At 49.7% G+C, this 144,179-nt stretch overlaps 2 protein-coding genes and 3 pseudogenes across 4 annotated transcripts in view; 2 read left to right on the top strand and 3 right to left on the bottom strand.

Annotated features, from left to right (window-relative positions):
• LOC144167013 (uncharacterized) overlaps positions 1-7,554 on the top strand; it is a 7,580-nt gene extending 26 nt beyond the window's left edge. The window contains exons 1-4 of the mRNA XM_077696417.1: positions 1-485; positions 1,433-1,898; positions 5,880-6,082; positions 7,207-7,554. The exon at positions 1-485 is cut by the window's left edge and continues 26 nt beyond it. Of these exons, the coding sequence (XP_077552543.1) occupies positions 84-485; positions 1,433-1,898; positions 5,880-6,082; positions 7,207-7,401 (1,266 nt within the window). The 5' untranslated portion in view covers positions 1-83 and the 3' untranslated portion in view covers positions 7,402-7,554. The remainder of the gene's footprint in view (positions 486-1,432; positions 1,899-5,879; positions 6,083-7,206) is intronic.
• Positions 7,555-25,274: 17,720 nt separating this feature from the next.
• On the top strand, positions 25,275-111,325 carry LOC144168794 (uncharacterized). 3 transcript variants are annotated; one of them, XR_013322236.1, is made up of 5 exons: positions 25,275-25,582; positions 30,384-30,544; positions 31,629-31,868; positions 49,166-55,192; positions 61,431-61,505. XR_013322236.1 is itself a non-coding variant. In XM_077697761.1 (5 exons), the coding sequence occupies exons 4-5, from the start codon at positions 49,265-49,267 to the stop codon at positions 106,055-106,057; spliced, it is 327 nt and encodes a 108-aa protein (XP_077553887.1). In that variant the 5' UTR covers positions 25,336-25,582; positions 30,384-30,544; positions 31,629-31,868; positions 49,166-49,264; the 3' UTR covers positions 106,058-111,325. The 3 variants fall into 3 exon arrangements, 1 of the variants encoding a protein (XP_077553887.1); XM_077697761.1 differs by lacking the exon at positions 61,431-61,505 and adding an exon at positions 105,735-111,325 and having other exon boundaries at positions 25,336-25,582; positions 49,166-49,268; XR_013322237.1 differs by lacking the exons at positions 30,384-30,544; positions 61,431-61,505 and having other exon boundaries at positions 25,298-25,582; positions 49,166-49,423.
• LOC144168792 (uncharacterized) lies at positions 74,380-75,691 on the bottom strand (annotated as a pseudogene).
• Positions 111,326-111,665: 340 nt separating the features above from the next.
• LOC144168793 (uncharacterized) lies at positions 111,666-115,902 on the bottom strand (annotated as a pseudogene).
• Positions 115,903-133,129: 17,227 nt separating this feature from the next.
• On the bottom strand, positions 133,130-136,400 carry LOC144168790 (uncharacterized; annotated as a pseudogene).
• Between the last annotated feature and the right edge of the window lie 7,779 nt (positions 136,401-144,179).

The following is a 144,179-nucleotide window of genomic DNA, read 5'->3' as shown; positions in this document are numbered from 1 at the left end:
CCGACCAAGCGCCTCAAGAGTAAACGCTTCCACACTGTTGCCCTAGTCTTCGTGGGTCCTGAACGTGCCTTCTAGCAGCAGCCATGGCGTCCGACCCGTACGTTGAAATGATAACCATTCTGGCGGCCTTAATGGGGGTCGTCTTCCTGATCACGCTCCTGTGGCTCCTTGTGAAGAAGTTCGTCCTCGGCCGCTCCGCGCTGAAACCGGCGGAGAAAGGGGCTGCCCCACCCATTCCGGCGACCCAGCAGGACCCGGCGGCGGCAGCATCTCCTGCTCAGACTTTAGTGGCTGTCAGCCCAGACGGGCAGCCGGCTGCTGCTGGCGTCCCGTCAGGGCCCACCAGTCCAGAAGAGGTCGGCTCGCCCGGACGGCGAAGCTTCGGGGCCATTGCTCGGCGCGCATCCGTGGCCGTGAGTCGAGCCGTGAAGCAGGAGACGGCCGCCCTTCTGCAGGCCCTGTCTGCGGGAGCCTTCAGTGCACAGGTAGGTGAGGAAGCTGCTGGCACTACTTGTGAGAGCTGAACTACTATCTGCCTAAAAGGGGTTTCTCTTATCTATCTCTCAATCGGCTTTACTCCATTTTCAAAAACGCTGAACATTGGCTTTACTCCATTTTCAAAAACGCTGAACATTGGAAATCGAAGCTCGAAGTGCTCGCTCGTAAGGCTACCGATGCGTACGGGAGGCTGCAGCTCATGCGACTCCATGTTCACGTGACATTCTATACCACCACCCCGCCAGTATGCCACGTAAATGGATTAGTAAATCCTTCATGTTTGCAACAAGAGAACCAGATTACCTTACCCTGAGGGTCCGCTGTTCGCAGGGGCCACAGAGCGCGAGAAAACCTATAAAGCGGTGGTCCTGCTTCTCGACATGGCATGGTTCACACCGTGTTCTATGATATACTTTCTTTCACTTTCTCGCTCCGTGCACAGCTTTATTCAAAAGCGGCTAAGCATTCCCCAACACCAATATCGGGACTCAACTGCAATACGTACCATCACGCCCACTCTCTGACCAAGGTTACCTCTGCTCTTGCCCCTCCTGTAGGGCTGTCTGGTTCCACTCGATATTTGGATCGTATTCGGAGATCGTGCGGTATCAGCATCCTGTGCTTCAATCAAGAAAAGCAGTGGATTTTTGCTAGGCCTTTAAAGGGTGGAATGAGAATATACGGAAGGAAACCTGGTATACGCAGGAAAGCTCTGGGTCAAGAAAAGGATTCCGCTGTCCTAATAGAACCAGTTGGAAGTGTCTGCGATTTCTTTGTACCATGCAGAGAACACAGTCCGATAGCTTTCATGATGATGATGATGATGATCACGCTAGTGATTGCTTCATTACTGCGAATAATAAACTTATAAATATTAGTAGTAATAATACTAGCAGTGGTATTAGGGCTATTGACCCTTCATAACTTCCCGCAGGTTCCCACGGACGATGATTTTGACAATGAAGACCGCAAATCGAATAAATCAGCAGCGGACACCGCCCCACCCAAGGATGAAACCACTGCCGGCACCAAGCCACCGTCACCATCGTCTGACCAAAAGGGAGGCACGGAGCCTTCACCGAGCACAGGGGTTACAGGGGAGCCGGGGAGGCAGAAGGACGGCCACGAAGCCGCCGAGAACGAAGCGCCAAGGGCACAAGATGCTGCCGGGAAGACGAAGCAGGGTGTGTCGGTTGATGACAACCCTGGCGAGCTCAAGGCTGCGACATCGAACCCCGCATCTCCCTTATCCAGTCCAGACGGCCGTGAGAGGGGCGCAGAAGAGCAGGGTCCCAAGGAGCGCAACAAGTGTAAGGACAAGAAACGCAAAAAGAGCAGCCTTCTCCCTTCCCCTTACGGCAGCCCACCGTCCGAGAAGCATGACGGGAAGCCCGAAACGAGTGAGTATACACTTTGTCTTGTGTTCACTTGCACTTTCTTTTTGTTTTATGTAACTTTGCAACCGCTCTTGGTTTTCTGGAATTTCGGGCTCAGCTCTCTGCCCAAGAGTAAAGCCTGGAAGCGAAACCTTATAATACTTAAGTGCTGTATCCAGCAGAAGAATACATATCTACTCCTTTTTTTTTTGCTTAATAACAGAGTTCGAAAATCCTTATTTATTCAACGAGAAAGTAGTATTTCCTCTCGGGCATGTCTCAGGTTGTCTGTACCGTGTACGGCTTGTCAAAAGACTTTAGGTTGACACCTGATAAGCCATTCTCAGTACTTGCAGAACTCTGGGGCACTGCGTTCTATACTGCATGCAACCCCACTTGCCGCTTTACTTATGACGTCATTGCTCGTTGGCTTCAGAACAAAAGAACCGCGACCTTTTTTATCCCTAGTTGAAAGGCATTGAACAATGGCGTGGCTAAATATTGTGCCACAAACAGTGCGTATTACACTAGACGAAAATGTCATAGCATTCGGAACCAGGACTTCAGTACCTAAATTTGTGAAAAGTCGATTTTTACTCCTTTAAGGCAGCATGCATTCTATGAGAATTACGGCAGTTTTCTTCCTAGAAAGTTCTCGCACGAACAGATTGGTCGACTTGCCGTGACACAACGATCGGCTGCCTGGAAACCCAATGAAGCGGGCGCGATAGTATGAATAGTTACTACTGGAGGTGATCTCGGACATTAACTGGGATATTTCGCGCAATGTTCTGCTATCTTTCTGAGAAAGCAGTCTACTTCGCGAAACGTAGTCCGTACTAAGATCAGCGTCGTGGCAAGCTTGTTTGTTTAGGGAGTCTTTTGTTGAGCCAGGGTCAAGTTCCAGTGGCGGCCTGTTCGGACCCAGGGATTCTTAGCACCCTCTGCTGTCTGTATCTCTTTTCTTACCACCGACGTGGACAGGTGCTGTACAGCTGCTGGGGACTGACGGCCGAGAGTGGAGTTGGTTAGTCACGGAAGGTGTTAGTGATGGGAATCTGTCCAGCTAGGGAAGCTTATCCTGTACTACTAGAGGTGATCTCGGACATTAACTGGGATATTGTAGGTTACAGCGAAGTTAGAAGGATAGGAGAAAGGTTCGTCGAGCTCACTTGTGCGCATATTCTATGCTACACCGGACCCCAAGAGAAAAAAGAACACGGGGAGGGATTTCTTATCCACAGAGCAATAGCCAGAAACGTGGAGGAGTTTTTCAGCATTAGCGAGAGAGCCACGCCTCTTGTGATCAAGCTAAACAAACGGTACAGGTTAAAGATAGTACAGGCCTATGCGCCAGCAACCAGCTATGATGATGAAACCGTCGATAGCTCCTACGAGGACGTCGAATCAGCAATGAAAAAGGCAACAACGCAGTTCATGCTTGGGAATGGGAGACTTTAGCGCAAAGGTCGGTAAGTAGCAAATAGGAGAAAGGTCAGTGAGAAACGTCGGAACAGACAATCGCCGTAGTCGAGGAGATACACTGGTGGGATTCGCAGAGACAAATAACCTGAGGTTGATGAAGACATTCTTCTACAAACGAAAGAATGGGAAATCGACATGTAAAAGTCCCGATGGTACAGCCAAAAATGAAATTTGCATCCTTCTAAGTTACCACCCGGGTATTGTGCAAGGCGTAGAGGTTCTAAGTGAGAATCGGAGCAGCGATCACAGGATGGTTAGATGCAAGCTAAGGCGGAATCTCAGAAGAGAAAGTACGAAACTCGTGATAACTGAGATACCCCGAATGGAATCAGTCTGAGCCCGATGGCAGAAGTTTAGAATAACTCTTTATTTTCAAAACGAATTCGCGCATCTAGACGAGCACAACGAGCCTCCAGTGCGGACACGCTATATGACAAACTAACATCGGCACGCAGTGAATCAGCGGCAGCTGTTGGAGAGGCAACATCTAGGGAACAAACTGGAAAACTAAGAAAACGAACTAATTGCCGAACGTAAGAACATAAAATTGTCAAGTATGGTGGATCGGATTGAATTACCCGAGCTGTCAAAACTGGTGACCAGAAATAAAACAAAAGACATTCTTCTTATGACATGGCCGTGATCGAGGAAACGCTGCAAATAGGGGGAAGTTTGAAAGCAACTACGAGAAAGCTAGCCATCGGAAAAGACAGGATGTACGCACTCAGATGACCACGGAAACATTACACACAACTTGGACGAGATATCTAAAATATCAGAACAATTGTACACCAGGCTGTATGCCAGTGACGTTAGACCAGGGGCAACTACTGAGAGTACAAGCTCAAAATGCGATGTCCCACTAGTAACTAAACAGCAAGTTGGAAAGGCTCTCAAAAGCATGAAAATAGGAAAAGCTGCAGGTGACGCTGGCATAACCATAAATCTTTTGAAGGACGGAGGATATATTGTACTGGAAACTCTTGCTGTACTATTTTCGGAATGCTTGAAGACGTTTGATTCCGTACTCACCGCAGCCGTTTTAGAAAACACCAGGAAATAGAAAAAGCCTAGATGCATAAGACTTCCGGAAGACATATATAAGGTATGCACGGGTAGGGTAACCTTCCACAAGCAAAGTGATAAATTTCCGAGCCGAGACAGGGAGATACAATATTTCCAAAACTATTCACAGCATGCCTGGAGCGCGTATTCAGAAAGCTTGACTGGGAAAACATAAGACTAAGTATAAACGGGGAATACTTGAGCCATTTAAGGTTTGCGAATGACATAGTCTTCCTGAGTGAGACTGCGGAACACATGCAAATGCTTGAGGAACTTCTCTCAGAAAGCACGGCCGTGGGGCTAAGAACAAATATGAATAAATCTAAAGTAATAAGGAATAATCATGCCCAAAACGTCTTCTTCAGCTTATGAAACGATACGCTAGAAGAAGTAGAAGAATATAACTACCTCGGAAAGATGGTCAATGCTGACCCCAACCACGAAAGAGGAATCCGGCGTAGAATAGGTATGTGTTGGGGGAGCACTCGGCAAGCACTTCCAAATAATGTAAAGTAAGCTACCTCTCTCACTCAAAAGAAAAAATCTACAACCTGTGCACACTGCCCGTGAACACATACGGAGCTGAAGCTTGGCGCCTCACTAAACACCTAGAAAGCAAACTTAGGTCGGCTCAACGGGCCATGGAACGAATTATGTTAGTAATAACACTCAGGGACAAGAAACGAGCTACCTGGATCAGAGAACAAACCAGGGTGGACGATATCATACTTCAAATAAAGAGAAAGAAGTGGACTTGGGCTGGCCATACATTGAGACGAGAGGACAACCGGTGGACATTTAGGGTCACAGAGTGGATACCAAGAGATGGGTCTGGAAGAAGGGGAAGGCCGATAACACGATGGAGGAATGAAATGCGGAACTTCGTGGGTAAACACTCGACTCGATTAACGCAGGACAGGAGCGGTTGGAGGTCAATGGGAGAGGCTTTCGTCCTGCAGTGGCCCTGAGCAGACTGCTGCTGCTGCTGCTCCTGATGATGATGATGATGATAATGATGTGAAGCCGTCAATGCGAGGTCATGAGCCACCATTTTTTTCGTGTATGTATGGAATCTTCCAGGCATGTTCCTTCCCCAAATCTCCGCAGATGGCAGTTGAAAAAAAAAAAAAAAAGCTCAGAGGCGTCGTAAAATCTCGGTTCTCGCTTCTCCGTATTGTTATCTGCCTGTCCTGAAAACGCAGCTTCGCATCATCGGGAAATTCTAAAAGCTTTCTGCGAAGATGTCCGTACTTTACAAATACCCCTACGTTCAGCATCAAGCGGCCGGCCGTTTTGAAGTTGGCCGATTGTGAGGTTTGTTGATAGGCCAATCGACCAACCTCACAGTGTAAACTAAGCCCCATAGCAATGTGTATGCTCCAAAGAATGCATCTTTGTCTTATTTTGCGAGCGATCTCTTCAAGCAACTCTAACTCGTCCTACTTCCCACCACAGGTGCGATGCGGACGAAGCGAAAGCATAAGCGAATCTCCGACTTTTCGCCCAAGTCGCCGACCGAGACCGCTGACAAAAAAGCGTCGTCCGCAGATACAGAACAGTTGTCGGCTGCCGCGCTTCCTTCTACGCATGCGCAACAACAACTCTCCGCTCTGTCTAAGGGGTCACGCACGTCCAAGAAGAGCTCTTCCGCAAAGCCCGTGAGTGAGACTTCTTTGGCGGTCAACGGTCCGTATTGGTGTAGAGGGCGCAGCCGGTGCCGGTGTAGAGGTTGATATGTGCGCTGGCGAGCGACCTACAGAGTCCCACTCGCTCTTGGCAGTAACTGTAGCTTCTGCAGTGCTTCATGGCTTTAAATAAATAAATAAATAAATAAATAAATAAATAAATAAATAAATAAATAAATAAATAAATAAATAAATAAATAAATAAATAAATAAATAAATAAATAAATAAATAACAAATAAATAAATAAAAAATAAATAAATACATGAATAAATAACGCGGTTTTTAGTATACTTGTAGGGCCCCTTTGAACGTAATTAAAAACACCCAAATTATGGGCATGCACCATGGAGGTTGTACACAACTACAACCTCCTTGGCATGCACCCAACGGGGTGGAGAACGCAAACCCAGCTGACGATCCTAAATTTGTCCTCTCCTATTGCATTAGGCCTTACGAGTATAACTGAAGTACGCTTTAGATAAGCTGTTTCCAGGAATTCCATGTACGATGGAGGAATATGCTTTAATTTCCTTTTTCTTTCACTCTAACCCCACACAACTACTACAACGCAATGGCCTAGAGCTCGGCTCATTCACATTACGCAGTTACGGGGCGGGGTGTACTAACAAGTCACCCCGACGGTCTAGCCCGACTGCCAGTTTTCGTTGCATAGATACCCACTGCCCAGTAATAACTCAACACAACACAATGTTGAGGTAGGAATGCATGGAATAGAGCATATCAGAAGGTAACCAGCCCAGAGTAAATCGCAGCTCATGACTTTACTTTTTAGGTGTCCACCACATCTCCGTAATCCGCAAAGCTTTGAGGCGCAAGAGCAGCAGGGGGATGAGATGGACTGAGAAGGGGGAAGGGATATTGCAGTGGCGTATCCTTCGAAGAACGCTACCTATTCTTCAAAACCTGTAACGTACACGCACGCTCACACAGTTTACTTCTCAATCCCGACGTTCCGTGCGACAGTGATAAAAAGTTAGCCTGCGCGTGAAATTCCGAACTAACTACAAGAACACACACCCTCCCATGCTAACTACTTTCATTTCTCACCGAGCTATTATTCCACCTCGTCGTGCAGTGTGGCGCCTGGTCCGAGGATATGTCGCCTCCTGCGAGCTGGGCTCCCGATGCGGGCGGCGCGAAGCCCAGCGCTTCCCAGCGGGACACTTCGCCGCAGGAATGCTCCCCGCCGGCCCTCGAGAAACCAGAACCGCCGACGCCTCTTATTCCAAACCTGGACATCTTCTCCAGGGAACATTCAGGGGGCGACTAAACGTCTATGGGGAAGGTCGAGCCGCCTGGTGAAGGTGCCCGCTTTAGGGTGCCTTGAACAACGAGACGGTTTTTTTCTTTTCGAATGTGCACGTGATTGTGGCAGACATGAAAACCCGGTTAATCAGAGAAGCTGGGTTGCGACAATGCTGAGCAGCAGATTGTAAAAAATGCTCGATTTGAATAAACGCCAATAAATGCTGACAAGAAATGCCGTGTAAAACACCGTGTCAAGTCTTGCCGAGCATTGGAACCTCTGCGCAGGCGCATTGGGTCGAAAGAGGCGTCTACAGTACGTCGCCTAATACTTCGCGGTAGCGTATTTGGCAAACCTTTCCGCCTGAACGCACCATTCCCGGTAAGGACCTCAGCGAACCCTAACAAACCCTTTGCCCCAAGTCGGAATCTCCTATTGGCTACACTTATGGGCGCTTTCAAAATACGCGGGCAGCTTTACTCGGGCAAGATTAGGATTAAACTTAAATTGAGAACTACTCAACGGGCAATGGAGCGGAAGATGATAGGTGTAGCATTAAGGGACAAGAAGAGAGCGGAGTGGGTCAGGGAACAAACGCGTGTTAAGGACATATTAGTAGAAATTAAGAAGAAGAAATGGACGTGGGCGGGACATGTCATGCGAAGGCAAGATAACCGTTGGTCATTAAGGGTAACAGAGTGATTCCCTAGAAAAGGCATGTGGCAGGGGGCGGCAGAAAGTTAGATGGGTAGATGAGATGAAGTTTGCGGGGATAAATTGGTCGCAGTTAGCACAGGACCGAGGTAATTGGAGATTAATGGGAGAGGCCTTTGCCCTGCAATGGGCGTAGATAGGCTGGTGATGATGATGATGGTGATTAAGATCAGCGCTGCATGAGGTTTTCTATTTGTTTTGTTCGGCTCTGCCAGATTGTAAGAAATAAGGCACTCGCTTCTCATTATCCGCTTTCCAGTCAAGCTCCGCCTGATCATGAGGAACACGTCCTCATGAACAGATGGCAGGCTTACGTAGAGAAGAACGATCTGTACCCCCACTAAATGATCGGCTTCAGGAGCATACTGAGCACCCAAGACGCCATGTTGCAGATCAAGGCAGAGGTCATAGACAACGCGACGAAAGACAACCAGGCGATAGCGGGACTGGACCTGCAGAGTGCTTTCGACAAAGTGAAGCACTCGGCCATCCTGTCCAAAGTCGGCTCCCTGCGGATGGGGGAGCGCACGTACAACTACGTGCGCGACTTCCTCTCTGGACGCACGGCCAAGATTCAAGCGGGAGACCACTCTCTGGACGAGCGGAAGATAGGAAGCGTGGGCACACCCCAGGGCTCGGTGATATCGCCGCTGCTATTCAACTTTGTTATGATCGGAGTCGCGAGGCGCTTGGAAGCCATACCCGAGGTCCGTCACACCATATACGCGGACGACATCACGCTGTGGGTGCCGGGCGGATGCGACGGACACGTTGAGTCTTCCCTGCAACAGGCGGTGGATGCCATAGAAGACCAGTTGAAGGGCACGGGCCTTATCTGTTCCCCGAACAAGTTGGAGTTACTGGTAATCCCGCCGAAATCCAGACCCAAGCAGGAGAGCGACATCAGCCTGCGCACGAGCAACGGGCAGGCGATCCCGAAGGTAGCCAAGATCAAGGTGCTGGGGTTCCTGATCGAGCGCAACCGCCGGAACAACGACACGGTCACCCGACTGGTAGGCAAGGTAGCGGCCGCAACGCAGCTGATCAGGCGAGTGGCGAACAGAAGATTCGATATGAGGGAGGACAGACTGCTCAGACTTATCCAGTCCTTCGCGATAAGCCACGTCGCCTACGCGGCGTCCTTCCACAACTGGTTGCTTCAGGAGCGCAACCGCCTGAACGCGGCCATGAGGAAGGCGTACAAGGCAGTCATAGGCGTGCTCGACAGTGCGTGCACGGAGAAGCTCTTCCAGCTGGGAATACATAATACGCTGGAGGAGATCATGGAAGCCCAGCGGGTCGGCCAAATAGAGCGGCTCAAGGGTTCGCGAACGGGGAGGACCATTCTCGCCCGTCTCGGAATGCACACGGTGGCCGACCCTCAGAGCCTCGGCAAGCAGGAAGAGCGCGAAGTACCGGCGGCAGTCCGGAACGCCGTCCGAGTGTAGCCGTTACCAAAGAACATGGATCCGACCCACAACGCGGACAGGAGAGCGGCCGGGCACCAGATTCGTCGACGCCGCAGAGTACGGCGACCGCCGGTGCTTCGCGGCGGTAGTGATAGATGGGAAGACGGGAGTCACGGTGAACGCCGCGAGCATCGTCACGAGAGACGCGCAGCGAGCAGAAGAGCTGGCCATCGCCCTGGCCATCGCGGACCCAGAGACGACGACGGTTAGCGACTCAAAGAGTGCAGTGCGCAGTTTCGCCAAGGGTTGGCTGTACTGTGAAGCGGTGCGGGTGCTCGAGCGGGTAAACGTCGACGGACGCAAGGTGACAATCAAGTGGTTTCCCGCCCATGCGGGGAACGAGGTATCGGAACTAGCCACCAACCACAACGAGACGGCGAACGCAGTCGCGCGAGGATTAGCTGGCCGCGCGGCAGCAGTTGAATCGTCTGCAGAGTGGTGGACCGAGACGAAGAACAGGTACGATACCTTTTAGGGTATCACCAAATATTATAAAAATTGTAGGAGGGTGCTGGCACCGCCTCACCCCGAGCTAACCAGGGAGGAAGCGCCCACGTTCAGACAGCTGCAGACGAATTCACTGATGACCCCGGTCGTCATGAAGCACATACAACCAGAACTCTATACGGACGACACGTGCGTGTTGTGTGGCAATGCTAGGGCCTCGACCGCCCACTTACTGTGGGACTGTGAAGTGCGACCTAACGAGGCGGCAACCAGGACAGACCTACCACCGTGGATCCAAGAAGCCGTGCGCAGTTTTGACAAGGACACCCAACTATCAGCCGTCCAGCAGGTCCTGGCGGCCCTCGAAAAGCAGCACCGGGGCGAAAGCTGCGGGGCGACGCCCTCCCTTATGGGGCAGCTGCGTCCAACCCCGTAGGGAGTAGCGAAGGTGTGGTCCGAGTAGGGGTGACGTCGGGATCGACGAGTGGCTACGTCCGGGCGCAGTGTACACACTGCGTCTGTTGCAGGTACTCAACAAAGTCTTTCTTCCTTCCTTCCGCTTGATATGCTTGGGATAACATTACGCTTCATTATTGGTCGCTGAAGAAAGCTGTGCAGGAGACCCGAGGGGAAGTAATGCAGTACTCGGTAACTAAAATTTTGATCCCACTGGCTGCAGGGCAAATGAGGTGCCCGCACGAAACATGAACGACCGACCAAGCACCAAAGAACGCGCTGTCTTCATCGGAGTCTGGTGGTGGTGGGTCGACGGGGGCGCGGGACAGGCAGTCGGCGTCGGGGTGTTTCCTGGCGGATTTATAGACGATTGTAGCGTCGAACTCTTGCAGGCGCAGGCTCCACCGCTCAAGACGGCCAGAGGCGTCCTTGGTTGCTTTTGCTTTTGGTTGCTTTTGACGCCAAGGCTTTAGGGCGCTGAAGGTTATACAAGACCGCTGATGTGTTTCTCTTCCTATCGGCTGCCGAATTTTCCCGCCCTTCCGTGGAACGCGCTTCCTCGAAGGTGAAAGGCAGAAGAATAACCCCGCAGCGGGCCGCACCTGTCGGCAGGCTGCACCTGGTGCGCACGGCCTTGCCGCAACGGCGGGTGCAGACACCATTGAGACACCAGCCCCTTTGATTCGCGCCATTGGAATATATGTGAAAAGCGAATGCGGGTCTGCGGCGGGGGCAGACTGCGGCGGGTTCAGGACTGCCTGCAGTCTTGGCCATCAAAGGTAAGTTACCTAGAAGATGACCTGGGCAGAAACAGTTAAAAAAGGTCGCTATTGCGTCCAGTGAATATTGAGAAATCGATACAAGTATGGTATGTTTTATGAAATCAAATAAAATCATTATGAAAGGCCCGGACGTTCTCCTCTGTCATTATTGACTTTAGCACGCGCCGGCGCGCAACACTTTATGGCCAAGGCGGGGTGCGAAAGTAATACCGCTTGCCTGTCGCTTGACTATAGTGCGTTTTTTTCGTGAATTCTCTTTTATTTATTTTTTGATTAGGCCACAGAACAGGCAGCTGGGTAGGATTAAAGGTTGTCCCGTGACGATCCTTGCTGTAGTTTCCTTCCTCCAAGCCGGCATGCCGCATAGGAAGTTGCAGTTGGACGTGTCTGGAGTACGTCGAGTGCTGCCGGAAGAGATTCGTGCGGGAGCGTTCCGTTCGGTTCTTTTTATCGCCAGATGATCTGCTTCCGGCGGTGTTTCTTAGAGTTTCGCCACAGGGCAAGGGGTATGGGTTTATGATGAGGAAAGTTGATTAGACGAACATCAAAATGTTCGCTTTGCGTATAAAGTCTAGGAGGAACGATGATGGTGCCCATGTGTCCATGCGTTGTATGCGGATGCGTCGTCTACGCGGAGGCCCGTCGCCGCAAGATGCCAGTCTCGTAGGACGCGAACCGAGGCAAGACCACAACAGGTCGTGTATGTCGGCTATTGCATCGCTGTGGAGGCAAACTGGGCAACTGGGGTTTGTAAAGGAACTTGAGGCAATTGGCGGGTCACGGCGGGAGTTAAAGCTATTCCAATCCGGATCCTCCTAAGCGCAACCTCCTCGGCACGGGTAAGACCCGGGGGGGGGGGGGTGGCAGCACACGGTGGAATGAGAGCCCGTGTGCGGCGCCGCAGGTGTTCCTTTCTAGTCAACAGGATAGTCGCATCGTCCAGCTTTAACGGGAAAGTCGGAAATGTAATGGAGACTGCTAGCCGGGCTGCTGCGTCGGCCTTGCAGCGGGCCGTGTTTCGTACGGGAAGCCCGATCCGAGCCGAGCTCCGTCGCCTCCGAGATACGTGTGGTAGTGTGGTGTGAAGCGGGCGGCCACCCGCTGTTGCAGCCGTGAAGAAGTCCAGAAGCCGTAGGCTACCGTAACTGCTTACTTCGTAGCGAGAGATGAGCCGAAGCCAAAGAACAATGCCCTGGTGGTCGAGGTAACAGTACAGGACTCGAAAAGAGTGACAGCAATGATTCACTGCTCAAACAGGAATGGGTTATAGCCCTTGCGAGCGTCGTATTTATACTCAAAAGCGTTAACGGTCAAAACAGCGTTCCCTCTAGATTGTGCACACGCCACGAACGTCACAGACACACACCACACTCATTCCAGAGTTCATGAGTAGTCGGTAGCAGCGGCGCACGCTGACTTCGAGAGAGGGGGAGAGAGGAGGACTCCGCTGCGATCGCAGGGCGTCTGTGTCCTTGAAGCGCGTTGAGACGTGCTTCGCCGCTAACCGTCGAAGTTTGAAACGCGCCGAAAGCAAAGCGTCTGACCCGGGCTTGTCGAGACGTGAAAACATGAGTCACCGACACGGTGGGGCTTGTCTGAAAGGCGCACGTAGTGGAGGCTTCGCCGCACAGCCGAGGAGTATTGAAACGAAGCCCAATGGCGGGCTCAATCGTAACAGCTTCTCCGCCGGGGGACCGAGATCCCGATGGATAAGGGTCTTCAACCGTTGTCCGGGGGGATGCTTTCGGAGAGAAGTGCTCGCCAGATCGACTCCAGGCCTGGGCTGTACGACACCGTGCTGGAGCATCGCCGGGCCGGTCACTGGATGAATGGTGGCTTGCCAAGAACGTCTCTGGCTTGGTCTGGCAAGCAACAGAACAACACAGGAAGACGCAACCGCATCGCCGACAAGTGCGAAGACAAATTCAATTCAATTTCAATTCAATTTTATTTTCAATTCAATTTTTTTTCTCGCAACATAAAACAATGTCGATGGTCTCCCTGGCAAGAAAGCTGTGGCTACAGCTTGTCGGGGCCAGGGAGCCAAATTGGCAGCTCAATGACGACTGTACAATGCGATTAAAACGAGGAATACAGCATAACAGTACCTTTGAGAAGGCCAATAAACATCACGAAAAAAAAACTAAAAACAATAAAATACTTGTATGGCGAGCTTGAACGCATTGGTTCGGCGTCACATAATCATATACAGGAAAAAAGAATAGTGAAGCTCTACACTGAAGCTCTACTAGGCTTTTATTTGCGAAAAAATACGCGAATGACTAACTACACTAGTTATATTTTAGCCCAGCAGTACTTTAGACAAGTGCACAAACCTGAAAGGTGACATTTCGCATGATTGGAAATGTCCCACACAGAAGAAATGTAATCGTAAAGGGCGAAACTTGCTTCAGAAAAAACACTATTTGAGAAAGTCAGGCGTCTACAAGCCACTTCTGGAGCTGAGAGCTGCGATTTGAGCTCTCATTACCCCGAGCTTTCCCCTTTTTGTACCGTACTTAAGGTGCCCCCGCTCTCTAAAAGAGAGTGCGACCGGTCGAGAGGACATCGGCCTTCTTCCGAGACGTGTCTCGAGCGCGCGGAGGAAACTGCCCTACTTACCACCGCTCGAGCAAGGCGTGCGCTTTTGTTTTCGGCCGCTCCGAGGTCCGCTGAGACCCGGCGCAAAGCGAGCGTGCGGCGCTGCCACTTGGCAGGCGCGCATGAGACCTCTTGCCGCATTCGTTTGCGACACTGTCGGTGAGCGAACACCGAAGGGTGTTTTCGCTCTCGTTTCCGGCTGTCAAGGCCAATCTATGCATGGGCGGCCCGGTATCAGAAGACGGCTCAACCCCAGACGACACCGGAATGGCTACGAGCTTGGCTGGCCGTTTCTCGACATCGAGTATCGGAGTTGGAGGTAGAACGCTAGCGACCCGCTCAGTGGCGGCGTTGTCAATATGCTTAGCTTCCCTGTGAAAACCGTTGAGTGTCTCGACTGCCGGCTCTACCACAGCGTTGCTCGCTTCGGAACTCGCGTCCGGAGAAACAACCGCCGTTTCAACGGAGTCATGTTGCCCCCTTCCGCTAACGTCGCGGTTTAGGCTTTCCCACGGAACATCGTCAGCCAGCGAACTGCGCGCGTTCGGGTAGGTAGCCGCTTTCAAGACCTCCTGTGAACCTGAGCACCCCGAAAACACCGCTGACACATCTCCGCTCACTGTTGGGGCCTTACACACTGTGTACTTACGCTGCCTTCTGTCGTGAGCCTCCAGAAATGCCCCATCCTCGCTATCTGTCTGAGTTTTGCCGTTCCCCTTAGAGGTGGCGACACTATCGTTACTTGAGCGCACTCCACCCTTCAAGCACAACGAATACGACTAGAAAAGTCCCGCACGGGGAGGGCGATCCTATGGCAGGTAGGCGATCCACCCGATCGCAGACGTCAAGAGCAGGAAACAGACCTAAACCCTGCACAACGATCCCACATCAAAGCGCTGCCCCTTCCAAAAAACATGCATCCTAATATCCACGTAGAAAGAAGAAAGGCCAGGGTCAATTTCCTGCACAAAAAATTCGAACATCACGATAATACGGTGTACGTCGATGCAGCGAAGTATGACGAAGAAACGGCGGCATTAGTGGTGACCACCCGTGAAGGGGACATCATAGACTGCATCACCATGCGAAACACCACCACAAAGCACGCGGAGACCGGAGCCCTCCTTCTCGCGATTCGCTGGGGAGAACGAAATGGCCGCGGCCTCAACATCATCACCGATTCGCAAGCGGCTGTGCGAATGCTAGCGGCAGGAAGAATACCACTTGCACTTAGAAAGGTACTTCCGGAATCCCTCGAGAAAGTTCACAACATTACGTGGACCCCCGGACACGAGGGACTGCCGGGTAACGAGGCGGCGAACAGGCGAGCGTGCGACTTCACTCACCACCCCCCTGTGACTGACGCCTTACGATACCCAAGCACTACTACGTACGGGGAATACCTACAAAATACCAGAAAAGAGTGGGCTACATATCCAATCCCGCATCGCGAACTAACAGCAAGTGAAGCCCAGATGCTACGTAAGATTCAAACAAACACCTTCATACATAAATCTCGCTGGGCGAAGATTTTCCAACAACGGCACCCTGACTACACGGAAGACTGCAGGCTATGCGGAGAGGCTGCTACCCTCTTCCATGCCACGTGGGCCTGCCCACACCTCTGGGCAGGGGCCGAACACCAAAAGAACCCGCCACTGATTTCCCGTGAATCATGGGAGGCCGCCCTCGCCAGCCCCGACTTACAGATCCAAAAGGACCTAATCAGCCGGGCGAAGACGGGAGCAGAAGCCACTGGAGCCCTGGACAAAGGGTTCCACCTATGATTCTTTCATCTTTTTCTCCCCTTCCCCTTTCCTCCATCTTTCCTTCAATAAAGTTTATTCAGTCAGTCAGAGCGCTTCGCAGCGAACTCAGCTGATTCTTTGCTCGGCAGTTTCTCGAAATTGTACCCCTTCTCGCGTAACAGCTGATCCGACCTGTTCGAGAATAGGTACCTACCTGTATTCCGGAAGAAGTTGTGTGGGATACTGCCGCCTGCGTGACAAGTTCACCGAACGGACCTCCGATGCTGACCTTGGCAATCGGCTGGTGCACGTTTCGTGCTGCCACGGCCTGCTTTGCCCAAACACACTGTCCCGTCAGCTGATCCGGTTCAACGTACGAAGGGTGGATCATGTCTACCGTCGCCGCGGAGTCGCGAAGAACTCGTCACGGTTTACCGTTGACCACTAGCTCACGTTCGTACGGATCTAGAAACTGCCTGCTGTCCTGCAGGCAGTTTCTGCATGCCTCTTGGCATAGGCACAGCAGGCTTGCCTATGCCAAGAGGCATGCTAAGGCTACGAGCTCCCTCCCCTTGACTGAACGCATCGTATACACGGACGCTGCACTTCCGGTAGATGGTACCAGCAACAGCTATGCCACTGCGTGGTACGACCAGACAAATGGGTGCCACAACCGACGCCATCATGTATCAACAGAGGCGATGTACAGCACCCGCGCAGTTTAATGGCCATTCTAGATTATTTGGAGTGGGCCCTCGAAACTTCATCTGAAACTGACCCCGTTCACCATCGTGTGTACACTGATCCTCAGGCTGCCCATCGAGCATGCGCTAATGTTCTTTACACAGATCATGTGCTGCAGAAGGTCCGACACCAGGCGTGCCCACTCCGTGAACGCGGTCACGATGTTACCATCCTCTGGGTCCCCGCGCATTGTGGTATCCCCTGAAACGAAAATGCTCATAGATTAGCTTCTCCTAGCTACCCCACGCGAGCTAGCAGATCCTATGGCAGACAAGTATTTGACAAAACAACTACGTGAGGCCTACGTCAGAGCAGTTGGCAATCCACTCTTGATAGCACCGCTCCCCTCAAAGATATTCACACGGCGAGAGTCTGTCCTGCTTAATGTTACACCTATCATCTTCCATTCCATTGCTCGCTGAGTCCCCCCTCAATTTAAGTTGAACCCTATTACTGAACAAGTTTCTGCTCCGTAGGTGCGTACCGGTATACGATGCAGCTTTCATACACTTTTCTTCTTCATGGACAATGGTAGGCTGCCATTCATTATCTGAGAATGCCTGCCGAATGCACTCCACCCCGTTATTATCCTTCTGATTATCTCTGCCTCATGGTTCAGTTCCGGGGTCACAACTTGGCCTAAGTAGATATATTCGCTTACCCCTCCCACTTCCTCGCCAGCTATCTCAAACCGCTGTGCTGTCCCGAGGTTATTGGCCATTACTTTAGTTTTCTGCATATTGATTTTCAGGCCCACGGTTCTACTTTGTTTGTCCAGTGCAGTAAGGATGCTTTGGAATTCGTCGCCCGAGTTATTTAGAAAGGCAACGTCATCAGCAAATGTGAGGTTACTTAGGTATTCTCCATTAAAGGGGTCCTGAAATACCTTCCGCCGATGCATGGATGTACATGTAACCAAATAAGACAATGTATTAGCAATCTCCTCCCGCAAGAATTTTGTTAAAGCGATAAGTATTAGCTGAGAAATCGTAAATCAAAACCACGCATTATCGTCGCGACCCGTTTCCTCCTCCTTTCGCTGTTGACGGTGCGATAGCCTTTCCTCCCATGATGCTGCGCGCTTCAGCGGTGACGTACTTCCGCTATGGCGCTCCGCATACTGCCGTCTGCTACGGGCAAGCTTTGTTGACACCATGAATCCTGCACTCCGCTCAAGGCTGGAAAATCGAACGAAAAATCTGGCCGCGTTTGTGCGGCGGCCTGGCCTTGCCCTTTCGCGGTGTGCGTTGCTGCAGGGCAGCACGTGACTTTTAATCGGCGGTGGACTCGCAGCCGCTCGGGGTGGATCGTGCGCTCGGTCCCTTTCATGCACCGCGCACTGTTTATCCAAAAAGCGCCGTATCAGATGTGGCCCCGCTGGTGCCGGGTCTTATTTTGTGACGGTGGTAATTCCTGCCGGCGGCATGTGAAAAAGACATTTTAAACCCATACAGAACCCATGCACAAAACGCTTCAATCATGTGACCAGTTCAGCTTGGGGCGACGCGTGGTGGAGAGCGGCAACGTTGGCAAAACATGCTCCGGCGCGGCTCTGAGCTTTCTAGTGCTGGAGCGAGCGCCATTTCTTTGACAATTTCAAACATCGGTTGCCTTGGCAACAAGGCACAAGCCTCCCCAAAAGTCAGTTGCGGTTGCGTGATCCGGTTCAGCTCGGGGCCCCACCTCGCGACATGTGAGCACTGCAGGTGTACCACTCACTCCCATTGGGAAGTGTGAGATGCGTTTGGCATTATAGGAGGCGATGGTGTGTGTGTTGTGGACGCCTTTGTTTCGCGCTGAAATGCGACGTTGTGCTTCTGCGGGCGGATAGTGCTTCCCATGGTCTGGATTATCTTTCTCGAGCGACGTACGACTCAATCTCGCATGGGGTATGTGCAGTGTGCGTGGCTAAAAGCCATCTCGGCTTGCGCGCCAGAGTTAAGTGACTTGCTGTTCGTCCCCGCGAACCGCGCGCGAGGTGAGTGACCAATTTACGACGGGCAGGAGGAGGCAACCTATCGTCTGTCAATCGCGGTTCAGACTTGCAACGCATGTTGTGACGTTGTGTTCGTTCGAAACGCATCTCTGGATTGTTTTGAAGTGGAATAAAATGTATCCGTCAAACCCGGGCATTCGGCTCAGGGCATTCTCTGCGATTTCACGAAAGAAGTGCCACGGGGCTTCAACGCTTTCTTTACGGAACGTACTCAGGTAAGAGAATATCCATGTCGTGTTATGGCCGTGTTGCATTAAATACGAACGGTTAAGCGTTTGTTTACACTTGTTTCGTTTGTCGTAAAATGTCCAAGCACACCGACACTCCGCTGGCAGATCAGCCGGCGAGCCGACGCTGAGCAGACGACTCATCTCTTTGCCGGAAGTGCGTGAAAAAGCCGCCCAATAGCAGGATGTCTAGCTCATGACGAACATCTGGGAATCGATGATGTAGACATGTGAAGATGGCGGCGTCCAAAAACACGAAGGAAAGGGTGAGAAAAAAGCGACAAACTTTGCAACAAAAGTGTGAGCTTTCCGCTGCGCGTAAAGGAGTAATACTTGGCCCAGATGACCTTGTCGACCCAATCTAACGATTGCGCTACTTCGTTTACTGTGCTCAAAACGCCTTTCAGGGCCCCTTTAACCCTTACTCCCGCCTTCTCGCAATCCCTTCTCGCAAGGCTTCTCAACCTTCGGCGTATCTCGCAGCTTGTCCTGACCCTCGCTGTGTACGACGGTGGTTTTTTCTGTGGCGGCTCAGCAGTTGGGAAAAACGAATGCGTCTTTTTTCGGTGCGTACGGCCGCTTGGCCTTGGCTCGGTTTCTCCTCAGGACGCTGAATTTCATCAGGTCGAAACAGCTCCTCCTATTCCCTCTCCCACCCGCGAGAAAATCCTTGTGAGGTTAAAGAATTATACCGCAATCATAGCGTACTTTCTTTCTTTCCATAAGGTCATTCCTTCGAAAGCTACCCTGAATTGCTGTCACCTCTTTTGCTTCCAGCGGTGCATCCGGCGTTTCGCAGCTTTCACGACAGCTAAGCGCCGCCAAGGTGAAGCGGGCGACAACCAATCTGTTCTCCAGGCTCGCGTTTTCTGTCCGGTTATGTACCTATTCCGGTGAAGCTGATGTCCGGAAAATCTCAGTGGTTCATGGTACCTGCAGTTCTCATGCAGCGAGTCATCCAGTATATTCAGATTTGTGTTGTCCCAATTGCCTCGGGTTTTCCTCTTGGCGGTTTCCGATTCTGTCGAACTTGCTTTTGGGCGAGATGTAAGCTCAATATGCGTTATTGATGTTTCTTGGCAAGGCTTCGTTGTTTCGTTACATTGACCCGAAATGGTCAGCAATAGCGGTTCAGACTTCCTAACATCAGGAACACAGAACGAACCAGACTCGAACCTGGGTCCAGCGTCCCGTTCTAACTTGACGATTGGTGATAGCGGGATTTTAGGAAGCTGCGGTAAGGATTCCTCATTCATGAAGTCTGGGACGAAGATATACTCGAAAGTGTACGGTGGTGGCTCTATGATTTCTTTCACCTCATTTACCTTGCCTTTTTTGTTGTCTCGTTGAGCAGAAACAGCTGAGTGGTCGTTGGCTGCGGCAGGCGTACCCTCGTGCTCCGCACCCCCTTCCTGAATTGGGACGCTCGACGCTACCTCCGAGGTGGCTCCCACGTTGACAATACCCTTGAACGTTGAAGCCTGCAACTTCGGCAGGACAACGTCCGATGTTGATGGGTGTGAGCCGCAGTGAGGAGGATGGTCTGCATGGGTGGCTGGGCGAACAGCATTGCACACGACGGTCAAGGGTCGAAGGTAATTTGGCTTGCCTGCAGTGCCGTTAGTAGTGACTTTCCTGCCGGGCGCCTTCCGAGAGTTCAAGGCCGAGCGCAGGTGGTTTAGGACAGTACATATGCTTCCTCGATACGCCGGTGCGTCGAGATATTCTCGCTCAACTTCATCATGGTCCAGAAGCTCAATTATTTTCTTTTCAGTCTCGTACAGTGCCGCTTCATTTCTCTCGAGCAGATCAATGGCCGCTTGAAGTTCATGCGTCGAGGCGGCTTCGAAAAGATCCGTCGCTGCCTTGAGCAGTCGGGTACCAGCGCCGCGAAGGATACGCTGCTGCCGGCGCAGCTTATCAATCGCACGCATTCGGTCGGTCGTCCGGTGGTCAGGGCCAGCCATGCTGACCTCCGGCTGAGGGCGGGGCTGAGCAGCGTAAACAGCAGTCGAGGGAGAGGGGTGATGCGAACCTCAAGCCGGAGGGGACGTCGGTGGTCTCCTTCGTCACGTGCGGTCGTCTTCCCGGGTTTCGGCACCAAAATGTTAACGGAAGAACGACGCAAGGCAGACCAGAGCCATGGCTGCCCTTAGCGGGGATGACCGATTTAATGACACGGTCTACACGATGATGGTGATTGAGTGGCGCATACCCATCGGGAGATTCAACATAGGTATTTTACTGCTCTACTTAAGTTATGGAGGACGGTGGTAGCTGTGGACCCATTGCAGGAATGCAGCGGTGACGTAGAGGTAGGGCATCCGCCTCGAGTGCAGAAGGACCGTGGTTTGAATCCGGTGCCTGACAGGATATGGGCGAGTAACCGAAAATTACGAGAGCACGCATCAGTGTTCCTTAGGATGAGTGAATGCGGAAGCATATGTGTTGCGTTGGTGAAAGGACATGCCGCCATTATGTGCGCCGGGGCCATGTTGTATTGCGGATGATGTTGCGGCATGTCTCATTGGCCGAGTGCTTGCGCGATTTCTCCGGTGGCAGCGCCGTACGGTCGCAGTTGCCTCGTAGACGCTGTTGAGGCAAGCGTCTCGGGGTCTATCGCAGGCGCTTCAGCTGCTCTGCTGCCGCACCTCTTTACCCGCACCGCTTCGTTGCAGCTATAATGCAATTGCTTAACCGAGGAGGACCTACGTCGTCCGTTGCGTGTCACTGGGAAACTTCTGCTGAGCACGAGGACATGGGTTCGATTCCCCGCTGTGGCGGCTGCTTCACTGATGAAGGCGAAAAGCAGAAACACTCGTGTGTACAAGATATCGACGCACTTTAAAAGGACCCAGACAAAGCCTTTTGTAAAAGTTACAAAACGCCATGTGTTGCCACGTAGCACCAATACAGCGATGCAATGCCGTTGGAATTATTTATCTACATTCAGTTTTAACGCATCAGCCATATAAAAGCTGCTGCATGCCCAGGATACTTCCTCGGAGACGTCCCCCTGAAGACCGCCCTGACCCTTCCCAGCCTGGGTGTAACGATCAGTCCCTCTCTGAACTTTTCTGCTCATATCAGCAGCACAGTGTCCAAGGCCCGCCGCGTTCTGGGATTTGTGTCCCGCATGTCCCGTCCTTGCGGCCCTGAGGGTCCTGTACTCAGCCCTTGTGCCGCCGCGGCTCGAGTATTGCGCCTCTGTGTGGTCCCCACACCAAAGCCACCTCATCGACAAACTTGAGGGTATTCAGCTTCGCGCAACGCGTACCCTCTTTGCTCGCACCCTCGGTCACCGCAAACCCCTGCCTGGCTATGAGGATCGCCTGAAAACCTTCAAGTGGCACACCCTGCAACAACGACGTATCCCGTGTCCGCCTACTCTGAAGGGTGCTTGATGGCTCCCTCGGTGACACCAGCTGCCTCTCATCTTCTGTCCGGCTGAGCGAGCGGACTGGGCAGGCAGAGCTGCTACGCGCCCGTACCATCCGTCACCGACACTTGGTGCTCATATTCGGCATTGAGAGTTTCCTGTCCGCACCCCTGACCCTCCGGACTCCACTTCCTAAAGACAGGTCTGAGTCCACACTCCTTGCGCGTACCATCTCGCGCCACTGGTCCCACTAGTGCTTCCCATGGACACCGCAACCCGGTTATCCCCCCGTTCCAGTTGTGTTGCGCGCGCGCGCGCGTGTGTGTGTGTGACATTTACTTCGGCATCACCTGCCTAAAATCCCTTCATCTGCTAAGCGCCGATCAAGGGGACTTTACGCCTGCCCTGCGTGACAGGCTAGCAGACGCACTAGCGTACGAGCCTCAGCCTTTCTGTCTAGCCTTGCGTGCCACCCAGGGCCAAGTTTTCCGCAAATAAAGATTAATTTATTATTATTATTATTATTACTATTATTATTATTATTATTATTATTATTATTATTATTATTATTATTATTATTATTATTATTATTATTATTATTAGCTGCGCCCGAAGCAATTAAATGCACCTCTCCCCCCTTGCCGATCGATTCCTCCTCCCTCTCTGCTTCTTTCAAAGCAGCTGTAAACACTCGGAATATACATGTGACATCGTGACTTCGTTCTGCGCTAGCTACATTCCTGCGCCTAGGCACGCGTCGCTGCGGACACGCTGCGGACCCGCCTTTGCACCGGGATCGCGCAGGGAGGAAGAGCAGCCGGAAGCCAATGGCAGTGACGTTGCCGGCAGCCGACCTTGCCGGCGATTGGGCGAATCAGGGGGCGGCTCGCCATTGCGACAGCAGCGATCGGCTCGCTGTGGGGTCGCACTCATCGGCTGAGAAAGGCTATCTTCGAAAATTGTTTAGGAATTATTCGTACAACGTATGGGGCTCACACTTGGCTCAAAAATCCCCCGTTATGTGTTCTACTGCCTGAATGCATTTCATTGCCACCTTCACAAAGCTTTTCTGGGTCCCTTTAAGGATCCACATGTGGTCAAAATTATTCCGGAGCCCTCCACTACGGCGCGCCTCACCGCCGTGTTTGCCTCGGCGCGTTAAACCGTACAATCAATCACCAACCAACCAACCAACCAACCAACCAACCAACCAACCAACCAACCAACCAACCAACCAACCAACCAACCAACCAACCAACCAACCAACCAACCAACCAATTAATAAATCAATCAAATATCTGCAAACCGTTAGCTCTTCTTCCTCGCTCACGTACGCTTGAGGGGCCACAATGTTGGACTGGTTCGTCGGACTTGTCGCGTTGCTCCCTGCGTCGCCGCTACGGGCGCAACGACAGGGCAATGTATGTGTAAAACAACAACAACAACAACAACAAAAGAAACGGGGAAGCTTGCACTAAGTCCCTGAGGGCTTGAACCGCAGCGAAGCTGCGGTATTTGTTTATACGTGAGCACCAAAGGGCATATTACCACGAATTTGTGCAAGTTCGAAAATTTACCCGCCGCGGTGGCTCAGTGGCTAAGGCGTTGCGCTGCTGAGCACGAGGTCGCGGCGGCCGCTTTTCTGATGGAGGCGAAAAGCAAAAACGCCCGTGTGTACGAGATTTCGGCGCACGTTAAAGATCCCCAGGTGGTCAAAATTAATCTGGAGCCCTCCACTACGGCGCGCTTCATCGCCTGCGTTGCGTCGGTGCGTTAAACCCTACAATCAATCAACCAATCAATCAATCAATCAATCAATCAATCAATCAATCAATCAATCAATCAATCAATCAATCAATCAATCAATCAATCAATCAATCAATCGATCAATCAATCAATCAATCAAGTTCGAAAATTTGTTATTTACGTGTTCAATCGTCGCTTGGAACTGTACATCGTCGTAATTAAGCATCTATATCGTCTTGCGGCTACACGTGCTGGGTCGCATCGCTGCCGACGCTATCGTTCTCGATTACCATGCACGGCGCGACTCGGTACGTGCGGCTTCTTCCTCAGGCATGCCTGCTTTCCGCGGCCACACTAGCCGCACTATGTTTCAAGAATTCGCTTCAGACAAGCTGCGGCTACGTTATTCAAGAAAGCCTCAGCGCTCAGATTCAGATCAAGGTGGACTGCTGCAGGTTTTCCAGGATCAGTACTAAAAGCGGTCGCTGAGTGCCTACATGCAAAGTTCAAAAGGCGAAACCGAAGATATCTAGGATGCGACAAGAACAAAAAAAAAAAAAAAACGTTGAAGTAATGCCGCATGCATGCTCACAAAGTTTCGCACAATATTCAGAAAATTTCCGTGAGTCATGGAGTGCAAGTCATGTACGTTTCCCGCTCGAAGGCTGTACGCTCGCGCATATAAAATGCGAAAAAAAATGCTTGTGAAACAAAATATCTGAATAAGCTTACGCAAACTGCGTGACGCGCGTGTTATCAACAGAACCCCGTTGACGCAAGATGCGAACGGGCCGATGATGTGTATGACCGCGCTACGCGAGCAGTGCGCGTCGCCTTGCCTTTTACCGTCGCAAGTACAAGTGCACACAACGTTTTGAAAATGTAACTATTCTGGACAAAGGTAGAAGCAAAATGGAGAGAGAGACACTTGAAGCACGTTTTATATCAGACAGCATCAGGAATTTATGTTATGTTTTAACTTCCATTTCCTGTTCCCTTGAGTGATAGAGAGATCGCATTCCTACAAGGATATGTTGATCAGGGTGGTGCGCTGAGTCTAGCGCAGTATAGCGTGTGTTTTTTGTGGGCTAAAAGCTTCGCGCATGCGTGGTGGTTGCAATGGTTGATCGTAAGTATCATTCTTCAAATATACGTTCTGTTACTAGTCCAGCGAGTGTGCTGTCCTTTCTTTGCTTCGTGTCTTTGTGTTTGTTTTCGCTGGTTTTTCCAAAGCGTCATAACGCACCAACTGGGGACCAAGCTACACTTCTACAGACAGGCCTGACGAATTAAGGTGTTTCTCTTCAATGGCAAAAGTAGAGAGGCTGGGATATGTCGACGTCTAACTAAGTTCGTACGGGCTGGTTACTCGGTAATAAACAAGCGGACAAGAAGGAATAGGTGAACGGAAGAAGAACACATGAAAAGAAGTTTCGAAAGAGCACAAGTTTTGGAATACGTGCAGGTGCGTGCGGCCGCGCTCTTCCGCGCAAGCAGACGACAGCAGTCGATTGCAGCGCCATGGTTCCAGTGCGGTAATAAATCAACAGGTTGTCACAACAAATTTAGCCAGCATCGAAACAAATACACAAAACTACAAAAACAAAACAAAAAGGATTTTGATGTTTTATTGTTTATACGCTTTAGTTATTTGACTTTGGTGGAAGCACACTCGGCGAGTGGGTGGGAGCAATCCTAGGAACAGCCGAAAACTTGCATGGGGCCATCATGGTGCGTGCAGCAGCACGTTTGTGCGAGAGTCTCAAAGTTTTTGGGGAGGAGCAATGCTATTTTCGGGAGTTGGCTGTTTATCCATATCGCCGGCAGTACCAGCGCCTAAAACAACGACGGCAAGGTCACGCTGCTTGTGACACCGCTTTTCTTGGGTCACGAAAGGTGCGTATACGCGCGTGCGGAGGAAATTAGCACGACGCTTTTATCCGCACAAACAAAAAGGGCAACAGCGCGAAACGGGCGATGCTCAAGACAGAGAACAGCAGAACGTGCTGATAGGGTTTTCAGTTGAAAACGTAGCTGGGCAGAAAGTTTAACTTGCTAGCTATATGTTGTGTCTAAAGGGTCCGCAGCGCAGCGTTTTCCGTCAGTGTTTGTTGCGGTGCGGAATTCGTGGTTGCCCCAAATGAACCGCGCCGGCCTTTGCGGAACGTGCAAAGGCGCGTGACACTACACACTGCTTCTTGCGAGATAACTCGCGCTCGAGTTGTCATCGAGAGCTGGCTCGACCCCTCGGTTTTGAGTGGCCATTCTCTGGTTGCTAGTGAACGGTGCGTGGGGATGCGTGTGTGAGTGTGCGAAACTCGGACCGCGTATGTAAAAACTTTATAAATAGACTGGCGTTACTTCCTAACTGCAAGTGCAGGCGTGCTTCCGACTTTTTCGAAAAAGTTGCAGCCTGTCTCTTGCCGGACCCTTGTGATGTACTAGCACGATGTATTCAGATACGAACAACGGAGCGTGTGGCTTTTTCTGTGCACCTTTGTTCGCGGGGATTGTACACACGAACTGTCCTAACTTGCCCCTCGTGTGGCTACGCTGCTCGGCGCCGGAATGCAGAGCGTATACAGAGAGCCACGCGCGATGTTCGTATCTGAATGTGTCGTGATAGTGCTATGTAATCCGAATTGCGGCGTCGTTGCATCTGCGGGTTCTGTGCCTAACTGAACAGTCGCATTACCGCGTTTAAAGAACTCTTGGGTTAATCTGGCGTTTTTAGGCTGGGCTGATACGTTGGTTATATCCCTGTGATGTATTGCGCGGATTAATGAGTGCGCTGGAGAAAAGCACTTCTAAAGCTGTTAATGTTGGGGAAACCAGACCCTGGCCTGCGCTCTTTTGCTGCTGCTTGGCAAATGAGGTTTGACAGTTTTGTAGATGCCGGCACTACGATTGCATAGGCACGAGCACTTGTTTGCAGCATTTGTTTGCACGCATGCATGCCACCGTGTTTGCTCCTGCCAGTTGTAGCAAGACGGGCAGCAGTGGTGCTTAAAGGGCTCCTGCAACACTTTTTTTACTGGTACTTACGGCCTTACGTCTGTCAGGGTTCGCACAGGTCCTTGAAAACCCTTGACATTGAAAATTCGGTTTTCAAGGGCCTTGAAAGCCTGGAATTTTTACTTCTCCTAGAAAACCCTTGAATTCTTTTGGCAACAAAGAAGTGGTCAAATTATGTGACCTGCTTTTCACTTTCACAAATTACCCGCCGCGGTGGCTCAGTGGCTAAGGCGTTGCGCTGCTGAGCACGAGGTCGCGGGTTCGATTCCCGGCCGCGGCGGCCGCTTTTCTGATGGAGGCGAAAAGCAAAAACGCCCGTGTGCACGAGATTTCGGCGCACGTTAAAGATCCCCAGGTGGTCAAAATTAATCCGGAGCCCTCCACTACGGCGCGCCTCATCGCCTGCGTTGCGTCGGCGCGTTAAACCCTACAATCAATCAATCACTTTCACAAATTATCAGTTCTGCCCGGCCCTGCATGCACCAAGAGCATTTTTTTTACAATTCAAAGCCAGCTTGGCAGTGCAGGCAGGCAGTTATACCACGGGTCGTGCAGAATGAAATCCACGTATTGAACTTAGGAGAAACTCGCAGTGGCCCCATTCGTGTGTTTGATGCTGCTTTCCTCGTTGTCTCGTTCTGTCGCTCACTTTGCTTATCTTTCTGTTGTTATGCTCCACCACGTATCAAAAACAAGTGGTTCTCACACTCCAGGATGAAACAACACAGATAATAGAAAGACCTTGAATGCGAGAACGCACTGTATTTGGCTCCTACATGTCTTTATTGAAACATTTTAGTTTGACAGCTTGTGTGATGGTCCGCAAAATGAGCTGACTCACTCATCCTCCCACTTGATCAATACATGAATTTAGGGCCGGAGGGTGGTGGGAGGGTATTAATTTAAGTTCGTCGCTTCAAAAGGTTCAACATGGCATGACCCATGTACAGTTGCTTCAACGTTATTGTCAGTGCGCTAATCTTGCTTATTTCTAAAGGTCGGAAGGTGGGAGTTACACCATAGGGCCTTTTTTTAAACCTACAAAGGGAAGCGTTCAGTGTGTGAGCAGAACAATAGTAAAAGTAAAAAGAGGGGAATAATGTTGCCCGGAACTCTTGAAAATGCCTTTATGGGGCCTTGAAAGTCCTTGAATATCCTTGGATTGTATCTCTGAAGCTTTTACGAGCCCTGGACTCTGTTGTTCGTGTCGTTTAGATACAGGCACGAAAATAAATATCAGCATCAATGCGGAAATAACAAATTTGTGCACGTTTTAAACTTAGAAACAAAAGCAACTGCAGCACTGCCTAGGTCACACCCAAAGCCTCCGGCTATGATGGATGCAACTGGGGACCTCACGCACGCTGTGGTTGGCTGAGGTTGCAATATTTTGCACTATGTGTCATTGTATCCAACAAACGAGCCTAAATAATGCTCTGCGTTGTACTTTTGCCTTAAAGGAAGCATCAAACCTGACTGCAGACAGTAACAGAGGGCAGACACGACTGCCTGCTTTGAGCGCTTGTGTGCCCGTTCAAGGCGTGGATGAACCACTCTCGGTATCACCGGGTGTCTGCAGCTTCGCTAAAATGCATGCCAAATCGTCCTGTTTGCATTTCAGACAGAGAGGTTTGGGGGGGTTTGAACCCCCCCTGAAACTTTTTACAGGCAGTAGTGTGTAAGCGAGCCATGGTGTTCCATTCGGCAAAACTCCTCCCTTCCCATAACCCCCTCCAAAAAAAACATTTCTGGCTACGGCCCTGGTTTCATGTAACGATGCCTGCCTTCGTTGGATATCACTGTTGGTGCCAGAAGATGTGTACTCAGTGAGAATCGCACAGGGAATGGCAGCTGCGTGGTTTTCAGTCTGCCTTGGTCATGTTGACATTTGGGGATGGGCTTTTGCGCTGGGGAGCGCTGTTCCGTTAGCTGAAAAAACAATCACGCTTCTTTTCTCTAGCAGCAATTGGCTGCCATGAGACAAACTCAATTCAGCTATTCTAGGCGGAAAAGTGTTACCAAAGACAACAGTAGTTCTAGCGGTGCATTCCTTTCATGACGAACTTGGCTTGCGTCGGGGAGATCGCAACTGTGAGATCACTTTGAGTTAAACGAGGGAGTTCTGGCTAAATTTTTTGTAGTGTTCGCGTGGCGGGGCTAATCTGCAAGATTGGTTTTGGATAAACAAACATTATCACTGACAGAATTTCGGAAAAATGACAAGAAATGAGCAAATTTCTCGTAAAGATATTCGGTTATGCCCATGCATTGTATGCCAAATTTTTTAATCGTGTTCCACTTCTGGTATGGCTGAATGGTCAATGCACCTCGCTCTTGTTTTCAAGGTTAATGGTTCGACCCTGTGAAGCACCTGACGAGTTTTTTTTTTTAATTAGTATATGCGACGGTTTTTCACCTTTCTGCGAACCCACAAATAGAGTTCATTTCAATGCTCGCAACCAAGATAGCGCACACACTTCACACTTTGAATCACTTGAAGCATAATTTCAAGCTAGGTCTTGTTATGAGCAGTCGCCCTGTTAACCAAAAATAGCTTGAAGAGTATGGTATAGTTCAGAAAAGTAAGCCTAGCAACGCAGTGACGGGCAGGTGACTTTGGTGCGCGTCTACAACTTCTTTTACTTGTCGGTGCTGTGCCGCCAAATGACACCGTCAAGAAACGTGGAAAGGAGCTTCCCATGTCAGACAACCGTGGGCTTAAAACTTTCTTAACATGGCAGTGTTCGCTGCCCTGACTGTTCCCGCAATGTAACATCATCAGGAAAGGGGGAAGCAAGCAGCAGCCCCCGGTTTTTTGGGAGAGAGCAGTGTTCAATTTGCTCTTATATTTAAATCTCAAACTTGAATTACTTTGTTATTTGCGCACCGATCCTGATAATTCTTTTCGCGTCTGTATCTGAACGATGCAAAGGACAGACGTAGGGCCCGAAAAGTACCTGCAAAAGCAGCGTTGCCGGGGTCCTTTAAGAACGCATCTTCGTGGGAACATGAATTTTTTGCTCTGTTGTATTGTGCACTGTGTTGACTTAGTTGACATGCTTTTAAAGCAGTTAAAGGGGCCAGAAGACAAAATACCCCTTTGTTCAGTTTGGAAGAACTAGTGTTTGGTAACTCGCTCAGCACCTGTCGAGCGAACAAAGGCTTTTCTTAACCGAAAAATCGCGGCAAGGACTATTGAACAACTCATGCAGTGTGGGCCAACTCTAAAAATGTAATTATCCGTGTTTTAGCTGCACACTAGCGTTTAGGGGATCCGATCAAGCGGAACTGGAGGGGCCCCTCTACATTGGCTAGTTGTGTTTCTTGGCAGTGGCCTAGGTTGGCAACCGCCAATAGCAAACAACATTTTGTGAAGTCATAGAGAAATCAACAGATAGTGGTTTGGGAAGTGCCGTGCCTTCAAGTATGTTTTTTCTAATGTCTCGGTGATTTTTTTTTTAAAGTTAGTTTAAAGTGGATATTATGGTTATCAGGACAAAGTAGTTTTTTGTTTTAGTGAACCGAAATTGTGTTTTGTCTCCACAAGCCCTCAAAGAGCATATGTAGGGAAACTTTTGTTTTTCTTTCAATGATGTTGGGGCCTGCTTGCACTATAATCATAGCATGGCACATTTATTGGCCGACTGCAACGTGTGCAATTGACGGCCTCGTTTTGTCTCAGTTCCCGTTTCAGTGAAACCAGCATCAGCGTGGTGGCCATGACGAGAGCGCCCTGGTGACAACACTGTTCCAGTGGAGGCACGCGCACGGTGTGGCAGCAGTCGCTTATCGTGCGACCAGTGATGGTGATACGGCGCTGGTGGTAACCGTGAAGCCACGCAGGTAGCTCCATCTGCCGGTCATTACCCGTGCCAGATCGGTACTCTTGCCACAAAGTTACACATGCGGGAAATCAGAAGCTGAAATGTGGGTGAAAATTGTGCTGGGAATCTTGCATCAGGGCTGTTTGTTGAATTGGTGGTAAGAAGCCGCCGCAGCATTCTTAACCTTTCGACTACCACTCCCAAGATAACCAGGGGCACATTATTTGCCTCTCCTGAGTGCCTTCGTATTTCACTATTCACCACTGTTGGTACAACTTGGGTAAAAAGTGTTGCAAGCGTTTCGGGCTATCTACAGAGAGGTCGCATTGACACATAGTACTTGTAGGGCAAATTTGATACCTCTGTTAGGGTGCAAGTTTCTTCCTCTGTGCCACTTCGCGTTGTCCTCAGAAATGCAGCCCTGGCGCAAGTTAGATGCGACCAAAAATGGGAGTATTGCTGTCTGTTAGCTGCCAGCTGCCGGACCCTCTAAAGCCTCATTGTGAAGAACGTCCCACTAAAAAGTTCTCAAAACACTGGGACATTTTGACTCGCAGCTAATTATTTTGTTAGTTGGGTGGAATTTGTGGTGAAAGCAAGTTTTTGTCAGGTAATATATTCCTGTATTAAAATGCTTAGGCGTTCTGCAGAGTATCAAAGTGCATTAGTACCATGGAATCCCCATGGAAGTAACACAAAAAGAATGTTCACAGGGAGTGAGAACCAGTCACAACAAGCAACTTGGTTGGGTTGAGAGCAGCCAAAAGGTTTAGCTGCTCTGAATGTTTTCAAGCAGCCCTCGTGAGTGAACCCCTCCCTGTTGGCACAAGTAGTCAGGCCCTGCCTACGTGGCCTACCCATTGGGCGGGCTGGTCGCACAGGTACCTGGTGTCAGCAGGTTTGGCTGCTAGGCTCTCATTCCGTCCTGGTGATGCTGGTGTCTTTTGTGTGCACGGATCAAAATTGATCTGAGGTGATTATATGAAACTGCTACAGTTGAAACTTCATCATTTTCACATACGCAAGCTGGAAGCTGTTCATAGGGAGGTGTGTGGACCCTGGGCTGCGATGTGGCGTAGAGTGCTCTCTTGTGCTTTGCACAGGTGTTTCTGCTTGTCCTGTCTGGGGCACCCCTTGCACCCAAAGTGCCAGCAGCCTACGTGCGCCATCTGGACACCCCTGGAGAGTGGAGCTCTGCATCTTCAGTGGTGCCACCCGGACATTCACGCTTGCTGGGCCCTCTTCCACCCATGGGATGCAGCTAGGTCCCCTCCCATAGGCTGTGTCCACACTGTCGGATTCAGTGGACATGGCCTAACATGCCATTCTTCTGCGTCTAACAGGTTGGTGCTCTTCAGTGTACAGCCAGGAGGGCACGTTCCGGTCTTTTGGTCCTGCACGCCCACAGGGGTGCTTTTCTGCTGCGCATAATGTATATTCCGCGCTTTCGTGTCTAAACAATGAACGCCCATTACAGTATTTTCACGGCAGAAACGTAAGGCATCCTAATTAAAGAAGAAAGTGTGGCGCAAACTAGACGGGGACGAAAAAGTTACAGGCACCAATCTGTTTTGGTGCCTGTATCTTTTGTATCTTCTGTTCTTAGTCCACACTTTCTTTTTTCTTTAAAGGGACCCTGCAACACTCTTTGAGCAGTGCAAGTAAACCTGCGCGACATTTTGATTACACTGCCAGGAATGCCCGAGCCAAATATTACACGTGACGTGAAGCGGTGAGCGCGCATCTCGCTGTGAAAGATGCGGAAAAACCAACTGCACTCTCTTCAATTTTCCTCATTATGCACCCCTGGCATGGCCTGAGTGACGTCATTGCGGCCATAGCTGTCCTATTGGCTGTTGCTGGTTAACTTCGTGGCTCATTTCTTGCATTTCCTGTGACGATCCGTTGTCATTGGGGCTGTGTACCAGCCTCTTTTATGCCTGAACCTGTACACGCGGTCTTGGCACTTATTTTATGGTTTGAGTGCCCACGGAGTTTGAGTGACGATCTCAATACTCCCTTTTCAACGAAACCACTCGACAGCAAACGTTTATTGCTTCAAAAACGCCCTACCAGCCTGAGTGCACGCTTGTAAGCAGGCAGCCATGCGTGCTCTTTTGTGGCACCAGACCGGAAATAGACCCGTCCACGTTGCGGGGAAAAGGAGAAAACTCCCCGGCCTGTGACAATCGAAGGTCGTCGAAGAGAACGCTGCAAGCCGCCCCCCTCTCCGGGAGAGAGCTCACAGCTTTCGTCCCGTTGTCCGCTGTCGAGTTGAGAGGGAGCAACTGTGCATGACTTCTCATTGTGCGTAGTTTCGGTGATAGTGAACGGACTTTCATAATTCCTGCAAGAGGAGATGGCTGGGAAAATAGGCTTTACCCCTGAATACATTCCGAGTAATTGGTGGTAAGTGCTGCAGGGTCCCTTTAACTTCAAGGCCGTTACCGCGGGAAATTGACCAATTTTGAAGGGTCTAGCAAAACATTTTTTTTGTGCTATACATAATGGTTAGGCACACATTGCAGTGACATAAAATGCAGATTATTCCACGCGCTTTCCAACAACACCAGTTTTAATAATGTTTTCCTAAATATAGATTCCGAAAAAAATTATCGAAATCGGAATTTTTGTCCACGCGTCGAAGAAAATAAGACAAAAGTAAGTTGTGTATAATAAACCACCGGTAGTAGAAAAAATTTAGAATATACATTTTGTAGGTAAACATTTGAAAAACCCGTCCTAGAAAAAAAATTGAGTTGCGCAGTACAATTTGTCAGATATAAAAGAAAATGTTAGCCCACGTTGTGCCCGTGCCATGTGGTGAAGCCCAACCTCTATTTCAAATTTTGCTATTTTGGATAGTTCTCTAGGAGAAATCTGGTGGTTTGACATTATTAAAGGCCCAAATTAGCCTCCACGTGATGTAAAAACAACTTGTCAATGATTATGACCGGCACAATAAGCAAGCGATGTGAAAAAATCCGCTTGGAGTTGAGAACCAAACTCTTTGGTGGATGCTTGTTGACGTTCTGATGATCACTTATCAGTCAGAACTTTCATTTGCGGTTTATTATCATGTTCTGACTCACTATGGTAGGCCTTTTTGCAGGAATAAGGTACGATGCACTAGAATCATGTCCAGCAAGCTTTCACCAAGCCGCCGTCGGGCTGTGAAGCGAGTTCAGCACCACGAGCCTACTACATTGCAGCGCCACCTAACAATTTCTAAAAGAAACAAATACAAGGCTGCTGGAGACTTTGTCAGAATAGATAGTACTACTAAGTAGTGACACTAGACCTCCGGAAATACCCTCGTATGAAACCGAAACTGGCCGCTGAACAGCTGGCGTTGTTCAAGGCCGATTGGAAGCGTTCTCCTCGTCTGAACTGATACCCGACGACTTGGTGTTATCGTTTGACTTTCAGCGGAAGCTCTTATCGTAGAAGCAAGGCGTAGATAAAGTGGAAGCGCGAGTGGCATGCTTGTTTTGAGGAGCAGTAGCGGGCAACGGAGGCACCATGGCAAATGAGCTTGTAGTTGGGTAACTACGTAGTAGCTCCAAATATGAATTTCGCAATGCGAAAACGAAACCGAAACTGCTGCAAACGGGTTGAAAATGTCAGGCACACTTGCTAGACATGCGGGGGACCATCAGAAATAAGCTTTGGGAGAATAAAGCTGCCCTTTGTCCGAACCAAAGATCATTAGTTAATAGCTGGGGCCTTTTTCGAGTAATTATCACCTCTCAACGCTGTCGGATTACAAAGCTGACCCCATTATTTGGTACCGTATTTATTCGAATGTAGGCTGGCCCCGATTCTAAGCCGACCCCCGAAAGTCCGAAGGCGCGAAAAAAAAAAAAAAACTTACCTCGAATGTAGGCCGAACAAACAGGCGAGGTCAGCGTTCACAAAAAGAAAACACGTTTATTGAACATGAAGACGCGGTGCTGGAACTCAATCAGTTTCTCTTGAAAATCACCGGGCAACTTCTGGACGATTGAGGTTCGACGACGGAGGCTAAAGCCGAAGTGCTTCATGAATTTCTGTAGCCAGCCCCGACTGGCTTTGAAGTGTGCCCGCGATAAGCCTCGTTCCCTTAAAAGCTCCCTTGCTTTTGCCTGGAGCACTTCCGTCGTTACTGGAAGGGCAGCTGCTCGCTGCGTCTGAATGAAGTCAGCCAATGCCATCTCCATTTCATGGTGACGGCATTGTCGTGGTCCGGTGATTGCCAACCTCGTTGCGGCGCACGCAAATATCCTCTCCCGTCGCGTCCTCCAACGACGGACATTTTTCTCATCCACGCCGAAGTCCCGCCCGGCTTGAACGTTCGACGGCAACTCCGCGGCTAAAACAACTTTTCTTTTAAAAGCGGCACTATAATGGCACCGCTTCTTTTTGCGCTGTCAAAACCAAACACCACACCGCACGCAGGCCACTGTCCGCACAATTCAAAATGGCGGCCTATGGCCCTTAAGTGGCTACTGGCTCGTCTAGTAATGGCTACAATACTGTCTTTTCTGGGTGGCGCTAGCTGCGCGCTACTTCACTTGGAAATTGGCACGTATTTCAAAATCCTCGAATCCAAGCCGACCCTGGAGTTTGATATATCAGTATTTCAAAAAAACTATCGGCTTAGATTCGAATAAATACGGTATTTGACTTTCCAGGAGCCTTTTGACAAAAAAAATATTATGGTAATGCAGCCTAACCACGACCTGCATCCTTTTTTCTCAAGTGCAGCAGCCACGCCCCCTTCCTCAAAAACACACGCACCTCAGCTCGCAAAAAACGCCGCCAAAAATCTCAATGTCGCCGGAGCAGGAAAATTTAAACTGATTCTCAAAGGGCAGTGCCTAGACTAACCACTGGCCGCATTAGGTGTACGAGAAACGGCTACAACATGTCGATATAGGCAATATAAATCATCGATCACCGGTGATCGATTTGAATAGGCGTGGTAACGAAAGAGTTAAGTATTTACCAACTTGCTCAGCAACAAGTTTTGTTAAATTGCATGCTAATTGTTTTGCATGGCGTTGTCCAACATCAAATCCCAAATTCCATCATGTACACGAACTCCCGTAGTGTTGCACGTGCACTGTCGCCTAGAAAATTATCTGGAAACTGTGCAATTATAGTAAAATCTCGATGATATGAATCTCGCAGGACCGCGTAAAATATTTGTATCATCCGAAATTCGTATGAACCGACACAGGCAAAAAAAATTGAGCATTAAAAAAAATTTTCGTTTATTTCTTTTCTTACTTTCGCGTGAAGAAATCTGTGACGTTTTTCTGCTTTTTTTAAGCCTCTATGTCACCGAGCGGACCTTTCTGAATTTTCGTTTCCGCACTCGCGGTGCCCAAGCTTACTATGAGAGTGTTTTTGCACGCGATTCGTGGGCGACGGCCTGCTTTTTATGGCTTATCATTGTGGCCCTGCACACTTACCATCAAAAACATGCTTTTATGATTTCAAGCCAGCTTGGGGTGTACAGGCAGGCTGCTTTATGCAGGGGCTCGTACAGAATGAAATCCCCGCATCGGATGAGGGGAGATTAACATAGGCCTGCTTCTCATGTTAGATGCTGCTTTCTGCATTGCCTTGTCCCCCATCGTAGCTATGCCCGACTACGTTTCAAAAATGAACGGTGCTGACACGCCAGAATGACGTAAAAAGGAGCACAGATAAGCAAGACTCTTGATGTGACTGTGAGAACACGGTGCGTCTAGCTCCTAAGCTTTGGTGAAATATTTTATTTTTACATGTGTGATGGCGGGAAAAGAAAAGTCAGAAACCTCACTCCCCCCACCCCTCTTCCCCCATTCTTGTTGATGAACAGACATTTAGAGGGTGACAATAGCAGGAGGTATTACGTTCCTCGCTATCCGAGAGAGTGTATTAAGAGCATTTGCAGGGCTCGAAAAAGTTCAAAATGGCATGTTTTTTGCAACGCTCTCTGATTATTATTGCGGGTGGCACTAAATTTGACCCACTTCCAGAGGGTGGAGTTGTTCCACGAAGATTTTTCTCAAGGTCATTTTTTGTAATGTAAAGAAGCAAATGCTTCTTTACATTAAGCGTGTGAGCAGAACAGTAGTAGAAAAGTTTGGTGCATGTTCTCCCGTGCACGCTTGAAAATACCTTGACAGGGCCTTGAAAGTAGTTGAATATCCATGAATTCTTGTATTTGAATCCTGCACGAACCCTGATGGCTGTTTGCGCGATCCGCTGGCAGGTGCAGCGTCACCTGCGACTGGGCTCTTTTGAACGCTTACAGCTGAACCTCGTTATAAGAGACACTGATGTAAGAGACAAATGGGTATAAGAGACACTATTCACCCACATGGTTGGCTGCCCTATCTTTCCCATTAAATCGACCTCTTTTATAACAGACATTGGATGTAGAAGATTGGTTATAAGGGACAAGTCATCCTTGAAGTTTAATCAATAATCTCGCTTGTAACAGACATTTTAACATCAGATGCAGTGCCACCAGTCACTAATTGCAGTTGCTTCCATTGTGGAAACACAGGTGGACAACAGACAGGTGCAGTCGCTATTTATTATAACTTCAGCAAACACAAAGTGGTTCAGTCAGCTATGAAATGACAATGAGAAGCCCTGCCAATGGAAATGCAACTGACAGAAGTAGTTGAAGCTAACTGCCATTCATTGGATGGAGCGCGATCACACATGCGGGCTCTCCCACTGGCGTAGCTCCCAATCAAGAAGCACTGCAGACGTTGAGTCCTGCAAGCGTAATGAATAGCCTGAGCACAAAGCGGAAGAAGCTGTGCGCTCTGGCTATTCATCAGGCTTGTGAACTCAACATCTACGATTCATCTTCCACAAACAGAGAAAGGAAAAAAAGTTTGTAGAATCGGTTGTAAAAAACAGAGCAAATAGTCATGAAGCACACAAAGATTCAGAACTGTTTCACAAATTCTGGGGGCCAAACATAAATTAGAATGAATGTTCTGAAACATGCTGTAGCATTCTTTTGAGCTTATTTTAGTTATACAGTGCCCACATTGAACTAGGGTCTGATTAGTAAGTGAAAACATGGTACCCTGCTTATAAGAGACATCTCGTATAAGAGACAGAAACTGCTCCCCGGTACGTGTCTCTTATAAAGGGGTTCAACTGTATAACTAATTAACCACGCATTTGACGGGGCTACCAGCCGTGTCCTGGTTAGTTTGGCAGTATGCACTGTACGTTCAAAGTAAATGTGGACAAGGTGAAATTTGAGTACAGTTGGCCTTTAGGGTGAAAAGCTGGCATGCTTAAAAATAAAAGTAAAAAAAAAAGTTCTCGACACCTTCGTCAAATGCACAGAATGTGATGCAGATACTAGATGCAGATTTTTCCCAGTACTCTGTTCACGTAACGTGCTTCTGCACTGACCACACGTCGTTGCCGACAAACCGCTGTTTGAATGTAAATGTATTTTGAAATACCTAATAACGAAGGGCTTTTGGAAACTATCTCATGTTGCCATAATCACAACCTGTCACTCTGTGATAATGGCTCTGGAGTGGTTTAGTCGCTCAAGGGTCCCTGTGTTTCTTGTATCAAAAAAGAAACCTATTTTTGGAAGCAACTTCAGCGTAGTTAAATAAGTGATTAGAAAACAGCCCAAATGCACACCCATTCAGCATCAATAACTGTTAGCAAAATGTACTTGGTTTATAGGCTCTGTATGCCATGTTTTTGCTGCAAGGCACGAACTTGTCGATCGAAATAGCTGGCATAAAGTGACCAGTAAAACCTGCTCTTTGGCACTCTTTGGCCAAGCAGCTCTTGCCCCCTTAAAGGCCAACCCCGACCAAACTTGTTTTAATATGTAATACGTACCACCAAATCAGATGGGACACGAGTGGCAGCCCTGTTAAACGCCTCGTTAATCAGTCAGAAGTGTTCAAAAAAGCTCCGCCGCAGACCACGCTGCACCTGCCATGACACGCCTGTGACTCTCCAGCCGATGGGGGCTTCTTCCTCTGTCCTGCCACGCAGCTGGAGAACCGGTGCTGCCCCCACTTGCTGCCCCGTGCGCGCGTAGAGCCTGCGCTCAGGCTTGCTCCCGAGCTACTCACCGTCCGTCCGTTCGCTGGACGGCTGCAACGTCATTTTAATGGCCCCGCTGTTCTCGATTTCGGTTTAAAAATCGCTGATTTTTGCTGACCACTTGCAGCATCCACACGCGTATTTCAGTATTTTGCATCTTGCTTTCTTTTTCAGCAGACAATACGGAAATAGTGTTTTCAAGAGGTCGGAATTTTGAGTGCAGGTGGCCTTAAGCAGTGCACAAGAAAAATATATCGACCCTGGAAGACACAAGCAGACTCAAACTTTGCTGTTTTTGGCATGTCTCTGAAACTGGAAGAAACAGGATACATTGGAAAAAATTGCCCCCACCTCCCCGAAGGGAATCGTGAGGAAGTGCGAATGCATTTCTTGCGCCGAGAGTACACGGCGTAGTAATTGTGCCATCGCCTTGAGAGGCGCAGTACCGGCGAGGGGGAGCTGTCAGGCGAGGGGAGAGGCGCGCGCCGAGGGTGAGTGCAAACCTAACCGGGGGAGAGGCGCGCCAGCTGCAGAGCATGTGACGTCACGGCGCGAGGAGAGGGGGAGCAGACGCAAAGGCGCCAGCGCGCGGTCACGTGGGAGTGTGACGTCACGGCGCGAGGAGCGGTGCGGGAGCCGGCGCGGGCGCGCGCAGCCACGGCGCGGGAGGCGGAGCGCGCGCGGGTCACGTGGGGTGTGACGTCGCTGCGCCGTTGCTACAGATGCTCCTCTCTGCTCCTCGCGCCGTTGCTAGGGGAGAGGAGGAGGAGCAATGCGGACGGCGGATTCAGGGTCGCTTATAAAGTGCATCGCACTTAAAAAGCAGGATTGACTACGGTTTTCGCAAATGGAGTCCAGGTTAAAGGCAAATAAGTAGGTGGAATCCATACACTCAGCCAACCTGCTTGCATTCGACATTGCAAACTATAAAGGCCCACTGCAACAAAATTATTGGCTCCTTAAATGCACTATTTTCCAGTAGTATTACCTTAAAATTGCTACCTGCGAAATTTGGAGGCCTAAATATGCATCGTTGCATCACAAATGAAGCTCAAAAATGCTATTTTGAAACCAAAACTGGCAAAAAAGGGCGGCCATCACAGCCCGCCGGAAGTGACGTTACACTGAGGAATCGAGTGGGCGCAGCCAGTGATTCTCCCACAGCTGCCTGTGAGAAGAAGGCGCGCATGCCATGTGTTTCGTGTCGTTCGTTTTTTCAAACACTTAAAACATCCACGAAAATTACTCCCACCTCCCCTCACGGGAACCCCTGTGTAGATGCGACGCATAGGGGGTTCCGTTGTTGTTTTCGTTAGGTTGATTCTCCCATCGCGTGAAACGTGCCGTGAACCCCCTGCCGCGGCTATGACGCAACACAATCAACTTTAATCCAAGCCAAGCCAATCGAATCCAATCCAATGACCCTCGCGAGAGAGTGTTCGCTACCGGAGAGGAGAGGGGGTGAGCGGCGGAGAGCGCAGCTCGCGCGGCGAGGAGAATGGGGGGGAGGGGTGTGGACGGACAACAACAACGCCGTATGGAGGGACAAGGCGAGTGAATGAGATGCAGTCGCATCTAAAAGGGGTTTGGAAGCTCGTGCAACCATTATTGCTTCGCTTTGAGCTGCTGAGATGCGCCTCTAATCGTCCGGTAAAACGAAAACACAGGCGTCACGAGGTGTCGTGGCGTAGCTGGGAGCTAGGAAATAGGTGCACAAAAGGCAGTGTTGAGCGCTAGATGGGCGCCGGCGCAGCGAATATGCCCTGTGACAATTTTATTTATTTATTTACAGAATACTGTCACTCCCCCAAGGGGAGTATTACCGGGGTGGGCAACATGTCATCGCTCATCAACGTCCTATATACAGGGTGTTGCGACGATAACTGGAACACTTTAAAAAATTTTCCTGAGCGATCCGCCGCTCTGTTCGCGCTCAAACTTCACACAAAGGTCGCATTTTGTGGTCTATTTTGTTTGACATCGGGAACAACAACGGTACTTACCTGTTTATTCTGAAAATAAATAAAAACGATTTTCGCCTATGGGAAAATGGCCGCTGATTTGGACGTGCGAGCCAGCGCAAGTTGATGTTGGAACGACGGAACCACCTGCAGAGTGAAACGCATGTTTGGTATTCACGTACGGAGCCAAATGGTGCAGCAGACGATCAGAAAATGCACCTAGAAATGAGCTAACAGACGATCAGAAAACCCGGTTTTCGGGCTCGCACGTCCAAATCGCCGCCATTTTCCCATAGGCGAAAATCGTTTTTATTTATTTTCAGAATAAACAGGTAAGTACCGTTGTTGTTCCCGATGTCAAACAAAATAGACCACAAAATGCGACCTTTGTGTGAAGTTTGAGCGTGAACAGAGCGGCGGATCGCTCAGGAAAAATTTTTAGTGTTCCAGTTATCGTCGCAACACACTGTATATATATAAAAAAAAATTACACAAAGAGAGCACATAATGTAAGCAATAGAAGCATAGCATTAGTATATTCTTACATAATACATACAAGAACGCCACTGTACGTCAACCATCGGAAGATCTCAAGATAAGAAAAACACACGGTGTACAAAGCATCAAGTTGGACTCAAAACACAGAGAAAAAAAGTGTAGGCAAATGCTTTCCAGGGACAAACGGAACCGGCAGGATTGCATGGCAAAAAGAATTTAATTACTAATCATTCTAGGCTAATACACCATGTTCAATTAGTTCCATATATTTTACTAGTGTTGGTTGCTGTGTTACGACTGCGTCCAGTGCATTCCATTCGCGAATTGCACGCGGGAAGAAAGAATAGCCAAAAGTATTATTAATAAATGCATATTCAACAAGCTCCCAAGCATGCCTTCTTCTAGTCGGTCTGGTATCACGAAATGTCAAGTAATGGTCAGGGTTTATGCGCAACGATCTGTGCAGTAGTTGGTATAAAAAGTTGAGCCGAAAAAGCTTTGCGCGACTTTCGAGGGTAGCTAGACCAGCACGCTGTAGCAGAGCGGTAGGGGAGTCAGTGCGTCCGTATCTATTGAAGATAAAGCGGACGGCTTTGCGCTGTACCCTTTCCAATATTGCGATATTGTTTGCAGTGTGCGGGAACCACACAATATTCGCGTATTCTAAAACTGGGCTGACAAAAGGGACGCATGCCAGAAGCTTCGTTTCATGTGTAGAATAGGACAAGGCCTGTTTAATGAAGAATAGTTTGTTCATTGCTTGATTTGACACTTTACGCACGTGCTCTTTCCAGCTGAGGTCAGAAGATATTATAAGTCCTAAGTATTTACATTGGGTGACACTTCGAAGCGGCACATTGTTAAAATGGTATGGAAAATCTAGCTTAGACGCTTTAATTGAACCATGCTGTGTTTGCAAGAGAAGAAAAAAAAAGCTACCATGGGAGGAAGGCATCGAAACATGCCGGCTAGCGTGTAAAATTCAGTTTCAGCGCAGCATACATTATCAAAGTTCAAATCCAGAACTTTGTTATTTTTGTTTACGCGGGCAGTTTTGTTCCTGTTAGCAGGGTGCCCGCACCAAGTCTTTAGATAATGATGCCATGCAGCAACAAAAGCACTGCAGTGTCTTCACTGGCATCGTGAAAGTGACCTTTCCCGAGACTCAATACTGCCATATGTGCTCCCCTTTATCTTTTCTTTTTGTAATCGGTAAGCGAAATGTTGCAAGCAGCGGCTAGTTTTAGTTATTTTCTGACGAGTTGTTTGAACTGAATCGATTCCGAGCAGTGCACTGCATGCTGTACTTGTTCGCGCCCCAATTGGTGCGATAGCAGTGACAACAGTGTATCGCCTCGCGTCGGCCATACTCGCACTCTCGAAAAGTCGACTGGCCGCGATCGTGGCAGTAGGCCGAACAGCTGTCTGCCGTACTCGTTCGCACCCCGACCGGCCGCGACAACAGCGTATCGTCTCGCGTCGGCTGTTCTGTGTGTTGTGCACTCGTAGAGATGCACGGCCACAAGCTTGCAGTGTGCCGCAGCGCTGCACAGCTGCTGTAGTCGTTTGTGCTCTGACGCACCGACCAGCCGCGCCAACAGCGTATCGCCTAGCGTAGGCCATACACGCGTCTCACATGCTCGTAGAGTCGACCGAGATCCTGCTGCTGCCGTCGCAACCACGAAATCAGCCGTTATGCTACTGCCATGCTTGCTTGCTCGCATCGACTAGCCCCGGCACTCTTTGAATTTGCTCTTTATGTCTCGGAAACCCAGCGCTTCTTTAGCTGCTTGCATTGCGGAAACGTGTGAAAGCAATTATTCATGCAAGATGCACAAATTACGCTGCTCACTCGCATAAGGCCGCACGTAAAAGGGCTACTGAGGAGAGGCGACGGCCGCACGGGAGTCCTGACTGGAACGTCACATCCGGAAGTTCGCCACAGTGGCGACCAGTTGTGGCGACGCTTCGCTAGGTGCTGCTTTAGTAAAGCTTAGTAAACGGCTTTACTAAAAAACCTGCGCGTGTGTGGAGCTTAAAATTAGGTCGCGAGAGTTAAGTGGCATACCGTATTTACTCGCATAATCCTCGCACTTTTTTTCCGGAAAAGTCAATGCAAAGTTAGGGGTGCGAGAATTATGCGGGGAAAAAAAAAAAATCCGGTGCACAGTGTTGCCAAGTTGCCGTCTGCCAATCCCGCTAAATGTAGCGGTCGTTTTTTGTATATGTAAGCTCAGTGTTGCCAACAGCAGCTATTTCTTTTTATTTTATTATTTACAACGTAAAAGTCTCCCGTCGATCAGCGATCATGAAATTGCCGCCTTTGCTTTCTGGCGTGCGCCCTATCTCGTCTCGTCGTCATGTGCGTGCCCTACTCCAGTAACGCACGTTGAAGTCGGTGACGCCGAAGTGCCTGCCTGCGGCGCGGTTGCCGTGTTCGATCGCGTACCCTATCGCTTTCAATTTGAAAGCGGCAGTGTAGCTGGCGTTCTTCCCCATGGTGAAGCGGCACCAAGCTCAAAACAAAGAGATCAAAAAGTTCTCCAAATGGCAGCGAGCTATCCACCACTGACGCGAGTGACTCACTGACTGCTGCAGCTCAACGACGGGACCACGACGGCGACACGACGACACGACAGCGGGCTGCGCGAACACCGTCTAGTTGCGCGCACGCGAAACATGCGCGAAACCGGCTCAAGGACAGTGTGAGTAGCGTGTTAGGGCGCCTGTTAGGGAGTAGCCATGCAGGTTGTTAGGGCACCTGGATGGCCTTGGATACACAGCGGTCTCCGCCGAAAGAAGAGGCGGCGGGGGAGGGCGCGCGTTGGAGAGCGCGTGCACCATGCGGGTTTCGCGAGCAGGCAACTTTCGCCGCTGCAAAGTTGGGGGTGCGAGGATTATGCGAGGAACCAAAAAATCCAAGTTTTGGAGGCTCACATTAGGGGTGCGAGGATTACGCGAGTGCGAGGATTATGCGAGTAAATACGGTATACCACATACTGAAACATAATTTGGGTCAGGTAAATTTTCGTTGCAGTTGACCCTTAAGATCCCCAGGGGGTGAAAATTAATTCAAAGCCCTCCACTATAGCGTTACCCATAGCCCTTGTGTAGCTTCAATGCATTAAACCCCCCAATTTTCAAAAAATTTTGACCAGTTATTGCACATCGTTAAAGGAGCCATGAAGACAAAATACAAGTTGGGTTTATTAGAAACACTGCTTAGTCCCGACAACAATGATACCAATATCATCGCAATCTTCGAACAAATAACGGAGATATTAAATAAAACGTGTGAAGCAGTCGCGATGCCCTAGCCAATTTCCCGCAACTTTTCTATGACGTCACGGAACCTTGTTTGGGCGATTGGCGGCCGCCTAACTGACCTGTCGCGACGACACATGACTGGACGTCTGTAATGGGGCCTCTAGTTCCATTTGACCGCATCACTTGAATGCTAACGGGCAGTTAACGCACTGAAAATTATGTTTTATTGTTGGCCCGTATGACGTCATTCTTGCTCATAACACATCACTCTGGCGCAAAATTTGAAAGTTTTTAAATACTTCTTGCTTTTTCTTTGTTAAAAAACATCTTTTGTGGCTGTAATGGAGCTGAGTGAGATACTGAATCCTAGTTCTTTCAAATTAAACGAAGTTGTATTTTCTCTTCATGGCTCCTTTAAAGGGGCACTGACACAAAATTTTGAAGGCGAGATAGCTTCGGAGATAGATTGGTGGGAACACATTTACATCATCTGCAAAATATCAGCGGCGAATACAGCCTAGAACATATTTAAAATCAATTTTAAAGTGTGCGAAACGCAACCGAGCAGCCAGCAGAGGACCACACGCAATCGACATCCCGAGGATATTGTGTAAATAAACAACGTCCAAACACGTCACGAGTTTGTGTTTGCCGCTTCCGCACTGCCGGCGTTTTTCGCCGGCTCACCCGGCTCGCCGCTCCAATCGGAGGGCCAGAGGGCGGAGCTTCTGCTATTGAGAACGAACGACCCGATCGTCGGCAGCGGAGGCGCCGTGATTTCGTAAGCTCATCGGGCAGCTGGCCGCGACCAAAGTTCTACAGCGATTCCAGGCACTCTGTTTCTATTACTGTTTATTACCATTGGATGCGAAAACGCGCCGTAGGCACGAAAAGCCCACTGAGCTAGCCGCACGGTCGCTGTACAGGCGGCGGCCACGGCCGCGAAGTGGCCCAGGCCGGCGCAGGTAGCTCGAGTGATAGCTTGTTACCGCTGCACGAAATTGTCCCCAAGTCCCGACCATGGTGGCTTACATGAGAAAGGAGTTAATGATGCCATGGCGGGTTGCATTAAAAATTGTCATCTGCACCGCTTACGAGAGCGGCACTCGAATATCCGCCGCAGTGCTAAGCCGAACACATCTGTAGGCGGACCTGTAGGCAGACCGGCCGGCTGCTCCCAGCGCGCGTCTTGCCACCCACCGTCTCGAGCGTCGCGCGTCGTTCTTTAGCCGCGGTAGCATTTGCACTCGCAGCGCCTGCGTCACATCCACGGTCGCTTTTAATTAAGCGCCTCACGAGATCAGTACGTGGGGGCATTCGCAGAAACTGCCGTCCATGCGGATTCGACAGTGCTACGGCGGCTCTGCTCTGTGATATCCCTCCGACGGTCACGTGGTCAGCTTTGTTCACACAAAATCCACAAAATCCATCGTTTCGCGGCACTCGCTGAAACCGAAACTGCGACTGGCCGCATTGAAAATGCCTCTAATTAAACAACCATCGCACACTGAAGCAAATGAGGTTTCTACAGGTTATAAGTAGGTCACTAGCTACTTATCGCAACAAAAAAAACAAGATGCAAAATTTTTGTGTCCGTGCCCCTTTAAGGTGATATCAAAAGGCTGCAAATTATCACAAATGCGATGAAGCTCAAAGGGACAGATATAGCTGCTCAAAATGATTACTCAAAGGAAACACTCTGCAAATCTTTCATGCTCTCCCAAAGGAGAGCATGAAAGGTGCGGACAAACAACACGAAAAGTTTAATCTAGTGCCTGACACACTTGGGGTTGATCATGACAGGTATGTGCGGGACGACTGGAAAAACTTGGGTTCAAGTTGGGGCTGTCCAGTGAATTAAAACAGTTACCCAGATGCGCTGATTTTATCAACTGTGCCTTTTCAACACCGCAGCAGTGTCGATAAACCCGAGCAGCTGTTATCTGTTATTCTTGGTTGTAGCCTTTTGTGATTACTGAAACTTGGTGAGGTGGTGAAATCACTGATGTCATCTCAGGTGGTCCACCAACTGGGAAAACCGGGAATTCTCAGGGATTTTGAATAGTCTGAGTAAAGTCGGTGGAAACTCGGGGATTTTGTTTCTATTACGGGCAACTTGTAGGCGTGCATGAATATTTAAAAATTTTGAATTGAGAAGCGAATAATGCAAAGTTCGATTCTGCTGCAAATTGAATAGGCAATATTAAAGAATTTCGCATAAATTTTTGGGGTATATTGGAGTTCGAAACACGCACGGACGTTTTCCGCTCGTGGAGGCAGGCTTTCCCTCACTGCTTTGGTGACGTGTGGGCAAACGTGTCACCAAAGTGCGATGTGTTTGCTTTTAAGGTGGGCTTTTAAGGAGTGCCTCTTATCTCCTTGGCATTTGGCCGAGTCCACCCTCGTGCTTCTTTTGCAGGGAAGAAACTTTGTCCAATAATGAGAAGCAAGAGGAAAATAACGGGTTTAAAAAATGTATCAGCTTCAGCAAACTGGTCCCCAGGTGGTTGAATTGAATCTGGAGCCCTTCGCTACGGTGGTCTCACAGCTCAGGGGTAGCTTGCATGTTAAACGCCAAAATATTTCTACATTGAAACGGGAAAGTGTCAGCACTGTTATGAGCACAAGTTGCGTGACTTCATTTGGTCTGCCCTGCAAAAATGATGAAAGTCTGTCAGAATAATGTAGCCATGAATGACACACTCCTCGTTGGCAAGACTGGCACAGCAGTGCAATTAAGTTCCTTTTTCACAGCAGCTGACCCTGTGTGCCTGTTCCAGAATTAGGGCTGGTGTATTGCTTGTCTGGTGTGTTTCCAGTGCTGCTCAACCTGAAACCTAGTGAGAATATCAGTTTTTGTTGCAACCTCTCAGACGTCACTTCTGGTGTCGGACATTTTGTGCCACTTCAGTAATGGTGGCACAAAGAGGTCACTGCCCAGTGCTCTGCAAGGTTTGAAAGGCTGCGGTCCTCCTTGCACATTCAAAGTAAGCACTAGTGTAGGGGGGAGGATGTCTTCATGTTTCTGCGTCGCAATGAGATGCTTGGGAGGGTTAGTGACCGAAGAAGCCGTGCTTCTGAGGACGCGAATGTTTAATCCTGGCTGCGGCGTCTAGTTTTTTTGTGGAGACCAAAGGTGGAAGTGCTGCGCCATTGCGCAAAGCTCCGCCATGCCACTCTTCCTGCAAATTCCTGCTCCAAAATGCAGTAGTGCGCCAAAACTGCCCCAAAGCGCCGCTGCAAGATGTGAGGCAACCTCAGATTATGTTCGATGCTAGTTGAATCGAGCTGGGAGCAGTAGGTTCGTTCAACTGTCGTTCACAACATGGCTGGCGCAGTGCAGTGAACTCCCTGGAGGACTTATGCTCGGAGCCTGGGGAGTCACTCCCCACAATTTGCTGGTCTCTAAGTGGAGGCGCTGTTTCACGGGACTTCGGAAGGGGGGACCTTGGTGTGCAAGTGATGGGGGAACTTCTTGTCAAATATTAGCTTCCCACATTGCGTGCTGCGCTGTGATGCATGCATTGGCCTTCATTGCAATTTTTCCGCTTAGCGTAAAAAGCAAAAAATGAAGTAGTTTTATTGTTCAGTGGTACCCTTGCCATTTTATCTTATCACGAGTGCGCTTGCCATTCCAAGGGTTAGATGCTATCTTGCCGTCGCCATGCCTTGTGGAACAGGATGAGATAACGGGCGATGGCTTGGCGAAATTGAGAGGGGGAATTCTGTTATGCTAGCAGCTATCTGCAAGTAATCAGTTCTGTAGGTCTGTCTTACCCATCACCACCTGTGTCTTACCTGCCTTTTGGCAAGTCTGCTGTTCATGGTGAAAAAGTTGATAAACATCTTACACTTGTTATCTGGAGAAACATGACGGAGTAGCGCAGTTTTTTTTGCTTAGATAAAAGCATTTATATTCCTTGGTCAATTTTGCTCGGATATTTTTTTCGTTTTTTTTTAATATGAACGTATCATATTTTAAAATTTCCCTAAAGTCCAGTCAGGTTTTGTTCAGATTATCTCTTGTTTGCTCTTAATTTCTTTCTCTCAGTTTTCTTTTGCCTATGGTCTCGTTAGGTGTAGAATGTAGGCAAGCCTTCTATCTTAAGTGCAAGTCAAACGATTTTGCCTAGCTCTTGACTTCTCTTGGTTCTTTATCGTGGTTGTAATGGTGTTGTTTTTCAGTTGTCTGAAACCCAGTCAGGTGTAGCCATTTAAGCACCGCTTATGTCTAGTTCTTTGTGATTGCTGTGTCAGCGGTGATGATTTAATTCTGGAACGTATGTTTTTCTCACTTGCCGAAAAAGTGGCCTGTTCGGTATTGATTGAACGTTCAGGGAAAGAAATTTAATCATTTTTTGTCTGTGTGTTTACCAGAAATGAAAAATGGCACATACATGATGTTTGACTCCAGACTTCCACTGCTCCAAAATTTGCCTTTTGGTGCGGCAAAGGTGCTCCAAAACTACCTGCTTACTGCTCCTTGAGCTGCTCCAAAAAAGCTCAAGCTCGCTTCCAGCTCTTGGAGACCAAAACAAACAAAAACGTGTGTGTACGAGATTTTAGTGAGGTTAAAGTTTCTCAAGGGGTCAGGTTAATCCGTCGCCCTCATTGTCCGGATGTGGCGTTGGTGTGCAAGGCCTTAGTTTGCAGTGTTTTTTTCTGATTCGATTGCTGATGCCTGCTGGGAAGATACCAACATGTGCAAGAGGATGAGGAGGAAGGAGGGGGTGCATTGATTTCTGGCACCCTGCGTAGAGCTTTGGGGTGCCCTGCCGCAGTGCATGGCTGGGCCCTTCATCTTGGGGCTCACATAGTAACAGCGTTTTGCCTTGCAGGAACATGGACTGTGTCGGGCTGGCCCCAGCGCAGCAGACCTGCACTCCAAGGGACGGCCACTGCTGAGTGGGTGGTGAGCTCTCGGGTGGGTCTGCGAAATGGGTGAGTGGCGGGAGACTGCACAGACACGGCGCTGCGTCTTTCAAAGAGACCGGAGGAGCAAGGTAAGGCTGTGATTGTGATGCAGTCTGCTTTGGGGAGTGTGCACCAAAACACGGCGCAAACTTCCCTCGAGCTAAATCGGGGGTGCACTGTTTGCTGGAATGGAAGTCCGGTTTGAAGTGTGTGCACAGTCCACCTTGTGGACTCTAGGTTACCAGTTGACTGCAAAAGCAATTTCACCCACACAGAGCTTCATGTAGCACTTCGTCAAGGTCCTTGGAAATGTTTATTTTTTATTTTTAGCGCCATTTTGATGAAAATTGGCAGTCTTAAGCCGGTTTTTATGCTGATTTCAAACATTTAATTGGTTTTAACATAGCAGAATGTGTTGAAGAAATACGGTGCTTTGAAATTAATTTATTGAGGCATTTTTTTACGCCGGGGTTTAGAGCGATTTCGCTTTATCAAGCTCAAAGATGAATTGCATGGACATAATGCCAAAGGTCTACTGTGCCAGGCTAAGCTATTTTTAGCTATTTCAAAAGCTTTTGCTAAGTATGAGAGCAGCGAACATTTTATATTAACAATTCCTGTAAAATTATCTCATTGTTACTCAATTTTGCTTGTAGGTGAACAGTGACAGAGTGATAAAAATAGCATAGCCTGCTAGATCAATTCAATACGAATCGAGTACAATGCAATTCAATAAGCCAAGCATAATCTCTCAGAACAGTTCAGAAACAGTAAATGTTCTACTAATAAACTTCAGAAACCTGATTTACTATTTCCCAGTTTATTCCAGTGCCTCTGAAAACTACATACAAGCACACACATCACATGCTGCAGTCTTTTCTGCCACCTGTAATGCTAAACCACAGCAGCCAATTAAAAACTGACATCATTCTGTTATGCTTTTCAAATCTAAACCAAAGATGTGGGTGAATTGCAAGGGGGGACATGGGTCTTAAAACAATTTCCCTTACTTTCTAAGCAAACTTAATGAAACTTGCCAGTCTTGTTGCTTTTTTTCTGCTGATTTGAAATGTGCAATTATTTTTTCCGTCTGCCAATTAGTTCTAAAGATAATTAGACGTAATCTGCCATGTTTTCCCCTAACAATAGAAAAAAAAGTATTCATCAAAAACTATAATCTGCATATGTCAGATACTAGAAACACTGGTGAGTGAAACATAGCAACCAGTTTTTTTATTGTTTGTAAGAAATTTTAGAGCTAATTGAATTTGAGTGCTTGAAATAGTGCCACCAGTCACCCAGAAATAAAGCAAATTTAAAATTTTCTAGAAAGAAATTTTAAAAACCTGCTTGCTACATTTCAAGCACTGCACCATTGGCTTTGTCCTGAAAAAAGAATTATAGCTCTATCCGCCTGCAGTGCTGAGATATTGCTTTGGCAAGCTTGCAAGAAGTCAGAAATTCAGCTTTTGAAAAAATGAGCAAAAACACAAAACGTCAAATTGAATTACAAACACCAGAAAATATTTACATGCTTACACTTGCAAGTGCCTAGTATCCACCAGGAACATAGTCCTGTTGACTTTTGTCAGTTATGTGGCACTTTCCCAGGGCCTGCTTCACTTTTTCAGCAGACGCATGCTTTCGAGCAGATGCGGTCATCATCCGCTTGTCCTTCTCTGCCAGGCGTTTTGAGTCTTGCCGGCCAGGGGTGAGGCTGAGCTCTTTGAGGATGCCCGTTGCAGCTCTTGCATAGCTGGCATTAAACTTCATGACTGCCTCACCGACAGCAGCCACAACTGTAAACAGTGAAGCGTGCCGCTCCTTTGGTGCAAGCGCCCAGCTCACGGAGTGCAAGCTTTCGTTGTTATTCTGCGTCTTGCCGCACTGGCACCGCTCCAGCAGCTTCCTATCTGATAAGCGCTCGTAGACGGGCAGCAAAGCTTCACACACATGGGCGGCCAAGCTGTAGCGGTGCTTTGGCGGCGGCTGTCCTTTAGCCTCGGCTGCCTTTTGCCGGCACCACAAGTCAGGGTCTGTGGTTGGATACACCATCACGCGAAGTAACATGTAACTAGGTCGCCATAACAGCCCTGTGTGTGGCCTCTACATCCCCCTCAAGGGACTTGAAGGTCCACCCATAATGCGATGTCAACTTGTTGACCAAATCTCCAGTGAGTCTGCCCTTGCCACCAAGGCCGTGCCCCTTGTGTTGGGAAAGCAGCTTTCACAGGTTTGTCCCCATGCGCTTCTGTACGTGATTAACGCAGTCCTCCTTCAGGATGTCCATGTAGCCATACACTTTTTCTTCCTGCAAAGTGAGGTCGGCCCGACTGTCTCCGTCTGACAACGCGGTTGTATAGCGGAGGTTGTGTTTGGAGAGAGACCTTTGGGAAAGGATAAGCGCGGCCTCAACTTCCATTTCACCAGCTTTCTTGCTGGTGTTTTTCTGGCATTGGTGGTTGTCCACCCACGTTTGGGACGAAGGATCGTTCTCGTTAGGTTTCTGCTCACAGGCTGCACAGAAATTGCTCAACACAACATAGTCTAATACAAAACCATAAAAAGTTCAATCACTGTTCCGACGCCAATGTGGGAAGAATGTCCGCGAGTCATCCAAGACCCATCGTACGAAACAGCGATGTTGCCAGGTATGTTTGTATGGAGCTCGCTATAGAGCTCTCGAACGGAACTTGCGCACTCGGTCATCAACTCCTCGGAAGCACAGGCCACTGCAGGCGGCAATTTTTTTTTTTACGTAGTTTTGCCACGTGTTCAAGTGCAGACCACGGTGCGATATATTCATGGCAGAAAAAATGTCGTTGAGGGCCGTTTGACGATTGCCGGTGCCTTGCATTGCACGCGCTGCGAGGATGTTGATGCTGAAGGGGTTTATGTTTTGGTCCCCGGCCACGCGCGGCGAACTCCACGCTGACGAAATGTCACCACAGTTGACGCACGCAATCAAAAGCTCCACGGCCAGATTGTACTCCCGATCGCATTTGCTGATATTTACATCGCCGCACGTTTTACATTTCACGCACCTCAATAAGTCATTCACTGAGTCCAAGCTGACGATGACGAAGCTCACGTTGTCAGGCGAGTCGGCCGCGGCACCGTCACTGGCAGCAGCCAGGCGATCTTGTTTCCGCTTCGTCGCTGAAGTTGACGTAAAAAGGCACCTCGTAAGGCAGAACACAATTTTGCAAGGAAAAACAAAATAAATGCACAAGAAGTTTCTGATCACAGCCACCTTGGCTACAGCACAGCTACGACACAAATAGCACTGTCACGTAGCTGTAGAAAGTTCTGCTACAAACAAGGCTAAAGCACAGTAGCCGCCCAGTAGTGAACACTGTCCGGTGATGTCTCTCTGACTTAGAGCGGACCGGGGCTGTAGGCATACTCCCCAGCAGGCCTGTGTCGCCTCGCCAGTTTTGCGTTGCCGGCAGCACTGTCGGAGTGGTCCTTCTGCGACCTCTGAAGCCTGGCCTGGTCTTTCTCGAGGCTGCGCCGCACCAAACAACTTCCTGCACTGTAGCCGAGGTTCTCTGCCACGTCCACGTTGCTACTGGTGAGGCCCTCGTTGAAGTGGCTGATGGCCTCCGCCACTGCCCTCCTGATGCTGTGCAGCGAGGCGTGCCGACTCTTTGGGGCCTGCTCCCACATCATGGCGCACAGGCTTTTGTTTGGAGTTTTGCGTGATGCCATCACTACATCGCTCGAGCAGGGCTTCATCACTGAGACGTGTGAAGACAGGCTCCAGTGCCTTGCACACGAAGTCAGGCAGGGCTGTTCAGGTGAGGGGAGGAACCTCGTTGTTGGCCGGGGCCCGGTTGTACTTGTACCAGGACTTCGGTCCCTTGGCACACAGGCTGTGCTTGGGCGCTTCATCGGTCGACAACATTTGCTGCAGGATGACCCCCACTGCCCACTGCATGCCTGGCACATTGTACTTGTGGCTCCTGAGGACGTAGCCGTAGAAGTTTGTTATCTTCTCGATGCGGTCTTGGCTGAGCCTTCCCTTGCCTCCAAGTGGTTCTAAATTTGTCCAGAAGAGCACGCAGGGCAGCTTCCATGCGCTTTGTACGTGATTGATACAGTCTTTCTTCAGGACTTCTACGAAGCCCTACACAGCGTCCTGTACCAGGGCATCAAAAGTCCTGCTGTCTCCATCGGACAGCATGGTAATGTAGTGCAGTTTGTACTTTTCCAGAGAACGTCGGAACATGGTCAAAGCTGCCTCCACCTCCATCTGCCGAGCTTTGCAGTCAATGTTTTTTTTGGCACACGGGAGTGTGTGCTGGGAGCCAGTCCGCGTACGCTTTGTCGTCTGGTTTCGGGAAAGGGGAACAGCCCAGGCAGAAAGTGGACAGCACGACGTGGCCTATGACAAGACCAGTGTGCATCTCTGTGATGCATGCAACCGAGGTGTGGGAGCTGCATCCACGTGTCAGCCAGGTGCCGTCAAACGTGACGTCAATGTTTCCGGGTGCAATCCCAAGTTCTGTGATGAGGGAAACACCCGCTGGCTCACGCTCACTAGCCACTGCATTGCAGTCTCGCACCATTCTGTCCATGTGGCCCTGGTACGTCTTATGGTGCAGGCCACGATGCGAAATGTACATTGCAGCAAATCAGTCGGTGAGAGCTGTCACTCCCTTTCCGATGCTTTGCATGCCTTTCATGGCAGGACCGTTCACCTCAAAGGGTGTTCCTCGGAGACAGAAACCGTTCTTCGCACAGCCCGCATGCGGAACACGCGAACACGAGCTCCGCACGAGTCCGTACTCTTTCTCTTGGCCCTTGGGAACACTCAAGGTTCCCCTGCCACACCTGGGGCAGGACACGAGCTCGAAGAATGAGCATATCACGTCCAAGGCCACGATGGCAAATTCTGTGCCATTTTCCGAGCTTTTGCTCGCTGGTTCTCTGTCCAAAAGTTTAACTTGCGCTCTGTCGCCGACCGCGATGCCAAACGCTTCTTCACATTTGCCGCATGTTTAGCACGCTCGGCAGATTCACCAGTGGTGTCGATGCGGTCCCCTGCCAGAAAGAAATGCAGCCAGACGTTTAAAGTGTGCGCAAAACTACAGACACCACTAGCACACACGAGAGCCACGAAATGAAATTCTGCGTATGCCATGCAAGTGGCTTACAGTTTCAATACAACAAAAGTAAGTGTTGCTGTCCAAAACAACATTTGCCGGTATAAACATGAGCATAAAGGGGCGTGCAAAAGAATTGGCAGTGTACCAGGTCATTTCACTGCAAATGTCAAAAGATGTCTTCTGCCCCTCCTTTCTCCCCCTGTCATGCCTTTCATGTGGTTGCCCTCGCGTCTCGCTCGTCCAACTATTAACCGGCCTTCTGTGGAACTGTGCTGTTGAACTTCGAATGCAGGAAAAAAGCACAAGCACTACCACTTCATTCTTTGTGCTTGAAATACAAGCCTTTTTCGTATTTCAGGTCAAAACATTGTTTTTAATGCATTCTTTTTTTGACTTGCTCCGAATATTCCTAATATTTTATTTTTGCTCAACAATTTTTGCAAGTATGAAGTGTTTTCCAGATTTTGTTGTTTGGAAAAGTTTTGTGCATATAAACGTTTCTTCGAGAATTCATTTTAACCTTTGGCCGGGCGGCTGAATCAATTAAGGGCATACATACACACGGAGAGTTCAACATTTTCGGGTTTTAGCAGCCCAAGATAGACTATCATCTTTAAAAGCTTTACTGACTGCGGTACTGCTGAGAACTGCGGGGCCTCGGCAGAGCCCAGATGGTCCTGGCTGTGGGGAGGAGGGGCCCTCTGGTCCTTGAAACCGCCTGGACGGTCCTTGTTGCAGCAGCGGCGGATTCATGGGGGCGGGGTCTGTGTCTGCACGAGCACTGAACAATTTGAAATTTTGGCAAAAAGAAAAAGGGTATTGTGAGGCTACAATTCCGAGGTACTGCTCATGGTTTAAGGATTTATACACACCCCCACAACACCGCACCAGGAGGATTTCGGCCCCCCCCCAAATCACACACTGTCGTCACTGGTGCTTTGTGAGTGCTTAGGTCGGTCTTGATGCAAACCTTGACAGGTGTTCCCACACTAGCACAGCCTTGTCCACTGGTTCAAAAGAGCTTGCAAGTGGTGGTGGTGGAACAGGAAGAGTTGCGATGCATGAAGCACCAAAACTGCCACTCTCCACGGCCTCTTCCACAATCTCAAAAAGACGGTCAATGTAACCTGCACCGAATGCATGCGAAGCAAAAATCACGTCAATCTCATTCACATACAAAGTATCATTGTCTGTCCTACAGTCTCTGCTTTCTTCATGTACAAAAAGGAGCAATGCAAATATTTGTGCAAGTGTATTCAAAATGTCTGGTGCTGTACTCCATGTAAACTACACGGGTCACTGGAGGCATCCGGGCCCTTTAGTTCACTAGGCGAAACACTTAAATGGAATGACACTGGCGGCCGCTGCTGGGGTGTCGGCAGAGGCACCGCCTGCAGTATCCAAAACTACGGCGGGTTCCGCGCTTATGTACTTTCAGCTTGAAGTGTGTGCCAAGGGCAGCGAAGATAACCGCAAGCGTTGCCTCACCAGGCTTGGTAGGCGACAGCAGATTCCGTAGCAGCGAATACGTTGCTGCGCTGCAGCTTGTAAGAAATATCGCCTTCCTCTTATCTTCGGCCACATCGTTCGCAGCGAAGTACAGCAAAACGCGCTCGTGATATTCCGGCCACTCACTTGTGCTTGCGTCGAAAGCTTCCAGCCTTGCCACGGACGACATGCTTGTTCCAGTGGCACGGGAGTTGCTGCCGCGCCCAGCTCGCAGTTTTTAATCCTTGTCGCCCGTTGTCATGTTCTGCCGAGATAGCGCGCGCACGAGGCTCGGTCCAAATGCTGACTGGCCTACCCGGCCGGCAGCTCGTTTATTTCAATGGTTTTGAAAGCGCCATCTCGTGGTGCTACAGCATATTGCACGTGCGGTTGGCAACAACATAACAAGAAGTTTCTGATCACAGCCACCTTTGCTACAGCACAGCTACGACACAAATAGCACGTTCATGTAGCTGTAGAAGGTTCTGCTACAAACAGGGCTAAAGCACAGCAGCTGCCCAGAAGTGAACACTGTCCGGTGATGTCTCTCGGACCTAGAGCAGACCGGGCCTGTAGGCGTACTCCCCAGCAGGCCTGTGTCTCCTCGCCAGCTTTGGCTTGACGGCAGCACTGTCGGAGTGGTCCTTCTGTGACCTCTGAAGCCTGGCCTGGTCTTTCTCGAGGATGCACTGCACCAAACAACTTTCTGCACTGTAGCCGAGATTCTCTGCCACGTCCACGTTGCTGCTGGTGAGGCCCTGGTTGAAGCGGCTGATGGCCTCCGCCACTGCCCTCTCGATGCTGCGCAGTGAGGCGTGCCGACTCTTTGGGGCCTGCTCCGAGATCATGGCGCACAGGCTTTCGTTGGAGTTTTGCAGGATGCCATCACTACATCGCTTGAGCAGGAATTCACCCCTGAGACGTGTGAAGACAGACTCCAGTACCCTGCACACGAAGTCGGTCCGGGCTGGGCTGTTCGGGTGAGCGGGAGGAACCTCATTGTTGGCCCAGGGCCCGGTTGTACTTGCACCAGGATTCCGGTCCCTCGGCACACAGGCTGTGCTTGGGCGCCTCATCGGTCGACAACATGTGCTGCAGGATGACCCCCACTGCCCGCTGCATGCCTGGCACATCGTGCTTGTGGCTCCTCAGGGCGTAGCCGTAGTAGTTTGTTATCTTCTCGATGCAGTCTTGGGTGAGCTTTCCCTTGCCTCCAACTGGTTCTAAATTTGTCCGGAAGAGCATGCAGGGCAGCTCCCATCCGCTTGTGTACGTGATTGATACAATCTTTCTTGGGGACTTCTATGAAGCCCTACACAGCGTCCTGTACCAGGGCATCAAAAAGTCCTGCTGTCTCCATCGGACAGCATGGTGGTGTAGCTCAGTTTGTACTTCTCCAGAGAACGTCGGAACCTGATCAAAGCTGCCTCCAGCTCCGTCTGCCCGGGTTTGCAGTCAATGTTTTCTTGGCACACGGGAGTGTGTGCTGTGAGCCAGTCCGCGTATGCTTTGTCGTCTGGTTTTAGGCCAGTGGAACAGCCCAGGCAGAAACTGGACAGCACGACGTGGACTATGACAAGACCAGTGTGCATCTCTGTGATGCATGCAACCGAGGTGTGGGAGCTGCATCCACGTGTCAGCCAGGTGCCGTCAAATGCGACGTCAACGTTTCCGGGTGCAATCCCAAGTTCTGTGATGATGGAAACACTCGCTGCCTCACACTCACTAGCCACTGCATTGCGGGCTCCCACCATTTTGCCCATGTGGCCCTGGTACGTCTTATGGTGCAGGCCCCGATGCGAAATGTTCATTGCAGCAAAGCAGTCAGTGAGAGGTGTCACTCCCTTTCCAATGCTTTGCATGCCTTTCATGACAGGAACATTCACCTCAAAGGGTGTTATCGTGGCTGCACCTGCCACCCTGAGAGATGGAAGCCGTTCTTCGCACAGCCCGCATGCTGAACACGCGAGCATGAGCTTCGCACAGAGTTTGTTCTCTTTCTCTTGGTCCTGTGAAACAGTCAAGGTTCCCCTGCCACACCCGGGGCAGGACACGAGCTCGAAGAATGAGCTTATCACGTCCAAGTCCACGATGGCAAATTCTGTGCCACTTTCCGAGCTTTTGCTAGCTGGTTCTCTGTCCAAAAGTTTAACTTGTGCTCTGTCGCCGACCGCGATGGCAAACGCTTCTTCACATCCGCCGCATGTTTAGCATGCTCGGCAGATTCACCAGTGGTGTCGATGCGGTCCCCTGCCAGAAAGAAATGGAGCCAGACGTTTAAAGTGTGCGCAAAGCTAAAGACACCACTAGCACGCACGAGAGCCACGAAAACGAAATTCTGCGTATGCCATGCAAGTGGCTTACAGTTTCAATACAACAAAAGTAAGTGTTTCTGTCCAAAACAACATTTTCCGGTATAAACAAGAGCGTTAAGGGGCCTGCAAAAGAATTGGCAGTGTACCAGGTCATTTCACTGCAAATGTCAAAAGATGTCTTCTGCCCCTCCTCTCTTCCCCTCTCATGCCTTTCATGCGGTTGCCCTCGCGTCTCGCTCGTCCAACTATTAACCGGCCTTCTATGGAACTGTGCTGTTGAACTTAGAATGCGGGAAAAAAGCACTAGCACTTCATTCTTTGTGCTCGAAATACAAGCCTTTTTCGTATTTCAGGTCAAAACATTGTTTTCAATGCATTCTTTTGACTTGCTCCGAATATTCCTAATATTTTAGTTGTTGCCAAGTATGAAGTGTTTTCCAGATTTTGTTGTTGGGAAAAGTTTTGTGCGTATAAACGTTTCTTCGAGAATACGTTTTAACTCTTTCGGGACCGCCCAAAAAAGGGATGAAAAAGAGAGGTGTGGATAGAAATTTTTTATTACATGAAACAAAAGTACTACACTGCTTTATCATATACCAAAATGCAGGTTATTCAATGGTCTTTAACATGCAAAACAATGTTTTACCTAAACATTGCACACAACAACATGAAAAAATCTGAAAGTAAGAACTTCGAGAAAAAAACACAAAAAAGTTCAAAAAAGCGTAAACATAAAAATTTTCAACAGAAATAAAATTATTTGAGGATATACAAAATGTGGCAAAATGCTTTCTTTCTTGATCGTAAAAGTTTGGTGTGGCTAGGAGTAACTGTTTTTTTTGTGTGAGCCCTTTGGCACTAGGTACCCGCACTTGCACATGTGCCTAGGTTGGCGTTGCATGACGCGTGTGCCACTCGCCGAAGCAGTTCCGGACTGAGGTGAAACACAGGTGAACTTGGCACGTGTCACAAAAGACGTTTGTTTTGAGCTCGACTTTGGTACGTTCGTAGCACAGCTTGCTATTCTTACGTTTTTGGACTTTTTGTGGTTTGTGGTCCGCATGTTTTCGAGTGGGTGGTGGAGGAGATCGAGCTTGTTTTCCATCAAAACCAAAAATCTGCTCAAGAAGCTCTTCTCTGAAGGCCAGATGATCATACCCGGCTTTTCGAGTGAGCTCAGGGATCTCTGGGTGTGATGCACGATGTGCTTGAACATTCACGCAGGCAATGTCGATGCAATGGAAAAATAAGGTCTTCCACCACCGCACACTTCGCATCAAGACATTGTAGTAACCAATCATTTGATCTGACTTATCTACTCCCAGCATTCCAGTGTTGTATTCGTCAATAAGCAAAGGCTTGGGCACAGATACCAGAGTCCAGGTGCTCCCACTCCGCACTCGTCTTTTTGCAACATCTGTCTTGTTGGCCGTGTGGATGGTGCTGATCATATTTACAACGCGCCGATCTTTCCACTGAAGGTAAAGGATTTTGCCATCTCGCATCCATCGAATGTCCCCACGTTTGGCTTTTTTTCCCCAACGTGACTCCTTCAGTTCTTTAGGAAATCCTCGGCGATCTTTGCGCGTTGTTCCACAAGCCAATGTTTTACGGTCAAGGAGGTAATCAAACAGGTGCATCGAAGTGTAAAAATTGTCCATAAAAATTTTGTATCCCTGATCAAAGCATGAGGAACACAGATCGCACACTACATCAAAAGCCAAGCCATGAGGCCCTGGCTGCTCACGGCGGCCAGTGTAGACACTGAACTGCACAGTGTATCCCGTGTCAGGGTCAGCTAGCACCCACAGCTTGTATCCCCATTTAGTCACCTTATCTTTTAGGTATTGCCGAATTCCCGACCTGCCTTTTTGATTTTACCATGCGCTCGTCCACAGAGAGATCTCGATTGGGCTGGAAGAGCTGTGCTGACACTTGGTTGATGTGCTCAAGAAGCCACCACATGTACCGCAGCTTTCCTTTTGACTGTTGGTTCGGGTCATCCAAGTCCGCAATTTGGAGGAGCGCTAGCAAAGCGATAAATCGCTTTCGGGGCATGATGCGTCGTGCAAGGAGACCACTATAAAGACTTCCTATCTTCCAGTAAAGCTTGAGTCTTGGAGCCTTCACGACCCCCATGTAAATCACCAGCCCAATGAACTTCAGCAGTTCACTGGGGGTGACTTCCTCCCACGACCCATCTGGCCGAGCGTGCGTCGGTTTTTCAAGAATGCGGGTCCACGCGTACTTGTTCGAGTTGTCGCAAATCGTTCCAACAACTTCCGCAGAAAAAAACAGCGGAAAGAAGTCCATGGCGGTCAGAAACTTCTTCGTCCCGCTTCTCAAGGCCATGGCGACATCGTCGCCCAGGGAGACACCGGGCTCTCTTCTTGGCGAAAACTCAATCCGCTTCTGCGCTGGTGGCAGGAGATCACCACCATAGGTGGTTGACACCCTAGCGAACAGATATAAATCAGCGAGAACATATACCGAATGCACATACCTACTCGAGAGCCAACTGAAACCGAAACCAACACTCACCTTCCAGCACCGCTTGAAGTTCCAGGCTGATCATCCCCTGAATCCTCACTTGAGGTAAAATCTGAGCTCGTAATGTCACATTCCGAGTCATCGCTGGCGCTTTCATCGATAAAATCTACTGTGCAAGCCAAAGATACGCGAGACGGATGCGTTTTTCTTATCGCGGTCGCGTGCGAGCACGACGCCATGTTTATGCACTGTAGACGCCGCCGCGCTTTAAAAAAAAATATCTGACGCGTCGCCACCTGGGGATAGAAAAGCAGACTTCCCCAAAAAAAAAATTGCAGTTGTGAAACTATCTCATAGATGGCGGCAGGTGTTCCATTGAGGGAAAATTTTTATTCCAGAGGCGCGCGAAACCGTCGATCATATGTGGTTGACGGCCCATGGGCGTGGTCCTGAAAGAGTTAACCTTTGGCCGAGCGGCTGAATCGATTAAGGGCATACATACACACGGAGAGTTCAACATTTTCGGCTTTTAGTAGTCCAAGGTAGACTATCATCTTTAAAAGCTTTACTGACTGAGGTACTGCTGAGAACTGCGGGGCCTCGGCAGAGCCCAGATGGTCCTGGCTGTGGGGTGGAGGGGCCCTCTGGTCCTTGAAACCGCCTGGACGGTCCTTGTTGCAGCAGCGGCGGATTCATGGGGGCGGGGTCTGTGTCTGCACGAGCACTGAACAATTTTTGAAATTTCGGCAAAAAGAAAAAGGGTATTGTGAGGCTACAATTCCGAGATGCTGCTCATGGTTTAACACTGGGATTTATACACACCCCCACGACACCGCACCAGGAGGATTTCGACCCCCCCCCCCCCCCCCCCCCCCCCCCCGCGGCCCCCCAAATCACACACTGGGATTTCGACCCCCAGGAGGATTTCGACCCCCCCCAAATCACACACTGTCGTCACTGGTGCCTTGTGAGTGCTTAGGTCGGTCTTGATGCAAACCTTGACAGGTGTTCCCGCACTGGCACAGCCTTGTCCACTGGTTCAAAAGAGCTTGCAAGTGGTGGTGGTGGAACAGGCAGAGTTGCGATGCATGAAGCACCGAAACTGCCACTCTCCACGGCCTCTTCCACAATCTCAAAAAGACGGTCAATGTAACCTGCACCGAATGCATGCGAAGCAAAAATCACGTCAATCTCATTCACATACAAAGTATCATTGTCTATCCTACAGTCTCTGCTTTCTTCGTGTACAAAAAGGAGCAATGCAAATATTTGTGCAAGTGTATTCAAAATGTCTGGTGCTGTACTTCATGTAAACTTGTACTCCATGTAAACTACACGGGTCACTGGAGGCATCCGGGCCCTTTAGTTCACTAGGCGAAACACTTAAATGGAATGACACTGGCGGCCGCTGCTGGGGTGTCGGCAGAGGCACCGCCTGCAGTATCCAAAACCACGGCGGGTTCCGCGCTTATGTACTTTCGGATTGAAGTGTGTGTCGAGGGCAGCGAAGATAACCGCAAGCGTTGCCTCACCAGGCTTGGTAGGCGACAGCAGATTCCGTAGCAGCGAATACGTTGCTGCGCTGCAGCTTGTAAGAAATACCGCCTTCCTCTTATCTTCGGCCACATCGTTCGCAGCGAAGTACAGCAAAACGCGCTCGTGATATTCCGCCCACTCACTTGTGCTTGCGTCGAAAGCTTCCAGCCTTGCCACGGACGACATGCTTGTTCCAGTGGCACGGGAGTTGCTGCCGCGCCCAGCTCGCAGTTTTTAATCCTTGTCGCCCGTTGTCATGTTCTGCCGAGATAGCGCACGCACGAGGCTCGGTCCAAATGCTGACTGGCCTACCCGGCCGGCAGCTCGTTTATTTCAATGGTTTTGAAAGCGCCATCTCGTGGTGCTACAGCATATTGCACGTGCGGTTGGCAACAACATAACAAGAAGTTTCTGATCACAGCCACCTTTGCTACAGCACAGCTACGACACAAATAGCACGTTCATGTAGCTGTAGAAGGTTCTGCTACAAACAGGGCTAAAGCACAGCAGCTGCCCAGAAGTGAACACTGTCCGGTGATGTCTCTCGGACCTAGAGCAGACCGGGCCTGTAGGCGTACTCCCCAGCAGGCCTGTGTCTCCTCGCCAGCTTTGGCTTGACGGCAGCACTGTCGGAGTGGTCCTTCTGTGACCTCTGAAGCCTGGCCTGGTCTTTCTCGAGGATGCGCTGCACCAAACAACTTTCTGCACTGTAGCCGAGATTCTCTGCCACGTCCACGTTGCTGCTGGTGAGGCCCTGGTTGAAGCGGCTGATGGCCTCCGCCACTGCCCTCTCGATGCTGCGCAGTGAGGCGTGCCGACTCTTTGGGGCCTGCTCCGAGATCATGGCGCACAGGCTTTCGTTGGAGTTTTGCAGGATGCCATCACTACATCGCTTGAGCAGGAATTCACCCCTGAGACGTGTGAAGACAGACTCCAGTACCCTGCACACGAAGTCGGTCCGGGCTGGGCTGTTCGGGTGAGCGGGAGGAACCTCATTGTTGGCCCGGGGCCCGGTTGTACTTGCACCAGGATTCCGGTCCCTCGGCACACAGGCTGTGCTTGGGCGCCTCATCGGTCGACAACATGTGCTGCAGGATGACCCCCACTGCCCGCTGCATGCCTGGCACATCGTGCTTGTGGCTCCTCAGGGCGTAGCCGTAGTAGTTTGTTATCTTCTCGATGCAGTCTTGGGTGAGCTTTCCCTTGCCTCCAACTGGTTCTAAATTTGTCCGGAAGAGCATGCAGGGCAGCTCCCATCCGCTTGTGTACGTGATTGATACAATCTTTCTTTGGGACTTCTATGAAGCCCTACACAGCGTCCTGTACCAGGGCATCAAAAAGTCCTGCTGTCTCCATCGGACAGCATGGTGGTGTAGCTCAGTTTGTACTTCTCCAGAGAACGTCGGAACCTGATCAAAGCTGCCTCCAGCTCCGTCTGCCCGGGTTTGCAGTCAATGTTTTCTTGGCACACGGGAGTGTGTGCTGTGAGCCAGTCCGCGTATGCTTTGTCGTCTGGTTTTAGGCCAGTGGAACAGCCCAGGCAGAAACTGGACAGCACGACGTGGACTATGACAAGACCAGTGTGCATCTCTGTGATGCATGCAACCGAGGTGTGGGAGCTGCATCCACGTGTCAGCCAGGTGCCGTCAAATGCGACGTCAACGTTTCCGGGTGCAATCCCAAGTTCTGTGATGATGGAAACACTCGCTGTCTCACGCTCACTAGCCGCTGCATTGCGGGCTCGCACCATTTTGCCCATGTGGCCCTGGTACGTCTTATGGTGCAGGCCGCGATGCAAAATGTTCATTGCAGCAAAGCAATTGGTGAGAGCTGTCACGCCCTCTCCGATGCTTTGCATGCCTTTCATTGCAGGAACATTCACCTCAGAGGGTGTTATTGTGGCCGCACCAGCCACCCTCCGAGATGGAAACCTATTCTTCGCTCAGCTCACATGTGGAACACGCGAGCACGAGCTCCGCAGAGTCCGTACTCTTCCTCTTGGCCCTTGGGAACAGGCAAGGTTCCCCCGCCGCACCCGGGGCGGGACACGAGCCCGAAGAACGAGTTTATCACGTCCAAGTCCACGATGGCAAATTCCGTGCCACTTTCCGAGCTTTTGCTAGCTGGTCCCTAAGTCCAAAAGTTTGAACTTGCGCTCTGTTGCCGACCGCGATGACAAACGCTTCTTCACGTCCGCCGCATGTTTAGCACGCTCGCCAGATTCACCAGCGGTGTCGATGCGGTCCCCTGCCAGAAAAACATGCAGCCAGATATTTAAAGTGCACGCAAAGCTACAGACACCACTAGCACACACGAGATCCACGAAAATGAAATTCTGCGTATGCCATGCAAGTGGCTTACAGTTTCAGTACAGCAACAATAAGTATTGTTGTCGAAAATGTTTGCCGGAATAAACAAGAGCATGCGAAAGAGTTGGCAGTGTACCGGGTCATTTCGCTGCAAATGTCGAAAGATGGTAGTCTTCTGCTGCTCTCCATTCTCCCCCTCTCATGCCTTTCACGCTGTTGCTCTCCCGTCTCACTCGTCCCACTATTAACCGGCCTTCTATGGAACTGTGCTGTTGAACTTTGTGGGGTCGCCTACGTAAGGCTAACCTGTGAAGCGAACTTCACCTGCTAGCGTTTACGCAATCGAGGTTTATTATAGCTAATAGCGTTGCGCGTGCAAACATACCAGCAGCCACAGCAGGGAGGATAGTCCTGTCCTACTGCAGCGTTCTCGCAAGGGAAGACAAAGGGTTTGGCTTACCCAGTGAAGGTCGCGGGGGCGGGTGGTCTCCGGGGTCGAGGCAGGGAAGGTCCTTCTCCCAGGAGGTCGATGCGTCGAAAGGGAGCAGGCCTTCGCTCGCAACCTCCGACCTCGGCTTTCGCCGAGGACCGGTTTTTCCCCCAACCTCCTCCCGGAGCTACGAGCGCACCCTCCGAGGCGTCGCGGAGGAAACGGGAACCGAGACCCAAAACGGGTTGTTACCGGGGTGGTTGGCAATGTACAGCGCAGTGCATTGCTGCGAGAAGGTTGCCCCCGTGCCGGCCGCGTCAGCTGGCTTGGCCATAGCCGCCGGCGTGCGCTCGAAGTGGGAGAGGGGGCAGGGTGCGAGTGCGCTCCCCACATCCCCCCCTCCTTAAGAATCCTCTCCACCCGTGGCGACTCCGCAGGAACCTTTATTCATTAAAAAAAACGAATGTACTCTCTTTTTTTTTTAAGCTAGCTCTCCAACATTGCCTCAAGCATGTCGACCTCGCTGGCTGACAGCCCGTCAATCAGGCCGACCTCGCTGCCGGCCGGCTCCCAGGGGACCGCCGGCAGCACGGGGACCGGGGGCGCCTGGGCCAGGGCTCCAGCTGGCCCGACTCCGGCGGCCTCCACGGGCGGCAAATCTGGGGCTGGGTCTTGCGGCTGCAGGCTCGCAGCTGGCGGGTCCGGGTGCCCGTTCAGGGCAGCGGCAGCGGGTGGCAGGACGGGGGCGGCGGCTCCGGGCGGTACATCCGGGGCGGCGGGCCACGGGCGGTAGGGCCGGGGCAGCGGCGAGAGGCCGCGGGCCCATAGCCGGGGCCGGGGGGGGGCCCTGGGCGGAGGCGTGTACTGTTGCCACCTGCAGGAGCCAGAGCGCAAACTCCGGCTCCTGGGCCGCCCTCCGAACCATCAGTTGAGCTGCGGTTCCACCGGGCCCCGGGGGTGGTGGTGGTGGTGGTGCGGCGGCCGAAGAGGAGGCGCCCGCCACCTGCGTCCGGGCCCGGTGAAGGGGCCCCGTACGGTGGCATGGGTGCAGCATCACCGCGCCGCATCCGCACAGCCGGGTGCCCGGTGGTAGGAGCAAGGAAGGCCCCTCCGCAGCCCGGTCAGCGTCCGCCACTGTCCGCCCCTGGAACGGCCGGAACAGGCGCTCCGGCGCCATCCCGACCCGGGCCCACTCCTGGCGCCGCCACAGCCTCCAAAAGGCGTACGCCACCAGCGCCTCAGTGCCGGCCTGATGTGTCCAGGTCGCAACGTCGGACGATGAAGGCCGCTGAGGCGGCTGAGGCGCCGGGCCAGTCGATCGCGGCGAGCCGCGCTGCTGGGCCGGAGAGCGAGCGGGCCGGCGGGGAGAAGGGGGCGGCCGCTGAGGGGAGTTGCCGGGGGCCATTATTCCAAACTGCAAACACCCCCCCAAAAAGAAACATACATGACCCTGCTCTGGCAGCACGTGCTGCCTCGTCGTGCATGTATCCCGAGCGAAATCAATCAGGGATCAACGCAAGAAGTCCTACGTACACATAAACGCCGCCTTATAGGCAAAGTATTCGCATGTGCGTGCACAGAAAACATTCAGTAAGGTGTGCACTCACGCAAGAACAGTTAGGGTTTCTGCCTGTTGCGCAAGTCGTAGCGCTCTACCGGGCTCGTTGGTCGGCCCCCGTTTCGGCGCTGAGCTGGCTGTCGGCGGAGGAGCGCATTCTCCCCCCACTCGCTTCCTCGCGCTGACTAGCGCTTGAGGTCGCACACATGTACGGGCCCACCTGTCGGTTTCCCTTTCATGTCCACAAGCCTGTACACAAGTGAGGAAACCTTTTCTTGGACTCGGTATGGCCCTGTCCCCTTTTTTGCCAGCGAAGCAGCAAATTGCTTGCTCGCGTCACTGAGCACGTGATTGCGCCGCAGCACCAAGTCACCCACCTCGTAGCGAACATCGTGGTGCGAACGGTCGTACTGCGCTTTCTGCTGCACTCTAGCGGTGGAGAGATTGTGACGGGCATTGAGCAGGGCCTCCGTCAACCTGGCGCGCAGCTTTGTTGCGTACTCAGCGGGTGCTGAGGAAACAACCGGCGCTCCGCTGCGGTCCGTTAGAATGCGGTCCATCGGTTTCAGCAGTTCCCTCCCCAGGTTGAGCGAAACGTGCGCGTACCCAGTCGAGCGGTTCACCGTGGTACGCAAGGCGAACCCCAGCTCAGAGATGTGAGCATCCCAGTCCCTGTGTTCCACGGCGAACGCAACGAGCATGTGCTTGACGTTGCGATTGACCCTCTCCGTGGGATTCGACTGGGCATGATAAGTCTTAGAATGTGGGAAAAAAGCGCAGGCCCAAGCACTTTGTTCTTTGTGCTTGATATACAAGCCTTTTTCGTATTTCAGGTCAAAACATTGTTTTCAATGCATTCTTTTGACTTACTCCGAATATTCCTAATATTTTATTTTGCTCAACAATGTTGGCAAGTATGAAGTGTTTTCCAGATTTTGTTGTTTGGAAAAGTTTCGCGCATATAAACGTTTCTTCGAGAATTCATTTTAACCTATTATTTAACCTATTAACCTATTCATTTTAATCGATTAAGGGCATACATACACACGGAAAGTTCAGCATTTTCGGGTTTTAGTAGCCCGAGATAGACTATCATCTTTAAAAGCTTTACTGACCGCAGTGTTGCTGAGAATGCTCTCGCCGTGGCGTCACTGCGGGGCCTCGGCACAGCCCAGACAGTCCTGACTGTGGGGAGGGAAGGGCGCTGTGGTTCTTGGAACTGCCTGGACGGCCCTGGTTTTGGGGAAGAGGGGCCCTCTGGTCCTTGAAACCGCCTGGACGGTCTTTGTTGCAGCAACGGCGGATTCATGGGGGCGGGGTCTGTGTCTGCAGGAGCATTGAACAACTTGAAATTTTGGTAAAAAGAAAAAGGGTATTGTGAGGCTACAATTCCGAGATACTGCTCATGGTTTAGCTCTGGGATTTATACACACCCCCACGACACCACACCAGGAGGATTTCGACCCCCCCCCCCCCTATTCGAGATTCTGTATAAACAACTAATTTTGCATGTACGCTTTTCACAGCCCACATTCCTATTTTGGTGCAAGACACTCACCTTTCCAAATGCGAATACTTGCAAGATTCCAAGTATACCTGGAGGTTAAAAAACTCAATGCAAGCAGACAGTACAACACGTTGTTTGGCAAATTGCTGCAGGTTTTTCTTAATTACAAGGTGATTAACACATCAGTGGTTGCGGATTTAGGCTGGACAATTGTGTCGTAATGCAATGCCAAGATATTGGCACATGTGCCAATATAAGCTGTGTACTGTGCTTCTTTCTGCACAAGGAAAATCTGCTTAGTAATGTGCACTGGTGACTGTTAAGGGGAACACCCGGAAAAAATAACCCCCACGGCCTTTTTAACCTCCACAGCAAGGAGGGCGAATGCAAAACCAATTCCTTCATTCTATGAAGGATTAAAGTTTGCGTCATGATAATATTTATGTACGATGCCGAACACAACTCCTTTACAAGATTTTGATGCCAGCGGGAATTACGAGTATAGACTGTTGATCCCGCGTTCGCACCTGTTAATGATATAAGAATTTGGACCGAGAGAAATACGAACTCTTTTTGCTCCTCTGCACTGATAGCAGCCCTACACACACTGCATAAGCAGAGTGAACATTTTACCGCTAGCCTCATAATGCAGTACCATTAAAATGGTTGAAATGAAGCCTTTTGCAGTAATGAACAGTATCTCTTGTTCATAAAAAAAAAAAGGTCTGCCCAAAAATCTAGGCCATTTTTTGGCCCCTAGTCATTTTTATTTATTCTTGTTAATTATAATTACATCGCGTGTAGAAGCAAACCTTATCTGTTTTCTACAAGCAAACTCCACCCGTGTGATGGTATTAGTGGCTAGGGCTCGGGATTAACGTCGCACAAACGACACAGGCACTTGAGAAACTCAATGACGATGTAGACGGACATGAACATTTATCTAGACGAAACAAGCTGACGACATGAAGGTACATTTGCTGTCAGACTGCGACACTAAAGTCAATCCTAACACACAGTTCTACTAGGGCAAAAACTAACACGTTCATGTTCACTTCCAACAGAGTCCACAAAGGAAGCATATGTCTCACGTGCGCTGGCACTGTCGACGCAGTCGATGCTGCTATTGTCGCTGTTGTCGGCGATCCCTTGGTGGTTGACACGAGAACCAACACGTCGTTTAGTCGATCCGGCGATTGAATGCTCGGTAGTCGACGGCCAGCTTGTGGGCACGGCTGGCACTGCAGCCTAACTGGCTGCGTCTCCGGGCGTCCTCGACGACGGCCTCGGAAGACCACGGCTACCGCATCTTGCGACTAGCCCTCCGAATCAAGAGTCCTCGGAATCCAACCCTGCTTCGTTCCCCTCTCCTCTTCCCCTTCTTCGATGTCACTGTTTTCTACCAGTTATTCTGCCGGTTCCCTGGTGGCGACACCTAGGGGGAACATACCCCCTCAAAGTGATTGTCCACGTTTGGCAGTTGAACTTCCTCGTCGTTGAGGCCGTTTCCGATGCGCGCACCACCACTGTCCTCTACCTCATCACAACCCGATACAGTTTGCTTCTGTTTGCATGCAAAAGGTACATAAGGGTATAAACACTGGGATTGATTTACGAGCATGTAGTAGCCATGAAGTAAATACTTTGGCATGAATGATGGAAGTTTTCTGAAATGAAACTTCAATCCCATTTTTGACATTCGGGACCATCTACAAGGTTTTTATAAAGTCCATTGAAATTAAATGTCAAAGGATTTTAGCCATGCGGGAGCTGCGTATTATTTCATCAATTGACGCACCTTTAATTTCATATTCACGTATGCAGGATATTACTACATGTACTCTTTCCTGCGCATCAATGTTTTAGTATCAATTTCGCAGCTACACGCGAATAAGTGGAACGTACGGCACACGCCAGAAACATGACCTTTAGGCGCACTGTTGCTCCCTTTGCTTACCTTCCGGGGAACGCTGATAAAAGGTGCCTTGGCCTTGAGGGGGGGGGGGGGGGGGGGGCTCGGAGGTGCATGGGATGGGTGTAGCAGTGGGGCTAGCCGACCGCCCTTGACTCTGCCGCGGGAGGGGTTCCGGGCCGCTATCTGCTCGCAACGCAACTGAAGTAAACGAGAAAAACACTCTTGTCATGAATCACAACACTCAACTGCTCCTGCTTCCTCTTTCCGATAATCTAAATCATTACTTCTATGCAAAGTTCAAAATAGCGCCAGTCGGCAATATCTTAGCAAAATTAACGACTCGTCTAAACCATGTAACACGTCTTCAAAAAATATATAACAAAACAAAAAAAAAACCGACACGCACACGTTGCACTTACCTTCACTGCCCAAGCATCGTAGCCTGGAGTCCGATACTCCGGCTGACGGCACTGCTGACCAAATGAGCTTAGTCTTTTCGGGGTTGGCAAAATCGGACTCCCTGAAGTAGTCCGCGCAGAGCCTGTACGTGGACTTGAGAACCCGCTCCTTTGACAGCGCCTTCAGGTCAGGTCGGTTGGCATAATCCACCGAGGCGTCATACCTATAAAAAAATGACGCAACCTTTATCCACGACTATGCACGTTGTTATATTTCGCAAACATTGCCGAGCGCAAATGCGGTGCACGAACGCGATGCACTACCTTATGATATATCGCAATACTGTGATACGCGATATACCTCGATGTAAAGTACAAACGAGTGTACGTTGACAACAGAGTACTTGAATAAAACACACCCTTTAATTCATCAACGCTCGTGTACACTTCGAAATAACGCGAGCTAAGAGCTCGCGTTTTTTTACTCTGCCGGCATAGTAAAAAAACTTCGCATGACGGTTAGTTTTCCAGTTAGGCTTATTAGCTGTATTGCTCATGGGTAACGAAGTGTTTCTTACCCGACGTCCTTCGGGAAGCAAAAAAACTTCCTAGTGTAGTTAGCACCGTTGTTGGGGCACCACTTCGTGACACATGTCACGTGCCGTCCTTTCTTCTGCAGCGCAGACATTGTTAAAAAAGAAAAACTAAACCATGGCGTCCACCTCTGTCCTTCCAACGGCCATCGCATCCATCGCGTCGCCCGGGGAGCCGTGGAGGCGGTGGTGAAGCCGTCGCGCAGGGAAATTGTTCTCGCGTATGCGCAGCAAGACAGGGCTGACAGCGTGACGCGGGAGTGAGGGAAAGCGTTCCGTGAACAAGTGGAGGGAAAAAAGTGAGAGAAAGGGAGCATTTTGTTTCCCCAGTGCCACTCGCGTTGGGAGAGCAATAATCGAACCGAAACTAGAAAAAGTAGCATCGAACGGCCCTCGCCGTGCTATGCCATTTTGAGATATTGCAAAATACGCACAAAGAAAAGACATTCAAAACGCGTCCAAGATGGCTGCCACCGGTCGTCTCCTTCGCGCACGGCACGCGCGAAGTTCAAGTATTTTTATCCTGATTTTCAACAACTTGGGGTCGCCATCATGTTTACAAAATTCATTTTTGGACACTTTTTGATCGAATTCAGCGGTGAAACTTTTAGGGTAGATTCTTGAAGGTACAAAGGCTTCAAAAATGTATTTTTCTCAAAACACGTTTTTTCGTGATTTCTTGGCCATTCCAAGACCTTTAACCCTTTGAGGGTCGAATTTTTTCGTCAAATGCGACCCCCCAGGGTCGATTTTTGTTATTGCTGATTTAAATTCTTCGAATGAATCTATTTCGAGAAAAAATTATCATAATTTTTTTAGGGTGACCATAAAGTGACAAAAAAATCATTTGTGTTGTGACATGCATGTGGTTTATTCGTGAGTAACACAGGAAAAATTCTAAAGAAAAACGAGAGAGTAACAAGCCAGCATCTTTTGAGCGAATGGAAATCAGATAGACATCAGTTTCGCGGGCGCAAAAAGCGGGAAGGGTCCGGAGGACGATACCGAAACCAGTCGCTGCGTGCGGGCGCGCAGACGGATGCGCGAGCGATAGACGGTGCACTGTTCCTATAGACCGTTCCGTCGGGCGAGGGGGAAACCTAGCCTCGCACCCAAGTGACGACGTGTGCCGGAGGCCTTTCCTCCTCTCTGGAGTGGGCGACTGGCTTTCTGCCCGAGTGCGCTCGCCTTGGTAGCAGTTTGCCAGGAAAATGACAGCTGTTTTAATCGCCTTTTTTGATAAGTTTCAAGTATGAACTGTCATACGAGATCATCGGGAAGCCATTGCGCAGTACTAGGCTGCAGCAACAACTACAGGAAACGAAAAGAGTTAGCCACACAAACATGCGAAGGTCATCTGCAGCCGCGTAGTGAATGCCGTTGCAGTCTCTTCCGCTTCCATCGCTTCCCGGCCGATGAAAACCAGCGAAGATTGTGGTTGGCAAGCGTCAACAGGAAGAACTTCGTACCGTCGCCTTCTTCATGAGTATGCCCAGAACACTTCATTTCGGCGGGACGCAGCGATACGAACCCAGTACCCATGGTGAAGCTCGGCTATGAGCGAAAAAGGGGAATCTTCGAAGAACCTTTTAATGTCACTGTCGTTTCCCAATATGTTTGGCACACAACCTCGTCGCCTACTGTCCTTAGTTTCCTCTTGAAGTTCATGTCGACCAGGGCAGCTGGTTCGACATTCCTCTTGGTTCCGCGGTTCCACACACTTAAAAGGTATGTGCTTGTCTCAGTTGCTTGCTCACTGCCATGTCAACTTTGTAGAGAAGTGCACCAACGTGGCTGCATCCTCTTCCAGCCATGCAGGTGCAACCACCATTCAAAACCTCTCCAGTTCGTCTGCAGCACACCCATGCGGTGTGGTCTGTTTGAATTGATTGAGATGCACGCACTTCACCCTTTAACAGGGCAAGCTCCTCATCAATTTGATGCAAGAGCACACACCCCACCCAACCACTTTGCATGCACGTGTATGCTTCCGTGCTTCTGAATGCATTGACTTCACGCAGGTCAATTGCTTTGTTCGTCAGGAGATAGTACAAAATGTGGGGATATTGCACTTTTGGCCACTTCTTTACATAATCTTGCCAGCTGGTTATGATGCTTGGGTGCTTGTAGCGCTTGCCATCTGCGAGAAGGTTGGAAGTAATGAATGACTTTTCAAAACGCGCAGTATAAATTTTCTCCTGCCAAGCTTTAAACCGCTGTGCAGGATTTTTTTTTTAATTGAATGACGTTTGGTTATTGACAGTAACAATGGTTAACTTTTAACATTCCGCAGCATGTGACTCAACCACATTGTGCTCAAAATCTGTTACTGCCTACACATAAAAGTACAATGGGTAGAAATTTTATTTTAAGTAAACAGCTGTACAGAAGAAAGCTTAAAGGCGAGCTGGCAAAATGCCTGGTTTAGAATGTCGGGGAGTATTTCCTCTCTAGCTTGTTGCGGATATGATTTGGTACCTTTTCATTTTCATATCGACAACATTTTACGCTTACAGAGACTTGCGCGTGATATTCGAAACGGCACTCGTCGCTTCAGAAGAGGCTTTGCTCGCAGCCGGCTCAATGGAGTCTGGGAGGCCGGTATAGACAGACAGACATTAAACTTTATAAAGGGGGAGGCTACCCTTGAAGACCAAGTTTCTTGTTTCTTGAGACATCGGAATGAAATTTTTAGGGTAGGTATTTTTATAGCATCAACATTAGAAAAAGTGCAAAGTTTCATTGAGCTGCGGAGGATAGTTCTCATGTTATGAGGGTGTATACAGTAGAACGTCGTTACAAGAGACCCTGTTACAAGAGACGCATGGTTATTAGAGACATTTGAATGAAGACAGTTTGGGTGATTTTCCTATGGTTGCTATGTTAGCAACATTGCGTGCGAGAGACTTTGGTTACAAGAGACGTGTTTCTTGGGTCCCTTGAGCGTCCCTTGTAACCAGGTTTTACTACACCAAGGTGGTTTGTATGGGTTTATTATCCCAGTCCTGCAGAATCAGCCAAGCGAGCTGCGACTGTGAAATTCTTTATGACTATTCCTGAATATGTACCTCAGGGCAAGGCAGAGCCCTTCTAAATTTTTCATCGGAAAAATTTTAGTGCCGCACTAAAATTGTGTTGCTGATCAAATGTGCAAACGTGTATTTTGTTTTGATCTAGAGTGTGAAGACGGGCTAGTTGGTTCATACTGAAGGCAAAAAAACAGCGCAGAGAAACTGCACGGAAGACAAGAAAGAGACAAACACAGGCGCTCTTTGTCTCATTCTCGTCTTCCGTGCTGTTTCTTTGCGCGGTTTTTTGCTTTCAATTTGTTTTGAATTTCTACAAAACCAAGAGACAAAAATTTTGAAAAAAAAAAACGGCTTTGTCTCGCCTTCAGAAATTTATTAAGGTACAGAATAAAGAAAACGGGATGTAAATCTGACAAGCAGTTCTTGAGATGTCCCTGGGATAAGCGGTCACAAAAGGGAAAAAAGTTCATTTTGAGAAAACGGCCTTCAAAGTTGTGTACACATTTTCAGTTCTAAAAGGACCCCGAAGCATTGCTAGAGGTGTCTTTGCACATTGTCTTCCTCCTTTGTCGCTTTTCCATCTTTTCCTGCTTTTGTCTGCTGGCATTGTTCATGTGCAGGGCGTCTCTTTCAGCAGCTCGCTGGAGGGCTAGATGGCCTGGTGTGAGCCCCACAGACGCAGATATTTCTAGAGTGGCCTTGTAGCAGCCTGCATTGTACCTCAGCACGGCTTCATGCAGTACTGTCTCAACAGCTATCAACAAAGCATGCTGCTCCTTGGGCATCAGGGATTACAGGACAGAGTGGAATGACCGGGAGGCATTCTATGTCTTTGCCCCCAAGCAGTGTTGAAGCAGAAAAGCTTGTGAGAGGCGCTCGTAAACAGGCAGCATAGCTGCAGCAACTTAGCCTGGGAGATTGTACTTGTGCTTAGGCTGGGGTTCACCCTTTGCCTCGGCAGCCTTATGACGGCACTGGGAGTCGGCACCCTCTGGGCAGAGTTCATGGTGAGGTCATGGTGACCAGTTGATGTGGCATGATACAATGTTGCCATCACCGCACGCTGCATTGCAGCTCCATCGTTCAAATTGTTTCGCAGGGCCCAGCCGTAGTAGCCTGTTGGCTTCTCAATGAGCGCCTTCGTCAGCCTACCCTTTCCTCCAAGTGCCTTGTCGCTCTTCTGCACCAAGTTGTTCAGTCCACTCCACATCCTCTTCTGGATGTGGTTGAGACACTCTTCTTTCACCACAGGGACTAGCCCATAGACGTTGTCTCCCACAAGGGCAGAGTAGGTGGCACAGTCCCCATCGGAAACCAGCGTCGTGTAGCGCAAGTTGTGTTTGGAGACAGAGTGCACGAAAAGAATGAGAGCTGCCCCGACCTCCATCCTCCCAGACTTGACATCCGGAGTTTTCTGGCACATGTGGTTCTTGAGCCAGCTGTCGTACTCTTCGTCTTCAGGCCTGGCTCCCATTTGGCATCCGAGGCATTGGTTTGATAAAACGAAGGCATCCTAGATGAGACCCGTGTGGTACTTGATGACTGCCCCGACTCCGATGTGAGATGTGTGCCCACGCTTATGCCATGTCCCATCGTACGCTACAGCGCCGTCTCTGGTGAAGCTTGGGTCCATCTCCTTGTACACCTTCTTGATTGCAGCAGCTGATTCTGCATAAAATTTATCCATGCATTCAGTTTCTGAATCCCTGAATCTCTTCTTGAGGTGTTTCTGGAAGGTTTTGTGGTGTAGAACACAATGGGGCACATTCATAGCTGCCCAAAAATCATTCAGGGCTGCCCACCCTTTTCCAATCTGCTTCGCCGCCATAATGGCTCGGATGTTGACCCCAAAGGCCATTGCTTCGTTCTGGCGTGCGGAGGTCCAAGAACTTGCAACAGTTCCACAGTCTGGGCGTGTCACATGAAGCTTTGTCGCCAGTCCGAGCTGCGTGCCTTCTTGAACTGTCAAGCCAGCCGCGTGGCAATGTTTGCACACAGTGCCGGCGAACAGATTGTTTAGAACATTCATTTGCACCAAGCAAAACGTTCCACCCTCACCCATAGCGATAGCAGGTACAGGGTCGGGCCTCCTCCGGGTCACCAGCATAGCACCAAGTTCGTTTTGAACAGCGGCACGTTGTCGGTTCGCTGCCTCGACCTCCTCACATGTCAGGAAATGCGTCTACAAGTGAACTGTGCGCGACACGTTCCCACTTGTCCAGGTTGATGTGAGACTGGAGGCTGTGTTCACCGAAGTTGATGCGCTCGAGACGTCGGACGCACTCGAGCATTGAAGCCTTCCACGGACTGGGCAGGAGGTATGTGGTTAGCAGTGCTCTGCTCCACCTTCTTTTTGGCAATGCGAACAAACTTCATGGAACGGTTCGCACACCGAAAACAAATAGCGTCCTGAACTTCACTCCGCGCATCGTGTCTGATCACACGATCTGGCAGGCTGTTAAGAACAATAGGCTACCGAACGATCGCCGGAGGGTGCTGCACTCTCTCCTACGTGGGAATATGCGGGGGCTGCCGCCGCTTTGGCACGTGCTTTTTCCGCTGCGCGCGTGCTGCATTTCTCCCGCTACGATGAGGTCCGGGTAAAATTTACTTTTGCTTTATGAAAGCGTACACGTTAGCACGTGTCCAGCAAGTTGCTGGCGCTTGTCTTGTCTGGCGCCGTTTGAGTGGCCGGGGCACTCGGCCGCTCAAACGGCTGAGTGCCCCAGCGGTTTCACGGGATGAAATGTGCTCTTTCGTGGTCGTCCGCTGCCGTCTTTTTGGTCAGAGCACATTTTTCTCTTGCTTGCTACTTTCTTCACGTGTTCGCACTTTGAACCTTTGGATTTTATGAACGGAATGGGTCATAGACGTGATTGATTCCGCATTTATGTATTATTTCTAACCCTTGAAATGATCAGCTGCTTCATATGAAAGATGCATTAAAAAGGCACATGCTATTAAGCGGAGACGCGGGTCTTGGAATCCCGAAATTTGGCCAAAAAAAACGATTTTTAGAAATCGCCTTTTTCGGAAAGTAGAGCTAGTTTTCTACCGGTTAGCAAAATATCCAGACCCAGGAGTACGTATTTGAGCCATAATATCAATTTATAGCACCAATGCCCGCTAAAATCGGCCAAGATTCGACGCGAAAATAGCATTTTTTCCGACGACTCGCCCCTCGGGTTCTACATGCGCCACGGCGTCCATCTTGGTCTCATTCGAAAGCGCGTCTTTTCGTTTTCAATTCCCCGCCAGAACCACTCCGTTTCCTCCGTTGGTTGTGAGTAAAACCAGGGTAGAAAAGAGACTGAATGCACCGCCTAATTGGTTACTGACTGCACGTTGTTGCGCGTAGGTTGAGCACCCTCGTCTGCGACGAGGGGTGTGTGGCTCAGAGACTTGGGGCGAGGGTTGTTTTGGAACAAGGAGCTGGTTCGATCCGACAGGGGCTACAGGGGCAGCTACATGGGGCAATAATGTGCTGCCATTTTCGAGCTAGTTCGCCGGCAAGGTGGACATAGAGAGGGCTCGTCTGCACAGCAGTGCCCGTACGCTAAGTCCACCAGTCCGAGCGGGGGGGCCTACTCGAACTTGGCCGAGAACCATCGGGTTGGTGAGGGCTCGTCTGGAGGCCAGTGCCCGTACGCCAACGCCGAAGGTTCCCAGCAAGCTGGGAGAGGAGGGAGCTTAGGGCTCCCGGACGCGACTGCCTTTTCGCTCCCAGCGGGCCCTTTTTTATACCCGGGCTCCCCATGCTGTTGATTAGCCATTTCCGCCGAGTCGGGTGGGGCGTTTCTAGCGTGTCGCCCCCTGTCGGATCTCGGTGGAGGCTCTTTCGTTTTATTCTCTCTCTAGTAACATAGATGGCGCTGCTGCGCTACAGGGTAGTTATGGCACCTCCCATCAAAGTTGCAGGGTATAACTTGCTTAATACAGATCTGCACACATTGATAGTAGTACTATCGCCTAACCTCTGTATGGCTGCTGGACACATGCAAAGTTCGTGGCTCAAAGGTTTGTTCCAAAGATGCCCAGCTCAGTAGTTTGCATATGCATGCCTGTCTCGTGCTCCTCTCTGTATTATCTTTTCAGCAACACAGGGCCTAATCCAACAACAAAAACTCCATTTGAATCAGCCTCTCCTCAGAATTTTTGTTTTTCCCTGTGCTTGCAATGATTGTTTCTTATGTAGTAACGAAGACTTTTTGTTAAAAATAACATGCGTATAGTTACCGTAAAATCCCGAGCAAGCGCCCCCCGTGTGGTAACAGATAATTTGAGGAATTTTTGAGGGAGGCCCTTGCTCGGTCGTCGACCGAAATTCAAAATGGTGGCGTATTATCCCGAGCTAGCGCCCCCCCCCCCCCCTCCTCCAATACCTATCCCGCGAAAGTTTTTACGGTAGCGGACCGGAACTCAATATGGACGCAAAACACTCGCTGAGAAAAGAAATCTTTATTTACATGCATGCTGTTTTTATTCACCCCTCCCAAATTCAGCAAACGACTGCCAATCAACACTAAGAGACTGGTCGTACAGTTTGCTTGCAGTCTTTTGACCAGTCAAGGGAGTTCAAAGTGCCGTATTCTCAGTCATCGTCACTCGCGAATCCATCAAATGATTCATCCGAGTCCGTTGCAGCCTCTCCACTTGCAGTTGAAGGCCCTTCGGCAACTTGTGCAGCAGTTTGTTTTGAAATCGCAGTGTTTTGGGGATTTTCAGTGAGCCGTCGAGCTAACAGCTCTGGCAACAAAACGTTCTGAAAGTATGTTCTTGCTGTGTCCACAAGTGGCAATATAAAATTGCAGTCTTGTTCAATTCTCTGGATGTTGATCTCCCACTCATTCCAGAGCACGAAATCTGCGTACTTCACTCCACACACATACATCTGAGTTTGGACCTGATAAAAGTACCGGTGGGTCACCTTCAGTTCCAGCGACCCCTCATTTGCAGTGACGCAGCTGTTCTGGTCGGCTAGCAAATCGGTCAGTTGACCATCTCTGGCGTTCCAGGGGCATTTCACTTCCACCACACCCGCGCCGCAGCAGTCACACTCAACCAGCATATCTGGTGTTGCAGCTAGAAACACGTTCTCTTTCGACACAAAGAGCCCAGCTTGTTTGAACTGTGCATTGCAGTGCACATTACCAGCAACCTTTTTGTACTTTTCCAGTGCCTCTGCTTCATGTTCTCGGCCGTACCTTACAGGAGGAGCCGAAACACTAATGCCCTGTGGGGCACAAATGCGCTTAACTAGACTCAGTGATGGAGCACTCACACTCGTGTGGCAGACGTCGTACAAGGTGGATGCCGTAATCCGGCCAGCCCTGTATGCAAACCAGTTGACACTCAATGCCTGCTTTCTAGTCCTTTTTTCGATGGCTTGGCAGGCCTTCTCACTTATCTCCAGCCTGGCAAACATCTTGGCGCAGTGGTCGGCAAGTACAGGAAAACTCATGTCGACAGTTTTCCTGTCGTAAAGAAGGCGGAGGGCGCCACCAGTACACGCCCTAATCGCGGGGATGTACAGTTCACTGAACTTAGAGTTTGCGCTGGCTGCTGCAGGTCGTAGACCCGACGAAATCAACTTTCCCAGAAATTCATCCTTTTCTTGCTTAGACACGGGGGGTGCTGGTGCCCTCGCTGGCGCTGGAGCCCTGGGTAGTACTTGGGGCGAACATGAAGGGCCGAGGTCGTCCAGTCGACGTTTTTTCATGGCTGCCGATGCAAAGTCTATCTCGGCGACAGGCCGCACTTGGAGCTTCTTTAAGTGCGCCGGTAGCCAGCTGTTCTCTCCGTCCGTGCATGAATGCTCAGCACTTATGCGCATGCCGCACTCGATGTAAATCATCAACGCCGCGATGTGAGAGCAGGCTTCTCCTTTGCCCGCAATGCACAGACAGTGCGCCGCAACCACCTCGCCGTCACGTTTCGCGCAAATCCACGCCTTCAGGGGGGGGGGGGGCTCATCAGGCTTTGTGAATGATTGACCTGAACAGTAAAGGTAAAGAAGCAAGAGAAGATCAAAACACTCACCTCAGTCACAACAATCACCGCGTCCTGGCCGACTTGCTTCACCCACGGCTCTTTCACCCAGCCGCTTGTAACATAGTTGTGAGCCTCGAGCGCTTTGTAGTTCTTGAGCTGCTTGCTCGTGATAAAACTTCTCCTTAACACGAGAAAATCATGGATGTCCATCACCGTGATGTGGGGCCAAAGGTCGGCGTTGAAGACACAATCACGCGCATCGAGTAGGAAGGGGTCGATGCCGCACACGGCAATTTTCGTCATCCCTGGAGAGGCTAGCAACGTACTCTGACGTGTCACTGTAAGACACAGGTTTCGCTGCCATCACAAGAACGATGGCCGCGAAAATGAACTGTGGAAAACGAATCACCAACGAGACACTGCCTCCACCGAAGCAGCCAAAACACGACCGTCGCGGCGATGGCGATGCCACTGGGGAGAACTTCAAAATGGCGACTAGCTGTTGCTGACGTCACACGAATACCCCCTATACCCGGGCTCCCCATGCTGTTGATTAGCCATTTCCGCCGAGTCGGGTGGGGCGTTTCTAGTGTGTTGCCCCCTGTCGGATCTCAGCGCAGGCTCTTTCGTTTTATTTTCTCTCTAGTAACATAGATGGCGCTGCTGCACTACATTCCTCCCCTGTACAAAAGATTGGTGAGTGTCCTCACTCACATGTGCAAATTAATGACAGTGCAAAAACAAACAGCACACTCAAAATACAACTATAGTTCAGACACGAAGAGAACGCTTAATTAGAGTCACTATATATCCACAGGTTTCTTCACTAAGCTGTATAGGCAGTACAAGTGTTCCCTGTGAGTTTGGTCAACGTAGTCCTTTCTTTTGTCCACACAAACACACGCACGCACACACTTGCACATGCGCCCGCACGTGCGGCACTTGTTAGTTTCTTGGGTGCAGTTACAAAAGGTCCTGGCGGTTCTGGTGCGTAGTTCTGGTCTTCTGTTCCGCGCACTTCACTTGCACCCATACACACTCACACATGCGTCACTTTGTAGATCTGGGGCGCAGCATCGTGGCGTCGTTGCAGTACGATGTTCGCGCACATCACTTGCTTATTTACACACACTGACGGTACATCACTCCCACACCCACCGTCTAATAGTACACGAAGTCACTCCGTCGTGGTGGTAGTAGGTATGCAGCGGCGGTCCCTCCCACTTGTCGGGAGACGGTCACTTGGTGTAGTGTCTAATGCATCGAAGAACTCTTCGTCGTCGCTATCACAAGGGGGTTCGTGCTCTGCCGTGGATTCTTGGAGCTGCCCCGCCGTATCAGCTGTATCGGTGTTGGGGCGTCCTTCGCGATTGCGGTGGTCAAGGGCGGTGTCCGAGTTGTCACGACCGACGTAGGGTTTGGTCCGATTGGCGTTGACAATGTCACGACGGCCTCGGCGGTTCTCTATCTCCCAATCGTTCTCGGCCGTTTGACTTACCAGTCGGAAGGGGCCATGGTAGGGGTGCAGAAATTTTGATGTGCGGCCTCGCTTGGATGTAGGCATACGTACGTAAACGAGATCGCCCGCGTTCAGTGGCTGTGTGCGGCGTGTTTTGTCGTACCGCAACCTATTTGCCTCCTGTGCCCTTCCTTCCCGTTCCATGACCAACTCTCTGGCGTCTATCCATCGACGTGTGGTTTCCTCGTTTGTCGTATCCCTTGCCCCTCCATCAGAGATCTCCAGTGCCGCGTCAATCGGCAGCGTTGGCTCGTGTCCGTATAGCAGAGAAAAGGGGGAATATCCGGTTGTCTCGTGTACCGATGAGTTGTAGGCGAACGTCACGAAGGGGAGAAATTGGTCCCAATCGCGGTGGTCAGATGAGACGTATTGACTGATCATCTCGGCGAGTGTTCGGTTGAACCGCTCGCATAAGCCGTTTGTTAGGGGGTGATACGCTGTTGTACGCGTGTGGTTCGTGTGAGTGATGCGAAACAGCTCCTCCATCATATCAGCCAGAAAATGCTGTCCTCGGTCTGTGATTACTTGTTCTGGCGCCCCGTGCCGAAGGACGACTGCTTTGAGGAATGCTTTTGCGGCGTTGGTGGCTGTTGCCTCGGGGACAGCTACAGTCTCTGCCCACTTGGTGCGATAGTCAATCATCACTATCACATGCCGATTTCCGTTTGAGGACGGAGTCAGGGGCCCCAAAAAATCCATCCCAAGCCGCTGAAAAGGGCGCCGGGCCGGCGGTATCGGTTGCAACAGGCTGGATGGTTTAGTCGGAGGGGGTACTTCATTATGTCGGCTAACATTTTTGGCCAGAAGTAGCGTTGGCCAATTTTGTTAAGCGTCCTCTTCAGGCCTAGGTGCCCTGCCGTTACATCATCGTGACAGGCCGCCAGGATTTCTTGGCGAAGTGACTTGGGGACAGCCAAGACCCGGCGATCCTCCTCGAAACCCTTGGCTCTCCTGAACAATACCCCGTCCTGTAGGCTGAAGGCTCTCGCTGACCGGCGGATTTTCCTCTTCACCGGAGTTTCTGGGTCCCTTAAGTGCTCTATGATCGGCCTAAAAAATGGGTCCTATTCCTGAAGCTTAATCATCTTTCTCTGGTCGTCTGCGAGGAAGAGTGCCATTTCTTCGCAGGAAGAGGTGGCGTCACTTGCATCATGTGGGAGGCGAGAAAGGGCGTCTGCGTCCAAGTTTCTGATACCCGGTCGGTGCTTGAGGGTGATGTCGAACTCCTGTAGGAGCAGGCTCCACTGCGTTAGACGCCCGCTGGGATTCTTAGTTGTCATGAGCCATGTTAGGCTGGCCTGGTCGGTTATGACAGTGAAGGGAATTCCAAACAGATATGGTCAAAACTGCCTGATCGCAAATATCACGGCGAGACATTCCTGTTCGGTGGCGCTGTAGTTTCTCTCGGCCTTGTTTAGGGGACGGCTGGCGTAACTGACCACATACTCGTCCCCACCGTTTTTCTGTACGAGGACCGCGCCGATCCCATACCCGCAGGCGTCTGTATGGACTTCAACCGGCAGTCCTGGTTGGAAGAGTCGCAGTACAGGCGGATTAGTTAGTTTCTGCTTGAGCTTCTCAAAGGCGTCTTGGCAATCGGCACCTCATTCCCAGGATCTACCAGTTTTGGTAAGTTCTGTGAGCGGTCGTGATATGCGGGCAAAATCTTTGACAAACCGTCTGTAGTAGTTACACAGGCCCAGGAAACTTCGCACTTGTTTCACATTTTTTAGTGGCATCGCTTGTTCGATTGCGCGGATGTTGTTGGGGTCCGGCGTAGCCGACCGTCCATCGATTATGTGGCCCAGGTACTTAATACTGTCTGCTGCGATGTGGCACTTCTTTGGCTGGAGGCGGAAGCCTGCGGAAACCAGTGCGCCGAGAACATTTTTGAGGTCCCTTAAGTGCTCGTCGGTGGTCTGCGAGAATACTATTATATCGTCCAAGTATGCGAGGCAGACTTTCCAGAGTTGGCATGCTAACACTTTGTTAATCATGCGCTGGAACTTCGCAGGGGCGTTGCACAAGCCAAATGGGACGACATTGAACTCGTATAGTCCGTGCCCTGTAGAGAAGGCGGTTTTCTCTTTATCGGCTTCCTTAATCGGGACTTGCCAGTACCCGGATGCCATGTCCAGCGTGGAGAAAAAGTGGGAGCCTTGCAACCTGTCCACAACGTCGTCTACCCGGGGTAGTGGATGTACATCCTTTTTAGTGACTGCGTTGAGCTTTCTGTAGTCTACGCAAAAGCGCCACGCTCCATCCTTGCAAACGAGGACCACCGGGGACGACCAAGGACTACTGGACTCTCTTATGACTCCTTTCTCTAACATTTCTGCCGCCTGGTCCTGGATTGTCTGCCTTTCCGTGATGGAGTTGCGATATGGATTCTGTCGAACTGGCCTTGCATTGCCCGTGTTGATCTCGTGCTCGACTACGTCTGTATGTCCGAGGCCAGCGCCAGGGTTGGCGAAAAGGTGTTCATGTTCTTTTAATAGAGACATGAACCTCTGCCGAAGGTTTGCGTCTAGCTGGGTACCGAACTGGACCTCATCTACCTCCGACTCAAGGTGCACTGGGGGTCTTACGCAGATTTCCATGTTCAGGAGGTCAGTCGTTCTCCCGAGTGCTGTTCCCTTGGCAATAGTTAGAGGTGTAAGTCCTGGATTGGCGATGCGGACGTACGCGGTATTATTCTGAACTTCAGTGAGAGCACGCACTATACTTGGATGAGGACGATTTGGTGGAGAACTCAGCGGTTCGACAAGGCATGTTCCGTTCCCACTGACGGTGACCGGAATGGTAACTTCTGTGGAGGGTGGAATCTTCATATTTTCTTGGCAATAGACGACCCCCTGGTTCACTGTGCCCGTTTCCAGGTCGTTCAGCGAAAGTTTCATGCTGTGTCCTTGTACCGTGATGGTTCGCTTTGGGAAGCTGATTATCATTTCGGACTTCGCGCAGAGGGGCATTCCGCCCAACAGGTCGTACGGCAGTGTATCCAGTACCAAGAAGGATTCTCGCAGCTTAACTGGGCCGATATGTATGTCAAGCACAACTTCGCCTGTGGCGCTGACAATTTTCCCGTTGACGTTTCTGACCATTGCTGTGGTTCTTCGTACTTCGGCACCTATCCTGTGGATATGAAGCTTTGTGAAGCGATGTTCATAGACGCCCCTGCATCCACTATCATTGTCGTCTCCAGATTCCCTACTGAAACCGGAAGAGTGATGAGGTGGGACGCGTAGCTTGCCTCTCCTACGGGGTTCTCTTTTTTTCTCTCGGGAGGAACTCCGGCCCCCTACCGACCTAGTTTCCCGATGGCTGGGTGCCCTGGGTTCCTTGTGGCCCCAACGGTACGCGGCACTGTCGCATTATATGTCCCGGCTGACCTCACCGGTGGCATAAGATTTGCCCCATCTGATTCCGTGATTGTCGGCCTGGGAGTCGCCGTGGTGCGGCTCGGGATAGCTGTTCGACGGCAGTTGTTAAGGCCTTCATTTTTTCTTGAAGGGCGCCGAGCATTTCTGTTGTTACGTACCGTGAGGCCGGTTCCTTGTGCCATGGAGGTAAAGTCCCTCGAGGCTCGAACGCAGTGGTGTCTCTTGTGCTGTTCCGGGCACCTGGTACGAAGGGCGAGGCTGCTGCAAAGCCTGGGAGAGGGTGCGTCGGCATAGCTGCCATGGCGTGTTGGGCCATAGCCCCCACGTGCGTCAGGCGAGTGTTGCAGGAACTCAGTCGGCGTTTTCGGGTTGGTAATGGCTACCCTTTCCATCATTTCCAGCCGTAATCCCCGCAACAGGCAGCGTACTTTTTCAGAGTCTTCCATGGTAGCCCCAGCCCGAGCACAGAGCTGCAGGATACTCGACACGTATTCTCAGGGAGTTTCGCCAGGCGGCTGCCGCTTTTCTTGCAGCTGGATGAATGCCCAGTCAAGTCCCTGACGACCCGTCCCGCGAAGCTTTCGCACAGGGCCCGCTTCCACTGGTCTCATGTCTCAAGCGGACGCATCGTTTCCCGCAATGTGGCGCTGTACCAGCGGCGGACCTCATCGTGGAGGGCGAAAATGAGGTTGTTCGCTTTTTGCGTGTCTGACCAACCCACCGCCGTGGCATACCTTTCGTATAGCCTTACACAGTCCTCAAAATCGTCGTCGGCTTTGGCGGAAAAATGCGGAGGAGGGCCATAAAGCCTCGTTTGCTGCTGGTTGCCCTCAGCTCCCTCCATAGCAATTCTGATGACGTGGTTCCGCAGGATGCGCTCGGCGTAACTATTGCTCATTAATGTGGCGCTTTTCTTGCGGTAATACCGATAGCAAATGTCGTCAAAACGCTCATTGAGGGATCTTGGCTTCTGCTCCCACTCGGCGTCCACCCACTTTTCGTTCGGATCAATGAGCGTTGAGTTGGCCTGTGCCTTCGCCTCTTTCCTGCGATCGCGGCGATTCAGGTTCCTTGATTTTTTTCCGTTCTCCATGCTGAGTGCGAATACCCCGCACCTCCACCACTTTGTCGCGCATAGGTTGAGCACCCTCGGCTGCGACGAGGGGTGTGTGGCTCAGAGACTTGGGGCGAGGGTTGTTTTGGAACAAGGAGCTGGTTCGATCCGACAGGGGCTACAGGGGCAGCTACATGGGGCAATAATGTGCTGCCATTTTCGAGCTAGTTCGCCGGCAAGGTGGACATAGAGAGGGCTCGTCTGCACAGCAGTGCCCGTACGCTAAGTCCACCGGTCCGAGCGGGGGGGCCTACTCGAACTTAGCCGAGAACCATCGGGTTGGTGAGGGCTCGTCTGGAGGCCAGTGCCCGTACGCCAACGCCGAAGGTTCCCAGCAAGCTGGGAGAGGAGGGAGCTTAGGGCTCCCGGATGCGACTGCCTTTTCGCTCCCAGCGGGCCCTTTTTTATACCCGGGCTCCCCATGCTGTTGATTAGCCATTTCCGCCGAGTCGGGTGGGGCGTTTCTAGCGTGTCGCCCCCTGTCGGATCTCAGCGCAGGCTCTTTCGTTTTATTTTCTCTCTAGTAACATAGATGGCGCTGCTGCGCTACAGTTGGTTGGTTGGTTGGTTCCAAAAAAAAATGGCTCGTACCCACTCAGGGGGATTGGCCAGGAAAGGGGCGCTAACTTAGAGAAGAGGAAAAACTGGAATTTAGATTAAAAGAAGAAAAGTGAATAAATACAGGAAAAAGGTGAGTATAAACGGGAATAAAAAGATAATGAGTAAACTACCAGAACATGAGGTGCGATAGCAGAAAGAGCTCGCGCCGCGCTCGTTCTCGGCAGGTGCACTTCGCACGTGCAGCCGCGGCTCAGTAGATTGACCGCGAATTTCACGACACATAATTACGCTGCAGAAGAAAGCGCTTGATGAACAGGGGGCTGTGACGATAGCTGAGGCGCCGAAAACCGCTATATTTTTCGTGTAAATCACTCGCTCGTTGCCGCTGAAACTTCGAACCGACGACGATGATGATTAGTGGCTTCCTCTTCTTGACGGAGTGGAGATCAGTGGAGATGCACGGGCAGTGTCGACGCGTTAGGACATGCGGTGCAACATACGGACCTTTTCATCTGCTGCCAAGCTTTAGCGACACTTTTAACAGTAGTCCTAGCGGTCCTAACCAGTGCATTCATGCCGTCCTAACGTTGCTGCAAGCTCTGAAGTGAGGCTGCCTCACACAGACGTCATTACAAACTCACTTGTTAGCACCTGTTCCAGCAGGCAACGCTCGGCGGCCTGGCATCGCGCCACGCTCGTTTTGGCAGGTGAACCTGGGTTGGTTTCTTCTGGTTTTGTTGGCGCTTGGGCTTGCACTCTGGATCGGTGGCTTTACTGGATGGTGGTGGCTCTTTGGAGGTTGCTGCGGATATGCGGGCGCGGATAGTGCGCCAGCCGGGCTCTTGCAGAATGTCGGGGTCAATATCGTCACCTTCTACCATATTGTAACGGCGAAATTTGGTCCAGCACCGCTACTGTTGAAGGATGAGTCTGGCGATGAAGCACTCGAAGGTTTCAGATGTTCAAAGGTTAACTGATTTAGTTATTGACACTTCGGTTTAAAACAAGAGACTAAACGTTACAACTGTTACATAAAAATAGGAGAAAACAGGCAATCGAGGGTACTTAACGAAGCATAGTTGGCGGGCGAAGGGCTCCTGGCGTCTGACCCCGACGACCGGCAGCAAGTGGCTCCCCTGGTGCAGCCGCCCTCAATAGCCGGCGGAGCCGCGTTATATCTGTGTCATGCGGTCCGGTGGGGGACGTATTGGGGGAAAAAGTGTATTCTGGAGCGTGCGGACGGCAGGGAACAAGGCACACCCGCAGCCAATCTGTGACACGCTTCTTAGCTCCAATCAGCTGCATTTTTGAAAGGATAAATGAACGAATCATGGAAGACACAAAGTTCAAACTCGAAGGCGCCCTTTTTTAGCAAAAGAATTACTGTTGAGAGCAAAGTAGTGTATACAAACTCGAAAGGGAAAAAGACGGGCGGTCGTTTGAACCGGACCGAGGGTTCGAAGCACAGAGCCGCCTGCGCAGATGCCACGGGGGGAATGGAACACCACGGTCGCAGCTGGGACGATGGACCCCCTCGACAACCGCGTCTCCCGGTCGGTCAGCGCGCACGCCGCATGTGTTTCTTAGAAAAAACAGGGCTAGGCGACCGAAGAGGGACGCTACAAAATAGAAAAAGCAAACAGAACGGGGGGCTTCGCGACACCTTCCCCTCTGGAAAAAAGAGTGCCCCCCACTCTTGTACAAAGTTTCAAAGCATGACACAATTTTCACAAACTAACAGCGATAATGACAGTAAATGTGCACTCGAGAAGATGAAACATATTAGTCCTCAAAATGTCTCGGCTGGATCAGTCAACGCACACGCGTGCACCTAGTGGAGTTCCGTCTTTCACTTCACGCGCACACGGTCTCTTGTCCAACGCAAGCGAAACACTCCACTTGCATGCAACGTCAAGTAAACAACAAAACCGACAGCGGGGATAACAACAGAATAGCATGCACGCTCTAAAACTCGCATCTTCTAGAAATCGTAAAACAGCTCCCTCATAGAGGACATACAGAAAGGTCTGAGGAGCAGGACACGAAAGAAATAGTCTGTCCTTCAAAACAAATTGCCTAAAACATAACACTGAAACAACTTGCAAGGTAACTAAAAGTAATTGTCAAATAAAAAACAGAAGCGCTGTGTCTGCAATCTTCGCACACGAAAATTCTCATTGTCTTACGCATAGGCTTCGAGATTACAAACGGTTTCTAAGATCTTGGGCACTTTGTTGAAGAAACAAAAATATACACGAGGGCTCACTTTACTGAAGTGGGGTATCACGCATCAGTAGAAATCTAGGTAAGTACATCTGCCACTGTTAGGCACTTCGTTGGACGCATTTCTATATTCAGGTCTAGTCGTTCTAAAACAGCCCTACTCGCCCAGTAAGGCCAAATTGCACCCAAAGTAGATCGAAACAGCTGTTCGAACACACTATACAACACGAAGAAACTGCTAGGCAAGAAAACAAGTTACAAGAAAGCTTTTAGAAACCAACACGAAAGAACAGCTCAAGAAAAACTAGTTAAATACCATAAAAACTGCCGACCATCCAAACATAAAAGCTATAAAATTCAAAACTTGGTCGTCGCGCACTTGATACAATAAGGTTTGTGCCTTGCAAAGCCTCTAAGCACAGTCCAGACGCTCCTACCCGCTGAATACTCACCTATGAACAATAAAACCCGAAAAACATTCATACATACTTTTTCGTGGACACGAGTGGTAGAAAAGATAAAGGTAAAGATAAACACATGATCGAATATTTACACTCAAGACTTTAAAAGTATACGTATCAGCTACCCTACATGCTTACAAAAGAAGAACAGAGACTGCCGAATATCAGCAGTGGTGAGAAACTGTCGCCAACCTGATGCATTCGCAGAACTGCACACCCGCTAGCCCTCCCCGTCCGCGGCATCCCGGGCACCCCCGTTGGTGTCTTTGTACTTTCGTGCAGCGTAAACATCTCTTCTCAACTGTTGTTTCCCTCAGACCCCCAACCCCGTAGTGGCTGCCGTATTTGCTTCAAGACAAAACCTAACTATGGTGGAAAGGAGCCGAGGAAACGGATATCAGCAATCACATATATAGTGTGAGTTGCGCAAAAATCAGCCTTTTCATAGGCGCGTGGGGGTCTTCCTCTTCTTCAGGGCTCCTTCGCTGAGAGCCGAACGCTTGTGCCGTTTAGATCCTGACTACAAAGTCGTCCAACTCCCACGCGAAGAGCCCACGTACCCCACAATAAAACGGCTGCACGCCCATAATTGTTGCTTCAGCATCAGCAGCGGCTAGTTACAATAAGCAGGCTGGTGTTGGCAAAGCAAATGAACCAAAGACAAGCAACCAGTGGGTGCCCCAGAACAGCGGAGGAGGGAAGCCTACAGGCCTACAGTCATGCGGTGCGCCGAGAGGCAAAAATCTCTCACCTTACTGCGTGCGCAGAAATTAGGCGGCCGCGATGAAGGAAGGCAGTCGCGGCGGCGTTCGGTCTGCATCGGGGCCGGGGGCTCTTCCTCGCAGGAGCCGGTGCCGAGCATGACGGGCCCGGCTTGCCCCGGGCTGGTAGCGCGGTGACGGGCGTGAAGTCGGAAAGTCTTTTCTGGTGTCGCGCATGTCCTCGCTTGTCAGTCTTGCTCGAGGTGTGCGGACAAAGCACTTGAAATCAGATGAAGCTGGTTCGGTGTGCTGGAGGGATATCTTGACGATGAGCACCATGAAGAACATCGTAGAAAGGGGGGATGAGGAGCTCATGATGGCAGAGCGGGGTGTTCGTTACCGCGCACCTTCCACCACTTTTGTAACGGCGAAATTTGGTCCAGCACCGCTACTGTTGAAGGATGAGTCTGGCTATGAAGCACTCGAAGGTTTCAGATGTTCAAAGGTTAACTGGTTTAGTTATTGACACTTCGGTTTAAAACATAGAGACAAAACGTTACAACTGTTACATAAAAATAGGAGAAAACAGGCAATCGAGGGTACTTAACGAAACATAGTTGGCAGGCGAAGGGCTCCTGGCGTCTGACCCCGACGACCGGCAGCAAGTGGCTCCCCTGGTGCAGCCGCCCTCAATAGCCGGCGGAGCCGCGTTATATCTGGGTCATGCAGTCCGGTGGGGGACGTATTGGGGGAAAAAGTGTATTCTGGAGCGCGCGGACTGCAGGGAACTAGGCACACCCGCAGCCAATCTGTGACACGCTTCTTAGCTCCAATCAGCTGCATTTTTGAAAGGTCAAATGAACAAATCATGGAAGACACAAAGTTCAAACTCGAAGGCGCCTTTTTCCAGCAAAAGAATTACTGTTGAGAGCAAAGTAGTGTATACAAACTCGAAAGGGAAAAAGATGGGCGGTCGTTTGAACCGGACCGAGGGTTCGAAGCACAGAGCCGCCTGCGCAGATGCCACGGGGGGAATGGAACACCGCGGTCGCAGCTGGGACGATGGACCCCCTCGACAACCGCGTCTCCCGGTCGGTCAGCGCGCACGCCGCATGTGTTTCTTAGAAAAAACAGGGCTAGGCGACCGAAGAGGGACGCTACAAAATAGAAAAAGCAAACAGAACGGGGGCTTCGCGACAATATATTGCACCCTGGCAGAAGTGTCGAGGGTGGAGGTGTCGTCTGCTTGGAGCGGTTGGTTGGCCGTTTCAGGGGCTTCAGGCAGGAGCGGCGCCGGAGGGGTGTTTGAATCGCCCGCCAGCGGGCGGCGTCGGCACACTCATGCTGGTGTGTTGAGCGGAGCACGCCGCCGTTGCGCAATCGTTTGGCGCCCCCGCTGCTTAGGGAGGCGGGTCGGCCGATATAGCACGTTCCTGGGCAGAGTTAGGCCTGGCCAAAAGATGGTTGTGGCCAGGACGAAGATAGTGATAGAATCACCCACAGGGCGAGTCGGGGCACAATCTCGGTGTCGAAATGTTCCGCACAATGAGTGGCGCATGGTGGAATGCACGGCCGCTGTACACGGGACGGTGGACCGGCTGGAGATGGAAGTTGTCACGGAGCTCACGGGATTGCCGCTGGTCCAGTCGGCGACTGCAGCGCCTCCCGCCTTGCTTCGAAGGCCTTTACTCTGGCCTCCTGTTGTTTAGCCCTGGCCTCCCCTGTCTCCAAGAGGGTACTCAGCGGCGGCGTGCTACGCCGCATTCTCTGGTGTAGGGCCACCCTTGCTCCGCACCGGCACGTCCTCGGGAGGTCCTCCTCCGGAACCCTCAACCGGCACTGGCTGGTCCTCGGGGAGTCCTCTGGCTGCCACACTGGCACTGTATTTTAAATGGACAAACGTCACACCACTTCCAGCGCTTTGCTAACACTATGAAATTTTCACTTACCCTGGGTTCTCTCCTGGGAGAATATCCTTCTCAGGCTCCAAAAGTACCCTCGGGTTAATGCTGTGCTGCTTTTCTAGGATTGCAGCAAGCTCCCTGTGTGAGCGTTTCAATGGGTAAACCAGTGAATAGGTTAATGGGGTCCCGAGGTGGCTCAGGGTGTGAGGGATGCGAAAACTGTTGAACAGTTCAAGAAATAATTCCAACTTACTCTTCGTGTTCGCAATTTGCGGGGGGATGGCCTGAGGAATTATTTTTTTTTGCCTTCTTGTAAGACCGCTCCAATGATTTCCATTTATTCTCCACTTGTGTGGCGGTCATACAGCAACTGAACTCAGCGTTTATCAGCTCTGTCAGCTTCAGCCAGAGCTGTTTTCTTGTCCTAAACAAAGTTGAAAAAGTGTATAGGTAAAGTAAAGTAGCACTTGACTGGCACGAGTTGCATGCTAGGAATGCACAACGTTTTATATAGAACTTTCTGAATGTAATAATGTAATATTGGTGCTGTTCTATCAGAATATTTCCATTTTGACTGGCACGTATTCCAAGCACTCGGAGTAGTAGGAAAAGCTACGTGAGCTTCAGCATTCCGCAAGGAATTTTAAATTGTTTGGAACTAGAAATCCGAGCGGCAGTGCCAGCGCCCCGGTATGTACAGTTTATTTGCAGTTACTGCATAGTGGCATCCTGTACATAATTTTTGCACACAAAGGATGACACACCGGAGGGTTCTCGATTTGCCCACCAAGTCCTTCAGCTCGCCGTACTGTGCCAGGAAGAACTTCATTCTTCGGGCGCTCCACAGTTCCGGCTCATCAGCCAGTACGGCCGCAGAGGTGTCACCGTCACTGGCTGCAAAGTCGGCGGTTGTGACGGAGGCGGCGAATTCTCGTCACCTCCCGCCGTGAACCGCAGCGTGACGTGCTGCCCGTCTGCAAAAGTGCACACGGTTGGCACAGCTTAAAACGACGTCTTTAAGCCACAAACTGAGACCCAAAGCAACGCGACGAGGCGGATGTGGCTACGACCACAAATAAACCACTCTTGACCGCTACCACGTGTTTATTGCCGGCATGCAGCATCACTTACCGATTGTCTCGTACAGGTAACCACTGCCGTCGTGCATAGGTGAACCGTCTGTATTGAAACGTAGATATTGTATTGCAACGTAGATATTGTATTGAACGTCTATATTGAAACGTCTGTATTGAAAACGTCGATAACGACGCGCAGCGTCGTCTGCTCCTTGTTTGGCGGCACGTACTCCATGCTGCTGCACTAAATGGCACCACCTTTTCCGCAATTGCAGGGCTAGGAAGAAGTAGTGCCAAGGTGCGTCTGCACTGAGCCGGCACCTTGACAAAACGAGGACGGAAGTGCAGAGGGCGCGTGCGGCACCAGAAAAACGACGACTACGGTGCTGCACCCCTTGAACTGGTGCAGCCAGTGCAGCCAAATCGAAGAGACCTAACAGATAAATATTCTTCCACCGTTGTCCAGGGCTGTAGTGTATGCCTTGCGGTCTTACAATATGCGCAACCCTAGCATTGCACATGGCATGCACTCATGCACACTGCGAGGAACCACCGTGGGTTCGAGCTAACTGAGCACGCTCATGATGCTGAAATGCCGTAGCGCCAACTCAAGGCCACCGATCGGTCACCGGTGGCACTGTCGGCAACTCGTGGTGCGACCACCGTCGGCTCGCAATGTTGGGCGGGGCCCTAAGGTGGATGCCAACCACCAGCTACCAAGGAACCGGTCGCCACACCAGCCACCCGCATCCCGCACGGGGGCTGGCTGTCTGTACCGTGTTTTCCTAATGGGCTGGATTCAACACTCCCTGCTTGTGCCTAGCTAGAAGGCATTGGCTGCAAGGTGCGGGGGCCGCTTGTGACCCATCAACGTCCGCACAGATATCGAAGGATGGGAAATAGTCCGGCGAATTATCGCGCAGGTGGGGCACCTTGCGAACCTTCCTCTCGACATGCTATACTCGGCCTGGTTGGCATCGGCCTCGGGAACAAGCTGGAGCAAAATGGCATGGAGCCATTCATTGTAGCCTACGTTGTAGAGCATTGCCTAGATCGTCACCACAAACCGGCTGACGCTGTGGCGGCCTGGCCATGAAACAACTTGGCCAGGACCGTGACAGGCTCCCTGAACGTGTGGATTTCATCTGAGTCTTACATGCCTCCTCCTAAGTAACTGGTCACCGTACCAAAGACCCGATAAATGGTCCTATCAAGTAGCTTGCAGACGTCATTACAAACTCACTTGTTAGCACTTGTTCCAGCAAGCAACGCTCGGCGGCCTGGCATCGCGCCGCGCTCGTTTTGGCAGGTGAACCTGGGTTGGTTTCTTCTGGTTTTGTTGGCGCTTGGGCTTGCACTCTGGATCGGTGGCTTTACTGGAAGGTGGTGGCTCTTTGGAGGTTGCTGCGGATATGCGGGCGCGGATAGTCGCCAGCCGGGCTCTTGCAGAATGTCGGGGTCAATATCGTCGCCTTCCACCATATTGTAACGGCGAAATTTGGTCCAGCACCGCTACTGTTGAAGGATGAGTCCGGCGATGAAGCACTCGAAGGTTTCAGATGGTCAAAGGTTAACAGGTTTAATTATCGACACTTTGGTTTAAAACATAGAGGCATTGGCTGCACAGACATTGAAGGATGGGAAATAGTCCGATGAATGATCGCGCAGGTGGGGCACCTTGCGAACCTTCCTCTCGACATGCTCATACTCGGCCTGGTTGGCATCGACCTCGGGTACAAGCTGGAGCAAAATGGCATGGAGCCATTCATTGTAGCCTACGTTGTAGAGCATTGCCTGGAGCGTCGCCACAAACCGGCTGACGCTGGTGGCGGCCTTCCCATGAAACAACTTGGCCAGGACTGTGACGGGCTCCCTGAACGTGTGGATTTCATTTGAGTCTTACATGCCTGCTCCTAAGTAACTGGTCACCGTACCAAAGACCCGATAAATGGTCCTATCAAGTAGCTTGGCTGTCCCCTTGCGGACAAGTCCCCTAAAGTCACCCCCAAGGACATAAAACTGCCTTAGGTACTCCTTCTCTTCCTCCAAGATCTGTCCGGTCAGAGCCATATGGCCCAGAACGTAGTCGGCCGTGAAGGAATGCCTCCATGTGTTCCCATGGGCCCTGAGATGGGATGCAGAACCTATGCGATATGGCGCATAAAAGACCTTGCATCCATGGACCTGTATTGCAGGGTAGCCTTAGTCGGAAAGCGCCCAAGAAGTCTCAAAGCACCCTCAGAGCACCCTCACGTCAGCCTGAGCAAGCAACATAAGCATGTAGGCCTGAAAGTCAGTGGGGCCAGGGGAGCCCTCCCAAGATTTCTTGTATGGTTTTAAGCCAATCAAGAAAGTGACCCCCCCCCCCCGTGCGACGGCGGTAAACGTGAAACCAGCGCTCAAAGATGGCGTATTAGGCGCCCTCCTGATAGGATAGGACATCCCAATGGCCCTGCCCGATGCCAGGTCCCGCTCTGCCAAAACAAGGTCCCCAAAGACTTGCTTAAGTACCATGTAGTTGGCCTGGCTCTCGTTGTAGATGACTCTAGGCCTTTTTCCCCGCTTGATCACCTCGGGCTTTGCAGCGGGCTCAAGCGGCAGACTGTCTGGGGGGACCGTCAGAGTAGAGCACTTTTTCGTTCACCATAGCAGCGCTAGCCTGCATGTCCTTCTGATCCAGAGGGCGAGCCGAAGAGCGTAACAAGAGGGAGAAGGCCGGCAGCAGAAGAGGTCTGATGTTGAGCTGTGAGCGTGGCGATAGTAATGTCCGGAACCTGAACCTGAGCTATCTCCTCACCACCCTCGGTAAGTGGGAGATCTGCTGCCATGTGGGGGAAGAGTCCCAAAAAACACCCAAGTCCGGAGCTGGTCTGGCCACCAACTCTGTGAACCCCTGTGCCTGGAGTGCCAAATCATGGACATCTCCCGAATAGACATAGTTATCCACGCCCTGCAGAATGTCTTTGAAGAGAATGCTGCGTACTACTCTGTCTATCTTGGAATGCACTGGTGGTGCGGCAGGTCCATGCGGTCGAGGGGGCATAGGGCGGGAGTGCCGGAATCCTCCTAGAGTAACCAAAGGGACGCCGCACTAGCCGAGTTGCTTGACAGTCTCAGCTGACAGGGGCGTCTCCATGTTGGAATACGCTACCTTTGCAGACTGAAAGGAAGAATCCGAAGCGGCCGCAGCTTGCTCCCAAATGATCCTGACCAACCGATAGGCACAGGTGTGTTCCCGCTGAAACATACTCAGTCGCGCGACAGAAGCGCCGCGAGAGTGGCACCAGAAAATACGGAAACCGGCCTGTGTAACTTCACTGCAGTAATCTGCACTTGCCCGGCCACGTCTGAACGAAAAATGCAACGCCCGCCGAGCGTCTCGGAACTTAATTTTGAAGAGGCACAATCGCGCCCCTCCAATCGGCTGTTTCTGAATCCCTGATGTCGCCCTCTTTTGAGAAAGGCCCCAGGTATTTGGACAATATGCGACAACATGATGTTGTGACAATATGCCATGCTAGAGACAGGAAATTAGGCCACAGCGCAACAAGTCCCCTTGGATTCCAGGTCTGCGGTACGAAGCTGCGAGAGGAAGCAACAGGAAACTGCGTTGAAACCAACATGACGTAGCAATGCCTTAAAGCGACAAAGAAACTTCTGTTCCTTTCAAGTTAGGTACAAAGATAGCGAGAATGTGGTTCTAACGTGATAAATACCGACTGCGACAGCTCATCAATTTCCTTAGTGCAAATATTTTGCTGTAATTAAATGCCAAGGCAGCCAGCTGTCTAGTCCTCCTCGCTGGCCTGCTGCCTGCCTAATCTGTGTTGCGTTTTCATTCATTTGCATTCAGGCTGACAAATGAGCTTGGCTTGTGGCACCTCTAAGATGGACACTGCTAGCAGCTAGTGGTTATTGATTCCAAAAGTAACGGGAAGCTGCGGTAAATTTGCGATGATTGTCCGTCTAATTTGCGCGCGGATAATTTGCGCGCAGCCTTATGAGCAGCGTTCATAGCGGTGGACATAACCCCCACACTTCATCCGAAATGTATTCTTGAAAGTACTCAAACGACTGCCACAGGGCTTGAACTCCACCGCTGCCTGAGGTGGCATTGAAGTCTGGCACCCATGTCTGGGGAGAACTGCAAGTAAAGTGCATTTATTTATTTATTTATATACATACCCTAAGGGCCCCGGGGGCATTACAAGAAGCCTATACTATGCTCGCAAAAAAAGAGGTTTCTGAGACGTGGTCAAAATATCTGGTTTGAACGTAAACTACGCTCACGTCTTCGGCCCCAGAAATGGTAAGCCGTACCTGTCGGTGGCATTCCAAAGTGCGGCCCTTTTTGGAGCTGCAGGTACGGTCTGTACGGGTTCCTCGTCACTGCTGTCAACATCTGGTTCAGAAACTTTCTCTAGGTCATCCGAAGCAGCAACGTTCTCAGGGCTGCAATTTTTTCGAGTATTCGCTCAGCCGTTGCGTCACAAATTCGTGGTCGGTTTCGTGTGAAACGAAAAACAGTAATAACACTTTTAACAACATAAAAAACCAGACAGCAAAATACAGGCAGAGTATGAAGCAAATAAAAACACATTGAAAGAAACCAGCGGGAAAAAAAATGTGGATTCGGTCTCGTTGGAGCTTGGTGCTAGGAGGATCGCTCTCAAAGTGTTGGAAGGCTAACTTTTTGAATGCAGCAAGTGTTCCCACATTCCTGACACGTCACGGTGGCGTTCCTGTGCCTCACAGCCGATGGAAGCGCATGAAAGCGCTGTGTCCTTTTTTTTCTTTTTTTTTTTCAGGATGTGAGTGAAGGGGGCCATTGTGCTTTAAAGGGGTGAGGGCAGTGAAGTTCTGAGGAATTCACTACTTTGAAAAATAGAGAGGCGTTATGGGTGGCTCATGTTCCTGAATCCTAAAAGTAACTGACTGAGGCCTAGTTGAGCGATTGAAAGAGCAGGGAGTAACTGCTGCTCACTGCAGTTACAAAACAACATATTCTAAGGCCTCAGTCACAAAACAGAACATATGCTAACGTTTGATAGCAGCACAGCACCCTGCCAGAATCAGTGAATAGTGACTTCGTTCACTACAAGACCAGCAGGACCTATTTCCCAGACATAGGGCATTGGCTTAACTGTCAACTGTATGGGCATAGTAGCAACACATGCCAAGAAAAGCAAACTAGTACAAAGTGCTCTGGACAGGATGACCCAACTGACAACTGTACAAGCATGCAGTTCAAGTGCTGTAACTGGGATGGTCCCCACCCAACTCATTCTTGCCTTTGTCGAAGGGCGGTGGAAGTGACTTGGTCTCACCCCCGCTCCCCCAAGGGGCTACCCTTTGCAGTGCTTGCTTTTACAAAAATTTCTGTGGTTTCCATAAAAATTTTGTTGACTCAACATTGAGTATTCAGAATGGAGCCTTGAGCCGACATCAAACCCAGTTTTCAACAAGCACAATAGAAAAGAACAAAGGGTTCATTGTCCACGTGATTTCCCTGTTAAGTAAAGACGATAGGCTGTTTTTTACATATCCGGTGCTTACTGGGGGAAACTTTTGGTCAGGCTAGCCTGCAAGAGATAGAGTGCATTTCCTCTATACTACACAGTTACCAATCACAACGTGTAGTCATGGGCAAAATGTCAATGCGACCATGAGGCCTTAGGGTAGTGAAGGCACCTCCCATCAAAGTTGCAGGGTATAACTTGCATAATACACATCTGCACACATTGATAGTAGGACTATCGCCTAACCTCTGTATGGCTGCTGACACATGCAAAGTTCGTGGCCCAAAGACTTGTTCCAAAGATGCCCAGCTCATTAGTTTGCATATGCTTGCCTGTCTCATGCTCCTCTCTCTATTATCTTTTTAGCAACACATGGCCTAATCCAACAGCAACAAAAACTCCATTTGAATCGGCCTCTCGTCAGAATTTTTGTTTTTCCCTGTGCTTGCAATGATTGTTTCTTATGTAGTAACGAAAACTTTTTGTTAAAAATAAAATGCGTATAGTTAGTTTGGAAAACTTTAAAAATGTAGTCTTGCTGCACAGTCCAACACGAGCTCTAAAAAACGGAGGGTTCTGCACTCTTTGTTATTTCGGCATAGAGAGAGAATTGGGTGATTTGCTAGAGTGAATAATAATGAATGACAATGAATTTAGTCGAATTCACAATGAATGAGACAGTTTTGTTTTTGACTCTGAACGCAAATAATGCACAGTCGCCAACTACAGCGCTCACCCGCACTGGCTCCAAAATGCCTTCTTGGGAGCGTCCCCTGAGCGTTGCTCTTCCCTCTGCACAAGGTTTTCCCTTGCAACTCCTCTGGTGTGAATACATGGCACAAAAGAGCCCTGGCAATATTTCAGGGCCACTTGCATACACATGCGTCAGCTGGTCCAGGTACGCCTTCTCGATGAACCTGCGAACACAAAGTGAAACCGAAATGGCTGAACCAATGTGAACTCTAAAGGCGCAGCCACATGCAATGTTTTGTCAATTTTGCCAATTTAATGTGGGACACCTGGCTTGCGCTTGCCAAGACTACATATAGCCTGTAGAAATTCTTCTGTCGTCGAAGGTGTTTTGAAGAAACTCAAAGGAAGTACGTGGTTTGTTATTTCAACTGTGTATTCTGACGCTTCTCATTGGAGCCAATTCAAGCAGTCACCGGAGCGATGCTCGTCCATGGGCCCCTCCGAGTCGTTCTGGTTTCTTTCTCAGCCACCTTTGCGGCCACCAAGAGTGGACCCCTCCTTCACATCCCGGAATCCTCTGAGCAGTCCCCTCTCCCCAGTGTTGTGTCAAGGACGGCAGCCGACGACAAGGGCCCAGCGGCTGGAGTGAGACATGATGGGCGCCGGCACGGTCCGCACTGAGTGTGAGGGTAACACAAAATGTGTGTTACTACAGTGCTATTTGACTTACAGTGCTATACAGTGCTATTTGACTTAGTGTGCCACTTTGTTTCAAGATTGCCATTGAATGGTAATGAGAATTCAGGGGCCAGTCTGGCTGGATGTAGCAATTCGATTCTCATTAGCTGGCAATGGCATTTCTTACTATATTACCTCTACATTACTAGGTTGCTAGGTCTAGATGTAGGTCTAATCTAGATCTAGATTACTCGATTGCTATGCTGCCACTAGATTACTTCTTAAGACCTGGGCACCTGGAAAGGCGAGGCCCAGTTCAACACAATCAGCAAGCTGGTAACTAATGCCATCCTGCACGTGCTGGTAAGCACTTAAAGATCAGTGCAGCTACTGTCTTAGCCGGGCACATAGGTATATTTGTGTACCCGACACACTTCCAAAAATTTATTTCTTTTTCTGTGGAAGCAAATACAGCGCACAGATAAACTACTTGGTTGCTTCTTCCACCCCGTTCTCCTGTTTCCATAGCACGGACATTGAAACGCTCTTTTCAGCATGGAGGAAAGGGAGGACAGCGTGGCGAGTGCAAGCATTGTCATGCATTAATAGAAACTGTGGCGATGACCCGTCGCCCCTGTAGCAGGCAGCCATGGCACTGGGCCTGTTAAGCATTCTTCAACGCTTGTCTAGCGTCATTTCCTGTGGCGGTGTGTATGGTGGTCATTGCCACTGTTGGCTTGTGGCCTGCATGACTGGCATTGCTTGTCTGGCAACTCCAGCTAGGCCTCTCCCTTGGCTACTACTACCAACTCTGAGAGCCATCATGACAGCCACCGGAATGGCCGATTGCATCGGGGAACAGCAACCTGCCGCAAGTACTGTCTGTGATGACTGCCTTGGCAGGGACATGAGAAAAAGGAGAAAAGGAACTCGTCATCATTTGGATTGCCAAACTGCCGCAAAGTGCAAAAAACTCAAGAGGACAAAGACAAAAGACAAAGGAGACAAAAAGGCAGAAGACAAGGGGCGTGCGGGACATGGAGCTTGGAACCCAGGCTGTTCAAGCGCAACCGAGACAGGGCACGGTGCGGTGGTGGATCTCTGCGTCAGATGGTCCCTCGGCGGGCCACTAGGTTGTGACATCATCTCCCTTGGTGGCCAAGGTGATCTCCTCCGCCTGGCCTCTCGGGTGGGCTTCAGGCGCTTCAAGGCTCTGTCACGTCGCCCTGTTGTGCCTCTAGCCTGCGTTCCTGCTGTGGCAGTGCCCGAGTTTGTGGGGCTTCGGCGGCTCCTCACTTGGCCTCTGACTGCCTTGCTGTTGCATGGCTGTGTTTGGAACCCGAGAGGTTCTGATGGATCTTGTGCTAGCATGTTCCTGATGCATTTGTGCAAGGCCCTGCTGACCTTTGGGACCCTCACCCTCGACGATCTTTTTGGCCTGACAACACCACACACCCGAGCCGTGTGCAAGATGACTGCTTTGTGCGGCCAGCGTCAGCCAGGGTTGTGGGTCTTTTAGTGTAGCCGTTTTTTGTGAACACTTTCTAATTTATAGTTATTGTGTGTGTCTGTCCTTGACTCATATGCGTTGTCAGATGCTCTCATCTCGTGCACGTTCAGCATCATGCTGTCATGTTTCTGAATGATCTTAGTGTAACACCGAGGCAAATAACGCACTGACGATCAGTTACCTCGTTATCTGCCTCTAAATGTCTCATCAGGTTAATCGTCATTCTCTTGGTAGAATGGCTGCTTTTGTCTACAACACAAAGTGGGCCAGAGAAATAGTAGTAATGAGTATACAATACCACGGGGAAAGGTGTTACGGTTAAGGGAGGCTGCTGTAGAGATGAAAACCAGGCATCACGATCGCTCACAATGGGACTTGTTCATGTGGGGAACTCCGTGGCGCACTGATGCATGTTATTGCTGATGGCAGTATGCCTTGGCATGGTTGTAGGGTGGGGAGCGCAGAACTTGTGGTGGCAAACTTCATCCTCGATTCTTTAGGAGATGGATCGGTGCTACGGCGTTGTCATTGTTTCAGCGGTGTTGTTCAGAGCAGTGCTCTTGCCTGCAGAGCTTGCCAGCCAGGGCTCTCTCAGCACGCCGGCTTCACACGTGAGTTGGCGCAGGGCAGCACACAACGGGGTCTGCTCGACCCAGAGGAAGGCAATCAGTGTGATGACGTCTGCGGCGGCGCCCTCCGGGTCCGGGCCACTGTCCACGCATGGTTGCTTCTGGCGCACGCGCAGGGGTTTGTCCATGGACGGCACGACCTCCATGGGATCGTGCAGCCTCTTAATAGGCGGGATGTGCTGCAGCTGCAGAAAGCGAGATTCCGTTGCCTCGTGGGTTTCCTCGGCGCATTCAATGCCATCCAATGCTCCGTTCGGAACACTCCTATTCGCTCACGCGACTGCTAAAGAAAACTTTGCTGCGCTGCCTCCACGGCCTAGGGGATGAAATCTGGGCTGCGGAAAGAACGCCCAGGGTTCGAGCCCCAGCAATGCCAATATTTCATCCAAGTCTCGTGATGTTTTTCTCTTGTGCAATGTTCTCTCAGCTCAATCCTCTACAATGATTCCTTAAAAAAAGTGGCTTTGTATGCATGACCAGTTCGACACTGCACTTGCTTGATTTAAGTAACCATCCACTACAAGTTATCAAGCGGGTAGCACCTACGTTGCAGGAAGCTCTTGCGCCAAACACTGCAGCGACTGTAGAGCAAAGGTGCATTGCTTTCGTGTGAAGAATAATAAAAAGCAAAACAAGAGCACATGACCACAAACGTAGCCTCCTGCCGGTAATAAAGCAGCGTTTGCCCAAAGCAACTATAACGGAATTGATCAAATGCTCGTCACATGACTTCTGGTCCAATCCACTCCATTACAGGTAAAGATGGTGTACGTCCATGATTCCCATGTAGAGAAGAAGGCCAATGAATTTCAGCATCTATTCGCTGGTGTAACTTCCTTCCATGATCCGTTAGCCTTGCTGTAGGTTGGTTTTTCTAATATTGTGGTTCATGCATACTTGTTTCTGTTCATACAGACCATTTCAATACCGGTCTGTTTACTTTATGCTTGTGCACACATGCTTGCAACGGCGCCTTATTTTTCGTTTCCTGTAACACAGAATTAACTGAATGTTGTAGTTGTAAAACAAATCCACTGGAATACATAATTGCTGAGGCACCTGAATAAGGAATATGGAAGATGCAAAAAACAGTTTCACAAAGCACCTAGAAACAATTCCTGAAATATTGCCACCGAGTCATCTAGCTGTTATGTTATGCCTGTGGTGCTTACGAACATCGTACGTTACACTGGAAAGTAAGAAACTCTGTGTGCACCAGGTTTTATAAAGAATAGAAATAAATCATGTGCGAGGACTGCCTGCAAAGAGAAGGGAAATATACTTTTGTTAATATAGAACATGCGCGGAAAGTGACACTCTTGACAACATACATGGTGTCGCGCACAGCGTGTCGTCCTCGGGCTCGGTCCTGTCTGTGGAAACAAGAAAACAGCGAAATCGCGCTCACCCACAGAGTATAAGCGCCCACCATCCATTTATTGTGTAGTCAGAAATACTGACATCACTTTATTGCCTCTAGTAAACAGTTGGAGTTTGTGGCTTTAAAAGTAGCCTGTAACAAAGAAAACAATGGAACACATGGCGGTATGTTTGTGTTCATCCAAGGGCACAAATTAGTTCCTACCAGATTGGTCCTCGTCCACGTTGGACTCGTTTCTGTCAGCGGCAACTGCATCGCTGTCAACGCCGGTGCGGGCCACTTGCGCCCTGGGTCGGTGCGCTAAAATCGCGTTCATTTCGTCGAAATACACCCACGCGGAGGACTCTGCGCCAATCTTGCTTACTTCGTACAGTTCCTGGCGGAAGAAAAAGGAAACCACCGGACATTGCACAAAAATGCTACACCGAATGAATGAATTAATAGTGATAATACGAGACCTTACCTTGTTGTATTTCGCCTTGAGGTTTTTCCAGTGGGTCCTCAGCTGCTGCCAACTCCACCGGTAACCAAGCTCCTGCATCTTTTCCTTGATTTACAGAAAATACTTTTGATTCCTTTGATGGCGTGAATCTAGCAGCGCTCCCAAGTCCATCTCGCTTATTATAGCGAGAAAATGGTAAGTTTCCTGGCTCGAAAATGTTGCGCGTGCCGATGCGGGTGCATTAAAGGCGGACACCATGGTCTGTTGCGAATTCCTCAATGTGCGCGGGCGAGTGAACCAGAGTGAACCACTCCGAATAGTCCGCGCGGCACTCGTGGGCGGCGCGGCGGGCGCCTTCCCGCAATTCATCAGTTCCGCAAATACGATGAGACTGCCGCTACATGCGTTCGGGAAGTCGCATTTGCATTCTCGATCTACCCTGGTCTAGCACATGATATGCGACGCGTCTTCCAAGCGCATTGGCCTGCTTACATGCGATGCGGTACGGCAATGTGACAAGTCCAAAGGGTACGCTACTGTCGCATTCATGTAAACGCGCTTCATAAGTTTCCAGTCTGGAACAAAAGCAACTTCTTTTTTTTATGTGGTACCCATACTCCATGTGCTCAAGGACAGCATGGAGCTCATCACCAAAATGGAATATAAAACACCCTTGAAACATAAGGAAAAGCCAACACAGTGTTTACACGCTAAAAGTGAGTAAAGGTACATCCTCACTTGTGGCAACAAGCGTGCACAAAAAAAGGCGTGCCGCAAAACGATCTTTCGCGACAATGTTCCTGTGCTGCGCAAAGATGGGTCTGGGATCCATTTTTCGTGGTCCATGGAATCCATAATGCCCAATTAGCTTCAGTGGTTCTGGGTTTGTCACTGTGGTTCTCAGTCACCATTGTTATTAAATTGGCTGTAGGCAGCTGTAAGCAGTATGTTATTCAATTGGCTGTAGGCGGTATCTCTGAGAACGCTTGCTGTATCCCGGCATCCCATTTGCTGCTCGTTCTGCCCCTCCAGTTTTTCCAAATCACCAGCAGTCCTGCATATATATATATATATATATATATATATATATATATATATATATATATATATATATATATATATATATATATAATATAGAGTGTACACCATTTATAACGTAACCGCTTCTCTCTTTCGTGAACACGCCATGGGTCATCGCTTACGGGTGAGCAAGGATTTTCAAACCTCCTGTGAAAGCTAAAAATTGCCCTTTGCGGACCACTAGCACCATCTGGCGTATTTATTGAGAACTTATTTTTCCATTCCATTATTGTTTATTTCCATTTTGCGTATGAGACGGTGTAAGGGGGGGGGAATTTAAACCCAAGGTAGCAGCGAGTTGGGCGAAAATGGTGTCCTGTTTCTCTGCGTGCTCCACAAAGATGACAACTCATTTAGGAACTTTGGCCACTGCTGCTGCTGCAGCAGTGATAACTCCAGCAACGATGTTGATTCGTCAGATTTTAGTTCTGATGAAGACACTCCCATTCAATGGCCTCCTGCCTGGTTCCTGCTTTCTATGTGACGACTGCAGTTTTACTTTCATGTGGAGGGTCCAGACAACGTGCGGTGGGGAAATTTTGCCAAATGCACCACTCAGTATCGCGTTATCACTTTCAAGATCGGTTCTTTCCAGCTCCTACAAGGTGGTGCTGCGGAAAACAGCAATGGCCGACAAGACGGTGATCAAGCCTCCATAGCAACATGCACACCAGCATCAGTGGCAGCCTAAAAGCCCGCAGTTCCACTAGAAGCAATTGCTTGCCTGAGAAATAAGAGCAGGCATACATTAGTAAAGCGAGACAACATTAGATTTGTTTTAGTGTGCCTGGTGTGACGCAAATGAAACTGTGTGTGAGGAAATTCGCGGTGCATGGCTCAGTCCACACGGAAGTGGTTTGAGAACAATCCCGTCTCATTGGGCAAACAAACTTCTATAGGATGTGCAATGCTAAGTTTTGGGACTTCATTGTAGTGTGCGTCATCGCAGTGCCGGACCAATCTTGCCTGGAGCTGCCATCGCCAGACACTGGGGAGGCCCTGCACATCACCACGACCCTCCGCGGGGTCCGCAACTACTGGACCACACCGCCCCAGGCCATCCGCCACGAGGCAGCCGCCCTGCTGCAAGACGAGCTTAGCTGCTACGTGCCTCTCTTCACGGACGGCTGCGTCATGCACAGCACGTGCAAGGGGGTGGCTGCGTGCCTGGTACCTGAGCAGGGAGCTAGCCGGAGCTGCTCCCTGCCCTTCTCCACCTCCTCTACAAGGCCTGCGCTGGCTAGGCTGCCCCTTGCAGCTGACCTTCCCTGAGTGCCCTCGAGGGCTCCAGAGCCACCCGAGGGCGGACATTTTCACGGATTCCAGGCCTGCCTTGCTGCGGCTGCGCGCAGCTGACCAGCCCACCAACAGCAGCGGCTACCCAGAGCACACCTTTCCAGCCAAGCTGCACACTGGCCTCCCGAGGCTGTGACCTGCAGCTCGCTGCCGCAGCGGCATCCTGGGCAATGAGGACGCTGACAGGCTGAGCCTGGGCGGCACACCAGGAGTGCACCCCAAGTTCCCGGGACGTCACCGCCTTGAACAGGGCCCGCACCGTCCTGGCCCGCATGGTGCAGATGATGTATCCTGACCCATGGGTTGGCCTGGCGCCGCGGCCACTGCCTGCACGCATCAACAAGGATGCCCGCTGCAGTCTGCTCCACATGCGCCTCGACTACTCCAATGTGGCGGAGCGCCTGCACTGACCTTGTGCCCTAGGGGCGCAAGGCCTCCTCTACATGTATGGGCTGTTCGGAACCAGAGACGCTGGTGCACCTACTCCGCTTCTTCCCCACGACACGGGGCCGAGAGCAGAGCTACACCGAGTGCTCCAGCTTTAAGGCCTGCCCAGCGTCAGCGTGGCAGTCCGTCTGTTCCCGAAGGGGCTGCGGCAACCCAGTCTGAACTCTTCCCCCATCTGCTCCACTACCTGGAAACGACCATCCTGATGCAGTGGCAGTAGCCCGGACTGCAGTGACTGACTCGTGTGCCCAGACTGGCAGCTTATCTCTTATTCATTATCCTCTATATATCTTTCTGTTTCTCTCTCAACTTTATCCTTCCACTCCTGATCTACTTCCCTTCCACCGCCCCCACATGGAGCACCTTGTGTATTTACATTGACAGTATTGGTGACACCGCAGACCCTGAGCCCCCATACTCACGCTGTTTCCGTCCTTGGCTAGGAGTTTTAAGGGGAAGGTAGAAACCACAAATTGTGGCCGTCAGAGCCTTCGTCAAGCTCCCTCCCTGGCTCCTTTCCAGGGAGGGAGCTCTGTGACCTTTCTCGGCAGCAGGGTAAACCGAGCGAAGGAACTACCCCTGTCCTCTGCTTTTTTCTCTACTGTGTGCAAAAGTCAACCCCCTCCCCTCCCCCGAAAATGTGATTGGTCCCTGAAAAGGTAAAAAGGGGCCACACCAAAGTCTCTTTTTCTCAACTTCCAACCATAGCTTCCCAAAGCCTGACAACTACTCTTGTTTCCTGGTCATCGGATCGCTTGACGCAACGCACCCTGCTGCCTCAAAATCGGTATTTTTGATCACAAAGTACCCTGAAGGAATGAATGGGAAAACATACAGTGCAAAATAACCAACAATGAACAGGTGAACTCCTTGTTGAGGTGAAGAACCAGCAACAGGTGACAACGCTTCTTGGGCAGACTAAATTGGTTGATTTGTACATCAGGGTCACACCCCACCGCAGCCTCAGCAGCTCGCAGGGTGTCCTCTCTGAGCCAGATCGGCTAACCGAAAGAGAGGCTGACCTTCTCGAAGGATTTAAAGGATCAGGGTGTCACAGCCGTGCGCCGTATCGTGATGCGCAGAGATGACAATACCCACCAAACATATCCTGACATTCCGCCGCTCATTGCTCCCAGATTATTGAAATGCAGACTTCGTACGATGTAGCATTCTTCCTTACATACCAGCATGCCCTACAGCAGGCCATTAACCTCGGCCCTGTTTACGGCATGGAATGAGACTAACCAAAATCAGTTTTATGTATTTATTTGTCCGTGTGCAGTGCATTCAATTTCTTTTTGTTGGTTTTCAGTGCACCTAGGTGACAGTCGCAGGGTATATTTATGAATTTCTGCATAATCATCGTTGTTCAGTGTTGTGCTTACCCCATCTCTCTATCTCGGTCTTTGTCCTTCCTTGCGCTGTTTTCACCATGAATTCTTCATAATGACTGCCACACTTCCCTTGTTGGCTTCTTGATCTGGCTTTAATGATGCTGGAAATAAAAAAAATAAAAAATAAAATAATTATGAAACAAACGAATGAAATCAAAGCAATGAGCAGACCTGCCAACTCTCGCGAATTGTCTGGGGGACTTTCGAATTTCCACCACATCTCCATTGTGTGAATGCTATCTCGAATCTCCCAAAAAGTGGCCGCCACAGCCCAGAGGTCGTTTTTTTAAAGTCCTGCGTGTACGTTAGTCTTTCCTGCTGCAACAGCTGCAGTGCTCTGGATGAGCACTCACCACCATACTTATAGTTCATCGTGGCCATAATGTAGAGTATCACTAACTAGCGCGACTAGGTGCTGTTGGAATGTTCATGGCTTACAAAAGCCACCCACAGGAAGCACTCACCACTATGCTGAACAAAGCCATCGAAAAAGGTATCACAACGATTGTGTCTGTCTGTCGTAGGTAACATTGAATGCATATTATCGGCAGGAAGCATTGATGCGAGTTCGGGGGGGGGGGGCAGGTGCGCTACGTTGGCTGTGCTGCTCGAGGCGGCTGTGTATGCGTAAATGTGTGCCTTACTCATGGTGAAGGGTCAGTCAGTGAGCAATGTTTTCAGCAGATATATTCTGACAAGTTTTAAAAGCATGCGAAGCCCGCAACTGCTATTGCAAATTTTCGAGCAAGTGCCTTCCTGCCGGCAAAGTGGGAAGGGAGCGCTATCCCGGAACACCAAAATTCAGCATGGCAGCAACAATCCCCCACCAGTAAAAAATGCAGGATGCACATGCACCTAACATTTTGCCAATGTTAGTTATCGCTTTCAAAACAACCAAAAGACTCCCGAGTCAGTCCCAAGGAAAAGTTTGCAGAGTTCTACTTGAAGTCCGCCCAGTCTCCTCATACCGTGCCAGTCCACCATGCAGGCTGCCTTCCTCTGAACCATCTATCTCTCGGCAATAAATTTGAACACATGCTTCCACCAAACTAAACCGACACCACCAAAAGAAAAACGAGAAGAGGCGCGTAGTTATCGGGCCATCAGGCTGCTGACCACAATTGAATTGGATCTTGGCTGCCAGGCACCACTGGCTGCGGCCTGCCAGTGCTGCCTGGGCATGGTGGATTTTGGGGAGTGGACCGTTGTGTCTCTCTATGCACAAAAGCATGAACTGGTCCTGTGCTGGGACCTAGGACAGGGTGGGATCACTGGCAACGAGTTGGCAGACAAGAGGGGTGCTGCTGGTGAGTTCAGGAACCTTAAGACCTCAAGCCACACATAATACAACACTTGCGTAGAATGTGGCAAACACACTGAATTGAACAGGCGGACGACAAACTACATGCAATAAAGTCACACTTGGGATGATACATGACCAACACACAACAGACTCACAGAAGTTGCCTTAGTAAGGCACTGCACACATCTCGACAAACACTTCGCCCAATAATGCTCTCCAAGGCTCTTCTCGCACGGATGTCCGAGGTCGCCTTATCGACAACAAACTAAACAATCAAACCTTAGATAGGTAAATACGTCACTGAGAAACCAGATAGGTTCACAGATGTATCCATTGCAAATAGACCACACACGCCGCGCGCACGCATCTCTTGAATGGCACACTCCCAAACGGCTTCAAGGACCAAGCACCTATGGTTCAGTGTGCCACCTCATTAAGAAGGAGTGCAGAGCACTAAGAAACAACCACAACGTCCAGGTATGCATCGACTGGATGCCGGGATATGCGGTTATCCTCCTGAACGGAGTTGCTCACGCAATGGCGAGCGCGCGAAATTCCACGCTCCACTCCCTTCCCGAACACCCGGTGCCACCACTGACGTCGACCCGGCCAGCCCCTCTAGGTAAGCCAAAGGGTTTAGCGACCCTCCACAGTTAATGTGGCGGCACGTACTAACCCAGAAAGATGCAACGGCCCCGCTGCAATCATCGACCCACCGTACGCCTGCCCGTACTGGAAGGCTCCAGTCAAGCAGGACATTCGCCACCTCGTGTAGGACTGTGGGGGCCCCCGTGAACTACGAGCCTGACACCCAACAGCTGCCATCATACGAAGAGTGGACGATGCCCACGAATCCTAGTCAAGCTAAGGAGAGATTGCTCTCCCTGTAGGAGTTCGCGAAAGAGTCGGGCGTAGCCTGAAGAATTTAGGGCCTAGAGGAGTCCTGCAGCCGCTTCCAAACACCCCCCCCCCCCCCTGTTTTCTTAGGCCACTGGCCACCCTTTTAGATGCGAAGCAGCTTATGGTCGAGCTTGTTCCCTCCGCCGTTGTGCAGCGTCCACACCCCCATGCGCATGCCTGGCCAGGCACCACGGATGATGATTGTGACAGGATGCCCCTAGGGATCGGCCAACCAAAGAATCCAACCACCGTCGTCTTACTGTGGGGGAACCCTGAGTAGTATGCGAGGCATTCCTCCTCTCCTCTCCGACGCTCCTTTCCTCTCTGGCATTCTTCCTCCTCTCCTCTCTGTTAATGCGCAACGAATGGCAACACCTGCGGCTTTGCACGCGATAATGCAAAGCAGCTTAGGGTTAGAGGCGCGATGGTAGCCGCTGCATACTCCGCAGGGGGCGCCACTGTAGCTCCGCGGGGTAAATGACGCGCATGAAATTGTTTTTGTTAATAAAGATTTATACTTATATACCGCATGCCGTCATGGAGGCGATCACAAACTGCTTAAAGCGTTTCATCAGTCCCGACTCCGTCTAGACTTTTTGTGAAGAGATGAGTGCTGAAGTACAAAGATGTGGCCTGTGTATAATGTTGGAGCAATCCTTGTTCTGCATACCAGATGGCCTTGTACACAAGGGGACTGAGGCTTCACTGCTTGATGTAAACTATCCTGACTCCTGTCGAGAGAAACAAATAGTAAATGTTGAAGAGCAAGTCTTGCACGTCCTATATTTGGTAGTCCGAGAAAATGAGCTGCTCCCAGAAAAGTCGCGTATATTACACGCAATTCAAGTTTTGCTCTATGTTCTGTGGCTAGAGAAACGTTTTTCTATTTACTCTTGCGGTCTGGAAGTTCTTGTTGAAGTCGAAGCAGATAAAGATTTTCTTTTTCTTTGCACGTCAATTCCTCACCTGCAGAAGTTTTATTTTGCGCATCATCTTCCTGCTATCACGAAGACTCTTCGTGCAGTGTGTTATCATTTCGTTTCACTCAGCTGAAACTTTTTTCACACAATCTTTTTTCTGCAATAGGGCTGTATTGCGTTTAGTGGAACAATGGAACCCCTATCCCAGTGAAATTGGAGATATTTTGTACTACGTACCTACTTATGTTTTGTGGGCAAATAAAACTGACATGTCATGTTGCATCGCGTTTGTTCATTCTGACGTTGCGCCTTGCACCTGCTTTAATTTGCACACACTTTTTGCTTACGCAAACTAACATTTTTAAAAATTTTATAGAACATTGATTATACACATTTCTCACATATAATAAACCATGTTTTCCCATTCAGACATTAAATATGCTCTGGATGTCAAAAAAATACAAATTTACATCTTAAAGCACAAGCCCCATGTATGGTGCACTTGACGTGCCGGTCTTTAACATGCGCACCCGTACGGAACATGAAATTACATTTTGCCGTTGTTGTGTGATGCTCCAGCAATTTCCTCACGGCTACTGTATGGCTGCTCCGTAGCCTTAATACCTGGAGCTTGCAAGTTTGAAAGAACACCACACATGGTAATAATGTGCGATTCTTGTGCTACTGAATCTGGAGAGGTTCTCGGACAAAATTTTGTAAATTTTCATCCGTTGAATGCACCACTGAACACGGATTCTAGCGCTTGCAAAATTGTATGTGGTGAACTCTTCCTCACGCGTGCACATCTGGTTTGGCCGTGCAATGACAGGAATTTGGAATTCTTCTGATTTGAGGAAATCCCTTATCTGTGAGTACAAGGTATGCACGATTTAACAAATGCAGAATGACGCAGTCTATGGTTATGAAAGGACCGGTCGTGCGACCCCCGTACAGTCTCGACAAGAAGCTGATGATGCCATTTGGCGTAATTCCAACCATAAACTTTGCCCAGTAGCATCCTTTGTAATATGAGTACATTAAAACCTTTGCACGTGTATTGTTTGGCACTGCACAAGGTACCTTTGTGCAATTAATAATTACCCTGCAGGCAATGAAATGCGGCTTGAAGCACCTCGGGATCATCTGTTTGACTTGACTGTGGCGGCCAATAAATGAAACGCTGCAACTTCTCATTGAGCACCAAAATGAAATGATTAGAGTAGGTTCTGCGTAAGCTGCAAAGGACAGCGAGGGTACTGTATGAAAGATATAATTTCAATCTCATTAAAAGGAAACTTTGATGCACTAACCACCTCCTCCAGCTGTTAGCCTGCATGGACTGTACAACAATACTTTCGAGCTTGGTAAAGACAGCTGGTGACATGCCTTCAAGGGAGATGAGGGCATCCGGACCTTTTTCACTGAATCGGGCTGCAATGGTGTAGCCTTGGAAGCCTGCTGTGTTTTTAGCCTGCTTTGCATTAATGCCGTCAGATTCAGTCTTTCTTTTCAAACGAAGGGCCGCATAAAATGTCCTTTGTTTTTTTTTTTCAGTATTAGTAGGACAGCCTTGAAGAAATCACCCCCACCCACCGTAAACTGGTTTGTACGCACTTGTATGACAAGAAATGAAAAAAAGGAGTGGGGTTTTGGTGTAAAGAGTAATCAAAATATCAGCATTGGTGCATGCAAGTTTTTGTGTGGAAAAGTAATGAGTCGTGTAGCATGAAAAGCTATTTTTGTGTCTCAGCATCCCCATTCCACACTGAGCAGAAAAAAAATGTGAAGGACAGAAACTTGCGAGGCCCAAAAACATGGCTGTCTCTGTTGCAAGCTGTGGAGACAAAGTAACAAAACATCATCACCATCATCATTACCAGCCTATGTACGCCCACTGCAAGCCAAAGGCTTCTCCCATTAATCTATAATTACCCCGGTCCTGTGCTAACTGCGACCAATTTATCCCCGCAAACTTCTTGATCTCATCTGCCCATCTAACTTTCTGCCACCCCCTGCAACGCTTTCCTTCTCTAGGAATCCTCTGTTACCCTTAATGACCAAGGGTTATCTTGCCTTTTCGCATTACGTGCCCTGCCCACGTCCATTTCTTCTTAATTTCTGCTAATATGTCCTTAAGACGCGTTTTGTTCCCTGACCCACTCAGCTCTCTTCTTGTCCCTTAGTGTTACGCCTATCATCTTCCGTTCCATTGCGCGCTGAGTCGTTCTCAATTTAAGTTGAACCCTCTTAGTGAGCCCCAAGATTATGCCTCGTAGGTGAGTACCGCCAGAGTCCTTCAATGCTTTTCTGGTCACGAAACTCCGCCCGAAGGTTGACATAGGGACAAAATCTCTCGCTAGCGGGCGCCACCCGTCGTAGGGGGGCCACAAGCCGCCGCCAGTGCTGGGCTTGTATGCGCACTGCTGCCGACGTTTCGACGCGATTATGTGCGCGGCTGTTCTTCCTTTTACCTTTTCTTAAACGTCTCTGAACGCATCAATGCCACCAGGTAAAAAAGTCGAAACGGGATCCAGTGTCGACGACGAATGAGAGCTGTTTACTTTGGAACGCACGCGTAGTTTACTTGGGAGGGCGGGCCCACCTTATAAGCAGCAGCGCATTTAAAGTGTTCTCACACCGCGCGATAACGCATTGTGTTAATAATTGCCTAATAGCCCAATTACATGCATACTTACGATGCCTCGAAGCGGTACTTGCGAGCTATAGCTCTCAAGCGTTTAAAGACGATGCTCATGCTCCCGATGCGAGCAGCTACTGCTAGATCTGCTCGACAACGTGTTTATATTTGCGCCTGGCCAAAGGGCGATTATGTTTATGCGGTAGGTGAGCTTTCTATTCTGGTAGTGCCGCAAATAGGGGGAGGAAGGTGAACGGAATGAAACACGACTGGGTAGTACATGAGCAATCACATTGGTTTATATCCGGCTCGCCTCTCGCGCGCTGCTACCCAAGTATTCAAATGAAGTGAATGGTCGAGCCAGAAGTTTTATTCCAGACCTTTCAATTGAGTTTACACCCAAATGCGCAGTTGTTTTCGACACACGTTTGTTAGCGCCGATCGCTTTTTTGACGCGGGGACTTTCGATTCTGAGCGCTTTCGCGACCGCTCTAAACACGAGTTTCACGTGCCTAACATTTGATTCATCACTTTTTTCCACGCAGTTTACACGGGACACCCGCCGTTTGACATTTCCTGGTGTTTACTGTTTAGAGCATTATTAATTACCAGCCGACAACCCATGATTTCTTCGGGAAGGAAAGTACAGCAGCCTAATCTGGAAGTTCCTTTTGATGCCAGTGCTATCTGCTCGGCCGCCTTTGCCTCTACCAGAGTCTGCCACTACCTAGGCACCACATCATACATTTGTTTTTATTTTTTGGATGCTGGGGGGGAAGGGCGGTTATGATCAATAAATATTAAATTAAATGCAATAAATCTTAAATTTGCGGCTAATGATACGCCGCTTAGTACTCAGGTGTGTACTTATGAATGGGAGATTCACATCAGGTGCATGTAATGAGGAGAAAGTTGGAAAACATGATTTATTTACACAAATACACGAACAACACTTTGGAGAAGAAAAGCACTAGAAACTATTACAGCTATTTCCAGTAATGTTACACAATCTGTTACTCTACTGTACAATGTGTATTTCATTTCATTAACAGCTGCACTCTGCCCTAGCTTACTGCCTTGTAAGGAGGGATGGGACCCAGTCAAGCCGATATAGCATCAGATTTCTGTCCCCTCTCCTGCACTTTTTGCTATGTAAGAAATGCAAAATAAACTGAACTTGAGGTGCAGGCGCCCTGAGCGCCTGCACCTCAAGAAACGAACACACTGCCTGTTCCGTTTGGCAGGCCTGATCTGCGTGCCCGCTATCGCTGGCTGCTGCATCTGTACATCAATATGAAAAGTACAAAAATATTACAGTCTAATGTATACAAGATATACATTACTATTTACAAATGGGCAGGCGTCCTCACACATACACAGCCATTAAGACTGTGGCTTCCGCCCACCGCTTGCAGGGCATGAACCGCGCACAGTTGCCCGTGAGGCTTTGTTTTTCTCTCCCGTGAAGAAATGTAATCTACATCTCAAAAAAAGGTGTACAACCTCAGCTGTTGTGCCTAAAAAGTGCAACACACAACGTACACTTGCTGACGCTGTGCGGCTGTCGAGCAAAATTCCCTCAACAATCCTCACGTACACGTCACCGCAAGCAATTTTTTGCACCGTGTACGTCTCTACATGCTCTTCAACAATTTTCAGGAGAGCAAGAAGACGGCTGCTAGGTACTTTTAAATAGCCCCTCGATTTTGTTTGGATCAAGGCAGATAGCTGGCGTGTTGTGCTCAACATCGTTTCAACGCAGCCTAAGCAATCCAAAGTAGAAAACTTCTTGGCCACATATCCGCCGAGGTATTCCAAAAGTCTTTGGTCGACAGGGGGCCAATGTCCTCCACGCAGTCTGTTGTTGGCTCCAGCAGGACATCGTCCAGCAGAACAGCAAGTGTGTCCACCTGAAATGTGCACAACTTCTTTAATTTTCAAAGTGATAGAAAGGAAACTTCAGGACACATACAGGACACAAACTGCAAAATACCTGAGTCGTAAAGGGCTTTTCCTTGTCAAAAAGACCTTGCAGAGTGAGAAGCAGTTGTGGCCCGCTTCCGTCAACTGAAGCTCGCTTAGGTGGCCGCACGAGGTAGTTCACCGAAAGCATCCGGTATATGAATAAAAACTGCTGAACAGTTGGTTGGCCCCCGTCTCCTGCAACATGCCTGGCTATCCCAAAGAAGCGCTGGACAGGGAAAAAGAAAGATATCTGTACCAACACACAGTGCCAAAAAGTACCTGAATTACCTCTGAAGGGTCTTGGCCGAGATTTCCAACTAGGACGTAACGGAAGCCAGACTTAAAGGCGATCAATCAGGGCCACCGTGCTGTGCAGCGTTATCCTCAATGCACCACAAGTTGGTTTGCTAAGGAAGCACACCTGCCTCTGCTTTGGCAGGCTCTCTATGTATGTGCAGCAATCCTCCAGCCACTTTATGTTCGCCTTCAATGTCTGCAATGCAAGAAATATTAACCTTGAGTACACTAAAAGAAAACCATATTTGGATGTGATTTACTCGCTCACCGCGATGCAGAGCAGTGAGCAGAGCAGAGCCATGCCTGACTCCCTAATGTGCACACTCTTTCTTACGCTCATTTCATCGAACATCAGGACACCTGTAAAAAAAGTACATCTCTTTAGACAGGCAGCACATATGAGATGTGAAGTCATAGAATGCAGTAGTAAGTTTGTGTATTGTTCCAAACCTCGACGCTCTCTCTCAGGAAGTACTTGCAGCTTGTCTTTGAGAACGGTGAATAGACTGCTGTAAAAACCAAAGTCAGCCTTGAGGCTCCTCAGGTACGTGTAGAGGGTGCGAAGGTTGGGCAAGGGAAGGTACTCATTCTCGTGAAGGAATGTATAGACCGCTGTCGACTTAATCTTCAGCAGCAGGCAGTCATAAATCCATGTTTTTTTGTACCTAAAGAGAGTGCAGGCTCCTTGTGCATTTAGGTAAACCGAGGCTGGTGAGTGAACGGTGCAAGTGCATAACCACAGCAAGCAGAAAAAAGAAGATGCACGACATGCATCACACCACCTTTCCTCATACCGCAATACACAACCAACGCGTTTAAAAATGCCTTGTCATTTTCAATATTAACATGCACCCTACTCCAGTACGAGAGAAACAGACAGCTTGCAATATGCGATCATGCAAAGCGGGCAATGTAGGATTACTCATACATGCAATGATAGCGTGCACTGCTCTTAAAAAATATGCACAAGACAGTGGCACGAAAAATATGTGCAATTATATTCATAGCGTCTTGGCACTTATCTACGGGTGAAGATTACCTTGCAGCTTTCGGAGATTTCGCGTTTGCCTTCATGATGCACTGATCGAAAATAAGCTTCTCGCGGGTGGATAGCTTGTCCAGGTTTTGCACGAGTCTTGCATTTTTGTTGGCCAGGACTCTCATCTTCGCAAGCTGCTTCTGACACCGTTCGAGCCGTTGCCTCGTACTAGAAAGCTGCGCCCTGAGCGCCTGCACCTCAAGAAACGAACACACTGCCTGTTCCGTTTGGCAGGCCTGATCTGCGTGTCCGCTATCGCTGGCTGCTGCATCTGTAAAACAATTCAATAACACTGTTCAGAAGCACCTCAATGCCACCAGCCGCTATAACACAGGGTCATGCGACTGAGGGAACAAAGTAACGCCGCGACCAAACCGGCGCAAGAGCTTACCGTCACTGGCTTCTCCGGCCGAGTCGGTGTTCGCATTTTGGCATTCCACTGCTGCGCATTCAGGTGACAATTCGCGCCACCTCTGAATCGCTGGCCGGGAACGCGGTTTCGGCTTTGTCAGGTAGGCCGGGAGCCCGTCAAAAATCCTTGGAACGGCATCCGTCCGAAGCCTCGGTCTCTCTCGTTGAAGCGACACGACCACCCCGTTCACGATGTGCTCGTCGGTTCTTGAAACGTCGCTAGCATCAAAATGCTTTTCGCAAACCCGAACGTTCTTACTTTCGAAGTTGAAACCGCCAGTTTCCAACCGCGGTATAGCCCTCTTCCATTTCTCTCGAAGTTCGGCGCTACTTGGGAAACAGAAGAGTGACGCCTTTTCCTTGTTGCTTCGGTATCCGGAGCTGCAGCCCGTCACACAACACGTCTTAGGCATTGTTCATTCGAATTTTCATGCCGTCCACCTTGAAAGCGGTGCACTTGCACTTGAAGTTCGCGTGACGCTGACGCTGGTGGAAGGAATACCGCGAGCTGTCACCACACAACGCCTTCGGGCTGCCGCCGCTGCCAGTGCGTTCCGCCGGGCGCAGCGGGGCGATGGCCCCCGTAAGACAGCTTGCGCCGCGCAGCGGCCGTTCTTGGCACCATATCAAGCTCTCCCATAGAGTGACGGAGAAGTTTCGTGACCAGAATGGTATTAAGGGACTCTGGTACCGCTAACATGCAGGTAACAAAACATAACCAGGAAAACGCAGCAGTTAGAAAACCTTCGAAAATGACGAAATCAGTCTTGTTTTGACTTGCAACCACGTATTTCTGCAATTTTAGCTTTCGAACCTTAAAAAACTCGAAAATGTAAGCTTGTCACTTCTTCCGATCACTGGAAAACACCACGCATTGCAGTTACGCGTGGGCGATTGATCCATTAACCTTCCGATTAATCGATCAATGCTTTAGTCACGATTATTTTTTTGATCGCTTGAAATCTCGTGAGCGAAATGACACAAGGCTGTCTTCGTTAAATTGTGCCCAAGCATGTTGAAGATCATATTCGTGTTGAAATACCTGCATTACTTCGCAACAGAAAACGTTCCGAGTATGCTAAAAGATAATAGTCATTAAAACCGCGAGATAATATTCAAGACAGATGGGAAGATGGCTACTCTAAATACAAATATACTGTACAAAAAACGGTGAGCGGGCACTCCCTCTGTTTTACCCTTATATGAATCAAGCGCGGTGTAAGTAATCCACGATTAATCCAAGTCCCCTGCAGTTAAGACGCACGCCCGCCAATGTTCCTGATTCTAGAATTAGCGCGAGTGACGAATGCGGTGATAAGCTTCCCGCCCGCATCAACGCCTTGAGGATGATCTGCCTAGCTCATCTTGGATGTGTGTGATGTGGTAGCCCGCCTTGGCCCTATTTTTTATTTGTTCTGTTTCTGCTCTACCATTTGGTTTCCTTTCTAATACACCTACTCGCACTGGATAATATGCAGGTGAGCGCCCTTCCGAGCTCAATAACATTCCTATTGCACTTCTTTTCCCTTTCTCTTCCCTTTAAACCTTCACAAAAAGCTGTGAATACACCTAGGAGCATACTTACAATACAAGAAGTTATGTAATTATTATAAATATTGTTTTTATCGTTTTCTTCCCCAACTAACGCAACTGATTAATCGATTAGTTAACCTATTAAAGCTTAACGATTAATCGGATTAAAATTTCGGCGCACATTCACGATCACCAGTGTAGCCTCGGTGCGTTAAACTTCAAAATCATTTTCTGCCACGAATACAAAAATAAATGGAATCCTAGCCATATACATCTTCGCTCTAAAAACACAGCCATAGATGAAGCAGTCATTAAAATGGTGTCCAGAGAGCGTTGGCGAATCGAACGCCACTGCGTTGCGCCTGCGTGCATGTATCTAGGAGCGCAGGCCCTACCAGTAATTGCTAGTCACATCAAGATGTCGTTCTAACAAAAGTAAAATGAGCAGTGAGTGGGTTCTACTCTTTCACACCAAAGTAGACGGCTGTGCGCGACCTAACATCGTAAGGAAGAAATGGAGAGAGAGAGAGAGGAATTTTATTGAAATGAAAAAAAAAAACAGAAAGGTCGGCCTGATCGTAGTGTATCTGGCCAGCTATTCTCTGTGTGGCATCAAAAACAGCACTAAAAATGCTTGACCCAGTGCTCCACTTGGGCCTGCGCCTTGCGTGTGGTGCGTTCCGCACTAGCCCGGCCCAGAGTCTGTACGTTGAAAGTAACAAATGGTGCCTGGAGCATCAACGAATGTACATATATTTAGTATATGCTTTTAAGGTCGCATCATTCAATAACCATCCTTTTAAACCTGCCCTCAATGATACATCTACAACCCAGCTATTCTCAAATCGTCCATCTGTTCCTTTGCCCTACTCTCTGAGAGTGAGAGAGGAAGCTTCAGGTATTTCCGTTCGGTTTTTAAAAGATGTCTGTACATCATCATTTTCTGACGTTATACCACCATGGCAACTGCAGCCTGTTTGTTGTGATGTTTCTTTTATGAAAATAGATAAAAACAGGGTTCCGAGAGCTGCGATTCTGCAGCATTTCTTGTCGCTTCAGGATAAATATAAATGTGCCGAATTCTATAGCGATGCCTCGAAATCTTCAACTACAGTGTCGTGCGCCGCTCATGGTCCCAACTTTAATGCTTGCAGAACCATGAGTGTACACACCACTACCTTCTCTGCAGAAGCATATGGCATTTTACTCATCGTTCAGCACATTCTTAAAAAACAAATTCCTAAGTCCGTCATCTTCACATTGTGCGTGCATTGTCTTCACACAGACGCAGGAAAAACCACATTGTCAATCTTGTCTTTAATTTCATAATGTCTATATATTCAAATAATTTTCAACTAATCCTGTGCTAGGTTCCAGGCCATGCTGGAATCGCGGGGAATGAGACCGCGGATCAATGGCTGCCGCTGCTGCCTTTGCAAACACAGGGGACATAACAATACCCTACACTGACCTCGAGCCACACATCCGACAACACCTTCGCAAAACATGGCAAGCCGACTGGAATACACAGACAGACAAGTTACACATAATAAAGCCAAACTTAGGACAATACACGAGTGACTCACCCAACAGATTCATCGAAGTTGCCCTAGCTAGATTACGGATAGGCCACACACACGCGATACACTCCCATCTGCTCACTGGATCTCCAAGACCCCTGTGTAGCAGGTGTGGGGAGGGCATATCCGTACTTCACATCCTCATTACATGCAAAGCACTCCACACAACAAGACGCAAGCACTTCCCTCAACTCTACAGACAACACATTCCACTACACCCAGAACTCTTTCTAGCGGATGATCCCGTGATTCCTGTGCAACGCACTTGTTTCTCAGTGACATCAAGTTTTTACATCTCATTTCCTAAAGCCTTATTTCATGCCATGCACCATCACAACCTGGCCTTTTACACCAGCCAACCTCACTGTCTTTTATTGATTTTACTTTTGTTCTTGCTTACTGATTTTAGTGTTTACGTTCTCACCTCTAATATTTAACCACTGTTTTGGCGCTCTTTGCCCCAGTTGGCCTTGCGCCACTAACATCCAAGCATCATCATCATTCTGTGTGTGGGAAGGGAAAGGGGAGGAAAGAGCGTAGATAGAGGACGAGAGAGATGAAGATGGCGGAGAAATGAATAAATGGCTATGTACAGAAGATGCCTGTACTTATACTGGGCATGTGTTGAAGTTTAGCCGGACGAGCCTCAACTACAATATCGATGAGAGGCCGCTGCTGCGCAGAAATGTCTGTCCAGCTTAAACATTACGTATTAAATAACCTTTCGCGGCGGCCAGGCACTGACAGCAAAACATAAACGTATTAGCTAAGCGTAGTGCGCGCCAATATGTACATGGATATTTACAAGTGGTTCTACGCGTCTAGGACAGGCGTCACACAGGAAGGGCGCCAGAGAGACAGCTGACACAGCGCGTTTATTCCAAGCAGCAGCCCAACACTTCAGCACCAGAAATTATGATGTGGATGGGTATGGGAAACAGACAAGGTACGACGTGATGATGATAATGGTCGTAAGAAGCAGACGCAGGGCAAGGTGAATTGGGTACAAAAGTAACAGGCACCTTCCATGGGTCCTTGAAGCGACTCAACCAACCAAATTTGCTTGGCCCAACCATGGGCCGTCAGGCGTTGGCCAACCTGGCCGACGTTGTCCCGGGCATAGAGTTTCTCAGAAACTCTATGGTCCCGGGGTCGGCAAAATAGGTTGGGCCAACCACGGGGATTGACATTGGCCTCCGGCAGGCCAACCTATGGCCACGAACGTTGGGCCTACCTCATTGGCCAACCTAGCCAACCTCGGGCCACAGCAGTGCCGCAATTGTTCCGATGGCGGATGGCCGTCGGTTCTTTGTTGGCACCACCATGACAGTTCTTTTTCCTTACTACCTATACGTTGGGCCTACCTCATTGGCCAACCTAGCCAACCTCGGGCCACAGCAGGGCCGCAATTGTTCCGATGGCGGATGGCCGTCGGTTCTTTGTTGGCACCGCCATGGCAGTTCTTTTAAGTGCAATGCACTTCTTAAGCGACCCTGAACCTGCGTCCACCGGCGATGTCCGCGCACGTGGAGATGGGCGCGCGCAGCCTGCCGCTGACATGGCAGATACCCACGTGGGGGATTGGCCAGGAATCTCCTCGTCTTCCTTGGCAACGGGGAGAGATGGGCGCGCGCTGCCTGGCCGCTGACATGGCACATACCCACGTGGGGATTGGCCAAGAATCGGGCGTGAGAAGGGCTAATGCACCTGCTTGAAGGAGTACTGACACGAAATTTCAAAGTTGAGATCCGCTCTAGCAATCAAGTACAACGACAACACAAATAGGTGTCTGTGAATAAATGCATCTTTCTTTCTTTGTAGTTGTGTGTGTGTGTGTGATCTCTCTTTCGCGAACATTACCGAACCGCGCAAATTCAACTCGTGCATTCGCACTTTGACATTCTTCCCAATTTTTTTTCCTATACGTTGGGCCTACCTCATTGGCCAACCTAGCCAAACTCGGGTCACAGCAGGGCCGCAATTGTTTCGATGGCGGATGGTCGTCGGTTCTTTATTGGCACCACCATGGCAGTTCTTTTTCCTATACCACCTATACTTTTTACTATACTACCGATAATTTTTTTACAAAGCGAGGCCAGACTGGTAGCTTGTGAATGCAACCATGGAGTGGCCCCAAGGGGAATGAATGGGCCCCCGCCCGCTGTGCTGGCACTTTACGAAGGCGTACCCCATCTCTCTTCTTCTTGCACCTTTTTTTGTACGCGCCTTTGGTTGCGGCCTCCAACCCGGTAGTAAGGATTGTTTCCCCGAAGTCCGGTGTCGATCAGGAACCCAATCACCCGGGCTCCGGTTGATTTGGCAGGAGGCTGGCAGGGTGATGGTGTTGAAGTTCTTGGAGATGGCGGTCGAATTGACGAACTCGAGGCGTTGAAGTTGATTAAGTGAAACGGAAGTTTATGTACAGCTATTTACAGTATGAAAACTGGGTACATGAGTAATAAAAAGAAAAACTTCAGCTAGACGCTAGCTCCGAGTGCGCACAAATCACTCGAGCTCCTCAACTTCGTCTAACTCCCCTACTCTCGGAGCGTACACAAACCGCTTGAGAAACCACGGCCGAGACTCGGTCTCGCCGCAAGATCCGTCTAGTTGCCCGGTGCGGCGCTGCACCCTAAAGCCCTGACGCGATCTTAACCTCGACTAGGGGGCTCACAAATCCCAACCTAGCGTTAACGGTCGAGACTCCTTGTCTCGCCGGGAACTGCCAGCTCAGCGCTCAGACAAGAACGATTTCCAACGGCCAAGTTCGGCCTTTTAAAACCTCGAGATCACCCTCTCTCGGGAACGCCCCTGTAGCGTTCGTGCACGCGTATGGGAGTGCCCGAATTCACGTAGACAGCTGTCACTGAGCACGTCACGGAATATTCAATGAGGCGCCGCTATCTCAGGTCAACGGACCGCCCGCGGGCCAGAAAACGCGTACGACCCGGAGGGATGAGCGCGAAAGACGCGACTGTGCGTCATGCTGACCGGGACGTGTTAGCAATAGAGACTCGTGCGGCGCTTGTCCGGACGCCGGTAATCCCACCACCTCCGCGCTTCAAGTAGACATTCCTGGAATCCGGCGCCGCAGTCTGCCTTCTCAATGGGGGATCATCCTTGTGGCATACGGTGGGCCAGACAATCCGTCTCCCGCGCACGTCATGACCAATTGGCGTCGACTGCAGCGCAGTGTCGGCAGTGCTACGTCGCTAGACAGAGCGGCGGGTTCTCACGTGCAGCCCGGGCGCCTGGCCGCTAATCTCATAAGTGGTCCTTACACCGGTCTTGAGCCCCAATGAGCCATCGTTTTATTACACAGTCGGTCGCATGGTGTGAAACCTCATGGTGGTTGGCCCTCAAGCAACCTGCAAATTCAAGACATTTCACAGCAAATATTTTTCTTTACTGTGTGACGGGCAAAAACTATTCTGTGCACCCCAACTTTTGCAAGAAGTTAGACATAATAGGAAACTAGCTTCCTCCACAAAAAATATCGATATTTGGGCAAGTTGGTACTCGCAATTGATCATCTCCAGATGCAGCGCAGAAAATATGATCACAAGGAAAAAGAAAAAAAAAACAAAGGAAAAAGAAAAAAAAAATTTGGCTTTACAAAGACTGAAGGTCAACAGCAATTATTCTGTCTGTCAACTCCAACTTAAATAAAGCCATCTGAATGAAGCAACAGTCACCCTTACAATTTCCTTGAAGCCAAGCATGGATAACGGCAATGTGTCAAGGCAATGCTTAGCTAATATGCCTGTTCCTGTGCTGCAAGCTTTACGATACTGCTGGCGAACATGCATTACTTACGACTGCTATACAGGTGCAACAACTCATAGCTACCATCATCCCTTACTGGCCTTAAAAGTTTTGTAGTTTGTTTAGACACACAACAGTAGTTTGGCTGAACATTAAAATGTCTTTTTCGCGGTTTACAGGTTGCTTTACATTCATAATTAGTTGGACAAGCCTATAGTTCACCAAAAAGCAGGTACATGATGACATTATCACTGCACAAAATAATAAATATATACTTGCTTAAAATAAACTCAAGGATGTGCCTAAGCTCTTCAAAGGCAAGCTTTGTGCCCTTCGACCCCTTCCAACTAAACTGCAGTGCCACAGCTTTTGTTATCAGCTTGCGGAAAAGGGTTCTTGTTCAGTCTTGAACATCTGTACCTCCATATCCTGAATAGTAGTGGACCTGCAGAACGTAGAATGCATTCACACTGTAACAGCTAATGCTGGAAACACAAAAATCAGCAAGACTTATTAAGAAGTTCAGATCCTAGGTATCAAAGCTACACACAGCTTATGAGGTTAAGCTCCAGTGGAAGGCTACAAATTTTTTAGTCGACATGGAAAACAGATAGACAGCTGCAAGCAAATTTTGTTAGCTTGAGACGAAAAATGTATGAAACATGGTAGTTAGCACGTGGGGATAGTAAAAGCGGAGCTTACAAGCTTCTCCATTTTGCCCTCCGATATATGCCCAAAAACTTGTTCTGGTGTTGTGCTGGGTTCCAGGCCATGCTGGAATTGCTGGCAATGAGGTTGCGGATCAGAAGGCCGCAGTTGCTGCACTCAGGAACACAGTAGATATAACCATACTACCACAGAGTGACCTTAAGCCACAAATTCGACAATACCTTCGTAGAAATGGCAAGCACAGTGGAATGAACAGACAGATAACAAACTACACGTAATAAAGCCACACTTGGGACGATACACAACTGACTCACACAACAGACATACGGAAGTTGCCTGGGTAGGCTGCGGATAGGGCACACCCATGCAACGCACTCGTATCTGCTGACGGGATCTTCGAGACCCCAGTGCAGCAGATGCGGAGAGGCCATCCGTAGTGCACATACTAATCACATGCAAGGCACTTCACACAACACGACACAAACACTTCAGAGAACTCTAGAGACAACATATTCCCCTACATCCATCGTTTTTTCTAGGTGACGATGCCATTGTTTCAGTGAAACGTGTTTGAGTATTTGTCAGAAGTCAAGTTGTTATACCTCATTTCCTATAATGCGTAATGAAATCTGGCCCTATACACCAGCCATGCCCATTGTCGTTTTGTGATTTTACTTTTGTTTTTGCTGACTTTACTTAGTGGTTAAGGTTTCACCCTCATATATGACTATCGTTTTGGCGCTCTTTGCCCCAGTTGGCCTTGCGCCATAAACATCCAACCATCATTTTGCCCTCCGAAGACAAGTACTCGTCCAGTACAAACAATTTCTCAGGCGTGGCCACTGGCAATGCAGGGCAGTCTTCTGGCAGCCTTATCACCCCCGTCTCTTTAGCCGAAGTCACAGCTGACCTAATACTTCTGAGCTCTGATAAAATAAGCATTTGATTGTCAAACATTTTTTCTTCCAAACCTGGAGAAAGGGGCGAGAACAATGTAAGCATGTACATAGAACAGGGACAGAAAACATTCCGAAGCTTGCAATCTGCAGTTAACAAAACGTCCTGGGTGCAGGAGCCCCCCTAACTTAAGTGGAGAAGCACAAACTATCATGTCCCCGCACGGGGCACCTTGAGTATTCATGGTGACGGTGTTGGCGACACCGCGGACCCCGAGCCCCAACATAAACTGTAACCTACCGTGGTGATGTGTTAAAAGGTGAAGGGTAGCAGCTTCAAACGGTGGCCGTCGGAGCCCAGGTCAAGCTCCGGCGGATGGGCTCCCTGTCTGTTTACCAGGCAGGGAGCTCCGGGACCTCTCAGGATATCAGGGTAAGGTTTGAGAAGAAAGTACCCCCGTCCCCTGCTTCTTTTACATGCCATATGGTAAATCGTAAATCCCCCCCCAAACATGATCGGCCCCTGAAAAAAGGCCGCACCGAAGGTTCATTTCCGCCACTCCCAACCCACAGTCTTCCAAAGCCCGATAACTACCCCCGTTTTTTGGAGTTGGAATCCAGTGACCAAGAAAAGCGTCTTTTTCATCACAGTCCGTGTTCCTAATATCGAAATTTCTGGAGGGCATCATTGGTGACAAATATAAGGCCAAAAAACAAAGAACTGGAGAAATCCTGGTTGAAGTACACAACCAATAGCATGCAAAGATCCTCCTTGAACAAACTCGCATAGCCAATCTTGAAATCAGGGTGACACCCCACCGGAGCCTGAACAGTACTCAAGGTGTCATCTGTGAAGTAGACCTGATGAATGAGACAGATGCTGACCTGCTGGAGGGCATGAGAAATCAGGGCGTGACAGCTGTGAGGCGCATAACTATGAGGAGGGATGACAAAGTAGTTTCGACCAAGCACATTATCCTTACTTTTGACCGGTCCACACTCCCAGAGTACGTCAATGCAGGTTTTGTACATTGTAATGTCCGGCCCTACATTCCAAACCCGCGCCGCTGCTTTAAGTGCCAGCGGTTCGGGCACGGAACCAACTCCTGCCGTGGTCGTCTGACCTGCGCAAAATGCGCCCAGCATGATCATCCATCTGATAATTGTCCATCGTCAACCCTTACCTGCGCCAACTGCCAGGGACCCCATGCCGCCTACTCTCGAACGTGCGAGAAGTTTAAGCAGGAGAAGGCGATTATTAATGTGAAGGTAACTGAGAACATCACCTTCCCAGAGGCGCGAAAGAGGTTCGCCTCTTTCCCCCTGGGGAGGTACGCCGACGCGGCTCGCCGGGGGGCGGAGCGGCGTCTGGTTTCGGCGGGGACTCAGTACCGCGAGTCGGACTTGGTCCCGCCCCCGCCCCCCCCCCCCCCCCCCCCAGTGTTGCCCCAGGCAGCCCAACCAGCCTCTGCACCGCTCGCTCACCCAGCCGCGGCTGTGGTGGCAACAACATCTGTTGGGGATGCCGCTGCATCCACTGCTTCCTCTCCACCGGCCCAAAGCACATGCAAGGGCACGGAGATGGAGACGGAGGCAGTCGCAGGGACCCCCTCCCCCACCTCACTGCCTTTGCCGTCTGTCGTGCTCCCCACGCCTTCGGCACTGGCAGCGCAGGCAAAGAACACCCGAAAGGGTACCACGCCAAGGGGGCCCAGTCCGCTGGGCACCCCCTTGCCTTCAGATGACGACATGGACGTCGAGCCCTTCCGGCTTTCATCGCAGCGGAAGGAACGGGCTGCGACGTCCAGGTCAGTAGAGAAGGTCAGAAAACCCCTCCCAAGAGTCCAAGCCCCGAAAGACCCTACATAAAGAGTCACACTCCAGTAGCTTTGAACACATAATAATGGGAAGAGAAAACATAGTTCAATGGAACTGCAGAGGCCTTCTGAATAATCTTGATGACGTGCATGAGATTCTGCATGCCAATCAGCCAAGCATAATGTGTGTCCAGGAAACACATCTGAATTCCAAACACACAAATTTCTTGAATAGTTACCTGGTATACAGGAAAGACAGGGATCGCTGCACACACTCTTCTGGCGGTGTTGCCATAATCGCCCGCAAATCCTTAGCATGCCACCCTGTCACCTTGAACACCGTCCTTGAGGCTGTAGCCGTTCGCTCAATAATATTTAATAGGTTGATAACGGTATGCTCCATATACATTCCTCCTGATGTTGCACTTACGAGCTCCGACTTCGAGGCGCTGGTTGACCAGCTGCCCGAACCATACATCCTTACAGGCGACCTTAATGCTCACAACTCTCTTTGGGGCTCTTCCAGAACGGATGCCCGAGGTCGCCTGATAGAAAAATTCCTTACGTCTTCTGGAGCATGCCTTTTTAACAATAAACAGCCTACATACCATAACATAGGTCACAACACATACTCATGTCTTGACTTGGCTATTGGCTCCGCAGTTCTCTTTCCTCTTGTCGAGTGGGGAGTGGGAACTGACCCATATGGCAGTGACCACTTCCCCACCTCACTCACATACATAGGTAAAGGCCCAAGCAGTCCATCTTCCCGTAATAGGTTCAATGAAGCACGAGCTAACTGGAATACATTTACAGAGACATCCAAACCACACACGCGACATATTCCACCACACCCGTCATACTTCTTAGGAGATGAAGCCATGTTTTCAATCAAACGCGTTTTCGAGTTTCTTACCGACGTAAAATTTTTACATCTCATTTCTTATCATGCATGTTGACAACCTGGCCCTTTACACCAGTCATCTTCATTATGTTGTGTTTTACTTTGTTTATTTTTACTGAAATGTTCTACTTTTACTTCCATGCCACTTTCATGTAATCACTATTGTTCGGCGCTCTTTGCCCTTAGTCGGCCTTGCGCCATTAAACTCCAAACATCATCATGCACTTCGCCACCACAATCGCGCCCTAAACAACGTGGTCCACAGTGCTCGAAGGCGGCTTTTGTGCTCCGAATTTCTATCGTAATTATATCGTTATAATAACGAACTGACTCTCAACTCGAACAATGATGACATGATTACGGTGTTGAAGGCATGACATACTCGCTAACTAACGTAATAAATGGTATACCTGCATATAATACAAGACTCGAAACCGAAGAATTCCAAGTAGCTCTTTATTGCTTTTCAACCCTTCCAGGCCCAAAGAACAAATCCTATTCTACTCGGGATGGCGTTCTATGATTTGAAGAAAATTACTTTTACTCTCTTGTCCTGGACTGACGACCCGGCCCACTAACCAGATCGATTTAATTGTTAAACAAAGTTTTCCCCTCCTCCGCTTACTCCTCCGCCTCTTGAGCGCAGTTTTCCTATAACGCATATCCGAATATCGGGAAGATATGGCTGTGCAAAATGTTCCGAAATATCCCTCTAGGTCTTAACATATATGTGTTACTATAAATTTAACGAAGACGTGACTCGTTTTGCTCAACAAACCTCCATACTGGTTAGATGCCTGGTATAGAATCAGCACGCGCGTATATACAGACTGGGTTATTTGGAACTCAACCAACAGTTTTTTCAGTCTATAGTGCATGTCGGCAAACTTTCATGCCTTGACAACGTAAAGTGATGTGACAAAACGCGTTCGAGCGTTCGGCAAGGTCGCAAAAACTGTTTTACCTTACATATGGTTACCGGAATCGTGATGCCTTCTGCCAAAGCAGACAGCCCTGAAGGCCTAGAATTTGTTTGGGTCTTCCATTTTCGCTCTTGTCGGTTATTAGCAGCTGACTGTTCCTTTTGTTCGAATGCTTACATGAGAAGCTGACGCCTAGCTCCGACTCTTCGCGCTCCGCACAGGACCGGCTTCGCAAGGAATGGGGTGGCGCCGGCAATGTTTCTCCGGGAGCGGTATCCAAAACTATACTTTAATTGACACCATGAGCTAGTGCATGCGATTTTAAGCCTATTATTATGATAAAAAGTTACCCACACGCCAATTCTGGTGCGGACAAGCATCAGACGTTGACCGAGCGCAAAGAAACAGCAGGGAGAGCGACCCTGAATGAAGCAGACGACAAATGCGAGAATCCCTAAGCTGACGTCACGGTGGCGCGCTTCGCAGCGCCGCCTGTGTTCGCGCTCACCGCCAATAGGCCGACGCGCGGCTGCACCATTTTCGCCACATCTGGGGCACAGTAAAAGTGTTTGATACAAAGGCGAACAGGAAAACAAACACCCACAAACGCCGCACAACGCCCTGAAACCTTTGCACTTTCGCGGAAGCCTAGAAAACTCCGGTCAGGGTGTCGCTTTCTCATTAGCGACGTGCCGCCCCGTTTGTGGGGTCATAAAACGCCGCGGGGAGTCTCTCGGTGGCCGCGCGTTCGTCCAGCCCTGTGCGCACTGTAGAGTGTTCGATTCACAAGTCGCCATTGCTTGCGACCATTGTGCTCTTTTAGAGACACCTGGCCGTATTTGGGACCACGCGTTTAGGACCCCTGTTCTAGAGGCTTCATCGAGCTGTCAACAATACTGGAACGAGGTCGAGGAAGTAAGAAATTTCACGCCCCTCCACACATACGACGACCCCAACAATGGTACCCCCCGAGTGCCCTCACACCAGCCAGCATCTTGGCAGGCAGACGTCTGACCACACTGCCACTGCACGAAGAAATGTTCTTGGAAAACCTCGCGACTTCGTTTTGAGGGCTGTTGCCGAAACGAAAACAGTAGCTACATCTGATTCTGAATGTTGGGTGCAAGGAATACTTGGGCGAGCTTCGTTCGGCCTACGCCTCAAAGCAAAAGAAGGGAGGGGTTTCTGGGATCGGCGACGTGATTGCTGTGGAAGGCTGGGATAGTGAGAGCAGTGTTTCCCGATCGAGACAGCGAAATCCGCCTTTTTGAGGACAGGGGGAGGAGCCGGAGGGGGAAACAGTAAAGCGTTCATTTCAGTTCCTATTCCCTTTGGAAATATCTTGTCTCATTCCGGGGATGGGGATGGGTGGGGGTTGGGGGCCCACAGGCGCCAACTCCGACGGCCCCCAACCAACTCGGGGGCCAACTCCCAGGGCCCACAGACAAACGTCGCTCCGGCAATGGCTCAAATTGGTCTCCGTCTCCAACCACAAGCACGAAATAAAGTTATTGAAGCGCATTTTTGGAGTATCTTTCAAAAACACCTCGACAACCTATGTACTCCCACGTCCGTTTTGCCATTCCTCCAAGGGCCTTTCGTCGATCCGCCACCTTCGCCCCCTTTTTCCCATTCTCACTCACTACGCGGGGCGGACAAGCGACGGCATTGTAGGCGAAAATAAAGTTGACATTGAAAGATTGTTTCGGTTGTGTTGTCATCCAACACGGTATGGTATAAGTTCGGCCTCTCTGATTCCAATTTTGAAAAACAACTAATTCTGTGCCACAATGATGTTTGCAAATAAATTCTTACAGCGAGAGTGAAGCAACAAAAAAATAAAGTTCCTTGTGATGGATAGCAAAACTTCCGTAATAAAAAAATGAGGCGTACACAACGATTCATGGTTTGGGCATGAGAGTGCATCATTGTAGGTTCCCCTGGTGTGGGCTTTACTACGTGTAATTTTTACTACCTGCAAAAAATTAAATAAGCCAAATCTTCTCAGTAACGAAAAAGTAACTACGTTACATTTTTGCACTAACTGTAACTAGTTACTTTTGGAAAATTCGTCACTGTAATTTTAACAGTTACTTTTTTGGGTAAGGGAACTGTAACTGTAACACTGTTACTTTTTTTCGGTAACGTGCCCATGACTGGGACTAGTACACGAGAAAGAAATCGCTGCAGGTAAGACTATAGGTCAGTTCAAAAGCTTCCGGGTCTTGCTTCTAAGCCTAAACAAGTATAAAAAACACAGGGGAAAGGGGAACTTACCCTTTTCAAACGCCTACTACTGATATCTTGCAATTTGTTGTCTCTGTCGTCACACTGCAGTCTCTTGGGATGAGAATGGTTTTCGGCATCTGAGTCAGAGTCAGAGTCCCAGTGTGCTGTCACCACACACTTTGAGCGGGACTTTTTGGCTGGCGGGTGCGTGCTTGTTTTGAGAAAGTTATGCACCAAGGGTCTGTATTACTTTTTAAAGACTAAAAATATTTCTTTAGTCTGGAAAGCAGTACCCGTATCCAATGCTTGCTGTGTACACTGTAGTTTTCCAAATTGGGCGTATGTAGACAGAAAATGCCAATTAGCTAGACGTTAGTATGGTCTTGTGAAGTCACTATGACCTAGCCTTTTCCGTGAGCAATACATTGCAGTCACCAGGAAGTCTTTCAATCCCTCAGAACTCATGGTTGGTTAAAGTGGCACATAATTAAAGCGCATTGCACGGGAAAAGAACACTTTGAACACATGCATCACACCTCAGCATAGTGTGCTTGGCGATATTGCCACAAGTAAAAGATTGGGGGTTTTACTAACAAAACTGGAGCTGGGCTATGAGGCGTGCCACAGTTCATGAGTACGCTCGAAGGATTCGAACTATTAATGAAGCAATGCTCACTTTGAGGAAGACGTCCATTTCCCGTGATCCCTATAAGTTCGTTATCGCTGTCATCAAATGTTATTTTTCTCCTCTGGTGTCGAGAACGCTTCTCTGTGTCAGAGTATTTGGAGTCCAAATGTGACGTCACTAAGGCATGTGGCAGGCACTACTTGGCTCTCTCATATGTACCTGTTTGGAGAAATGGTGATGCATCACGTAATGTGAAAGGCTGTGGACCTACAAGAACATATTAGCCTGCATGCAGTGCTAAAACTAAAATAAAATATGCGAGACAAAATTTTTGTGGAGACTAATTGAAGTAAGGCCAGTATAATATTGGTTAAGCCAAAACTTAAGCTAATCACCATATTCAGAACGCAAAACATTACTTATGCCATAAGGCGGCCGGTATTAAGAGCCAAGAAAAGACCGGAATAAGAAAAGGACACTCACTTTATAGGTCACCAGGAGGTCGATATTAATCCAAAGCAACCCGCCGCGGTGGCTCACTGGCTAAGGCGTTCTGCTGCTGAGCACGAGGTCGCGGGTTCGATTCCCAGCCGCGGCGGCCGCTTTTCTGATGGAGGCGAAAAGCAAAAACGCCCGTGTGTACGAGATTTCGGCGCACGTTGAAGATCCCCAGGTGGTCAAAATTAACCCAGAGCCCTCCACTACGGCGCCCCTCATCGCCTGCGTTGCGTAGGCGCGTTAAGCTCTCCAATCAATCAATGTTATTCGAAAGCACTCCACTACGGTGCACCTGATAGCAAGCATACCTTTTGCTTGTATAACTTCAAAAATGGCAAATTGCTTCAATACATAACATTCCCTGTAAGGACGTGCTAAGCAAACGACAAACGCAAAAATTCACCGCATGTTGCATTAACCTAAAACTGTTATTATAAACGAGTAAAAGTTCAGGACTCTAAAAATAACAAATCAAGCAAAAATACTTGCTCTTTGTGGCGAGTACCTTAGAGCGATACATTTGCCAGTCCTCCCCTGCTGGCACACAGCCCCGAACCATGCTGTCCACTTCGGACTTCGAGGTCTTTGAGGGCCAATAGCAGAATTGTCCATCTAGCCATGATGTGGGGACGATATACGTGCTTCCCTCCTCGACAAGTTCCACAATATGAAAGCTGGAGAAAAAACCGAGATGATATTTTTTCAGGGAAAGTAAATGATGCTAGTGCCTTATCCGCAAGAAAAAATTGCAAACACACATAGCAGGTTCACGAGCTTGCTCAGTTATGCAGTGCTTTCCCAAAGCCAATCACCAAATAATATATCTCGTGCTTCTCAGTTTGCCTACTACTTTAGCAGTTCATATATAGCAAACGTCCCTAGGACACATGCCTAAACAATATTTTTAGAAACAAACAAGCTCATCAAAAACTTGAACGGGCAAGTTTACCAGCAAGGCGTCACGCCAAGAAAAATCGCAACTGCTCAGTTCCTATATGTACCACAAGAGCAACTCGACCAGTTCATTATATATGTACAAAGCCATTGCCTCCGTAAATAAGCATCGCCAAATTGACCCTACCATCATTAGTGAAAAACATTTATTTGTAGTGCAACTTTTTTTACAAACGACAATATGAACCAGTCAAAAACACTGAACTGCACATGGTTGTCTGCGCAAACACTTTTACAGCTCATCTTGAAACTTACAAAGAGCTTTTCTTCAAGGCTTTTTTTCATTAGCAGTATGTGCTTTACGAATAGAGCAGATAATTAGCACACTACTGTAGCCTCATTCATGCTAATAAGCCATGTTAAAACAAAGCCATTGTTAACAAAGTTGTTCCACCTGGTGAAGTTATACTGCCACTCTGTACCCACTGCTGCCCCCAGATATTTTTAGCCAGTGCAACTTACTGGAACTTTCATATTCTGTAGTGCTGACACAAGCTACTAAGGCACATCTTGATCTGGCATGCATTGCCCTTTCTAACACTGAAAGCAAAATTCGAAATGAACAGCCTCTCATCACTTCACACCCGCAAAACAAGCTTACTGCTTTATTGCATACATTCATTGCACTACACTAAATGTAAAATCTCATTGCAACAAATAGGTAATACTTGTAAAAAGTAACATATAAGATAAAATGGTACGTTCAATGCCCAGTACTTACGAAGCATAACAGAAAAAATGAGAACATGACTACCAACAGTCATGACTTGCACTCAAAAATGACTGACACTCAAAGAAGATGGAACAAAGGAAAGAAAACAAACTTTGGTTTGAAAGGCAGAAGCTGTCCTTTGCAGACAATGTGAGAAAAAGAAAATGTGTCAAGAATGCAACGCCGTGTTGACACTTTGAATACCGAAAGCCCAGCAGACTGGCAAGGGTTAGCATGAAAGCTTCCCTCATTTCGGCACAATTTCCCAACAATGAGAATGTTTGTGCCACACAGGAGGAAGTTAGACACAATTAGAATTCTATTGTCAGTGTGAAAAGCAGGCAATTGCCAGGTGCTTTAGTGGTAATTGCACTTCTTTTCCACACTGCTCTGCGATACTGCTGCCACTTAGGATGGAAAGGGTAGCACCACTGGAGTGACTGGAGGAAGGGACAACACCAAATTCTACCCTGAATCTGGGCTACAGGTGACAGCGGGGCAGGACTGCTGCTCAATTATCCGACAATAAATTTGTTGCAAAGGCCTATTGCCAGACCTCACAAATGTCTTCAACTCCTTCAAATAGTTCTCAAATGGAAAACAGCTGAACGAATCGAGACAGCCAAACCTGCAGCAGTCATCGGTTAAATGAATGAGACAGTGCACATTATAGACTAATGACTGCTCACCATAGATTGATTTGCACTGCTGCACAAAAGTCCAAACAAATGGTGAGCGTATGGGTAGAAACTTTCCATCGAGGGGCATGACAGAATAACAATTGCAACATGTAGGTGCAAGAAGTGCCTGTACTTTCCCAGTGGCAAGACCTTCCTCAAAGCAACTGGGCCTGAATACAAGACAAAGTGTCTGAATTCGGTGGCTTTCCACCTCTCATACAGATGGAGAGCACGTGGCTTCCGAGCAAAGTCTCTAGGTATGTGGCTTCTAAATGTAGCCAAGTGCCAAGATGCCTGCATAATCAAAAAGTAGGCTAGAAGAGTTTTCAGTGGCCCCTTACACCAGTACCCGATCAACTTTCGCACAACTCCAAGACAAACTAAGTGCATCTAGTCCAAAGGGAACGAGGTTACCATTGGAATGCCTACTCGAGTTAACGGTGAAATTCCCTTGTGGTGCTTTTTCTCATCCTGGTTGGCAAAGAATTGGTCAGTGCGGAGACGAGCATGAAGGTTTGGAAATGTCATCCTACCAAGGTACTTTCTTTTGTTGCAGCATTTGTCGCACCCATAGTAGTCAGAAAACCATTTGGCTGCTTTTACGTACGCTTTTGCAGGAGCATCACACAGAAAAGCCCTAAGTGTAACCTGACAATCCGCACCTTTGTAGCACAGTCCACAAGAAAGTACTTCTGCGAGCTCCTGGACAAATTTGTCAAGGTACTCTTGCAGACAAGGCGGTTTTGATGTGTCACAAAATATATCAACAGGAAACACCATATCAAAGTGCTTGTTGGAAGGATGGTGAGCTTGGGCAAGAATAGGCCAAACTTGCAAATTTCTACTATTGAACAACGGCAAGCCATCACTGTTGAACGAAACTTCCATAGTTTGCACATTTAGGCGATGCCATTCATCCAATGCACGCAAAGGCCCAGCGTGAAGACCAAAATGCACATATTGGCCATCGCTCATTTGAACCGTTGGTACATCACGGGACGTAGAAAGTAAAGTTCGGTGGTCTTTGGGGACATCTGGAAAGTGAGGGTTTAGGATTTGAAGCAGCGAATCAACTGCCGTCCCTCTCACATTGTTTTTGAGTGACCAAGTTTTCAAGCGACTCCGCATGCCTTCGGTATCATGGACTTTCAATGCCAAGCGTCCAGGAAGTTCAGTGGCTCCTGCTGAATACGGCCCAAAACACTCATCTTGAACACATGCCACCCCGCACGGGGCACCTTGAGCAATCTTGGTGACGGTACTGGCGATACCGCGGACCCCGAGCCCCCAAACATACGCTGGATCCAACCGTGGCAATGTGTTTATAGGTGAAGGGTTAGAAACCACGAACGGTGGCCGTCGGAGCCCAGGTCAAGCTCCGGCGGATGGGCTCCCTGTCTGTTTACCAGACAGGGAGCTCCGGGACCTCCTCAGCTATCAGGGTAAGGTTGTGGAAGAAAGTACCCCCGTCCCCTGCTTCTATACTATGATATATGGCATTTTCTAAACCCCCCCCCAGACGTGATCGGCCCCCGAAAAGGGGCCGCACCGAAGTTTCATTCCCACCTCTGTCAGCAACTGTCTCTTCAACAAACGGGGATAACTATTCTCGTTTTCTTGTCATCGAATCAGCTGACCCAACGAGACCCGTCGCTTCACTGTCGGTATTCCTTGTCTCGAAATTTCTGCAAAGCACATTAGGTGAAAAGTATGAGGCCAAAAAGCTCAGGACAGGAGAAATCCTTGTCGAACTCAACACTGAAAAACAATCCCGCACACTTCTTGCCCAAACTCGCATCCATGATCTGGACATCAGGGTCACGCCCCACAGGAGCCTAAACAGCTGCCAGGGTGTGATTTCTGAGACAGATCTCCTGACGGAAACAGATGCTGACCTTCTTGAAGGGTTAAAGGACCAGGGCGTCACAGCCGTGCGCCGCATCACGATGCGCAGAGACGATAAGATAATCCCCACCAAGCACATTATCCTGACCTTCGACCGATCGACACTTCCGCAGTACATAAATGCAGGCTACATCCGATGCTCTATTCGCCCGTACATACCGAACCCGCGCCGCTGCTTTAAGTGCCAGCGGTTCGGGCACAGCACAACCTCTTGCCGCGGCAAAACAACCTGTGCGAAATGTGCAGCGCAGGACCACCCCACCGACAATTGCAATTCTGATAACCTCACTTGCGCAAACTGCAGGGGCCCACATGCGGCCTACTCCAGGAAGTGCGAGAAATTTCATCTTGAAAAGAAAATAATCAACGTGAAAGTGACAGAGAACATCACCTACCCAGAGGCGCGGAAGAGGGTTGCCTCTTTCCCTCTGGGGAGGTACGCCGACGCAGCTCGCCGGGGGGCGGAGCGGCGTCTGGTTTCCACAGGGACCCAGTTCAGCGAGTCTGACCTGGTCCCTCCTCCGCCCCCCCCTGGGTTGCCTCTGGCATCCCAACCCGCCACCATGCCGCTTGCTGAGGCAGCAGCGGTTGTGGTGGCAACATCTTCCGTCGGGACCGGTGCCGCTCCCACCTCTGTCTCCCAACCCTCCAGTGCGTTGGAGGGTACTGAGGTGATGGACACCACGGGCCCCGCACCGGCTCCCACTGCCACCGCACCGCCCGTGCCACCTCTGGCGCCCCGGACGCCCTCGGCGGTGGCGGCTCAAACGAAGGGCTCCCGAGGGGGGGCCAAGTCCGGGGGGCCCGGTCCGTCGGCCACCCCTCGGACATCCGACGACGAGATGGATGTCGGGGCGTTCTTGCCGGCGGTGCACCGCAAGGAACGCGTCCCGACGCCAAAGCCTCCCGACAAGCCAAAAAAGGCGAGAGTCACAGCCCCGAAAGACGACACATAAACACACACACTCCAGTAGCTCTCACACGAAATAATGGGAAGAGAAAACATAATTCAATGGAACTGTAGAGGCCTTCTTAAAAATCTTGACGATGTATACGAAATACTGCATGCTAATCAGCCAAGTGTAATGTGTGTTCAGGAAACACATTTGAATTCTAAACACACAAATTTCTTGAATAGCTACATGGTCTTCAGAAAGGACAGGGTTGGCTGCACACACTCTTCTGGCGGTGTGGCCATAATCGCCCGCAAATCCTTAGCATGCCACCCTGTCACCTTGAACACCGTCCTTGAGGCTGTAGCAATACGCTTAATAATATTTAATAGGTTGATAACGGTATGCTCCATATACATTCCTCCTGATGTTACACTTTTGAGTTCTGACTTCGAGGCGCTGGTTGACCAGCTGCCCGAACCATACATCCTGACAGGCGACCTTAATGCTCACAACACTCTTTGGGGCTCTTCTCGCACGGATGCCCGAGGTCGCCTTATAGAAAAGTTCCTTACATCTTCAGGAGCATGCCTTTTCAACAATAAACAGCCTACATACCATAACATAGGACACAACACATACTCATGTCTTGACTTGGCGATTGGCTCCGCAGTTCTCTTTCCTCTTCTCGAGTGGGGTGTGGGCACTGACCTATACGGTAGTGACCACTTCCCCACCTCACTCACATACATAGGTAAAGGCCCATGCAGTCCATCTTCCCATAATAGGTTCAATGAAGCACGAGCTAACTGGAATACATTTACAGAGACATCCAAACTACACCACACATCCATAGGACACCTACACGTCGAAGAAGCTACCCAACTCCTCACGGCGCACATCCTCGACGCCGCCGAAAGGTCCATTCCCCACGCCTCTGGTGCCCCGCGCAACCAGCGGAGGCCGTGGTGGAATGAGGACTGTAGGCGGGCGCGAGAGGCCCAGAACAAGGCGTGGGGTATCCTTCGTCGGTACCCCACGTCGGGAAACCTCCTCTTGTTCAAACGGGCCAAGGCGTTAGGAAAACGTGTGCGCCGTGAGGCAAAACGAGAGAGTTGGCGTACATTCATAACATCAATAAACTCCTACACAGACACAAGGAAAGTATGGACACGAATACGCAAACTAAAAGGACAACAGACACACAGCCTGCCCCTGGTCAGTACAACAGGGGACAAACTGGAAGACCAGGCTAACACACTCGCACAACACTTCCAACACGTGTCCAGTTCAGCACACTACACTAGCACTTTCATGAAACACAAACAATTGGCCGAAAAGAAGTCTTTACGTGATAATGATAAGTCAACCTCCTCTTATAACTCGGAGTTTTCACTTCATGAGCTGAGGACCGCTCTGAGCACTTGTAAACCCTCAGCTCCAGGCCCAGACAACATCACATATACAATGATACAGCACCTACACTCAGACACTCTTCTAACACTCCTCCACCTATATAACAAGATTTGGCTTTCGGGGCACATTCCTCGCTCTTGGAGGGAGGCCATAGTAGTGGCTATCCTAAAGGAAGGGAAGGACCCTTCCTCTCCATCCAGTTACCGGCCCATTGCTTTGACAAGCTGCCTGTGCAAGCTCCTCGAGAAGATGATAAACCGCAGGCTCGTGTACTTTCTTGAGTACAATGGTCTTCTCGAGGGCTGCCAGGCAGGCTTCCGGGCGGGGCGATGCACAAATGATCAACTGGTTTCTCTAGAGGCCTACATAAAGGATGCATTCATTCATAAGCAATACTGTGTGACAGTATTTTTTGACATTGAAAAGGCATATGATACAGCATGGCGCTACGGCATTCTTAGAGACCTAAAAGCTTTTGGTATCTCGGGTAACATGCTGAACACTCTTTGTAGTTACATGTCTTCACGAACATTTCGTGTCAGGGTCGGTTCGGCACTTTCAAATGTTCACGTGCAGGAGAATGGCGTGCCTCAAGGTGGCGTATTGAGCTGCACCTTGTTTATAGCTAAGATGAACTCTCTCCGAAAGGCACTACCGCCAACCATATCCTGCTTGATGTATGTAGATGACGTTCAAATATCTTTCAAATCATGTAACATATCCATTTGTGAACGTCAGGTCCAGCTTGGGGTAAATAAACTTTCTCGCTGGGCAGATGAAAATGGATTTAAACTTAATCCTTCTAAAAGTACCTGCGTTGTATTCTCAAAAAGGCGGGGCATCCTGCCCGATCCCGATGTAAAACTCTTTGGTGACTCGATTCCAGTAAAAAGAGAACACAAGTTTCTGGGTGTGGTGTTTGACGAGAAACTCTCATTCATACCCCACATAAAACGACTTAAACAAAAATGCCTAAAAACAATGAATATTCTAAAAGTCCTGTCTCACCAATCATACGGTGCAGACAAACAACTCCTGCTTCGACTTTATGCCGCGTTGGTAGGGTCACGGTTGGACTACGGAAGCGTTGTGTATGGGTCAGCCACAAAAACAGCACTTAAAATGCTCGACCCAGTGCTTCACTTAGGGCTTCGCCTGTCTTGTGGCGCATTCCGTACGAGCCCTGTACAGAGTCTTTACGCAGAGTGTGACAAATGGTGCTTATCACACCAGCGAACCTATGTTGACTTGTTATATGCCTCTAAAATTTCATCAATGGACAACCATCCTTTTAAACCGGTTTTTAATGATACATCCACATCAAAACTCTTTTTAAATCGCCCGTCCATTCCTGTTCCCTTCTCGCTCAGAGTAAGGGACGAGGTCACAATTCATGAGGTCTCCTTTGTAGACACATTCAAGTCATCTATCACTGATCTTGTAGCACCATGGCATCTTCGTCCTGTTGCATGTGACTTGTCTTTCTTAAAATACAATAAGAACAGGACACCGAAAAGTGGGATTCTGCAGCATTTCATGTATGTGCAGGATAAATACAAGGCTGCAGAGTTTTTCAGCGATGCATCGAAAACGTTCACTGCAGTGTCTTGTGCGGCGCATGGGCCGAATTTTGAAGCATATAGAACCATGAATGTAAAGACAAGTATTTTTACGGCAGAAGCATATGGCATTTTTCTTGTTGTAAGTCACATAGTTGAACATCATATTCCTAAATCCATCATCTATACAGATTCACTGAGTGTCGTCCGTACATTGTCATCCGGAGAGTCCTCGAAAAACCATGTAGTTAACCTTGTCTTGAAATCAATTGTGCTGGCATATTCTTCAAACCTTGAGGTGACTGTGTGTTGGGTGCCAGGCCACTCTGGCATCGGCGGAAATGAACTGGCGGATGAAATGGCCGCCAATGCTGCACTCCGAAACACAGTAGACATAATAACACTACCTTACACAGACCTCAAGCCACACATAAGACAACACTTGCGCAGAACATGGCAAACACACTGGAATGAACAGACAGACAACAAACTACATGTAATAAAGCCACACTTGGGACGGTACACATCTGACTCGCACAACAGACACACGGAAGTCGCCTTGGGTAGGCTGCGGATAGGGCACACCCATGCAACGCACTCGTATCTGCTGACGGGATCTTCTAGACCCCAGTGCGGCAGGTGCGGAGAGGCCCTATCCGTAGTGCACATACTAATCACATGCAAGGCACTTCACACAACACGTCACAAACACTTCAGAGAACTTTACAGACAACATATTCCCCTACATCCATCTTTTTTCCTAGGTGACGATGCCATTGTTTCCGTCAAACGTGTGTTTGAGTATTTGTCAGAAGTCAAGTTTTTAAACCTCATTTCCTATCACGCATCATGAAATCTGGCCCTTTACACCAGCCATCCTCACTGTCTTTTATTGATTTTACTTTTGTTCTTGCTTATTGATTTCAGTGTCTAAGTTCTCACCTCTCATATTTAACCACTGTTTTGGCGCTCTTTGCCCTAGTTGGCCTTGCGCCATTAACATCCAACCATCATCATCATCATGAACACATGCCAAACTGTTGCTAACTACATCGGGTTCACTTTAATCTAACTGTGAACACTCAGACGCTTGCAAATGTTGACCAGAAGTGTCCACAAGGCTTGATTGGTCACTATCACTCCCCACGCACGATTCTGGCGGTGAGAGCACCTGTACAGGCAACTCCCGAACTGTTCTTGCCAAACATATTCCTGCCTCAGCCTCCGCAACAACGTGCTGAGAACACTGCCGACTGGCACTTTTGATAGGGCGGAGCTGGCGACGCGGGTTTGACTTCAAAAACTTCTCCATGATAGCTTTACCGTGAAGTTTGTGGTGCAGAGGGATGCCATGCTGAAAAACAAAGAAGTGAACAAATATTACCAACTCTGAAAGCTGCACTGCTGCTTCAAACCTTACACTTGGTTTCCTGTCATACGTTAGCAAGTTTTCCAAACAGCTAGTTGAGAGACCCGCAAATTAAAGCAGCCACTTCTAGCAGTTAGGTTGTAAATTGGGAGCGGTCACATGGTAGGGCTGCTATGCTACATGCAGACACCTCGTTGGCGTTGTGACCCCCCCCCGCGTGCTTAATAATACCGTGTTAATACCGTGCGAGGTCATAATGTTAATACCGTGCGAGGTCATATGCACGTATTTCACGTTCAATTTCCACGTTTGTACAGGGGGAGTAACAGAAATACGAACAACAGAGCACACAGCCTCCGACGCATGCCGCACCGTCGGGCTGCAGTTTCAGTAAATTGATTGATTGTGGGGTTTAACGCGCCGACGCAACGCAGGCGATCAGGCGCCCCGTAGTGGAGGGCTCAGGATTAATTTTCACCACCTGGGGATCTTTAACGTGCCCCGAAATCTCGTACACACGGGCGTTTTTGCTTTTTGCCTCCATCAGAAAAGCGGCCGCCGCGGCCGGGAATCGAACCCGCGACCTCGTGCTTAGCAGTTTCAGTAAATTGCACGACTGCGTAGAAGAAATGCTCGATAAAGAAGCGACGCCGGCCATTTATTTTGAGACGTCTTTTTATGCGCTGTCTCCACTGAGCGTCATGTTCTCTAGTACATTGGGAAGCCAAGGCCACAGCAGGCTGATTGCAGGTAGCATGATGCCTTTCAACGATCATTCTGCTCAGTGGCAACACAGCGTGAAAAGGCGTCTCAAAATAAATAACTGGCGTCGCTTCTTGATCAAGCATTTCCCTTAAATGTAGGCCACACTCTTAAACGCTCTCAAAGAAGTGCGCATGCGCGCAGTTTACTGACTTGGCAGCCAGACGGTGCAGCATGCGTCGGAGGCTGTGTGCTCTGTTGTTCACGTTTCTTTTAATCCCCCCTGCAAGCTCTATGCCTCTACGAACTTTACATGAACACTAAGACGGGCGTCGTAATATGCGTGCCGTAGTGAAACTTGGCAACAAATTCAGGCGTCGTGAAATTGCCGTACTCGCTCGCCGGCGCGCGGCCCTAATTCTCCCATCGTTTCCTTCCCTTGCATATTATTTTCTCCTCCTGCGCTTTGTAAATTCTCATCTCTCTTGACTTCACCCGCGTCCTCACCTCTTGCCTACTTTTCTTCCAGCACCCGGTCAACGCGTACGCTGTCGGGGCGCGTTGGCGTGAGAGTACGGCAATTTAACGACGCCTGACTTTGTTGCCGAGCTTCACGAGTACCCACGTCAACATGTCACGACGCTCGTCTTGGGGCCGCGCGGCGGACGGTCGCGAGGGCGGAAGCCGGTCTCGCGAGCACAGTAGGTGCGAAGCTCACTACACAGAATTGTCTCGGGTAGGGAGGGGGGATGGGGGATTTCACAACGCCTACGAGGCGCCAGCCTGCAGTCACAGCATTGCAGGATCAAAAATACTGCTGGCGACAAAGGAACGACACAGACCCATAGAAGACCACTTTTTGGACAGAACGCAAGGTTATCTTTTAAGGGGGACACGCTAAGTGGCTAAGGAAAACCAATGGATAATAGCAGTCGCATGTACTGTATGGAATCACGAGCAAAGTCTTAGCAAGTAGTCACTCTTACTGTTAATAGAGGCACGCGGTACGGCTTCCTTCACAGAACCAGTGCCTCCTCTATATTTGTACAAAGGAGGCACTGGCAGAACATGCACGTCAAATTCACAAAGAGCATGCAAGTGACATCACGATTCTGTGCCACCCGGTTAGACTACAGATTTACGAAGACAACG

Source organism: Haemaphysalis longicornis, unplaced genomic scaffold (genome assembly GCF_048455015.1).
Source record: "Haemaphysalis longicornis isolate Haplotype H1 unplaced genomic scaffold, Haemaphysalis longicornis Haplotype H1 scaffold_2, whole genome shotgun sequence".
Taxonomy (NCBI): Eukaryota; Metazoa; Arthropoda; class Arachnida; order Ixodida; family Ixodidae; genus Haemaphysalis; species Haemaphysalis longicornis.
The sequence above is the reverse complement of the archived record's forward strand: the minus strand, read 5'-3'. Positions and strand labels throughout refer to the sequence as shown.